This window comes from Rhea pennata, chromosome 3 (genome assembly GCF_028389875.1).
Source record: "Rhea pennata isolate bPtePen1 chromosome 3, bPtePen1.pri, whole genome shotgun sequence".
Taxonomy (NCBI): domain Eukaryota; kingdom Metazoa; phylum Chordata; class Aves; order Rheiformes; family Rheidae; genus Rhea; species Rhea pennata.
The window spans coordinates 17,610,429-17,725,454 of NC_084665.1; the positions used below are offsets into that span (position 1 = coordinate 17,610,429).

Genomic DNA, 115,026 nt, shown 5'->3' on the forward strand with positions numbered 1-115,026 from the left:
GGCCAAACACCACATTGCTTGTTCACCAACAGTTATTCTGACTTTTGCTCTTCCAAGGGACAGGATGGATGCTGAGAAGAATGAATTTCAGGGGGCTTACTGCACTCAAACCCACTGCAGACTCCTCTGATTATACATGTAACAAATACTGAAATATGTCCCAGGAAAGGCTCTCCCTTGATCAGTTTTCTTGGCTCCAGAGATACTTTGTGGTTTGGTCCTAGTTGTTCCACTTGTTTTCTTACCTTCTATAGACCAAGGCCTCTAGAAACATTTTTTTAGTGAAACAAAAATGCACCAGGGGGACACAACCCACACATATAATTCTGAGAGCAAGAGCTTTAAGAAAAAGTGCAATTCCAAGACTTGGTCATATTGATTATACTGTAAATGAAGAAGCTACTAGAAGAAATTGACAGTTTAGGACAGTAGTTACTACTATGGTTTGCTTTTGCTTTTTACCTTTTTTCCAGTGAATATGTTTCAGTCAAAAAAGTGTGAGTATCCCTTATCGCATTCTATTTTTATCTTTAAGTGAGCTCTGAAAAATTACAAAGGGCATAATATATTAGTGAAGTATCTGAAATCCTTTCATGTTCAACGTTGCTGAATATCAGCATTTATTCACATGCTTCTGTTAAATTCTATTCTTATCCAAGGACCTATACTATATTAACATTAAGGGTTAGATTTTGAGGTGCTATCTAGAAGGACAAGAATAATGGTCAGGTACAAGTCAAACATATTTGAATACTTAACTTGACTATATAACTATGGAGTCAGAAAGATGACAATAATAAAACAACAACAATAAAGTAGGTGTTATACTGGTTATCGTTCTCTGCACTGGAAGAACCATGAGCTTGCTCATTCAGTGCAGTGTTCCTCCAGCACCGCAATGTGATGAGGAGCAGCTGTACAGGAGGTGGCCCGGGGCTGAGTAGTTCTCCTTTCCCAACAGAGATGTCAGCTCATTTCCTCACACAGCTTATGGTACAATACAAAACTGAAAACTGCCCTTTTGGAATGGTTCTCAGCACAAGTAATCTGAAGAAGTTGCATTAGATTTGTTGTTATTATTTGTGTTATTGTTGTCGGTACGTGGACAAAGATATTAAAAGACAGTGAAATTGCTGGTATGCTCACGTGCAAGCAAATTCCAAGTGACAGTTTCACCTGACCCTTGACTATGTGTAATCAGTTGTTCCTAGAAATGTCAATAGGTCTCCTAGGTTACCAAGTTTTATAGTCAACCTTCTGTATTAAGAGGAGGACTAACAATATTTATTTCTAAACCAGCAAACTTTGTATTACTTTCACACCACTCAGCTAAGCACATATGACAGTGTTGGTCTTGAGCTCTGTTAACAATCATAAAGAGATACCGGACATTTCCTAAGAATCGGGTTACAAAAATGTAGTTGAAACACATACAAGGACATAGAAATTCCAATGAGATAAAAGCATCCCTGTTTACATAGCAATTTTGCTTCATTAGGCTCAATGCTGTTTCATTATATTCAATGCCATTTAGTTTTGATGTTCAAGGCTGCTTATTTATACCAAAGCAGAGAGGGGAAAATGCAGTAAAACTGTGTTGAATTTAATGCTAAAACTGGTCTTAATATGCAATAAAATGTACATACTATGTTCTAGTTAAGAAAATGTCATTAGTCACTTACATATGTTGCTATACAAAATATATGCTAAAATCAAACTGAAGTTCTGATAATGACTCCAACGAGCAAAGAGACTCTTAACTGAGACTTCTAAGAGACTAGTCAAAATTGTGAAATAGGGGGATTTTACCTTATTCATGCATACTTTTCATTAGGTAAGATTCGCCCCTATTTGAGCCTGTAAGGAAGGCATTTTTCTCAGGAATGAATTTCACTTATTACTTAGTACTAAGACATACATCCGTGGTCTTTCGCCAATGGCAAAAATCCAGGCGATGTTTGTTAGTCCCTTTGAGGCAGAAAAGACTACATGCTATACTGTAAAATTGCCTGCTTTCTTGAAATGCTTTTTGTCAAATTTCTTATACGCAGTAGCTCAAACCCACTAAGGATTTAATTTTTCTTTTTATTGTATGCTATTTTGCATATCTTGCTATATGGTTTTCCTGAAAGTGCATAAACTTATTTTAATTGTTCCCAGTGCTGACAACCATTTAATTAAATGATAGTACTATAACAAGATTTATTATACAGTAACAGACTTTTTTAAAGCAGTAATGGAACATGTAATAGATGTGTCACATTTTAAAAGCCTAATTAAATATATTGTTTCTATATGTCCTCAGCATGTCTCTCTCAAGTGTAAGATATAATTTTGAACAGCTGAGATGTTTATTTCAATGATGAGACTAACTGGATCCACATTTAAGACGGTTGCTTTCAGCACAGCTAAAGGACTACTAAGTGCAAGTGTGTGTGGTATGAGATGCTGAATATAACTCAGATATGTGAAGGGAGTGAAAACAGGAGGGTGTACTTTGCTTTTTGTGGTTCTCATCTGATGTCCTTGGAAGTCAAAGGGAGCCAAGTCAGACTCATTGAGCAGGTGGAAATCTATTCCCTTTCTTTCTGGACAGAGATAGTATTTTAGAGTTTTTCCTCTAGCTTGAGCCTGGCTCCTGCAGAGATGAACAGTGGGGAGGAACAGAAGGTATTCCCACCCCAGGTAAGAGCCTAGCAAGAGAGCAAAGCACGTCACTAGGGTAGTGCAAGAACTGAGTCCTACCTCCTTCTAGGTGGTGAGCAGAGGTTGCTCTTAAGTAGGTGAGGAGGATAGGCTGTACGCAGCCCTGACCCTATGCACACTGGTACAACAAAACCAGCATTAACAACCAAGCAAGAACAGGCACATATATTTTAGGTATGCCTCCTAGGACAGACTGTTCTGCACTAAACCTTACTCTAAGATGTGCCTCATAAATAAATGTAATTTATCACCTGCAACCAGCTGAGAATCCACTACTTGGATAGCTCTACACAAGGTTTGCTCCTAGCTATGAGTTGTTGGGGGGGGGGGGGAGAGGAGGGTGTTTGTTCGTTTTAAAATCACTGTCTATCGTTCTGATGCTAAGGGGAAAAAAATACACTGATTGGGACAAAGCTACTGTAGGATTTTCCAAAATGCCAAACATTACACCAGACCCGCTCCCAAAATGGAAGCTCTAGCACTGGACTTCAGTGGGGAGTTAGGCTAGGCTTGGCACTTTTAGAGAAATTTCTGCTTTGTCCGTATTCTCAAAATACAAGAACTCAGAAATATTTTAGAGAAAATCTGAACTCCAGCAGAAAAGAAGGGATTTATGCTTATCAAGCCAAATTTCTTTCCCAGAGGTATTGACCTAAGTAGTGTTCCACCAATGGAGCAGACCACAGGATTAGGCCCAAAGTTCTTACCGCAGCAATCAGAATCATTTCATTTCATCCCTTCTGCACAGTTACTATAGTTGTGCCCAATTTTAAGGGCAATCAAATACTGCAGGTCCCTAAAGATGAGAATAATAAGAGGCACTGAGGGAGGTAAATTCCCTTAGAGATAACTGAAGATTATCTTAAAGAAGAAAATTCAGTACAAGTTAGATATGAGATGCAATAAATCATGCTAAATAGTCTTTTTCGGAGAATCAGAAGCATAGTGGTTATTTAGTCTTTGGCATGCATAACCTTATGTAGTGAAGAATACACTGTAATTATTTAATAAGCAATTATTTTTCCTGCTTTAATGTTCTGAAAATAGTTGTATTGCTTAAGGTTCATTAATTGTTTCCAGCAGAATAACCCACCTTTATTTAATTAGCTAGATGAAGCTTTTTAGTTTCTTTCTTTCTATCACTGATTAAACATTAGTTTCAGAAGATTAACAGCTATTTTCTTCCAGTCAATATGCTCTCTAGTTTATAATCTTTTCTTGAAAAAAGAAAAAAAAACAGTAAAGCAAACTGAAATGATATGATTACTTAGAGAAGGCATCAGCAAGAAACAGGGTTTGCTAAACTCTCATCTATTATCCTGCCTTTAGCAACAGAAATGGTAAACACTCAAAAGCAAAGTGAATAACCTGTAAGGACCTAGTCTTCTTGATACATACATCGTTGTCAGGCAAGAGCTGTGCTCTGGAAATCCAGAAAACAGCACTAGAATAAGTGTAAGCTTGATGTAAGAAGTCAACTGTATAATCTATTCACCTAGATTTACTGCCAAAAGACATCAGTTGACAGATTGAAATATGAAGTATTATTCTCCCAATCTAATTCTAGCACATAGAAATGAACATCAAATTATGGACATCAAATATTCGGGATTTATTTATTTTTTAATCTGACTTCAGGCAGTTCCTGCAGCAGTGAATTCCACACATTTTCTATACAGCAAGTGGTAAACGCTTGCCCCCGTGCGTTTCAGCTGCCCAAAGCAGACAGAGCACGTGCATCCTGTATACATGAGAACATTTGGGCAAAGCACAGCTCCATGTGCACTACTCTGGAAAAAAGGATGGTGAACGGGAAAGAGTTATGAGCTCTTCTCTCACACATCACCGGGGCAGCTCAACTGCTGGCCACAGAAAGAACTTGGCCCCAGTGTCTGAAACACAGAACAGCTTCCTCACAGTTTTCCAGTATGAACCTAGAAGGACCATTAAGGACCTGCTTGTCTGCCTAAGATGCACTCAATTACTTGTGCTGTGTTGTGAGCAGACTCGATTTGTGACAGGTAGTGTTTCAGTTTGTTTGTCCTACATCATAATTTACAAATATGTTGGAAAATATGCCAGATCCCTGTTTGGCATAAACTGGTGTATTTCACTAGGTCCAGAAAAACCCACACAAATGTCAATCTATATGGCCTCACATTATGCCTCTACAAAAATTAACTTTTTAAATTATGGATATATATATTGACCAAATATTTTAACTGGTACTTCAAATATCAATACTGTAAAGTTGCCCTCTGCTTTACATCCACGTGCAAGGCAAAAGAAGGGTGTTATTTACCTGTGTATTTTAGATTATCTGCATACACATAGGAAAGAAAGAAGCCCCCATGAAATCACTATCCTCTCTATTCTTTCAGTGCAGATTGCTAGTAAGGTGAAAGTAAGGCAGAAAGTGGTTTGGAAACTGATGCTCTCCCTCTCTCTCTTTAAAAAAAAAAAAAAAAAAGAAAAAAAAGAAACGTCATTCAGCATGTGCCAACATGAAGAAGAGTCTGCCACCTTTGGTCCTACTAGCTATCCTCAGACAAGGGGGAGGTAGAATAAGGACACCAAAATCAGCTTAGGAGCCAGCTGGCACCAACAGAGACCATTCTGCTTTGCTCCATTCTTTGTGTCAAGCACATTAATCTGACTGGTGAGCCAAAGAACTTTTAAACCAGCAGAAAAAAACCCTATGAAATAATGCAATTAGCTTTCTGCCAAGTTAACTCCCCATACCTACTCAAGACAGCTACAGATATGTGCCAGTGCCATTGCCAAACACATCTTTTTTGAAAGCAACGAGGTCTTGCAAGAAGACTGCCTTAACTGTAATATCAGGAAAGAAAACCATCACAAACTCCTCTCACAGGTCTGCTAAGTGGTGGCATAGTGATGTGCAGCCCTCACTCAGGGAAGCTGACCACTTACAGCATGGTGTTGCATTTAGACAGGCAGCTGGCGAGCACAGGAAAACACGAGCAGTGCATGCGTTCCAGTAGGTAAGGAATGTTTTCGTGTACAGTTTACAATCCTACTGAGGTCAATAACCATCTTCTTTGCTGAAAACCAAGATCACTAACCCTCGCATTACTGAGAATCTGGACTATCAAAAATGATGAGCAAGGAGTTATAGCACAACTTTTATTGTGTCAAGAAAACTATTGACTCTGTAGAAACCAGATCCAATCACATCACCTCCCAAACACTGTTTTACCTTTCTTTAGAATCAGTAAGTTTTTAATAAACACCACCTCTGTCTACAAACCATACAAACACAAAGTTCCCCCTTCCTCTAAGGAAAGGAATAATATCTCAGCCTGCTTTGCCAGTTATGTTGTGCCCTGTGCAAAACAGTTCTCTGAAGCACTAAAACAAGAATCTTATCTGTCCCAGTAGCATATTCCCTTGAAAGCCAAAGCCAAGCAAATGAATGTGCCCATTATTGGGCTCAAAATGACAGACTGCTCTAAAATGCAACAGGTTTTGAACAGTGGGTATTACCGCAGTGTTCATGATCTGATTATGAAGTCTTTGTGAATATAGATTTTTTGTGAAGGTAGAAATCAATCTGTTGATTTGTTGTACATGAAAACCTCCTACACGAAAATCCAAGGGATCTTCGCTGAAAATTACAAGCTTTATAGACTGTACTTTTTAATTGTTATTGTTACCTAGTCTGTGTTCAAGGCCTTCTTTTGCTAGTACTGTACAAATATAGATATAAACTTTCAGTCACATCAAAGATCTTTTTTCCTTTCAGCAATAGAAGATGACTTTATTGTGAACTGCAGCTACACTTATTTTGAGGCCCTTTAATGAACTGGGTACAAGAAGTCAAGTTTTAAGGTAGACCTCAGCCTGTCCTCATTTTGATGATAATATATTTGACTTGCCAGAAATCTGTAAACGTGCCAAACAGCCAAAACCATGCCAGGCAGCAAAATTCTAGCTACTAAAATTCCTGCTTCTGAGTTGTTGCCGCAGCATTTTTGGTTTGTTTTCTAAGCACAAGCACTCTAATGGTTTAAAAAAGCCACTTCCGATCTCCTTTGGTAAAGAGATTGGGGAAAGCCCAGCTCATAGAATCCAAGTAAAATAACTCACTCCTAACAAAGAGTTATAAACCTTTATATAAATATAGAAAACGAATGTGACAGGAGTGATTCAGAGGAATCTGAATTCCTGTACAGTATGTGCAATGTATCTATCTCCCCATAATGGTCCCTGTACCAGAGGGAATTGCAATCCATTGGCAGCTGACAGCAAGATTTTGGAAATAGGCTTGCTTTTTTTTTTTTTTTCCTCCCTCTCTCCCTTTTCTTATTTAACACAAAGTCAATATCAAACCAGCCAATGGTCAGAGTTCAGACATCACTTAACAAAGTTGTCATTATGGTTGTTTACAGAATCTGTGAGCATTACATACATTTTCATAGTTGATAAAATCTGTCCAGAATTAAACAAAACATGCCCATCTATTGCAGATGGGCAATGCAAGAACAAGAATGAAAGAGGCACTAAAATATTTTTCTTTCTTTTCAGGCAAGTGATGGTATCATGAGGTAAGAACAAATTTCAGTCTCACCTTTCCTCCCTGTGTAATCAGCTATTAAGTTAGAGATAATTCTTTACAAAGGAAAGAGTCTATGTGGTTTTGTTTAAAGGACTATGGAAAACTGATAGCAGGTGGCACATCAATTCTTTCGTTCCTAGAGTAAAATCAAAGCTAAAAGGAAACCATTAAATTCTACCTGTGAGGCAAGGTTTCTTGTTTAAACATAATACAACTAGGCAGGCCACTACGATTCACTGGAAAAACAGATACTGGGGCAGCTTCATTAGGCAAAGCAAATTTCAAGATTTTAATAACATCATATTTCTGGGGAAAAGGAGCACAGTAGCTATTATTGTATGATTATAGCATGGTTGTGTTTCCCTTTCAAAGGTGCATCCTTAACCTGTAATGTTTATCCACACAGTAGCATACCCTCCTTCATAATCTGCCCTGCCTTTTCCTCCTTTTTCTAGCCCCTCACTGAAAGCCTTACAGCACTTCTGCTCTAGACATTTCATCCTGCTCCCCTCTCTCACTCCTGCCCCAGCAGGACATTTGCTCCCTTTCCTGGAGCTAATCTCCCACTGCCTTGACTCTCTGGCTTTGGGTGTTTCTGATCACCAACCAGGTATTGCACCAGGAAAGTGCAATACTTCCTCAGCCCATACTTGCCTCTCCCTCCAGCTGTTCAGTCTGGAAAGATTTGAAGATTGTCATATTTTTTGTTTCCAGGAAAAGAAACTATGTTGTCTTGAAAGAAAGCCAAAGCTCATAACCACCTAGCTTCTCTTTCATGCACTCCACCTGGGCAGTTAAGGTAAATTCTTCAGAATAGAAGACAAGAATTTTTTAAAAAAATATATTCACTGTGTTATTCCATTTCCCTACTCATCAAAATCTGTTTCACAATAAAAACAGAAGAGGATATAAGCCAACAGATCTGATATCATCAATATCATATCAGACAATCACACTGATTTTAGACACTGTAACTTCATCGGCTTCAGTAGTTACTCCTGACTAGCACAGTAAAGTTGCATCACAAACAAGCTCCTGTCATTGCTTTAGTTTAGCTCATCTGTAAAAGGAGCTCCAAAATAAGCAGTAGAACTTCTAAGTCAGCAGCAGAACTAAAATCCTTAAGTAGCATTAATTGAAAAATTGTCTGTAACTCTCCAGACCTATGAAAATTTCTTCCAAAAATATTGTACTTTTTGACAGCCATTTCACAGATGCTCCTTTCCTCAAGCTCTGGGCCTTCCTGCTATCCTGGGTTTTGCATACTTTGTTGCCAAAAAAAAAAAAAAAAAAAAAAAAAAAGTGCAAATTTCCCACTCCATGCTAGTTGCCAGTTAATTCAATGTGGTCATCTTCACTGACAAATGACAATCTTTTCAATGGCAAATATTTGGATAGCTTTCCAACCTCTACTTACAAAATAAGTCTCTAATACTTGTAGCTACAGAGAAGAGTTGGGAGAGCTAGGGAAAAGCAAATTAGAAGAGCCTCACATGCCTTTCACAGACGGGCTTTTAAGTGCTTGGGAATATCAAAATACATGCTCCTATATCTTCAGGTCTGTGTTGGGTTTTGGCAACGACTTTGATGACAGTTAATTCTAATTTTTGCCAACTCTCTGTACAACCAGAAGTGACCACACTGACTTCATGAACTGGCTCACTGGGGACATTGTAGTACAGGAAGCTTTTTGAAATAGTTGGTCATTAAGCCTGCCTTTCATCTGTTCCTTTAAAGAATCAATTAAAATCTTTCATGAATGATTTGTACAATACTCTGCAACAGAATCTCACTGCATCTTGATAATTTAGGATTTTCTTTCACTGCTCTTTGTAGTTACGGATTTTTTTTTTTTTTTTAATCTGTTCCATCTGCGAAGTGCAATGAATTTCTTTTAGACTTTATAGTAACTGTCCTTCCAGTTTAAATCTTCCCAGAAAACCTGTTTGCCAGTGCTTACTATCCAGCCTGTGGCGTAATAAATTGTTCAAATGAACTGACAATTTGGCTGTAAAGAGAAAAAAAAAAAGAAAGAAAAAAATCAAGAGATGCTGACCAAGCACATTACTACATTATAAACAGGAAATTACTATATTATAAACATATTGTTGTCTTGCATAAAACACAGTATAAGTTTAGATCTTTAAACACTAATAAAAGAAATTCAGGTGTTTTCTGCAGTAATCCTATCAGCAAATAACTTAACACGGATATCCTGAACCTGACAGTGGGCCCAGTTTTGCCTCAATTTAAACTGATTTCACTATTGTTCCTCTTAATTTTTGCTGAAACAGGTAAAACTTGAATATTTCTCAGGAGCTAAATACGTAAGTTACAAGTGTTTTAAGCTCATTGATGGAGTTATTCGAACAAGGAACGAGTGTGACCTGCAGATAATTTTGTTTTCTCCACACTGAGCTAAGGAGTAGTTTAGAGTTGGTCTTCAGAAAGCTAAAGATTTATTCTATTCATTTGCTGCTGCGCTGTTGGTTTCCACTGTACTGCAGTATAAATGCAGTTAATATGCTGTTTTGTTATATGAAGCAGAAACTAAGAGCGTGAAAGCATAGCTACAGCCTAGGAGTCTTCTCCTGCGAGGTCTGAAGCTGGTTCAGCCCTTGACCTTGCGGCTGTCTGCACTGCAGGGCTCCCAGCTAGGCTCTGCCCTGATTCTCTTTCAGTGAGACAGCAAAAATCGTCATTATATTTGGATAATACTAGGAGGTTTAGTTCATAGGTGCCATCTGTAACATGGGTGCATACCAGATCAGCTGCTGCTATGGAAACATGTACTGTCAAGCCAGGATTACTACTCTCCTGGCTGGTCCACACATTCCTTGCTTTTATTTGTGACTACCTATCATTAGAGGAACAAAATTATCGTGTGTGGCAGCCTCCACAGCTCACGGGTGCCTGCCTGGAGCCCCTTTCCCACAGCCCCTACCGACAGTTCTTAGAGAAGGCCTTCGGCAGAAGCAGCCCTCGTGCCATTTTGCGTCAGGAGAAAGGCAGAGCCAGGCGCTCTGCTTCAGGCACTCACCCCCAGCTGCACAATGCTCCTTGGTGGCTCGGCCACTGGGGAAGCTGAGGGCATCACCATAGACCAGCGGCACTTGCGTTCACCAGCTCTGGCCACATGTCCTGTCCTCCAAGAAAATTGTTCTTCTCTCTTGTTCTTTTAAGATTTCCTGTCTTTATGGCTGTCAACACCTTCTGGAAATATGAATCGCCCTGCTAGAATTCAAATCCAGAAACACAGTAACTGCTGCTCACAGACAGGCATTACAGGTTACAAGAAGCCGAATTTCAACCTCAGTCACTAGGAACATCACTAAGCCAGTCAGTGGAATGAGAATGAATTTACACAGTAACTGCTGAGATTAAGATGCAGGTTTAAGATCCTTTACTTTTTGCAGACCCAACAGCACAGTATTAACCTCATAACAAGAGTTCTTGTGGGGATTGTACATAACAAAATGAAGTGACATAGAGAAGCTGGTGAGACTTGTGATCTGTTGTATTAACACAGTCATGTTATTTTATTACAGCAGCACCTAGACTATACAGGAGGAAACCAGGACATTACAGCCACAGGTGTGTTAAAAACACATGAATCCTGAAATAGAGGGTACAGAGGAAGAGTCATTATCCCCATTTGACTAAAATAAAGAATTAAGATGACAGATTTAAAAATGACCACACTGAAGTGTCTGGCAGAGCCACAGGACATTCCTACACACTTTGGGTCATCTACCTTAAAACCAGGATACGCCTTCCTCTCTTTATTCAACTAAAAGTCACTCTTCACTTACATATTTTTAGGAAAAAAACAGACACATCAGTTCCTGAAACATCCCATGAATGCATTCACATTATCTGGGAAGATAATACTGCCACCTCTAAAGAATAATATAGTGAGCAAGAAGCATATCTATATGATATGGAAGGGATCAGAGAGCCCATTAAGTTACAAAGATGACAGAGTTGCATAACATTACTGTTGTGTCTAGACAACCCATGTTTATGCTGTTTAGGTACTGTCAGCAATAGATCCTAATGAATTATGGGGAAACAGGGATGTTTTCCTATAGGGAAGAGCTCCAGAGACATCATGATGAGTGGCAGTATCCCGCAATATTGCGCAAGAATGGTTGTTCAGAGTTTAGTTAAATTTAGCCTTTTTCTTGTGGCTTTACCAGCCATAACAGAGATAGTGTTAAGGAAAGTCAGGTCAAAATGATCCCAACCAAAATCTAATGATATGAAGGGGTGTGGGGGAGAATTTCACATGGCAGGAAGGCAACAGTCACAGAGATGCCACCAGGCTACTCAGGCATTAAGGAAAACACAATGAGGAGATGTAGCAGCACATGATGCAGGTAGATTAGGGGCAGACAAACACATGCACAGTGTAAACAACTATCACAGTTTCGTGTGTGTGCGTACTGCTACATGCTTGTTATTACCTTTGTGCTGCCAATTGCCATCTCACCTTCTAAAGCAGATTATATGACCATTAATACTTCTTTGGCCACATAGGCAAAGCTTAAAGGCTCATTCTGAAGTGAATGAGGAAATATCACATGATCCTTTATGTCACCTGACCATTGGGAGCTGTAGACTCCAGCACATTGGCTACAGTGATCAGCTGGCTAAAGGTAATGTCCTCATGAGCTCCAGCCAGTTCCAGACTATAACATCTGCCCAGGCCCTGAGTATTCTTCATCGTTTCTAAGCTCTGTGGACCATCTATCCTGAGCAAGTCTGCAGAAGCTTGCACAGAAAAGCAACTCATACTCACAAGGGTTCTGACTGCCCAAACAGGCTTCAGACAGTGCAGTCCTGGTGTAAAAAGCTTATTTACAGACAAAAGTAATAAAAATGTGCCAGTGGGAAGTGAACTGATGAGTCTCTGGATCTAATTCTGCTTATTGCTATATGAAAATAAACTTGGATATTCATTTGATATTTGCATTAGTATAACAGAGTGAAGAATTCCAATCTAACACCATGAAAATCTAGAAACAAAAAACCCTACGATCAGTGATTTTATACACTCAACAGCACTGTAAAATAAAAGCCTGAAGATCAGATTTATGTTCAGAATTTTATTCTTTTGCATAACATGAAAGCTATTTATTTTGGAGAACAAGATGAAACCAGATTTATGAGTTGAGGTTTAACACAGACATCTGAAAACCTAAGGGTTTTGTCCCCTTACCCAGTGCCCAAAGAGATGAGTCACCCTGCCATAACAAGTCAAACAGAATAAGCCTGACAGAGAATCCACAGATAGGTTAAGGGAGGTACCTGTACTGAGTCAATCCCTAGTAGTCTTATATGAATTACTAGGGATTACTATGGAGATATGCTGAGCCTGGAACATGGCTACAGAATTGTAGTAATGGCAAACTTTAGAGAAATCACATTAAAATTATTCTAAGCTGGTATGATGTAGAGCATCCCTTACCTGTTCTAGAGTTATTCCAGAAACTGATTGGGCCTCCAAAGGAGAAGATAAGAAGAGGTACTTGATCTTTATTACCCAGAAACTTTTCCCACACAATGAAAGGGAAATTATTTGAAAGGAAATAAGGAAAATCCTCATCCAGTCTCTCTACTTTCCATATCTATCTGCCCTTTATTTCCTCCTACTAAGTGAGGAGATACTTCTAATGTATGCTGCCCACTTACTGTAGAAATCAGCATACTAATTCACATATCAGCAAGTTAATGTCAATTTAGTCCTCTTCAGGGATCCTCACATCTAGACTGTATCTTTCCCTCTGCCTCACTCCAGTTCTTCTTACGTAAGATATGCACATTGTTCCCTTAGTGTCCAGCCTCACTGCAGAACTTTGTCTTTTACCATGAATATGTCTTCCCTATGCTTGACAACTGCTCATCTTCCTTCATCGATCTCCATACAAAATGCTTTGACAGAGATCACGTTCCTAGTTACTTTCACCACATTTCTTGTCTTTGTAACCCTTCAATCACTCTGTACTACCAAATGCTAACTATTTCTTTGTCTTTCAGGCTCTTTGCTCACCATGCCTAGGCTATCTACTATGTCTTCTATGTTACTGACCTGCCAGCTCTGCATCTTTGTATTATGTGATAGCAGCTTCTAGCTCCATGACCACAATTTTTAAGCAGGCACTTTCATGTTTTCTCCTATACAGCGCTTATTTTAAGTGAGGAGGTTCCTGTACACCTCTGGAAATCACTACACAGTCCTTCTTGAAGTCCCATCCAAAGACTTTGCTCCAAGGCCTGGGCAGGGGGAAATCACAGCTATGGTTAAACTGCTGGTGAAACAAAGTCCCTGCTGTTCATACATATGGGTGTTGACCCACAAACGATTTCCTCTCACCTCTGCCTGATATGGCTACTCCTTGTTTCCCAGGCTATACTTCAATTAGCTCAGTAAGATCTGTTTGTACAGGCCTTAGGCACACTGGCTCTTAAGCACACAATTAGTGTTCCTAGACACAAGTGCAATACAGATCATAAAGAAATCATTAGCAAACCAAAGGAAAGTAAGAAGGAAGAAGCTTTTTACCCACTTTCATCTGAAAGAGGGAAGCTGTGCTTTCCCCACACTTAATTTCTACTTGTATAATTAACACTCCAGGATTTCACTTTATCATCATGGGGCTTTCTTCTATTTGAAATTGTTTATTAACCTGAGTTTATTTTAACTATGTATTTACATTTAATCATCTGGCAAGTCTGATCATCTCATATACTAATAATCAACACATTACTAACATCACTTTAGTTTTAAGCTGTATGACTAAACATTGCAAATTAATCCTCAAGTTAATCAGTTTCATTAGCTATGCAAATATTTCTTTGGCTTAAAGCACTAAATCAGATTTAATTTGCTATGGCAATATTCATCTAAAGTTTATGCAAACCATTCCTGCCTTCCCCTAATTAGGGCATATTACATTGCATTCTCTATAGGCAATTTAAAAAGACAAAACTGTTAAACTTTTGCCTTCATTTGCAACTTGTGTATTATGACAAGATCTAAAGGAAAAGTAAAGCGAGTCAAGGAGACAGAAGAAATCACAGCTTCGCCTCTTACTGAATTTTAAAATTGATTTGGATATATCCAAGTTTAGATACATCATAAACATTATCTTACGTGAAGATCAGCTTGTTAAACTTGAGCTTTTCTTACTGCAAGAGTAGTAACACTCACACATAACACAAGTGCGATCTCATTTGTGCCTTAACTACTAAGTATTTCAGTTTAAAATGTGAATCAGACTCAAATCTGAAACAGACTCAAAAGAACTGAGGATGTGGAGGTGCAGAATTATTCCTTACAGAACATGCAGAAGCCAGTTTGCAAGGAATTACTACTGCATACAATATTCAGAGTTGGCTGCTTCTGAATACCTATTTTTACAAGTGTTTCATTTGCATCAGTGAATGTTTTGCCTGTTCCAAAACACAAATAAAAGCACCCCCAAGCAAGGACTTAAGAATCTGGCCTACTAGAAGGGAAATTATTATAGATTATCTAAACACCAAGTTCTAAATCCAAATGCAAACATGAGAATCAAGTGAATCAATGGGCTACATCTGAAGACTTGGATACAATGCAACATATTAAGCTATTGAAATGCCCCTTGTTGCCTCATCAGTGCCTGCAGGTGCATAGCTGAGCACCCAAAGTATCAGCTAATCCAGAAATTACTAGTCAAAAGGAAAGATGAACCAGTGATTAAGTGATCGTAACTCAGACTTCCTGTGTGCTTTTATGTGAGTGACTCAGGTTCTACATGTTTCCATCCTTCTTTTTCAATAATGTTGTTCTCCTTAAGGGATGCTTTAAGGACTGTAAAGTACTAGCAGAAGTGCTAAATTTGTAAAAGCACTACATAGAGTTTGCTGTTGTTCTTCCGTCTGTTTAGCCATTGCTGATGCTGGATTTATCCTAACAGTATTGTGGAAACAGCAAACGCACATTTGGAAAAACTTCAGTTTTCAGGAACATCTGCTTTTCTAGCTATGAAAATGGGGTCTTTACTGTAGGACAAGGTTTTGAGGAAGACGGGGCAGATCTGTTTTCCTCCAACTCCTCTGACCATTGATTTGAACAGCAACAAGATGAGAATTAAAATTCAGAGGTAGTAAATGGTGTGAGTTATTAGAAGTTTGAGAGTTATCATTCATATTTTATGGAATGTCTTCCCCTTTCTGCTCTGTGCATTTCTCACTCTTTGAACAGTGAAATATATCTAATGGCTGCCCCAAGCCACAAAGTTTGCATCTTATTGTAAAGCTTTATTGTTGATGAAGGGAGAAAGAACAGAGAAAATTAGGTGTTTGATTTGGACCTATTTTTCATTTGGACATACTGTAACTGTTATGAGACATCAAAAAAATTCTTCCATATCAGATAGACTGAGGGCTTGGGCTATCAAGTTCTATTGATTTCAGTGAGAATTAACTATGCTTGGCATATTTTCAGGTACCTGTCAGCATTCATCACAATCAGATCATGATTGAAGCATGAGCTACATCCTCCAGTTAACCCACAGATCTGACCATACTGTCATCTACAATTACTTATCATCAACACTAATGAAGTTCTCACATGAAATAGTTCTTTGGAAAATGGATCACATCAGGTCCACATTATCTGAATTTGAAAGATAACAGAAGGGTCTTTACTTTGCACATTTTGTACATGGAACAAGCAAAATAATACCATATTTGACTCCCCTGTGTTGGGTACAGCTCTCCCATGACATACCAAGGCATTAGGTGGAGTAGACAGGAGAGGAAGATAGGTCTGAAGCTCTTCAAAGGTCAGGAGAAGCTTGAGCTTCTTCACTGAAATACAGTTTATGAAGAAAATGCAAGGCCTTCCAGATCAGTAAAAACTTTGTTGTTTCTCCCCATTCACAAGCTAGCAAGGCTTTACTCACAATTCATCTGCCTTGACTTTGCCATAATGCTGGCACAAGGACAGCCTGGTTCAATGCAGGTTGGCACCAAGTTTGTTGCTTAAACCAGTACTCTTAGAAAGTTACTGCTCATAGTAGTTCCTTGACTACTCATAATTCAGATAAGTTTCTTTTCCACATCCAAATTATATCAGTTTAATATATAAAGGTAAATTATATCTGTGGAGTTATGCTTGACCACTCTGGGACACATTCCACCCTGCCACAACTATGTAATTTTAGAGTAACTGAACTTAGAGAAATGGACTGGGCTATAAAAGATGGACTTAACTGCTTTATCTGAGATTCCTGAGGAGGGGAGTAAAAGGAAAAAAAAAAAAAAAAAAAAAAAAGGAGAGACACCTTAGCAGATCCTTTACTTCCTTAGCAGATCTTTGCAAGACAGGACACCTTATTCCACAGAGCCACAGATAAACAACTAGCTGGGCCTATGCCATTTATTCCTTTAAACTGAGTGGGATTAAGGCAGATAAGCTGAACATGCTAATAGAACTGAAGTTTAGTTATTTTTAAAGGAGACTTTTCAGATCCATGAAATTTCAATAACCAAAAGACTTCTTTGGTATCAAGGATAATAAAGGTAATCACTTCTTGCTCTTAGCAAATATTCAAATTATAAATTTAAGGGAGGAGTGTTCTAAGCAATTTAGAATCCAAATCACTACTACTCTTTAGTTTTATTCATCACAAATTAAAATATTTGCACTTATTTCCATTCTGAGGCCCTTAATCACTCTAGCAGAATGCAAATGTGTACAAATGGCTCTCACAGATACATCATGAGTATTGAAAGTTCTCCCCTCTCTTTACAATTTAGACCATCTTTTTTTGATAGATTTCTCAGAGTAGTCAAAGATTTTTTTTTAAGATAATTCACTATTTTTTCCCCCATTTTTCAATTGCTTGTCTAAACAATACATGTTCAAAAATAATGAGGAAAGGTGTGGAAAGAGACTATCTTGACCTCTACTTTGTATTCTTCACAAGCAAGAGAAGTGTTAAATGAATTTTATCTGAGCAGCTGCAGCAGTTACATTAAAACTGAAAAGCAATGCATGCCTATTCCTGTTTAATTTAACCCAAAGCAGCCAAAGAACATGCTTAGAACTGACATTCCACACTGAGAGCACCTTGCCCCACATCTAGCACCCATCCTACAGAGTGCCCTCACAACATAGAGGATACATTAGGACACTGTGGCCAGCATCCCCTCAGGAGGACACAACACACCTGAGAGTGAGAGAAGGAAAACTAGAGAAAGCCTCTGGAAATTTCTTTCCGTTGTTTCTCTCACTCATCCATATTCTCTTGCTTCATTTTTCTTCTGGAAAAATGCTCTCCACTCTGGCAGCCACAAGAAGAGTCTAACATTTATTCTGAGCCAAAAAGGAACAAGGTGGAGATAGGACAGTTGAGCCAACGGATGCTTGCTGTGTAATCTGGACATGCAGAAACAGCTGATGGGCAAGACAAAAGCTGCTTCCAGTTCCCCTTCACACATACACACCTCCGCTACGTGATGGTAAAACAACTGAGCCAGCATCAGACCTACAGTTGCTGCTGTTCTTCCTTTTCTTAGGCTTATGAGCTGGAGAAAAAGAAAAAGAAGCTAAGACTGAAAAGAAACCATGCTGGCCACACAAGTAATGAGAGGCACCTGGCCTTCAGGGATGGCAGGATAGACATTCAGAGCTGAACCAGGCCAAGGCAAGCTTTGCTGGAGCTAACACAAGGATTGCTGCCAAGGGAGGAACAGATAACATACACAGAGGAGGCTGAGGTGCAGCATCTGGGCTAGGTCAGAGAAAGGGGTTGCACATGGAGGAGAGAGAGCAATCAAGGCAGTGGGACAGACCAAAATAATGTATTAAAGTAGGCAGTGAGTCCCAATCCAGAAAGAAGAAAAAAAAAAAAAAAAAAAAAAAAAAAACCTTTAGAGCCACTGCACAAAAATGCCGTCTGCCATCCCCTTCCATTAGTTCGAGCTTTAGTGACTTGAGCCATTACCTAGGGACTCACTTTTAGCCTCTTCTGACTTGTGTTGAAAGACGACACCGGCACTAGCAGCAAAGCTTAGTGGTAAAACAAGCTTTACAAGTGTGTAAACTGTAGGCAGTGATGTGCCTTGCACCAGTGAGGCATTCGCAGTGCACGGGAAAGGGGCGCACACAGTCCGAGCCCCCTCTAGTGGTCATCCCGGGGCTTCCACTCCGGCAGCCACCACTCGCTAGTTGAAACATCAATATAACGTGATTGGGGCATTCATGCTTGCATTTACTAAATACATATTGAAAAGCCAGGACTAAAAAGCTGAGGAATAATTCAGGAGCTGTTACCATATTACTATACATCTAAAGCAATTCCATACCAGTAAAGTTTTGCCATCAGGTTCCAAGAGTTCTTGACTGAAGTTCTGTTGATGTGCATGTTGCAGTTAACTGGCTCACCATTTCCCTGCTAATTAGCAATGGTAATCAGATGAGAGTCCTTTATAGAGAATAACCCTAGAGCAAGGGATCAAGTTCTCCCTTGGTGATAACTGAAAGGAATACAGAGGGTCCATACCAAAGGCTCTCAGTTTCAAATGTACAAATGCCTGAGAAACTGAAGGAACAGTGAAGTCAGCTGGAGTAGAAAGAGTAGGAATTCAAGTGAAAGGGTTTTTTTCATCCTTAATAAATATCTGGAATTCCCATCCCAAGCACACAGAATACTTCCAAAGAATGTTTCAGACATAAAGAGGTGAAAACATGTCTCAAAAGAACATTAATAACAAGCTAATGAATACAAGGAACAAAAATAATGCCGCATCAACAAAAAAAAAAGCTAATCTGAAGAGTCAGAAATTATAACTGAAAATAGCCAGAAGTTACACCAACTTAAACCACAAAAGGAAAATTTATCTTTTGCCTTCCTCTCCACACAGCCTCAAGAGCAGCAGTTTACTGAGCTACACCACTCATCTGGATGGTGGAAAGACATGAGTTCAAATCAGCTTCAAGCAGCAAGAACACTAAACCCAGGGCTCCCCTTCCCTTTGCCAGGCAGTAGCACCTTCTCTGTAGAAACACTTGCTAAAAATGAACTTGCTAGGTTTCTTTTTGTCACACAGTATATATAGGCATTTGCAACTCTAGCTCCTAAATGGAGGCAGCTGTCTGCCTACAGCTCTGCCCAGCAACCCCATACCCTGGTGAGCAGGGCTTCACATTCCCACCTGTGTCCAGAAGTCCTTCGTGGCTTGCTATGGATGGCTCTTTGTTCAGTCTGTAGAATTTGGGATTGCTTTTTCTGAGGTATCTAATTCTTTCCACGAGCTTTACAAGAAGCTTGCACACTAAGCTTTGGATATGGATTCTAGCGTGAAGTCAGGTAGCTAAAAGCTAGGCATAGAAATCTGGTAACCTTCAAGTGACTACTGGCTTTTGCAAAAAATACTTCACAGCTGAACTCATGTAAGGCATGGAAGGATTGGGTTCAGTTACCTCATGTGCTGATTCCTAATCATTACACTAGCTCTTTATTCATACCAGTGAAGCACTGCTGGAAAAGATAAAAAAGGACTATGAGATTAAACATGATTGAACTATGCCAGTTATTTAGAATTTGACTCTGATTTCACTTTATATTGGTGTAAGCCAAGACCATCTTTCATTTTTCTTATATTTGTGTTAGTGATGAACAAAAGGGCTTACAAAATAACCTGTCTTCTATAAGGGTAGAAAGCACGGTATTTTTAGAAGGATGGTCTGGTTGTCAAGATGGTTGAAAATATTCACTTTTCTGATTTTGGCCTCACAAGGCAACACACACATATTCTCCAAAAACATAATGCCTGCTCTGGCTCATTACCTAAATAAACCACAAACTCCATTGAGTTGATGCTGAGTTGCGGAAAAGCTGTATATTTTGCAAGTCATATAAGGATAAGCAGGCAACATTCCTACATACTTTATCAGTACAAAAGCATTTGCTGACCGATGGCCAATTACACAACGTCCTGCACCCTTGGAGAGAATCACCCTTGGAAATACTGACCTTGAAACAACGTAACCCTACTGGGTGTCAGTGGAAGAAGTAAGAAAGTGAATAAGCTGATGATGGCTAAATAATATTCCTTTTGAAATGTACATTGAGATTTGGAATTAATTTTCTCTTGTAAGTCTACATACATTTGTCTATCTCAAGAAATTCTATTTTAGTGAACACCCCAAAAAATATATTAATTGCTTTCCAGTTCACTTCATAATGTTTAGAAAGGTTTTTTTAATCACTATAGTATGGCCGCTTCTGATTTTTATCCACAGAATGTGAGCTATCATTATGATATAATGAACTTCTATTAACTATTAAACTGTTATTTCATTATTGATATTACTGCATTCTTTTTAAGACTCTCTCCAAGCAATCTCTGTATTGTCAGAATCATACCAACTGGCCTGTTATGCAGAACATTAAACTAGACGGTCGTTGCAATTCCCTTTGAATTTGAAAGTCCATGAAATACTTGAACCAAAATCTCAGAATATATTCACCCTATCATTATTTTTCACAGGATTTGCATATTATGGGAATGGCAAAGTATAGAAACCTTAAGGAATTTCACCAATCTAGTCACATCTAGTTTTAGAATCAGAAAGACCAATTCTGATTAGGACCATAAAAAAAAGAGATCAAATATGCCATAGATTTTTTCCAGGGTGAAGTGCCAAATCATAGAGTCAGTAGGAGCATATGCATAGATAATACGAAGAAGGTCAGATGCAAAACTGCTCCTTACCTTCTGAACTTCTGAAGTCACACTTTGATCTCATTTGCAGCACTGTTAATCCAGAGTTCAATTGAATTCAAATTTATGCCATTATAAACGAGAGCAGAATTTGGTTCTTAAATGACAGCAGCTAAGCACAACAGATTTCATTTCCCTTGGAGTGTTTTTAAGCTGCTGATAAAGAGACAGCTTTTATGTCTTTAATAATCCCTTCTTCCTGAATTCAATGAAGTAAGCATCAAACACATGCAGAAGTGCTGGGCTTCCACCATATCTCATGATAGCTTTAAAGTATTTTAAAATAGTTTTTAAATCAGTGTATAACACACACTAAAAGTGAGAGAAGAATCAGGCTTAGTCCTAATTGTCAATGGCTATACTTCCCTCTTTTGACATTTTGAGACAACATAAACAGTCAGAAGAGAAATAAGAATAGGAAATAAAGTCTTCAGAAGAGGGACTCAAAAAATATACAGTACATAATTATTTAATTTATGACCCAAATGACAAATGGATTACTGTTACAAGGACTGGCTTTTTATGCTGTCTAGCAAATAAAACTAACTCATTCTCCTTCAAACCTTATCCACTCTTCAGGTTTTAGTGGTATGATGTATATATGTATAAATTCAAGGGCTGCCTTTTAATTTTCTTCCCTACTCAGAAATTCTTGAAATCAAAGAACCACACCCGTCACATTTAAAACTTGCAACTGTATGTTCACCTACAACTGAAAATAAGTAAAACTTAACTGACATGTCAGTTAGAGAACTAATACCATGGCCTGAGTGAAATCCCTATTCTCTAGACTTCCTAATTTACCTTTACCCACCAAGGCAGCTCTGTTTCCATTGATCAGGCTCCAGAGTTAATGCTCCGTTGCATTCAGATCCTCCACATAAGAAAATATAACATCCAGAAGACAGAGTCTGCTGATTGTGCACTCGTGAAGACATGTGCACTTACTACATGGCACCTTCTTCATGAAGAACTTAGGGCTCTAACTATATGCTGAAAACATATACAGTAAAGCACTGGAGCAGTATTACACTCTGTGCTAATTAGATACAAATACACTACCAGAACTAGCCTTTTCTCCAATTGCCTGTGGAGTCAAGGACTTCTTTCTTTCTCAGCCTTCTTCCTCCAGGATTTACTGGAGGTAAGTCTCAGGCTGTGGCCAAAACTCTTCCCAAAAGTTTGATAACATTTTTGTCTGGAGCTGCCCCAGATCATACCACAAGTACGCCAAACAAACTGGGAAAAGAGAATCAATAATTATGTAATTGGCTAACTAACACAGACTAGCTTTCTACAAACAAACTCTCCTACTAATCAGTACTTAGGAAGATGGATCTGATCCAAAGTTAGTTATTACTTGTTGCTTTGTGACTATGGTGACATGTTTTTTTAACATCTTCGTAAATACATTTCTTTTCGAAATCTTAGGTTAAGGCAAAACAATGTGAAATACATTCAAAAAATGATTAAAAAATAAAGTAATATGAAAGAGCAGGTGGTTTGTATTAAATTTGAAGTAGCATCTCACTAAGCTGGCTGAATTATTGTCAGCTCTAATCTAACTGTAATTACTGTAGTTCAGAATGTGGAGTGGTATATTCACAGGGCTGCAAAAACTGTTCCAGGATGTTGTGGACAAGGCAAGGTTAATCTGTAGGATACAGAATAATGAGTCATTTTAGATTTAGTTTATTAAATAGTACACAGAAGAGCACTTCAGCTTTCTAATACCACAGTTACAAAAATGCAGAAAGAAGCAATTCATCTGTTTTATATAGTAATTCAATGAACAATGAGAATCACCTCAGAGCCGAGCACAAACGCAGGTGATGCCATGCCGCCTGTTGGCTCCAAACTGTACTTGGTAAGATACCCACCCTTGGGATGAAGTTATGCACTCATGGAGAACAAGATATAAATTACCACTGCACCATCATAAGTCTGCATGATAGAGCTTGAAGCCAAGAAAACGTAATTCATCATGACAGATATATGCAGCAGCATACATTCCTAACTGAGTTTGGGTTGAAGAAATACTGGAACATCTGTGGGCTGCTCTGCTCTTCAGGCAAAGAGCACAATGCATTGCAGTGTACATGCCCACTGTTACCTTCTGAAAACCCAAAAAGCATATGGTATAGCAGATGCTGCACTATGATTTTCCCCCTTGGACTCTGCTAAGGGCATTCAGCTAATTTTAACACTGTAATTAGCTATGTTCTGTATCTCAAAAGCAATCTTTTTCTACATATGTGTATTCCGCTGGTACTACTTCTCCACGGAACTGTAAATAAGTGTGTTAAGGTTAACACCTGGAGAAAGAGAGAAAAAGACAGTAAATCAGAGTAACTGGCCTAAATTGGATCTACCATGACTGCAAATTGAGTTGCTCCAGAGCAACTCAGGTTGCAGAGCAGACAGGTTCCAAAACTGCTGTAAGATCTCAAAGAGCTGAATCTTGTTCCTCTGAGCCAATCTCTCAGTCCTTGCTCTGCCAACCCTACATTTCAGATCAATGGGAGATTTGATGGAGTAAGGACTGCAGGATTTTCCTGTTTACATTTTTTGCCAGAGTGGCCTACACAGAACAAACGTACAATTGCTGCAGCTGTAGCCCTCATGACTGTTATCACTTTTGCAATTTCCATGTGCAGAAAGGCTCGCACACACTTCAGCAAACTGGCCTTGAGGCAAGGATTCAGAAAAGCAGTTAGACCCGTGTAAAGCTATCCCTCTATATGCCAGTGCTTGAGCAAAGGCGTATCTTTAATCTTCAGTGAGACTTCAACATTTCATCAAAGTTAAGTTCCTGCTTAAGTGCTACCAGAACAAGGACAGTTCCCTGAACTGCAAAATATATGTAGTGCCGTTCATTATGATTATATAGCCATACATGAATATAGGTGTATACTTACTTGGATGTAAAGTTACAGAGCCATATATGGCTCCTCCACATATGAATTTAGGCAAAAATCCTGTGCATATATGCCTAAACCTATGTATATATGCCTATACTTATGCATAGTTTATTTTGGGTAAATATAACTCAAGACAAAATGTGCAAGATTTCCTAATGACTGTGTCTTTCAAGCAGAAATCAATTTTTTTACTTACAACTATATTTTAGGTATGTTAAAAAAATGAGGGCATCAAAACCTTTATATATATTTGGCTCACATCTCTCAATGACAGTATTAGGGCAGGGGCTTTTAGGGACACATATGTGTGTGGGTAAATTTACTTTTCCCTAAAACGTGTAGAAGAATCCCTGCAACAGTTCAGGTGAATTAGCAGGCTGAATACAGCCAAGGCTGTTAAGGATGCATGATTGTTACAGATTAAGTGGTTTTGAAGTTCATTATAGGATATATACTCTGTGCGTATGCACGTAAGTCACTCACCTTACAGCAAATGGCAATCTATGTGGAAGTTGAAATATGGAAGGCAAAAACTAAGCAATTGTAAGGAAGCAGAAATATCCCAGCAGCCTGTAGTACATTAGTATTACTGTCTAAGATGTTACTGCAGCTCATATCCAAGCCAACTTTGAACTATTCATCTCAGACACGACAATGCTACCGCTGCAGTAGTATGCATCTCAGGCTAGGACTGGAGGGCAGCAAGTGCAGAACGCTGAAGGGGCTGTTCACACTGGCGAGTCCCCCAGGCTTGGCCAGCCGCACATATGTCACAGATCTGCAGCAGTGTACTGTGCTGCCATCCCAGTACTCTTGACAGGCACTGCATTTGAAATAGAACAGGCATGTACTTAAGCACCACTCACTGTTCTAACACCCTCTTTAATAATATCCCAAAGACATCTAAGTGTAACTGAAAAGAATTTCAGTGCTACCAAATGTTACAAGTAACAAGGGTGACACACAGCACCTGCCATGGAAATAGTGATGGCAGGTGTCACTTGGTAGTGCTGTTCTCCACAGCCTTCCAAGCTTGTTTTTCAAATTTTCTGCTTTTGAAACATACACTGTTTTGCCCAGCTTTGGGAGTATAGGCAGCTTTGTGGACAGATGAGTTGCCTGACAGAAGAAGAGTTTGCTTCCTGACTTAAATTCTGAGCATAGCCAATTCAGGAAGAACTGTTCCTTAGGAACCAGAGGCTTGCCAGTATGAGTCTTGAGAGAAGGAAGTTTCTTACTTGCCCTTTGGCTGTCTCTTTGCCAAATCAATATGTGTATGTGTAAATAACACAAGAACATATTCAGACTTTCCCCCACTGATTTCTTTTACCCTAGGAAACCAAGCTGGAAGACCTCAGACATCTGCTACTGCTCATGACACAGACAGCTCAGAGTGTCAGAAAAAGGTCATAGTACCATAAAGACCTCAAGGGAACTAAAACACTTCAACTGAATAGATCTTTGGAAGGGAACAATGTCACCCTATGCTTTTAAGCTGTTATGGTTCAGTTGCCCCTTTGCTTTCATAACCCCTAAACTTTCCTTGACTTCAAAGGCAACATGGTTGTGGAGGAGGAGAAGGACAAATCAATATAAAGCCATGTGCTAACTGGAATTAAGCAGACCATCCATCAGAATAATCCTGCCATAATGGTGGGGGAAAAAAAGTATGCCAAGCACAGCAGAATAAAGTGATAGAGGCACTTCATAACCATTGCAAGGTCAGAATAAAAGTTAGTATCACTATCAATTAAAATGGAATGGATGATTCTGAAAGAAGAAAGGTTGTGCGGATGGTACTCTCAAGAAAGATAACATGGAAGGCTTGCAACTCTAGCTTAGTACACAAAATTTGATTGCATTTCCTGCCCTGGATCAACACTAGTCATGCTGGTGAGGTCTGTCCAGAGCAGTCACTTACTTCTTGCTACTCATATCCACTTCCCAGCCACCACTGAGAATGTAAGGATCCCACCAGACCCTGCAAGTCTCATATGCCTCATTCCTGTCTCGCATTTTAGCCCCAAACACTGAAGTCTGGAGAATGCATGGATTCTAATCTATGGTATTTAAAGCAATTAGAAGAATGCTTTCTTAGCCAAAAACTGTGCCATGCTAGAGCATTTCCTCCTTTACTCTTTGACTTTTTCTTGCACATACTTGAAGCAAATAGCTTGAAGGGTAGCTTTTGATGATGCACCCAAACTCTTATACTTAGTTTCCTAGTCCTTCTATGGAGAGTGATTGTCTTTTTATTGTGGATTGCTCCATCATTGGCCATAAATAGGGTCCTGATTTCTAACTATAGCTTCTGGAAGCTATAACAGCAGTAATAAATAATAACAACAGCAATAACAATAGTTATGTGGAAAACAGCCACTTATAAAATGAATGGACCTTTACAAAGATAAGCAGCCTTAAGAACACGATTACTTCTTTCATGCAAATGGCATAACCTATCATAAAGTAACAAGCTGTACACCCTGAAATGCCTCCCTTTGATCACTCAACAGGCAAATTATAATCCTTCATCAGCGCTGTAACATCTGCGCACGGATGCGTAAGAGAGCGTTTGACAGGACATTTGTATCCCAGCCACTGCCATCCACTAACAAGACCACTACACCTGCACAGTTAACATTTACTCTGTTAAGGGAAATACAACATATTTTCTCCCAGACTCAAACTTTCAAATTCAAATTCTAGTTAATATCTAGACAAATGAGAGTATCCAGGGCCCATACATATCTCTGCAGCCTCACTGGCTCATGAGCCGTCGTGCCACACAGCTTGATGTGGTGGAGTCCAGCATGTGCTCTGCACTGACACAGACTGCTAAGAAACACAGCTGGCAGCTGTTTCTGCTCGGTCTTGGTAGGACTGGACTGGGGCAATCAGCTGGCTAAAGCTCACAAAAACTTAAGGAAAGCTTCCACTTGGCACGTGGAGGCTTTGTACTAGTTTGTAACAGCGGGCAGAAGGCTGTTTCTCTGGAAAGCAAGACCTTGAGGGAAAAAAAAGAAACAAAATAACCCCAAAAGAACACAGGAAAAAAACACACACAAAACACACACAAAACACACACACACAAAACACTGTTTTCATGACTGAAGTTACTAGAACAGGACACAACAGTCTGCCTCTAACACGTGCCCACAGACTGCTGCCAAAACGCGTTTTTTCCCCAGCAAAAGGTGTGGACGGGGCAGCGGGGCGGGCTGCGGGCCCCCGCGCACCGCCCGCGGCACCTGGCGGCGGGGGGCGGCCCGGGCCCCACGGCCGCGCGGGCCGGCGGAGGGCGGCGAGCCCGCCTCGGGGCGGGGGCGGGAGGAGCCGCGCGCCGCCGGCGCGTCCCGCGGGGCTGCGGGAGAGCGGCGGAGAGCCGAGGCGAGGAGGTGCCGCGGCGCCCGCCATGCTGCCCCCGCTGCTGCCCCTGCTGCTGCCGCTGCCGCTGCTGCTGCCGCCGCCGCCGCTGCCGGGGGCGACCGCCGCCCGCTGCCCGCACGGCTGCACCTGCGCGCGGGGCGCCCTGCGCTGCCCGCCGCCGCCGCAGGGGGCGCTGCCTACGCCCGCCCGCGCGTAAGTACCGCGGGGGGTCTGAGGGGCTGCGCTCGCGCCCGCCGCCCAACGGCCGCCGCCCAACGGCTTCTGCCCAACCGCCGCCGGCGCTCGGGGACGCGGCCGCAGCCCAGGGCGGGCGGGAGGGCAGCGCGCGGGGCGGGCGAGGCCCGGCGCGTGCCCCGCGGTAGCGGCAGCCTCCCGGGGCGCGGGCGTCCCCGCGCTGCGGCGCTGCGTGAGGGAACCGTGGGCAGGCGGGTCGCTCCAAGGGTGGCACCGGGTGACACCGCCGTGTCACAGGCGGTGGAAGGGCGGTTGCTTTCACAGCGCTGTGAGGAGCGGTGGAAGCGGGCCGTGGGCACGGCAGTGCCTAGCGGTATGTTTGCGCTTCGTCCGTCCCGCCGAGGTGAGACTTCATGTTTCGCTTCGGTCACGTTTCCGATATTGAAACGTAGCGTGCACAGACTGAGAACTTAAGGTCCGACGAGACTTCAGAGCCAACAGGTTTCTCTTTAAGATGCTGATCCTTTCAGGACAATTTCTTAATAAAATGTAGTGTTCTCAAAGCTGTGTGAAGGATGTTGTATCCAACCAGACTCAGTTATAGAAGGAAATGGTACAGTTGTCTGAACTTTCTGTATTTTCCTGCCCTGGCACAAGGCGAAAACTGCCTTTCTTGTTCCGAACAACATATACGGCCCTTAGTGGTCTATACAACCTTAAGGAAATCATATTAAAAGCTGATACTTGGTCTTGAACCTGCTATCAGTTCTCTTTTGTGTTTTTCTTTTACATATCCATCTGAGTTGTTGCAGCCTCTTATCCCAAAGGCTGTGCAATTTTAAAGCCAACTGTGTTAAAGTGAGTCATTCTGCTTTTTGCCCGTTTTTTTGAGGTTCAACTCATTGACAAATTCATGCCTAATATGTTTCCCACTCCAGCAGTAAAAAACTTGCTGTAAGTTTTGGCAGGTTTTTGGATCTCTTTAAAGTGGTCCATCATATCTTTCTGCCTAATGCTCCATGGGGAACTGGGATTAAATTAAGCTGAAAGTGAATCACGGGCATTCACTCCCTCCCTTCTTCCAATACTGATCGTACTCCCAGCTGATGATCGAGTAGAACAGACCAAATCCTTGATACACCTATGTGTGCAAGTGCTGGGGTAGTGCATATAGGTTGAATTTCAGCACTAATGCTCTAAACAACCATGGCGCCAAAATCTGGGTTTAGACAGACAACAGATAGTGTAGTTGCCATTCTTGGATCCCTGAGTTATCTGTGCAGCAATTGAGCAGGGTTTGTCTTATTATGCCTCTTTCTGTAACAAAGCTGGTGTTTTCCATTTTCATGTAATTTGTTTGTAAATTTGACGTGCTCTTGAAATTCCCCAGGGATGATACTATCCCTGGTCTTCTCTCTCCTTTCTTCTCTACTTGAGAACTGATATAAACAAGAAATAGTAATTTATATAAGCTTTTGAATTGTTTCTCCAAAGTCAGTTTTTAGAAATGTCTCTGCCTTGAACTAGTTTTCTCATCACTTTCTTGTGTTTAGTGTCAGAGAAGGCAGAGCCTCTCTACAGTTATTTTAACTACCACATTTCTAGCAGTCTTCTTAGCATGTGCAGAGCAGGCACTGGATCAGTCACATCAAGGATTCCAGTAGCAGAAACAAATGGGGACATTAGTTTTTGCACAGCTTCAGCATTTTTGTTAGGACAATGCACAAAAAGCCACATCACAGCTCAGATTTTGCTCCTTTCCCTCATTGCAGAGAGAGGTTATCAAAAGCTCTAAACTTGTGTGGGTTTTCTTTTTTTTTTTTTAAAGGTTTACTCTTTCATTTTTTTCTTTTTCCATCTGGTGCCCCAAGAAATTACCACATTCCAACTCGGGATGATCCAGGTCAAAATAGATAATAGGCTGTCAGTTATACTGCACTCAAATCAACAGGGCTAGATTATGTGCAAGAATAAGGGAAGATTTTTTCCCTTCAACCTTTAATATAACATTTAATCTTTGTTCACAAAATCCAACCATATATTAGGCTGGTCACACAGTCAGAAAAGAGTTCAAGACTCTGCTCAATGCAGGCCAGTATTGTCTGTTCCACAGTGCAGCTCCCCCAGAAACACATGACCATCAGACGGTACAAACTCTCCCCATCCCACTGTTTCTCAGAACCAGCAAGCAGTCACTGTGCGACGTAGCAGTCCCACAGTTAGAAAGCTGGTCCAGAGTGGCATATATCCGTCCTGCTGCCTACTCTGGCTAGCAGCTGGGACACCAGCAGAAGTCACTCCCATGAAACTTGCTGTCAATAGGATGGATCCAGTTGGTCATAACTGCAGAAATAACCTCTCCAGCTGCTCTTGAAAGGAAAATACTGCTCTGAGTTGAACAGAACACCCTTAGGACTGTGATGCTCTACAGTTCTGCCATAAGTACTGGCAAAAGCTAGAAACCACTAGCTAGTCATAAAACCACTGACACAGGTATACTGCCCACAGTGGAAAATGAGCATAGCGGCACTGCATTTTCTGCTTTTCACAACACAAACATAATAGGGAGCTATCAGAGGGGCAAATGATCTCGTCATTTAAGTAGAGCCAGCAGCTGTTTGAAGGACTATGCTACATTAGCAGCAGCCCAGGATACAGTGAGCACCACTAGGTATCTCACTGTCCTGTTTTGTAAATTCTTCAACTGCTATGACTCCTGCTTTCAGACCTCATCCAACCTGATTTATAACAAACCTGGAAATATACAATTAAATTTCCATTTCTTTGCAATTTTTAATAGAAAGCATACAATTCAACATACAATTGCAAAACTATACCAGTAAATGTAGTCTAACCCTACAGATACACATGAATTCTCTTTTTTTGGTTCTTACTGCATTTCTTTTACTTTCCTTTTACCTCTTACTTTGATCTTCATATAGCACCTTCTTATGCCCTCAGCTGTTGTTTTCCTCTCCCTCTTGTTCTTTTGTCCCATAAGGCTTTTTGAGTCTTATTATTTTATTGATGCTCTGTCTTTCCATGCTTTACCAATATCTTTTTAGCTCTCTTCTCCCTCTGCATAGTTCTGTGTAAGAGAGTCAAAGCCAGAGCAAGTTAACTTTTGTCACCTATTAGTCCTGTTTGTACCTATGTGTACCAGAAGAATTGTGAAATAGCGCTTACAAGTGCACTAATAGTTTTGGAATAAAATACTATTCTGGATTGTTCCAATACAGTTCCTGGGATGCTGCTCCATCATATATCTAGGTCAGGCTTTGTGCAAACCCTAATTTTATATTCTTTCTTCCCTTGAAAGTCAAGTCTTTCCATCACACCTCCTCTAAATGCTAATTTTCCCAAATTTGGCATGACTAAGACTGCTAACTAAGACATACCTTTCAAGTTCTTAACAGATCCTTTATTCTCCTGTTCTTCTTGCCATTATTTGGAAGGCTTTTCTGCTTTGCTACAGATTTTTTTTTTCGCTAAGTTCTAACTCCTCATTAACAAAATGCAACAAATCCTGGGCTGCCCACATGTTTACATTGGTGACACTATAGCATAAAAACTCAGAGAAGTCCAAGTTACTAGTATGCTGGGTCAAGAAAATAAATGTCAAAATGTAACTCCAGCTATACTCATGTAATTCAAACCCTGATGCCAAAATGCTCTGTGCTTACAAATCTCCTTTGGATAATTTGTTACAGCTCAAGCATAAATTCTCTAGGGAAATTTCAGTAGTTTTATTTACCTGAGATATTCTTCCCATGGATTCATTCTATCCATGTCATGTTGTTGCTGGGAGAGTTTTCAAAATGATTAGACTTCCGCAGGTTGCAGAATTAAGTGGTTTTTATGGTCTTGAATTGATCATATTTTTCTCAGGCTCATGTTTCTAATTTGGATGTTACAGAAGCACTCTAGAAACTCCATTATCTAGACACCTGCATATGCCATTTTGGCTATAGCAACTATGCATCTTCTAAACCTCAGCAGAAAAATAATCTTTGGTACACCATTATATTTTGAAACAAAGCATTCTTTTTCTTCTTTTGAAGTCTCCTAGTGCATATACATACTTTTATTTGTTTAGTAAAGTCTAAATGAATAGACATCCAACTCCAGTTATTCGGTAACTGGCATTGGATACCTAAAATGTTTATGACCCTTTGAAAATCTCATTTCACAGTAGGGTTTACTTTGTTGTGTCAGTGTATGCACCTGTATGCAGGGCTTCTACATTATCATGAGTTACATCTGAATACTTTCAAGCTGCAAATCTGGAACTGTTGAGCAAAAGCCTGAACAAATGGACATTTTTACGGTATCTTCATTGTGGACATATTTGACTCTCTTGGATTGCTAGAGGAATGCAGTTTCAGGGCCAAAGCATCTCTAATAGAAGAGAATCTGTCACTCATCATCACCTAGTTGAAAGTATTCTTTGGCTGTTTATATGATACCCAGCATCATATCTAGCATTTCAAGTAGATAAGGCCCAATATACAAGGCTTTAAAAAAAAATCAATGTCAATACTTTACATTGCTTCCAGAAACTGATAAAAATCTAGGGAAAAATGGTGGCTTTTCAATCTTATTTTCAATCAATATTTTCAGTTCTTCTGAGTTGAGTTCAAGGATAGAACAGAATAAAATTTTTGCCACTTTCAGCAAAGATCTACTTTGTGCATTCACCTTAATGGGCTTAGAATTATAGGTAGTCCTGAAAAATAACAATTGTAAAATATAACAATCAACCCAGCTACAGTAACACATTCATACCAGTTGCTACTGGGACTGTGAGCTTTTTTTATTGGTTCAACTAATCACTTTTTTCAAAAGTTCAATCTCTTTAATGCAGAGATTTTATAATGCAGAGATTTTATTTACCACTGTGAGTGAGTTGAGCTTTGATTCTTCATCAACAGAACTGAAAGTGGTCATGCGGTCTTTGTGCATCTGGGCTTCCCACTAGCTTCTCTTGGACCCCCAAGTCTACATGGTAATTTTAGAGCAGAAGTATACCTTATAGTAGATAAAAATAGCTTATTGTCAAGTTTAGTCAATTTGCCTCTGTTTTATCTCAGTATCAAAAAAGGATGAACATAGTTTTATGCCAGTGTATCTTTGGAATAGGCCACTCTATAAACATTTTCTGTAGAGCTCTTACTGCTACATCTATACATTTACTGGAGTGGAAATAGAGGTGGTTTGTGCTTTGCTTGTCTCTCATAGTCTCTACTGGCCACAGTATTCCTCGTAATAGGAGAATAACCATTCCTATGAAAAATCCACTCTAAACTAATGATTTCAAAACAAAATGACAGGAAGCAAAAGTTGGCTGAAGGGAAGGACAGCATTTTAGTTACCAAGCAAGGAAAAGGTATGATGCCATTCCTGTCTCTCACGGTATTTTTGGATAGTCTCATATACCTTTAGCCTGGCAATTTCAAACCATAGTGCATAGAATTATACATATATATGTGTGTGTGTGTATGTATATATATATAACTCTATACACACACACACACACACACACACACACACACAAATCAAGCTACTTTTTCAAGATATAAGAAATGCAAGGGACTATCAATGCCAAAAAAAGCTGATTTTCTCTCCATGCTTTTCTGCCTTTCTTTACTGGATGCCAATTCCAAGGTTAAGAAGTTTGGCACTTACTATCTTGGGCTGCAGTGCTGTCAGTTGTAAAATGAAAGGAGTAAGTACAGGGATATAAGTTACAGTGTGTTAAGTATGAAAGAAACATTATAGTTTTTCTTAAAAGCAAAAAAGTTCATCCTGTGACTAAATACCATGTTCCAAGCTGGTATCGGTAACTTGTATTAAAAATGTGTACAGCCTTCATTTGAGGGCTATGCTGGTAGCATAGAAAAGTTAGAAATATGGGAAAAAAAAAAGAAAAGAAAAAAAAAAGCTTTGTAGTTGTATAAAACTCGTTTTGTTCTTTTTTTTGTCAAAAGCTTCCTCGACTCTGAGAGATGAATAACTGGTCGCATCTGAGTGTCACAATCTGAGTGCTATCAGAAAAAAATCAATATTTAATTCCTGCCAGTACCTGCTTGAGTTTCATTCTGTGCTATCAAAGACATCAGTCATGTTCAGTAGCAGAGACTTCAACACATGAGATAAGGCCTAGCTTTACTGTGCTTTGGAAAAAAATCAAGCCTGCAACAAGCAGAAAAAACTCCGTTAACCTAATACCTAACCTAATGCTTATACACAGGCTGGATTTGGCTCAGCAAGCTAAACGATCTTCTTCAAAATGTTTTGAGTATAAAAAAATACAACTAAATGAACATGTTGCTGTTTAACACAGGCATAGTTTAAGATACAAGCTGCAAACGTAAAGTGGACAAGAAAAATGGTAAGAACATCTTTCACCTTTTCAGTGAATTTAATATATCTTTACCTATATAGAAGTGTATACTGGTGTTTAAACCGGAATTCAGAGGTTTAAGAGAGCGGTCCAATTATGAATTGCCGCCTTCTTTTGTTCTAGCTGTTTTGTGAGATGTTTAATGAGACTAGGTAATGTCAGTGCAGATGAGTTCACAGTTCCAACTATCAAGGTGAACTCACAAGAATTAAAATCAAGAATCAATAAAGTTGAAATACAGAATGGATTAAATGCTGTCATGCATTTTAAGTACAGTACGTATTAAAGTGTGGATTCATCCTACTTAAATTTAGTCACATTACTGAGGTGGCTAAGTTAGGAGCACTGTTAGCATAGGCTTTCTGCAGTCAGTGGAGAGGAACAGGCACTCCGAGGGGAGCAGATCAGTTCTAGGCTTCCAGGGTTATGAAGGAGCAATCTCTCAATTGCCGCTTTTTCTTTCTTTCTGAAGTTGTTTCCCTGTTGGCTCAGAAAATTGATTCCTACTGCAGGATTCTCTGTACATTTCAATCCTCTGAGTGGCAATACATTTTTCAAGAAATATAACTTAATTTTGTTACTCATGTAAACAAAGCTGCTTCAGGGACTACATGTCAGCATCTGTCAAGACAGGTATGACTCAATCATAAGAGCATCACAAATGTATACCCATGTTAGTACCTCCAGATTCTTAACCTCAAGACAAATGTATGTATGACAGCCTTCCACTATACTGTGTATGTATAGCATATATATATGTATACACACACGCACATATACACATATATATGTAAACACATATATATGTATATACAATTATAAGTTCTTAAACATTTTTAGTTGTCTTCATATAAAGGATTATGACAACAAATTGAAAAAGAAAGGTTTATGAAGAGCATGGAAACATTTTAGTCAAAGACCTTGACAAGTGTTTTTAAGAATGGGAAACAAATGGTATTATTAATTAAAAAACAAAACAGAACAATTGTCTGTTTGGACAAAGATAATGTCTTGAAATATGTTAAATATTTTCCTATGGCCATTATCAGGGAGAGTGTGGTCATGGCTAGATAAATTGGCCTGTAAAAGTACTGGGATGACTAGAATGTGGAGCAGAGTGTTAAAATATAGCTGTACCTTCCACATCATTAACTTTCAGTGAGGAACAGAGTAATTACAAAAATTAAAAAGAAAAATATATTCTTGCTTTTAATCAGCAAGCCACACACACACAGAGGCCTGATTTGGATCTGTTTTGCACTTGTACATATCCACAGTATTGCCAGTGAAGTCAGGGCGCCACACTGCAGTATTACAGTGATACTACTGAGAGAAGAACATAACATGGTCCAGAGGATGCAGACAAATACGTTTTATATAGCAACAGGAAGTTTTAAGTAAAAGCCACTTTTTCTGAGGGACTAACTTTAACTAGCCTTAATTCCTGAGGCTAGCATATAGCTTCAGTTGACTATTTCTGTAGCAACTCACTTCTGTTAGGCTATTATTTGTCTAATAATTTATGATTATTACCAGTTTGGCTGTCATGCCTCTCAGCTTTGTACTGTTAAGGAAGTGACCCAATATCCTTAGAATATTTCACAGAGATCAAATCGATCTGGCCCCAAAGGTACAAAGAACAGTGGCTAAAATAAAGTGGCTTTCTGTTTGTTCTTTTTCTGCCCACTATAATGGTACATCTGTAAAATAAAGAAAACCCTATGCCTTAAAATCCTTTCCTCCCTCTGTTTATTTTGCAGATCATTTACTCATCTTTCTGTAAAAGTAATCCCTTCACATGCCTTTGAGGGACTTAGAGATGCCTTCATCATGTAAGTTGACAATGTTTTCCATAGACCTATCATTAATTTCTTGTAAGCAATTCCATCATAAACCCCCATCAAAAATAATATGTTTAGAATAATTGAAAATATGTTGCTAAAACATACTCCTGGAGGAAAAAATGGGGAAAGCATAAACATCGCATTTTTTTTTTCTTCTAAGCAATATAATAGAAAAATGTCTTTGAAAATACGTGATTTTTAACAACTGTGAAAGATAACAAAATACAACATTAATCATGTCCCAGAGAACTGGATATAATTTGATAATTGATCATAGGTACTTTTGAGTGGTAAAGCCGATAGATTTCTATCATAAAATGTTATCATTGCAATGATAGGTATAGTAGTCTATCATTATACAATTATGTAGTACCCAAATAAGATATTTTTTGCCATTTTACACCAAGAAATAAAACTTGATATCCACAACAGCACGTATTTATGAAGAAAAACAAAATCACACATCATGTTTTTAGCCTTATTGATGATAATAAACTTTCAAAATACAATAAAAAATACTATGCAGCTATAATTTAGTATTTTTTCACCTGAAGTTTCCAAACATTTGTCTTTGTCTACATTTTATCAGAAATAATTCCAATACTCACTGGAAGGTAAACATAGGCTTAAACATCTGCACGATCATTCATTTAGACTTCACCTTGCTAACTGAGTAGCCAAAACCTGCTTATACAGGTAGTTCTTACTGGCTGGAGTAATATATTAATTTCAGTGAGTAGTGCAGTTAGTAAAAAGCATTTGCATGGAAGGGAGCAACAGTGTTGAACCTCTTCTTTGATCTTTAAATTTACAATTTACAAGCACTGTGACTTTGCACATGAGGTCTTTGTTGCTTCCCCTCCCTTGGCTTTGTATCTATTTTATATCAAAGATTCAGATTAGAAGGCTTGACTGACCTATCTTGCCCTTATACTGTCATTATTCCAGCTGAAAGATGGCAGGTTTGGACTTCCATTATTTATTATTTTTTATTTATTGGCATCAAGCATTCACTGAAGGACAAAGTTCATGACAAAACAGTGCAATCCCGAACAGGGGATGAACTCTCACAGGATCCAAGTAGCCATTCAGACAACGCCTGTTTCTATTCTAGGTGCACTTTTTAGATTTGTCTTCACCAATAAAGAGCACATAGTGTATCAGATGTAAAAATATATATTAGATGTTACATAATTTCAAAGAGAAGAAAAGAGAAAATAGGAAACCCTTTTGTAGTACGTTTCCAGAAGAAAAGGACTTGAAAGATGAGGATAATGCAAAAGCCTAAATAAACTCAGCTAGACGAGTTTAGCTTTTCATGCTCGTTGATTAAATATTTGTGGCCAAATTGTAAACTTATGTTTCTCTGTAGCTCTAGTGAGTAGGAAGCAAAATAAACTATGTCCCTACGTATTCAACTACAATAAAATATTATAGTACAATCCAATGGCACCATATTCTTTTATCACTTTTATCCTAATGATTAACAAGAACTTACCATTTTCAAATGGGAGACCAATTTAAATCTACACTTTTTCTTACCTATGTGATTTGATGCTAAACCTTCCTGAACTGTATGTATAACCTGCTCTTCACAGAGAATGTTTTGTTCATTGACATTTTCCCATACATAAAGGGAATTTAATTGATTTCTGTGTTCTTTTAATCTATTTCTCCAAGCTAAAAGCATAGAAATCAATGTCTTTGGCTGAAATAAATCTATATAACACTTCATAATTTTATTGAGATTCAGTGCTACTTCTAAAAATGCGTATTTTTAAATTATAAATCTCTAAATCATCTATACGGCAACTCATCACCAACTGTAAATCAACTGATAAATTATTCTCACTGTCATAAGGCATTTAGACATCAGTAAATGAGAAGCCAGTGGCAGATAGCAGGAATCACATGGAAGGACTGCAATTCAGACCCCAGACCTGAAGAAGTCTTTCACTTTAAGTTCTGTAAGTAGTCACTAGAGTCCAGTCCCTCCCAATGCGTAACACTAAGCTCATAAGTCATAGATGACCAGGCACTCAGCAGACTACTTGTTCCACATTCATTTTGCATTCACAGATACCTATTGCAATATCAAAAATAAAAATCCACCCATAAAGTTATCTGCCTTTCTGATTATTGGAAAAATCATGTTTTTCTTCCGTAAGAAATAGATACATATTTAATACCTGATTTCTAGTATACATTCCATTTTACTACCACATATATGTATAATTTTAGCTTTAGTTTATGTGCTCTTCCAGTCAATTCTATCTGGAGAAAATGCTGTTTTGAAGATCTTTTCCCCATATATGCATCAATATGTACTGTCTACTTTCTGGGGTCAATTTTGTTTAACGTCTAGAATCTTAATCTGGCAGGAATTCAGCAAGCATCAGATAAGTGTGTTTTTTTTTCTCTATATGCAACACTGGCTATTCTGTAATACACATGTGGAGTAGGGGCATCAGTACATCAAAATCTGACATTGCCTACAAAAACATTCACGTTGATCTGTGTAATGATGAAAATAAGCCACTTCCTGCCAGTTTGCGTATACGTAATGAAAATAGCATTTAGATCCAAAAATTATTGCTAAAGTGCACTGAATGCATATTTGTGCATGTATATGCTTGTACATCTGTGGATTAGATGACAATCACTCTGACTTAACAGCATCTGAAGAATAATAAACATTACCTATATACTTGCCCATGCAGAAAAATTCAGTAAGTGGGACCAATCATATGAGCAAAAGGCTTGGACTCCCTGTATTTATCTTATTTCTGGCCCCTAGTCAATACCTGATCTATAGTTTATTGAGAAAAATGGAGGTAGGCTGTTATGCAGATAGAGATTAAAAAGAGTTTGCCTATTTAAAGGTTAACACAGCAAAATGCTGATCACTCTCAATCCCTACTGGTATAGGTTCTCAAGATTTCTGAGGTGAGACATTGACACTGCTGCAAAACGAGGATTGTTTGGGATTTTTTTTAGCAAATATATATATATAAATATATATATATATATATATAAAAGAAAAATATAAAATGGAAAAGTGATTTCTAGTATTTCTTCCACTGATTTATTGCTTTGTGTCTGCCTTTTCTTGTTACAGTGAAATCTCTCAGAGCGACTCCCTAGAAAGAATAGAAGCTAGTGCATTCGACAGCCTTCCCACTTTGTCTGAAATGTAAGCATCAGCTGAAAAAAAAAAGAAAAGAAAAGAAAAGAAAAAAAGAAAAAAGAGTTCTATGTTGTCCATGTTGTAATTTAGGATCCCCAAGAAGGAGTAAACAGCAGAGAAGTATTCCTGGACCAAGTCTTCCTATCTTACTTCAGTTGGCTTTGGATTAGACCTATAATGAGAAACATTTCTCGCCAAAGTACCGTATAAAATAGGGAACACTTTATAAAGTCAAGCATTGGAGATCTAAATCATGCAAACACATCCATCTATATAAAGTTCCATTCCCTTTAGTGAGCTCAATAGCAGTAGTGGAGCTCTGTATCTACTTCTACTGCTAGTGTCTAGCCTTCTAAGCACAAAAATAATTTGAGATGACAACAGAAGAGAAAAATTTTGAGATGTTACTTTCCTTTTGAAGATTCACTTTTCAAAGCCCTATAATGTTTAAATACATCTGCTTAGTATGCAGAGCTCTTCTTTTGAGTGCTAAAATATTACTCAAACAGAACATGTATTGATTTAAAACTTGAACTGCATAGCACAGGCATCGAAGAGAGTGTAATGTTAAAGCACTGACTAGGAGAATGTTCTGAAATATTTTGTGAAATTGGAAACTATAAATCTGATAGGGTACTTCGTTACTGCCTTTTTCCACACAGTACAGTCAGTGATTGGCTTAAAAATGGTGCAACTGAGTGCAGACAAACCTGTCTTTTTTTTTTTTCCTGCTTTTCTCTTCATAAGTAAATTACATTGAAGCTAGTTATTTGCTCATATAAGCAAGAGATGCAGATTTGTCCAGCTCTTACTGGGTCCAACCCCTGTTAGAATCAGTGGTGGGTTTAAGTAAGGAATAAAAGATTTGGTCTGCTGTATTCACATACAGTTCATAGATAGCTTGTTTTTTGCTTGTCTTCCAAAACAACAAACTAAACCATACCACTAGGAAACAGGAAACTAGAAAGAAGATGTGTTTGAATCTTGAATGTTCAACAGGTCTCACACTGCAAGGGCCTGATGTCCCAAGCTGCACTCAAGGGTATTTTCAAAGGATAATCAGGGTAGGTAGGTTCAATGTAGTTCTTGGATTTGAACTCCTGTTGCAAATTCATCTGCTAAAACCTATTAATTCTGTAAATCATGCATAGAGAGGGAGCTGGACTAGAGCCTTCATGCTTTTGTGCCAAGACTTGTGCCGAGGTTCACTTGGCACAATCAAGGAGCACTTTCTGCAGCTACACTGAGAGGGTCTGTCATGTTCTGTGGGCAAGCACCAGCGAACAGTACTTCTCATACACTTATCTCCATTTCCACTTGAATCTCCAATATCTGCAGATCTAAGCAAAAATCTGGTGGAATGTCACCTGAGATCTGGTGCTACGTCACCACTCTAATAATGTCCGTGCTGTCCTAACAATTTAAACCATCTGAGGACTTGCCTTTCTTGGTGAGGCAAAGCACCGTAACATAACAGAAAGTGAAGTTGATGCAAAAGGGTATGATTGCTGGGCAAGGACCAGGGACACACACAGATATGCAAAGAGTTTGGGTTCCTTGCTTAGCTATACCTCTAAGATCAAGTTAGAGGCACTTTCGTCATAATGGTATATTGTAAGAATTACTGGCATTGATAACTCATGTTATGGAGTCCAGCAGCAATAAATTCATCTGCCAAAGTGAAACAAATCCACAGCTCCTCAATTAGGGTTTTACTTATTCTTTTTAGCCTAGAATCACAGGATTTTAAAGTCAACTATGTTCCATTTCAGTGTGTACGATTTAGAAGAATAAGATACAAAATAGCAATCGGTGCCCTTAGCATCGGACAAGGAACTATGTCTTGCATACCTGCCTAGTTCTAGGCTGTGTAAGGATACACTGCAGCTACTACCAAAATACCTGACCCAAAAGGCACTTTGTAAAGATCCAGATTGGTAGGTTCTAATATAGGATCGACCTGAATGTGGCAGATTATTTATTTTGTTTGTACTGTGCTTGTGCCTCTGAACCTCCAAGATGGAGCAGAACTGTATTGCATTAGGCATGCTACAGACACAGAACATAATGGTTCTTGTCTCAGAGAGCCTGCAGACAATGGCAGATTGCTAACTCACACCCCTAAACCAGATACTCCAATTGAATAAAGTGATGCAGTGAATCATGTAAATTCAGGAGCATCTTTTGTTGCTCATTCAACAAATATAACTTGTTTTTATTAGCAATACTGCTTTAAAATGTGCTTATAACATATTTGTAGAATGTTTGTTAGCAATGTAAGAGCCTTCTCTCATACTCTGCGTTTGACTGTTTTCTGAAAGCCCAATTGCTAGCAAAATTCAGGTCCTTCCAAAATACATAATGATTACATTACTGAAGTGTTTTTTTTCCTCATTACAGATTAATCCTGAACACAAAAAATCTGTTACACATTGAAGATGGAGCATTCAGAAACCTTCCAAGGCTAAAATACTTGTGAGAGTTCTGTTCCTTTTCTGTTTGCATTCTTTTTCTGTAAAGGAGATAAATTACAGAAAGGAGTATGAAGAAAGAAGAACCTTTTCATGCACTACAGCACACTAGAAGTACATGCCTCATTTACCATAGCTTTAATGTGCAGTTAACCAGTTGTGAGATCTTTTAATAGGCGTAAAAATCAATTAACCTAGGGCAGACCAGTAATGGACAAAACTATAGTAAAGTGTGCTAATTAATTCTGGTATGCGCTTATTTCTAGAATAAAGCTTTCAGATTTACAAGATACTATGCAAAGAGGAGTAACTAAAATTCTCTTCTTTATGCTTAATATAGAGACAACATAACACAGCTGCTTGATCTTACAAAAACAACTGAAGCTGAATTGAAAATCATGTTTTTCCCTCACATTTTAAAGTACTGTTAACTTTGTACTTACAGAGTTGGCTTCTTGTTGCATTCTAGTCTTGAAAGTTTTTCTCCTGTAAATCACAATTATGCTTTTCTCTAGGAGCATTTGTAATACTGGAATAAGAGAATTTCCAGATTTGACACAGATCTTCTCATCAGAAGCTCATTTTATTTTGTAAGTGGAGACCCAGTCTAACTCAATATGAGTCTTACCATCTTGCTCCTGTATTGCTGACAAAAATACTGTTTTTCTTCCCAAAGGGAGCTCTGTGATAATTTGCGTATGACAACTATACCCCGAAATGCTTTCCAAGGGATGAACAATGAATCACTAACACTGTGAGTAAAACAGTCATAGTTCCAGTTCCTTCTATTAAGGTAATACTTCTGTTTTAGGAAAGTAGCTCCACTTTATAAACTTCTTGAAATTAATCCCTCTACAGTATATGCCTGGAACGCAAGTTAAATTTGAAATGCTTGGGAGGTAGAAGGTTGCTTTCCAGCTAATAGCTTTTATGGATATTCTCTGAGCAGAATTTTTTTCCTAAGGCTAAATTCACTTAGGAGAAAAACTATGAAAAGGAATCCAAGTCCTCATCTTCCATAGAATGTTATTTTTAAAATTATTGCTATCAGGACATAAACTCCAAAAGCTACATTATATGTCAAAGTCTGTCTCTTTCCCTCGGGGATGTGGTCTCTCAAACAGTACTTTCGGGAATAGACCAGACTAATACCAGTAATCTACGCTCTAGCTGGGAGGCTGAGCCAGCTTCTTGGCTACTAAAACAAGTAATGCTGCTGAACTTCAGGTGTGCAGGGTCCCAGCAGGACTTGCAGAAGCAATTGCCAGCTACTCTGGCACTGTAAGAAAAAGAAATACTGCATTTGTGCTTTATTTCCCCAGTCATCACTGGGAAATGGAATTCTACCCCTAGATGCCTTTTGGGGGTTTCTGCAGCAGTTTACCTAAAAATAAAATGTAGATGTAAGAATTTGGTGCATTTTACATTTGCCTCCTTTTCTCTATGAAAAAATTTGTGTGGGGGTCTAACAGTAATTTTATGGGGAATGAGCAGCAATATTGTAGTGAAGCCCTCAAACAGGAGAAAGCACACCTGATCGTTTAAGAAAAACTGGCCTAGTTCTCTACTATCCTCAGTGACAAGTGCTTGGCAGCAATGAAATATTTTGCGTGTATCTGTGATAGCAGCAAGTTTCTTTCAAAGAGATCTTTGTGAGCAATGTGCTTGTATTAGCAAAGAGCAGGGAGAGACTAAATTGATACAAAATACCAATGCTTGTTACTACCATGATTTCACTTTGCTCAGCTTGCTTGCATTCCTATAAGTCTCCACGCTAAGACTTTCCTTTTAGCAAATTGTGGATTCGTTGCTACAACCATCTGTTAGAAAGGTAGGCTTAATGGTAAGTAAGATGCCACATCCAAGGAACAGGAAAGCAGTAGAAAGCCAAGATGAGGTGTCATCTGCTGAGCAAGCAAACACCTTATATGGATTTTGTAGTACGTTGGCCTCACAAAAATTTCTACTGAGAAATGCCCAAATATCAGATAATGCACGCTGAACCACCTCTCCACAGGATGTGCTTGAAATTCAGGTCATCTGAGGAAGGACCAACTGAACAATAGAGGGCAGCAGCAGGCCACCTGTTGTGTGTTGTAGCAACCAACAGTTAGTATTTCATGTGGATGTGGGAAGAGGGTACATGGAGAATCAATACTGCATAATCATGGTAAATTTTAAAGAAATTACTAATACCCAGCAAGCATATTGGAGTGCTGTCATATTGATGTGGTATTAAAACTAAAGTGCACTAGAATTGTAATTTACTTACTGTAAATTCATTCATATGAAGGTGTGAGCTGTAGTAAAATATGTTTTAAATGGTGCAGGATTTATCTTTTTAAAATAGAACTGAAATATATATTTTTGTGTGACTGAGATGACAGCTGGCCTTACAGTATGCTAACCCCAATTTGCTGAAGAGGTCACAGTGGATATCAATACATAGTTGATGCCACCTGTGAACTGGACCTTGTGTGAGCTAGCTGCATTATCAGTCCACCGTTGCTTCCAATTTCAGCTCTCCCAAAAGCATGTGTAAAAGTGACAACAAAACTTTTGTAGAGATAAAGGGTCATATATAAAATGCATCATTTTCTATTAAGGAAGAATATTAAAGGAAAAATATATACAAATGATTTTGGAAACATTAACTTAATAGCACAAATAGATTTTCCTCAGTGAAATCAGTCCCATAAGTTATATCTACTAATGAAGGAAAGTAGCTGGAATGTAGGTGCAGTCGGGCCCAGCCTCGAAGTTGTCTGGCTCCCACTATGGGGAACGAAGAAACCAGGGTGGACACATAGTTTCCCTATGCAAAGCAGGGGACAGCTAATTTTCTATAGCACAATTCAAGTCTGTCAGTATGCTGTGCAGAGCTCTGCTTTGTAAGAGCTGATAGTTCATTGAACATTGGACTATGGGTGACTCACCCCCTACCTCTCTGCAAAGCCATCTCTTGGGCTGTAGGAAGAAAAATCTATTCACAGAGGATTTGCAGTCCAGCACCACCTACTTGCCTTTAGAATAGCTTTCCATCTTATATTTCTCTGGCCTTTGCAATCTTGCATTTCTGTCTTCAATTTGGCACTGCTCCCATAAGAAGGATGGAGAGAAAAGGCACAGCCTAGCCACAGTCTGTTGAATTTGGGCAGCTTTCTGAGCTGTAGGATACAGTCTTATGCTGAAACCACAGAATCTAGGTCTTCTGCTTCACACAGAGGGGTCCTGCATCCAGGTTGTCTTCATGCAAGGGTCTTGCATGGAATAACATCTTGTTTCAGGATCTCAGTACAAGGTAAGCACAGATAGGCACCCAGTTGCTCAGAGCAGGGAAATTCTGTACATAAGCAGAAGTTCTCTTAAAGATCTAAATGATAAGCTGCAATTTTATTATAATTTCAGAATTATGTCAGTCATGCCTACAATATGCTGTGGTTGCCTATGTCCTTTATAAGCCATATCCTCTAATTATTAAAACAAATACAATTTTAAGAATTGAAACATGCAGTACAATAAAATAATCTTTTATTTTCCCAAGTGTTTTCCTTAATTTATGCATTTTTCTTATTTTTAGCAAATTATATAAAAATGGATTTGAAGATATCCACAGTCATGCCTTCAATGGGACAAAGCTGAATCAATTGTGAGTATGTTTCCCCTTCTCACTTTAAGACTAAATCATAATTCAATACAGTCAAAGGCTCATCATTCAGTTTAACTGGCCATATCTTGCATTTCCTGATTCCCATTAGAAAACTGCATCTTTTGGTGTCATTGACCTTTGCCACTAAATTGATCATCCTGCAATATTTACTGTTCTTGAAACATCATCCTTCAGAATGTTGCAGATATGAGAAAATCTTTTTAGTTACTAAAATATAACAAATTCTTAAACTTAGCAGTTGTGAAAAACTTGAAAATGTAGCCCAGACCCAGGAAACTTCATTTTATATTTTGCAAATCTTAATAATTTTTAATCAATCATCTCACATGCTCTGGGAGTAGACTCATGGTTTTGGCAACACTGTTACTCCATTTTTGTATGCTATTGTTTGTACATATTGTACACATTGTTATTGGTTTAAATTAGACTAAATTGGAAATGATTAGAATTAACTGTAGATCATGATGGTTTGAAGGCATCAGTGAAAGGAAAGGTCCAGTATGAAATATGTTTACTCTCAGGCCAGATGTTACAATGACAACTAGTGTGATGGGAAAAATGATTAAGAGGAAATAGATGGGAAGAGACCAAAAAAAGATCATTTTAAAACATAGAAGAGTTAACAATGTTTGTCTCCACAGAATTCTAAAGGACAATAAAAACCTCAGGAGAATACACAATGATGCCTTGAGGGGGGCCACAGGGCCAGACGTTCTGTAAGTATCAGACGACTTTATTATCTGATTTTAAAAGTGTCCCACATGAACTGTACTGTGCTAAGTAGACTACATCATTTCAGTGAAGAAGGGGCTCTGTTTTTGAATAGATACTGGATCTCTTACCTTCTACAAACAGTAAGACAGATCAGTGTGATACCATGAAATGTTGTGTGTTTTAATGAATATGTTTTAACTAATAACTGTTTAAATGAAGCACCTAAAGCAGCCCTTCAGAGCAAAAAAAAAAAAAAAAAAAAAAAAAAAAAAAAAAAAAGAAGAGCCAAGTGGATGTTCAGCCAAGTGGATGTTCTTATTGTTAAGGTGGCTAGAGTCACATTCACCTATTTTCCGTGTCTTTCCGTGGCCTAAATAAAGAGCCTTCCCTCGCTCTATGCACGGCAGCTTTCAAAAAGAGAGGTTAGGGCACAACCCTCAAAGCGATGTGTTTCAATTTCCCCAGGACAATGTGAGCTCCTTGCATAACTGGGGTTCATGTGTAAAAGAAAAGCATTTAAACTTCTGACTGAAAGTTTCATATTACCTAAGCATCATGCTCCGAGAACACCCACTAGAATAAGCTCTTGGGACAGATAGGCAGAAAGAGGCCAACGTTGTTGGTAACAGCTGGCCTTAGACATAAGACTGGGAGCCAGGAATTCATCAGTATCAAGCTGATTGATACCAATTCAGGCATGCCATGAACTTCAGTGTTCTCAGGGCTGGGCATCAGCTGAGTTCAGACAAGAAAGGAAAGAACACATGTCTATGTTGGGGATCAGGGGTTGTTGCTTTGTGGATTTAGACTTTTTTGAAGAACAGAGTCACTGTTATCCAACTTCATGCTTTGTTGCTGTTTTTATAGCTATCAAAAGAAAATAAAATGCTGTCTTTATTTTTCAGGGATATTTCTTCAACAGCTCTGGAATCCCTGCCTAGTTATGGACTGGAGGCTGTTCAAGTCTTAAATGCAACATCATCTTACTCTTTAAAGAGACTGCCACCACTAGATAAATTCAGTAACCTGCTGGAAGCTGTTTTAACTTATCCCAGCCACTGCTGTGCTTTTAGAAATGTAAGGACAGAAAAGTAAGTCCAAATAGCACCATATTGTATTACAGTACTTCAGAAACTCCAAAATGGCAGTTCTGCTTTATTCAGCTCTCAGAACTTTGATTATCCTTATTCCAGTTACAAGAAAGCTGTGGAACATAGCAAGGCATCACACAAAACAAATCTCTGCTAAAGCCAGCAATCTTATTTCCACTTATTTCAGAACAGAAATTGATCTCATCCTGTGCCCAATATCTGCCAGCAGGAACATTATTCTAAGTTTGCTTAAGGCTTATATTTTTCTCAGTATTTCAATAAAAAAAAAAAAAGAAAAAAAGACTTCTGGTACATGGGAAATGTATTTCCATCAGAGTCAACAGCACATTACCCTAAAAAAAAAAAAAAAAAAAAAAAAAAAAAAAAAAAAAAACTCCTGTAGCCTTTAGCTATGCAGCTTATTTAACCACAGGTGATATGATGACCTTGTAGAAAATGCAGGCTTTCAATTACTCACCAAAATAAGTACCTGACACAACCTTAGAGAAAGAAGCTACTGAGCTTTCCAGTGCTTTTAAATATCAATAGGCAGTACTATTCTTTCCATTTCACAGTTGGAAACTGTGGCACCGGGCTTTGCATCTGTTGATTTGGGACAGACAATCTAGGACAACTGTGGCTGATTTTCTAGCATTTTTGTTTCAGTAAATCAACTCTCATTTGGCTTTAGGCAGCCAAGGCCACTTCAAATAAGTTTAGTTGAGGCTGTGAGCATTCCACACTTCTAGTCTACATCTCTAATGAAGATAACAGAAAAGACATATTAAGCAGCCATTTCTGGGAAGTCCAATTCATGTGACTTGCCTACCATCATATAAGGATAGTGTTGTAGAGACAGGAACAGAATCCAGTTATTTGCAACAAAATTAGATACAACATTATGCTTTCTCTGCGTACATTATTTCACTACGGCTTCTACAGGAATAAAGCGAAGATCCTACAGTCGAGCTGTAGGAAGACACTTTTTCATATTTATCAATTGTTTTCTTAAGTAAATTGGGGGAAAAAAAAGTGGGGGAAACCCTCCAAAGCAGGAAACTATACTGTCCTCCAACTGGGGTATTAGCAGGGTTCAGACCACTTCCTGTGCATTACCCATCTGCACAACCCTGGCCACTGGAAGAACTCAGACAAGTAACAGACTATTAATTTATAGATGACCAGCTACTATAAAGGGATGAGACAGACATTTCTGCTGTTTTCATTGCTATCTGCTGATGCCAGCACAAGACTACGAAGACTGAGATCTCCTGACTTCAGTTACTAGGTTACAGAGGGAAGAGCCTTCCTGTGGTTACGGATTCTCATGGCCACGCAACTGCAGTCTGTTTCTGTCTCCAACTAGCTGCTTCTGTTGCCTTTTATTCTACATACGTTCATCCTGCCCAGTTTTTACCAACCTGCCCCAGATCCCATTCCTCAACACCAATGAACTGTGCTATCAGGTCACTGAAATATGGTGATAAAGTCTTGCCTGTATCTGACCTGGCAAGCACATTCATTTAAGTCAGAATCATCAATATTAGAGAAATAAAAGTCTTAAAACTCAATATTCTTGAGACTTCTGGGGTGCAATACTGGTGTGCTCATTCATAGAGCCATGCAAGAGAGATGGAAGGTAGTGTTCAGTTCCCAAAACTTTCCTCCACTGGACTGAATGTGAAACAAAAAGCAGGCTATGGCACATTTTTTTAAAACTACAAGAAAAACAAATGCTGTTGTCAACCCCTTATTTATAAGTATCAGATAGGAGTTTATCTTGGTATTTTAAAACCTTATTTCTCTTGCTATAAATAAAATTTTCTAAAAGTTTCCGATTCTCCTGAAAGTACACAAGAGCTTAGTGTTTTTTCAGGATCTTTCTACTGCCACAGGAAGGAGGTCAGACAAAGCAGTTTCCATCCATACTAGCAGAATACCTGGCCCATAATTTCAAAGCCTCAAAATCAGAGATTTTGGCGAATACATGGTCTTTCAATTTGTACTTCACAAATTGCTTTATTTCTAACATTTAAAGTCTACCAGCGGATCCTAAATATATTTTTGAAGTGAAGAATATCAGACCAGCTTTCCAGCACTTGTGAATAGATGTACTTCTCTAGAAGCCAGCATAGCTGCTACCATTTATTATTGCAGAGAATCTGTCCCATTTCAATATAGTATTTCAGTACAGTACAGTATTACAGTATATAATTTAGAATTTGATTGAAATCTAGACTGATACTCAACTTTCTTTTCATCCTTATTACAGACAAAATTCTTTGCTTTCCATTTTTGACAACTTCTCCAAAGAGTGCGAAAGCACCATGAGGAAACCAACTAATGAAATATTGTAAGTACCTCTCTGCATTCAGAAGCTGGAAATAGCAAATATGCCCCCCCATATGCATTTTTGTAGTACAGCATGTCCTGTATTGCCAATTGAAGTCACCCTTAAAAGTTGCACAGTGATAATTTTACTATTGTTAAATCAAAATTTGTGATTTTGATGTTTCAAAAACAAAAAGTCTCATGTGTTGTACCCAGTCCAGCTTGAATTATGGAGTCTTTCAAAACAGTGATTAAATATTTGAGAACGCTAAGGGCCTACATGGACTTTTCCATGCCTGTAGATAACTGCAGTTGTGTGATTCAAAGAAGAGATGCCAATGTTAATAACTTTTCCTGATAGGAAATATAATTTGTGTCAATGGTTTTCCATGGTTTAAAAAAAAAAAAAAAAAAAAAAAAAAAAAAAAAAAAAGAGTTCTGGAGTTAAGAGAGATTTGATGACCTGAGACACTTGTTTTACCTGTTCTAATTATGTCCTTCCATATCATCACAATTCTGTTTGACAGTGTCAAGTGGGACCATAGGAATTGCTAATATTAAAACTATTGTTAATCATGTTGGCCATATTGGATGACAAAAGCTCTACACCAGTATTTTATGGAAAAGTTTACAGATTCGCGATTGTATCTCCCTCTATAGCTAAATTGGAGATCTTGGGGTTTTTCCTCAGCTCTAAGATAGGGTCAGAGCATTGCAAAGCCTAGAAAGACAAAGTCTTGGTCACAAAATTCCAACACAAATACAGCTGAAATTCAACTGATCCACTGGGATAATGATTTCCTTGGGTCACGTTATATTTGCTGTTTGATGGTATTAGACCTTTTATAAAGCAAAAGCTGGTTTGATTCTCTCATTACCTTTTCTCCTTTGCTGTCTGCCTGCAACTCCTTTGATTGCCTCACTTACTCAATCTCATCAGCTGTACTCCCAGTTGCAAATCTGAGGCAGTTAAGGAACAAGTCAGTTGTCAGCAAGACCAAGAATATACAGCTTCTGTCAATGACAGCTTTTTAGGAGAAGCAGGGTGAGACAAGGAGGTAAACATGGAGATGTCCATTGCATTAGGTCACGTTATAAAGGCAAGTCAAATGACACCCAATATCACTGTGACTGGATCACACAGATCACTAGTGCCTATGCCTGAGTTATCCTATGCTCCAGATGATCCTATTAAGCAAATGGAAGAAGGGTAATGATTCTGAAGCTGAAAGGCTGTAAGCAGAAAAGGTTGGGAACAACAGTAAAAATTAACTCAAAGTCCAGAGCTATTATTACAAAAAAAGAGCATGCACAAGACTGCATGTTTACATGACCTCTCAGAAAAATCACATTTTTTTAACTAGTAAATAAACAGAGGCAAACATATTCCCTGATCTTCCAGTTTAAGCCAAGCAAGTGAAAGCAAAACATGGGGCAGTTTTTCATGCAAGTAGAGAGCATTTAGGATAAGAACAGATTGGTATGTTCAATAGAAATACCTGAGAAGCAGCCCAGCTTCATTTGCCAGTTAAGACCTTGAACCAGGAAAATAATTTAATGCACATATTTAGTTGAAGTGGAACTTTAAGCAGGTATTTAAATTGACCCACTGCTACCAATTCTCTGGATAGTTTCCCATTGAACACTAATGATTTTCATGATTGTGTAGTTGTGAAATCAGTACCTATTCTGGCAAGGAATCAGAAGGATACGTGCTTGCTTTTAAAATGTTTTTTTTCTTTTGTAGGCTTATCCTCACATTATTAATGACCTGGAAATTAGAAAGATCTACTTTAAATATATAAAAACATGTATAATTAGTCATTTCTTTTTCACTGCTTTTGCTTCTGCATTTGCTATGCCAGCATCTGTCATTATTTGTTAACAGCTTATCTTATCACAGTGAAAGAACCTTTATACCTGCATTGTGTAGATATAGTCAAAGAATTACAGGATAAGTGGCTGGTGTATAGGAGGCACTGAGACCTAGAGGATAAACTCTATCAAATAATGCTATTGCACATCCCATGCTGCCCCGTGCCTTTCATAATGCTTACAGGTTAAATATGTCATAGTCTCATGTAAGTAAGTTGCTGTGCCCTGAAGGTTTTGGAACCTGAGAACTCTTTTGAACTCCAAAGTAGATTTTTCTCCTTTGCCCCCTCTCCAGTGTAAAGAGTGGTTAGATACTAGTCTCTGATAGTTTATATCCTTCTGGCCAGCCACAGCCTGCCTGCCCAGCAGCTGGCGAAGGACAACACATGGAAAGCATTGCAAGTGTTCTTCCCACTTCCCACCCTCGCATCTAAGCCATATTTACTCCTTGACTTGTTCAGTGCATTGGGTCCAGTATAACCTTGATATATTCCTAGCCATCAACATATTCTATCAAGTTAACTGTGCACCATTTCTCAATTTATAGTACTGCTAACATCAAATTTCTTAGCATTTCCAAAATCATACATAGTCTCAGGAATTTGTTCAGTAAGCGTATTTCCTAAGGAAGGTAAGGGAACACAGTTAAAATCCTTAGTTTACTTTAGTTAGGCTTCTTTAACTCTCTGATAAAGCTATATGCAGAATATTTAATATTCCATCAATTCAAGTGTTACAATAGTTTGGACTGCACTCTGCTAGCATCATTAGATAGGTGGCTCACTTAGAAAGCAAGCAAAATAAAGCACTTACAAATAAGTAAGTTCTAGAAAGCATTCCTCTGTGGCCTCTTCTGCTCTCCAAGTTTGCTATGCAAACAGAAGGCATCCTTACAAGGCTTCATTATGTGCAAATACTCTGTAGAAACACATTAGAAAGTAACTGGTTTAAAACAACTTTCATCTGTTGTATTTTCTAAAAAAAATATGAGCAATATGTAACAAATAGTTCACTTCTATTTGTGGGGGGTTGTTTTTTAATAGTTATAGAGATGATTCTTACAACACATCGCTGTGGTCAGCAGAAAAGAACAAGTCCCCATTTGCAACGGATGAAGAAAACTCTCCTTACAGCTATTCAGCTTTTTTCTATGAGAATGAAATGACTGGCTTAGATTTTGAGTATGACTTTTGTCAGCCTAAGATACTCACATGCACTCCGGAACCAGATGCATTTAATCCCTGTGAAGATATCCTGGGATACAGTTTTCTCAGAATCCTGATTTGGTTTATAAATATCCTGGCAATTGCTGGCAATTTCACTGTACTCCTTGTTCTGATAACTAGCCATTACAAGCTCACTGTTCCTCGCTTCCTCATGTGCAACCTCTCTTTTGCTGATTTTTGCATGGGACTTTATTTGCTCCTCATCGCTTCTGTCGATGCTCAAACAAGTGGTCAGTATTATAACTATGCAATAGACTGGCAAACAGGCAGTGGCTGCAATACTGCTGGCTTTTTCACGGTGTTTGCAAGCGAGCTTTCAGTGTACACACTAACGGTGATCACTGTAGAAAGGTGGTATACAATCACCTATGCAATGCAGTTGGATCGAAAGCTACGACTAAGGCATGCTGTAGTGATCATGCTTGGTGGCTGGGTATTCTCCATTTTAATAGCAGTGATGCCTCTCTTAGGGGTCAGCAGTTACATGAAGGTCAGTATTTGTTTACCCATGGATATTGAAACAGCTCTTTCCCAAGCCTACATATTGATTATCTTAGTGTTAAATGTTGTAGCTTTTATTGTCATTTGTGCTTGTTACATTAAGATTTACATAGCTGTTCAAAATCCAGAGCTGGTAGCTGCCAATAAAGATACCAAAGTTGCCAAGAGAATGGCAATACTGATCTTCACAGATTTTACCTGCATGGCCCCCATTTCCTTTTTTGCCATATCTGCTGCCTTTAAAGTACCTCTCATCACAGTGACAAACTCTAAGATTTTGCTGGTTTTATTTTACCCGGTCAACTCCTGTGCAAACCCATTTCTGTATGCAATTTTCACCAAAGCATTCCGAAGGGATTTCTTTCTGCTGATGAGCAAGCTTGGTTGCTGTAAAAGCCGAGCAGAGCTTTACAGAATGAACTATTTCTCTGCTTACACCTCCAACTGCAAAAATGGCAGCTCAGCTACAGGCCCCAGCAAAGCCTCACAAGCACTGCTACTTTTGTCAGCGTTAGAGAAGCCATATCCAGCGGTACGCAACAAGACATCTTACAAAGAAAATTAAACTGGAGCACCAATAGGTCCTGCACTTTACAATGTCAGCTGTAATTATTCCAGTGACCAGGATTTATTTTATAGTATCTTGAACATTTTGCAATAAATAAAAGTGACAATCAATAATTCTTACACAACTGTCCTGAGGTTCAAATTAACATTTTCCCTTTTCTTTTGTTGTAACAGTAGATATGGAAGGTGATTATTAGGCAAAATTCTTGTTTGGGGGGGGGGGAGATAGGGGAGCCCAAGAGTGGAGCTTTGCACCTCCCATAAACTGACTAGATTCTAAAGGTGCTTCTGCTGAAAGCAGTGATTGTAGTCTGGCTCTTTTCTCTCCAATCTGCTTCCCTCGGGTATTTAGAGCCTGTCTGCTAGCTTTCATGACTTTTTTTTCACCTCTCATTGGTTATGCTGGCATTGGTGGGTTGAAGAAAGGGGCATTAAACTTTATGGCTCCCTGCATTTCATCAACAGAAACTCCCAACTGTATTCTTCAGCTGGGTGTAGCTGGGTACAGCATTCAAGCAGTGGGTTGCAAAGATGTCAGCCATGGAGAGAAGTTGCCTGCTGAACTTCTGTTACTAGCAGTTTCACAGTTTACATTAGATCTCAGACTGAGCTTGTGAGACGTGTACTTTAAAAAAGTTAGCCTGTACACCACTGTATATGATCTGGAAACGAGATGCACTAGCTGCAAAACCCCAATTACTCCATGCAGAACAACTGCATTTTGTACATCGTACATACACATACATATAAAACACAACCTATAAAGGTCCCTTCTCAGCAGGATAGCTGCTGCCTGCACAGATGAATAAATACTGCCTAGCTTTATCTCCAGCTACAATCTTGTGCATTATTTTCCGCTAGCCCCTCTCTGGCATCATCAAGGCCGGTGGCATTTGGAATGCCTTCTGGGGGCTCCTTCTCAGCACTCACAGTCCAACTCCATTTCCAGTTGCTTAAACAGAGAAGTAACTTCTCAGTGACTGTGTTTTCCCACAGAAATCTATCTTCTCTTTCACCATGCATTGCCTGATGCTAAGGAGATACAAATTTCTGGCTGTATTCCTAATTAAAGTAAGAGTTGAACATTCCTTTGTTACTGCAATGTATTTACTCCGTTTACAGCAAGTAGGTTACCACTCTTAGGCAGTTCACTTGCCATAAGCTAACAACATACTATATAGAAGTTGGAGAATTAGATCCGTAGACTCTTACCTGCATCTTATGGGCCAAACAACCTGTCTTGGGTGACAAGCTGCAGATTGCATCCAATGCCATGAAGCAATTTCTACTCCTGCTACACACAATATCTGCAAGAGCCTGCACCCAGGTCACATTCAGGGGAGGCCGCATTCTGCACTGGCATGATATTCTGAAAATGAAGGGCTTAGTTACTGAATCCTGAACAAAAGTTCATGGTCATACAGACAGAAATAGTACAGACTGCAGAACAAGCCTCTTGGGTTTCTTATTCTTGACAGATTACATTACTTCTAATGGGAGGAATGTGTGAATGCTTACAGTTTTCTATCAAAACAATATGGTAGCTTGAGATCTGCACATGGTCATTTTTGGTTCAGAGAAGCTAAAGCAAATACTTTTTGTTTGGGCTTGTAAATTTTGATCTTTTTAGATCACATTCCGTCTACAATACACATGGTATCTGAAAACTCCTGGGCTAGATCCTCAGCTGATATGACATGCGCTTCTCCTGCAGTCAATGGAAGAATACAGCTATGTAAGAGTCTGTGGCTACTCTAGAACAGTCACAACCAAACAGCTCTTGACAGCCATTGAGAATGTGGTGTGTAAGAAGAAAGTTGTATTTACTACAGTCAATTTGAACTTCACATTTTCCTTTCTCAACTGAGTACTTTGCTTTAAAGTCTCTGACAGCAATACAGTAAAAATCTACATTACAAAGCACATCTCTTGGTGCCAAAACACAACATTGCATATTAAGTTTGTTTCACATTAGTGAAAGTGATTCTTTGTCTCATTTATCTTTAGCTTATTAGCTTAGTGTTAATTAGAAATAACATCTCTGACCCTCATGGCTTAATGCCATGATTCCAATCAGTGTAAGTGCTCTGTATACAAGCATAGCTATACTCATAAGCAGTTTCCACACCTGGGGAACAAAGCAGTACCAAGACGCAAAGGAGACAATTAAAAATATTGTTTAGCAACCAGTAAAATCACAAATGATACACACCTCTTTATACCTATCAGCTTCTGAGTTTAGAAGAGGAAATGGGACTACTCCAGGACATTTAACTATAAAAGGAAGTAAAGAGACAAAAAATAGAAAGCCTGGCCTCGGGCTTCTCTGTCATGCATCTCAGAACTGATTTCTGAGGCTTGTTTCTCTAGATGGCACACAAAAGAGTTCTACATGCAATTGGGACATGCCAAAACAATGTCTTGAGCAGACACTGACTGATTTACTTGCATTATATTTCAGGAGGACAAAGAGCTTGCAAGCACACCCTTCTTTTCCACCTATCGGAAAACTCTACATGCAGGAGAAACAACTTACAAATAGTGACAACTGATAGTACTGCTCTTACAGTTGATGTGGAGAGAGGGAATGTTGTGTACATAACAGCAAGCAGTATTAAAGCTGTGTGGATTTTTCTTTTTGTACCTAGCTGTAAATTGAGTGATATCTTCCATTTAGGAAACAATTACCAGTTAAAAAAATACCAAGTTTTGCCATATACAAAAATGAGCAAATACATAAAAGGAATACTTTATTGAAGATTAGATTCATACTAAGCTTCTCATACAAATCATAGCTGTTTTTCCATCTCTATTTTTGGGAAACTTTCCTTCTTCGTGGTGTAAAGTTTCAGACAACAAATTACTGCAGTATCTTTAATAGCCCTAACTGGTGTTACATATCTCTTCTCACCACATCTGCAGTGATGTGTATGAGCTAAACTGTGGCAATCAAAGGTATTAATACAGCAAACTATTCAGATCAAAAACATTCTGATCTGACTACTGCTAAAGCCATAGGCTACAGTAGTTACCTAACTGAACTTGCATTTTAATAAGGAACAGTTTTTTTCCCCAGCATAAAAGTTCCTGACTTAGGATATTCTTAGTCAGTTGTAAATGTCTTATTCAAAGCTGTAAGTCTTTGTCATGTTCATTCAAGAACACTGGAAATAAAACATAGGATAATTCTATTTTATTCCATCTAACAGTACAAGAAGTCAGTCCTAGTGTAGAAATACAAGAAACTCAGACAGTTCATAGCTCTGGACTGGAGAAAGTTCTGCAGGTTCTCTCAAATACCTGCAATGCAGTTTAAGGGGAGGCAGAAGATCTGCAGTAATACACATTCAGTAGCCAGTCTCTCAAACATGTAAAATGTTGAGATAACAGCAAAACCCTACTCTAAGCCCTAAAGCTTTTGCATTTGATAGCTGAGGAAGACACTAAATGGACTCCACATTAAGTTTCCTTCATACAGAGAACATGCTGGGCTAGAAAATGCAACAAAATGAAAACCAAGGGAATGCTTGATGGCCTAGCTAAGCCAGCTTCAGCACCCCTTTTGATGCAGGCCAGCTGTGACCAGGAATAAGCAGCTGCTATGTATACTGTCAACAAAGCTTCAAGAGGAAGGAAGGCAAGCAGCCTCCTTCTGATTTCAATTGCCAATGGCAATTTGTGAAAAGCAGAATAGGATAAATTTTATATATATATATATATATATATATATATATATATATATATATATATATATATACACACACACACATATATATATAACACTAATGCACAATCCCTAAGTCTTACAATAAGTTTGGGAAATATGAGAGCAGTATTAAAAACAACTCTTTCAATTCCAGATGTGAAATATTATCAATGTCAGACACAGAGTAGAGTTTGCAGCAAGCTATCGTAAGAAAGTTTGTAAAATGATAAAGCACAGGAAGTGTTTTAAGAATATTATAAAACAGGCAGATCAAGGTAACCAGTAGAAGGTATGTAACAACTATGAACAGCGAAAGCTTAGACAAGGTGGAAGAGAATAATCATTCCTTGCCCAAATGCTTGCATCCCACACATCCCTGCACCCATTCACAGAAGAAGCAGCTCTGATAAGGGACAGGAAGAGATGAGCAGTCACAAGAACACTTAGAGCTCCGGATCCTCTCCTCCGCACAGCAATCTGACAACAGGAGATAAAGATGCAGCAAGAAAGAAAAAGCTGCCCATCTTTTAAAGTAGCTGAAACATTGGTACTTCTCAGCCACTTCATTTTATCACAATTAGAGAAAAGATGTCCTGTTCTCAGAAGCAACATTCAAGGACTTCATGGCAGTTAGTGAACGGTTCACATCTGATAGCATCCCGTGGATTCATGTGTCCTGTGCTGCACTGCCCTGGCTTCCAGGCTTTGTTCTGTAGCATCACTGTGCTGCCCAAGTTGGAAGTGGTCCCACTGTTCATAATGTACATATTTACAGAGTGCAAACATTTCAAAGCTTTCACAAGAGTGAAAGAGTGACTTTTAAGTCAGCTGAATGGGAAAAAGTCATGCACTGCAATATTGCAACTGTTTGACTAGATAATTCTTCACATCCCAGGAGCAGTGTCTATAACAGACAAAGGAAATACCGTGCTCAGCTCAAGCCTTTTAGTTCAGTGTCCTGTCTTAGATACTGGATAGCAGCAGACATCCAAAAGAGCACACAAGAAACTCAAACGTAGTCAAAAACCTGCTTCCTGAGAAAGTGACTTTGTTATGTCAGTACAGGGGTTTATACAACTATGAACAAAAAGTCTTTTTTTTTTCTCTCCATTTCTTTTCTGTATTCTTTCTCTCCAACTCTTCCCTGCTACTTCCCCTCTCAGGCCCTCTGCCTTATCCCAGGGAGGAGATACAAAGTGTCTCATGGTATCTTTTTTCACCAGATGTAAAGGAGGCAGCCAGGAGGGAAGGGTCCAGATGCAGCATGTGGCACTGTCTTTTAGCAGAAGCATCTATTTCTAAATAAGGCTGGCTTGGCGCTTCCCAGCTAGTTGGAAATGAATTTCCAATGCCACCCACAAGAGGCTACAATCTTCAACCCTCCCTCTCCAAGGGCCAATATACGGACAACAGTGCAAGTAGAGCCCCAGGCATTTCTGTTAGTCATGTGAATTAGAAGATCTTCAGTTATATTAGAAAAAAAATCACTAAATAGCTGACAGCTTAAATAAACATCCCCTTTCTCCTTCCTTTCACTCATACTTTAACATATCAAAGACTGGTGCCTCCCACATGGCAGCAAACTCCAAGCCAGTGGATGCTGGAGAAGGCAGGCACTGTTGGGAAGCACAGGCAGGGCACTGTTTTGAGGCACACGCCTCTGGCATGTTACCCTTTAGTTTCAGGTACTGCCCAACAAGGAACAGAGAACTACAGCTATGAAAGGCTAAGACCCAGACCCTAAAGGCACAGAATTTCTTTGATCTCTGTTTCTGCAGGAGCGAAGCAGCAGTGAACATCCAGGACTGCTAGGAATGCAGTTCTCCTGGCAGAGTGAGCTATCAGCACATGCATGGCTTGTGCACACTTCTTAAAGCAAATTTTAAATTTAAGGTGGGGGGGAAGGGAGGGGGAAGAGGGGGGAAATGCATGAGATGACTCTGTATTATGCACAGTTTGCATCATTTCACAGCTTCCTGGTCTGCAGCCACAGAATGTAGTGGATATGTAAAGAAGGAAAGTTAAATGACTTTGCATTGGCAATGAAAATAAATCACATTTTAATGTTAAATCACACCAATAATTCCATCTCAGTAGACATTGAGGGTAAAAAAATAATAATAATAATAATTCTCATATTTTGATAGCTCAAGGGTCTTCCACTCGCATTTCCTAACTTATATCTAAAGTGCTTGCCTTGAGGTTGAAGCAAAAACAAGCAAACATAGAAACACGAAAACACAGAAAATGTAGACAGGGAAAAGAAGGAAAAAGGAGAAAAAGAAAAAAGTACATAGCTGAAACCACCACAGGTCTCTAACTTGCAGAAGTATTAGCTTTTTTTTTTTTTTTTTTTTTCCTTCCCCAGCAGGAAAAATAAATTACTACAAATTGTGCTGTTTTCTACTGCAGGTTATGTTTTAACTCATTTCAAAATGGAAAAAAAAAACAAAGGAGTTGGAGTTTATTTAAATATAATCAGTTAGTATTCCGTGATTTTCTTAAATTACTAATAGACTCAACATTTTAGTCATTAAAGCTGTTCATTTCAATTATGTTTTGGTAGAAAAGGAACAAAATAATCAGAAAAGAGCAGCAAAGACAGCTGAAGAGCTAACAATACAGTGTTTTAATTTGCATTATTAACTGCACAGATTTTACACATTTTGTTTAACAAATTTAGTATTTTGTGGGGGTTTTTTAATGGCAAAACAGTAGAATGTTTAGTTGCTTCACAGAAGGTTCATAAGGGAATAATTCCATACTTGTCAAAGTACCTATTTCAGTGAAGTTTCACCACTCTGCATCTCCGATGGCTTTTGCAAAAACATAGTCTTTCCCCCCAAAGCACATCACTCCATCTTTTAAGTAAAACTTCCATTTGTTCTTACTCCGATGTATCTGATAAAAAATAAATAAATCAATGCCCCCCCCAACCCAAAATATGTATTAGACCATACGTAAAAACATACAGGTTTTTAAGCAAAACTTAATTTATACACCTCGTTTTTGCTTTAACATGTTAAAGAGTGCTGTTCTTAACAGAGCACAAATACTGGCAGCAGATTTCAGTTGCTTATGATGAATTTCCTGCCCTCTCATGTGAAATACTTCATTAATCTTAGTCTCGTCATATTCAAGTTCTCCTGTCTCCCTTTCAAAACAGTAATTATATAAAACACCCTCCTTCCCTCCTCCCACAGGAAATAGGCAAAAGGCAGCAGTCTGAAGTCCCAATACTAGAAGGAAAACAAGACAGTAACGGAGCATTTTGATTATTGTATCCCAACACATACTGCACCTTGCAAGCAAGCATAGTTTAACCGAAACCCAGTAATTTCCACTTCCCATACGTATAGCAAAGCAATATAGCCTGCAGAAGGACATTATGATAGGGCAAAACCTAGAAAAGCATTACTCAAAAGCAAATACTATTATATAAAGCAGTATGAAAGAATTTTCCTATTCCATTTCTTAAGAGGCCTGCAAAATATCTACACTGCAGAAAATGCTCTCAGCATCAACCTATTTTCAAGGCAGGGAGGAAATACAGTCATTTTGCCTGTTTAACTGTTTACATCCAGTGTAAATGGATGTAAAATGAAAGTAAAAGAAAAATCCACAACTGTCAGTTCATAACATCTGGTATTAAATTCCCTATCAGCAGGTTCAGTGTTGAACTTCTTATCAGTTTTTAAAAGTTTTCAGCTAGAACACAGACCCTATCAAGGTGGGTCTACACAAGAATAATTACTGGTTACTTCTGAAAGCATAAAAAAGTCATATTTTTAGCAAGCTGTTAGGCAGTTTTCCATATTTGGTATCACAATAAGGTGTGCCAGCTTTTACACTATAGACACTCAAATATTAAAAAAACACTTAAACAACTAAGTTTGGTCACCAATAGTTCAATAAAGTTGAACTTCAAACATTTACATAGGATAGAACTTTTGTCCTCCTTAAGTGTTTTGCTTTTCAGAAAATACAGATTTTTGGTAGCAAGATCTTCTCAGGAAGCACTTTGAAGACATACAATACAAAAGACGACACACTTCTCTTTCTTATTACCTATTCCAATGATCTTAATTCACAGTTGAAAATGTATGCATATATCCATGGAGCAGTTCATATTACTCAGAAGTTAAGGATGTGCATAAGCATTTGCAGTGTTACAAATCTTAATTTGTCAAGATTCAACCCCCTTGTTTTCCACTAGTAGGCTATTATATACTCTTTATTTACCTGCTCAGAAAAGAGCAGATAAGTCTTCTGATTCCTGTCAGCTAAATACAGTTTAAACACTCAATTACAGCATTTGATTTTCTTTAAAAGGCACTGACAGCAGATCAGACATGGATTTGCTCTAAGTATTACTTAAAACAATTAAGGAACAAAGATAAAATTTATATACTGTACCTTGTCATACTGACAAACTATCACGTTATCAGTGTCAAACAAGTCTGGAGTGTCCTGTTCACTGACATCATCACCAGAATTTAAGGGGTCCTAGAGAATAAAACAGTATTTAAGTAGTATTTTTTACATTCATCTAAAATAGCATTTAATATACTTGACATTAAACACAACCAGGACAATAAAGGCTATCTCACACACAAAAAATAAGTAAATCAAAACCTAGAAACTCTGAAGATCCTGCTGCGTACCTCCTGCCTCCAGAGGTATGTAGCTTACAGAGGTATGCAGCTTAACTGTGTTCTCTGTGTTAAAAATGTTAGGAACGGTTCTGGGGTTTAAAGATCAATATTTGAGATAAACAATTTTAAACTTGTTCCACAAAGCTTAATTACCTCCTCAACTATATCTATCTGAGGCTCTCCATTATCAGCACCACTGCTGCTAGATTCTGTGTTTGAAAGGCTGTCACCTTCTTCATCCTCTTCCTCATCCTCATCTTCCAGAACTTTTAGATCCTCCGATTCAATAATGCCAATGAATTCATTCTCTTCCATATCTTTTGTATGTGCTATTTCTTCCTTGGGAGAAACGTCACTCGTTCCATCTAGCTGAATTATGCCTTCAATGTCACTGCAGATATCATTCTCTGCTCGTAAACTAGATTCCATCTGCTCAGTAGGTTCCATCTGACAGGAATAAAAGAGACCAGAGACAGCTTATGACTTAACACTGAATAGCTTTCATTGTTCAGCACAGAGCCTAAGATTTTTGTTTAATACAGCAACAAAATCTAGGGCATTTAAATGGGAGTTAAGTCCTAGCCTACTTCTAAGCCCTGAATACATTTGAAAAATCTTGTTTTTACACCTACCTCGAGTGGATTCCATGTCAAATTCTTCCTCAGTAATATAGAAAGACATTCTGTCAGACTTTAAACACTATTGCACTCGACAAATGACTTCTTAAGAAAGATGACTGAGTTGGCCTTTAGAATTTCTATTGCATAGTACTGCACAATATTAAAAAAAATTAAAAAAAAATAAACAACCATCTACACCTTCCATTTTGAAAATAAAAGTCATGGTGAAATTACTCTCCATCAACTCAAAATGCTTTGTTTAAATAAGACATAAAAAGTTGAGCAAGCACAAGAGTAAACATTTTAGTGCTTTAAGTTACTAAGCAGAGAGCTCTCAGGAACACAAGAGCTCTAAGCTTTCAGTCATCTTAGATTTCTCATTAGATCTTTGTTGTAGTACAGAATTCACATCCACAAACACTTTCTAATTCAAGAAAATAAGATTTTGATTTGACCTTCTATTCTTCCTACCGACAGTCTACATCACCCTACCATTAAAGTTCAGATGAGCAACATAATATGCTTTCTATTTACGGTCATTTGCATTTAACAAATTTGCCTTGATCCCATAAGCAATAAAACTCAAAGTCAGCAAGATAAGGTGAGCATAAAGTATCTGTAAATTATTTCTGGAAGAAAGATTAGATGAAGTCAGGAAAGAGACTTATTAAATTCATTTAAATTTTCATACAACTCTAGCTGAATCTTAGTTTGAGATTCCTCCTCCCTCCCCTAAAGAAATACATTTCCTTCCAGCAGATTTTCACTTTGATCAAATCTGATTTTTCAAACTCTGTGTAGACTATCAATGGAAATTAATTGCTCTTCACATATTTGGGGTTAATATTAATCCAAGGTGACATTCTAAAAGCAATTTGTCCACTACTGGCCAGAATCCACCTACAAATTTAGTAGCAGACCTAGTAGATCTCAAAAGGTCACTCACATATACTCAGAGTCAAAAAGCAATTTTGAAAAATACTTTATAAACCTAAATATGTATTATGCCCATTCATTTCCTTCTTAGTGTTATTTTTTAAAAAATTTGACTTTCCATTCAATCTAAGTATTTCAACAATATTTGTGACTGAAATTCTAAATGTGAGCATAAGCAGTCAGCTGCTGCAATCCAAAACAAGCTCAAGAAAGAATGAACTTAAAAAGTGCTATTTGTGACTTGCAGATGTGTTTAACATCATCATTTATGAGACTTGTTCTTCAATCAGCCATCAACACTGTTTATATTTTCACTAGGTCGTACCTTATCTTCAAGAACAATACTGTCCTGATCTTTCAGGATGGCGTTTTCATCCGTGCTGCTGCCCATGATAATCAACTCAATGATATCATCAGACACCTGGTGCTGCACCGATTTCTGTGGCTCTGTGCCTAGCTGTTCCTCCACATCCGGCAGCAGGCTGCTTGGGTTGTTTGCCAATGATTCAGCAGGAGAAAACACTTCAGAGGTTTCTGAAGTGAACACAGCTGTATGAAGATCACTGTACTGGGATTTTTCTGTCAAGTCTGCTTGCTGATTCAGTGTTGCATTAGTTGTAATTTGCTGCTGACTCGTAGTAGGCTGCTGAACCAATGTAGAATTTGTAGAGTTTTCCAGGTGTTTTCCTTCCATGACACTTGGTTGAAATACCATGGTCTGTTGGACAGCAGGCTCCTGGCATTGCAATGTTTCAGCTGTTGCCTGGACAGAAGCTGCATTCACCTGTGCAACACTGGCAATGTTGGTTTGCAGAACTGAAGGCTGTCCAAGCTGCTGAAATATCTGCTGAATAGGATGCTGTAGAATACCTGCATCACCTGGGGCCTGTGTAACCATAACAGGCATATTTACCTTATAAAGGTGCCCTACAAGGAGAAAAGTTAGACTGCTTAAACAGATTAAATTACAGATCCATACAGGCTACTATCCTGTTTGCTAGTAACAGCCAGCAGCAATTACTCAGGCAAGCCATGAGAATCAGGACATGTACAAAGCAACACAAGCACACTTCCAGCCTTTGACAGGCAACAGTTTAGAGGCTTTTCAAGTCAGAGGTTCCATCCAGAGTATCACGTTGAATACCCAGTCATAGACCTATCAAGTATAACTTCATACAACGTTTTTGCGAATGTATGTATTTAGCTTTCATAATACCCTGTGACAATGAGTTCAACAACTTAATTACATGTTAGTTTTTTTTAAAAAAAAATCTTGTATTAAACCTACTCCCAAGTCATTTCAGAAACTAGAGAATACAAAATGAAACAGCAAAGAACTGTTCCCTGCATAAAAGGATAGTTCACTCAAGGATTGCTAGGCATCTCTTCTTAAAGCAGAAGACTCCTATATCTGTCCTCTCCTTGTATGATAACTACTCCAAATACTGAACCCTTAAAATTATTATTGTTATCAATGTTAGAATTAAGATGCCAAAGTCAAGTTCTCAATTTCATTTAATTATACTGTTCCCCATGTCCACTATGCATACACACAGAGAATCACTGAAAACAGCTCATGTCTCAGAACTTTAGGAGGTATGTCTGAAATAGGTATCTAATGGCACGCATTTCTCAAAGAAAAGCATTTTAGAAGGGGACTTATGAGTGAATATATGCTTTCAACTCATCACACCCTAAGCAGTACCAGTAAATGTTCTGTAGTGAAATTAACCAACTTAGGCAACTTTATCAGCAAAAGAGGGTAAGCAAGAAGAGTAAGAGGCCATTGGATTTTATTTACAGAAATAAATTTGATTCTGAAGCATCAGAAAATAGCTTTACCTGCTTAAAATATGGAAGATTGTCCCTCATAAAAGACAGGGAGATGTCTATGTCTGGACTGACAAAGGTACATACTTGTCAGCACTTTTAAAACAAAAGATGGCATCATGTGGGGAGCTAAGTTAACTGATGTTGCAAGAGTACATAACCAACACATTGTAACGGATCAGTTTGTTTACTTTCTTCTTGTAGCAACCGCAAGTACAAACTACAAAGGAAGAGGAGGAGAACTGGCTCTACCCAACTATAGCTTAACTTCTGTTTAATTTATTTTATTTGGGACCCTCCTTCAATATCCGCACGCAGTCAATGCACTATACCATTAAGATCTTCTCTTTTTAATCTTACCAGATGCAGTCTGCAGTGTCACTCCAGCAGGTACATGTACAGGATAAGCAATACCCGAAGGGAGGGTAAGAGCTGCACCTGGTCGTGAAGCACCCTAGATACACAGGAGCCTCATTAAGTCTAGTTCATACTTTCTCTCTTAGGGCCTAAAAGCTCACATTTAACATATCTGTTAAGAAACAGGAATAACTACCTTTTTGTGATCATCTTTACTGAAGAGTTGCTTCAGACTTTTGAGGTATAGGCAGATAGAAAATAGTCTGTATTAAAAGGATAATGACTTGCCCTAAAGGCTTTCTTATTTTTCAGTTATCACATATCTTTTTCCTTTTTATTAACAGAACACTTTCCTGTAGCCTCTCAACATACACCCAATCCAGAATGCTATTTTCCCCACTCAGAGCTGCTTTTACTTGAGCTTATGCATTACTTCACAAAGCACAGACTCCTTGCCTAGGTCTATAAGTCACTTCATAGTCTCTTTCTCTCCCAGAAAGCAAATAGTTGGATACAAGTCTCCCTTTCAAACTAGCTGTTCCAGGGAAATACAAATTAAAAAAAAAAAAAAAAAGTCAGAGAACTTGAATGTTACACAAGCACCTTCCCAATGTTATATTTCAGCTTGGCAAGCAGAGTTAGCTTGGGGCTCAGTAGGCATTCAGTATGTTCATCAAGCTCCAACAATAAAGAGAGACACTTCCTCCTCCCCTCTCCTGAAACAAATTCTGCCATGTGAAGAGTTTGGAACCTGTCCCTCCAAAAAACACTCACTCACATCTGAATGACTCCTAGGCCTCTCAGATAATGCTGCTTCCAAATCAGTTAGCGCTAGCATTTCCCAACCATACATTATTTTGACACTCAGTAATAATAATGGATGTGTGCACATACATTTACACTACACTTCCACCCCACAGGCAGCCATGCCTTCCAACACACATCCTGGCTCCACTGCTTGCAAAACCAACTGGTACATCCCCATCCTTTTTCACTGCTTAAACAGCAGAGAGCAGCAGCAGCCTGCTCTCTTCAGATTCTTAATTTTTATATGGTTTTCATCAGAACAATATGGACTAGAACTGTCAAATTGATTTCTCCAGTTGTTGATACTTTCTTGGTAGAACTTCTGCCCTTTATCTACTATACCACATTGTACACAGACAAAATTGTCATGAGAAAGCTACCTTTTCAGTCTCTAAATGTTGTCCTCAAGTATCTATATGTAGAGAATATTTAATGTTTGCCTCCTCTCAAGTGAGAAACAATCAAAGTACTTAAGTACTTTTCAGTACAATCAAACTGAAAACAAAATGGCACTACAGCTACATACCAGGTCTGCTGCTGTGAAATGCTGGAAACCTCTGCCAGTTGGGATGACTAAAGAAGCTATGCAAAAAAAAAAAAAAAAAAAAAAAAAAAAGTATTTTAAACAGACATATATGGTCATTCAGTACTTTCCAGCAGGCATAACTGAAGCTAATGTAATCTAAGTTGAGTTCATGCTCATTAGATTAACGCATAAGTAAGCACATCTACATAACGTTGCTGAATACATTTTCTTTTATGTTGCTTCACACTCATGCTGAACTCATTTTTTAATACTATTATTTTATAATCTGAACTTATAAGACCTGCATTTTGTCAAAAACTTGTCTTGGAGATTTTGGTTTTTTTAAAAAAAGATCAAACATTTAAATAGAAGTATTTAAGTGAGTTGTACTGTAAAAAATAAAGTGTGACATTTCTACATGCTGCATCACCTACAGGGACAGATGTGCCATGTTTCCATTTTAGCACAATCAAGAATGTATATATCAAAGGCACTGCCTTGTCAACATGAGAAAATTTTGTAAGTAATTTTCTGCACCAGTGCTAATCCAACGGTGTGAATGGTAGGAGCAGTAAGATTTTCAAAATCATTCACTGCTGAGTTCACTGCAAGAAGATATGTCAAAAGGAAAGATTTCAAAGGCTTTAAGAGGAGCAGAATTTACGTAACCCTAACTACTCTGAAAACCTCAGCCATAGGACAATTCAAAGATCACTTAAGAACAAACAAACAAGAGTGCACTGGCTTCAACAGATTGTTCTGCCTTAGTACTAGCCACCCTTCCAAAAGTTAGTCATAATAAAGTATAATTAAATATAAGCCCTCTCACAGCTAACAAATGCAAAAGTATATCCTCTTTAACAAGATGGAATAAATAAAACAGTCTATCTCCAAAAACAGTCCATTCAAACATGAAGAGTGCAGAAAAATCAAGGGTGCCTACTCAGCCTTGAATGGTTGCCCACGGAAACATGCACTATGATACAGATTTTAATTACATCAACATATACAATTTTTCTTCTTTGTGGAGAAAGGTCTTAAGCGCCCTCTCACATTGGGAGAGGCTTCAGCTGAGCATTACATTCTACCTTAACATCATCACAGTGGTCAGCTGAACTTAATCAAGACAAATTGACCTTGAAGTCAAAGTCTGTGTGAAAAGTCAGCCACTTCTGTGTGATGTGAATTATCTGCTTTTAGAAGAACTAACTGAAAGACAAACAAATGAACAAAAAAAAGAAAATCCCCAAACCTCACACTCTTATATTTGAGCAAGGATTCATATCATTCACAAATACACATATTTAAGATGCGTAGATAGATTCACTTCCAATATGAGAGCAGAGTTGCATGGCACAAACATGCCATGTAACCCTCAGCACACATCATGTCACACGAGGAAGTGAAAGCTCAATCCTTCTGGAGAATTTGTAATTGAAGGGTTACATTTCTGGACTACACACAAGACTAAACTTCTCATACTTCCTTGCTGGAAATAAGCAGCAGCTCAAGGGCAGGTAGATGCAATTGCATTAGTTTACCAAAATTTAGTTTGTCATCTATTGGAGAAATTCCACTTTCAGATACATACCATACTCCATCCTACTAGACATACACATGAGCACTGAAAACCAAGATTTATTTATTTATTATTCTAGCACCCTCAAGTCTTCCAAAAAGATTCTTGAATCACTGAGCTATTCTTAAATTGTATCTGTTGTGTTCAACAACATCCAACCTGCTGAAGCCTGCAGAGCACGATGAAAACTGTGCGGCAACTGCAGAGTAAACTGTGGCGAGTGGTGGCTATGCCTGAAGAAGCCTTCTGTTGCTTTAGACTGCATCACCTTGGTTTCCCAAAGCTGCAAAAACAATATTAAGGTCACCAGATATCAGCTTTAAAATAAACATATATATATATATATATATATATATGTACACATATAAATAAATGATAATCAAGTATTACTAGTTTTTCAAGAGTAAACTGATTGGCTCTATCCAATAAACAAAGTAACAATCACTACTAAATTTTGACTTTTAGCAGCCCAATTCATCATTCGCAGAATATTTGCAACTCTAAGTTAGGCAAAAATTTGCAAATTTCAGAGGGCAAAGTGAAAAACAGTTTTTATTAATTCAAGTGAACCCAACAAACCTGCTTCAAGTCTTTCAAAACCTGTTCTTCTATGCCCTCTTCTGCAAAGAGTTCCCGAACACCTTCAATCACATCTTCGATAATGGATCTGTAGAGTTTAGGCTACACAAAATAATTTAAAGCATTTACAAGTTAAGATGAAGATCAAGTAATCTGCAAGCACAGCACAAAATCTAATCCAGCTGCATAAACTGAACATGGAGAGATCAGTGCAATATGTTGAATGCTCTGCTAAGTGCACAGACCTGCAGGTTCACCTGATCTGCAAGCCCCACTCATTCTTCTAAATCCATAGGACTAATGAGACATCCCTGAAAAAATACTTGACTTTTTAGCTTTGAAATATTGGTCTCTGTGGGCTGCAGAAATGTTTAAGAAAATCCTACGAACATTAGAACAGCTACTGTGGTATATTTTCAAAATAGCATATTTTAAGTGATCATTTCAAATATGCTATTTACTGTGTAGTATCATTTTAGCAGTGCTGGATAACATCACAGCCCCTAACTCAAAGAACAAATAACAGTACAAACTAAAGAAAAAAAAAAAAGGCGATGATTTTGTCAGAAGCATGATGTGAATAAGCTGTTACAAGCTGAACAAGAAACAGATTATTCTTTGTGACAATAATCAGATGCTATATAGTAGTTTATCTATGGAATTCACTACAGCTAACAGTTTAACACTACAGTTATCGATATATATTATTTATCTCATATGAGACGACAACTATAACGTGACATTTCATTCTCTCTCCCATGCACATATCAGTGCTTAGATGCTAATCCTCTTATCAGATCTGGACAACAGACATAAACACATATAAGCTTCAAGGTTCACCTATTCAGATCTAAGCATAAAAATAAACAGCTTCTAATGTTTTTAAGCTTTTTAATCCTGACTGTCATCACCATCAGAATAATCTACTAATACAAGTGGAAGTAAGAAGCTAACATTTTTAGGAAACCGCAGCAGTTAGGACTTCAGGATCTGAATTATTTACATTTGTCTAACTTAGCATCAAATTAATATTTCACTGCTATGAAATATTCTGTTCTAAATTGCAGATGAAAAACAGCTTAACATAAATAGAAGTTATTGTTCAGCTACAGGTGATAATCTTTGCAAAAGGCAATCAGCACAAAATAGCGCAATTGAGAGATGACCATGGTCTTGTACGATTCCTTAGGGAGCCTGGAGATCCCTGGGAATCCCCCAGCACATTTACAGAGCTGAGGAAGGGCTGAGGGTAGTTCATCTCCTGCAGCACTACATCAAAAAAAATGTTGGCGAGTCCATATGTCAAACATTTGGCCTTTGCTGCTAATTCAGAAGAGAAACTGCATTTAAATCAATTTGCTTTCCACGGGCATATTCCTCTCCCCAGGTTGGCCAAGCTACATTGCATTATGTACAACATTATAGGGAGCACAAACATTACGTTATGCATTACGCCTGAACCGTACAAAGCAACTATAAAATTCAACCCCAAGTGCTTTCCAGCAGGAGCAAAGGGGGTCACAGCGCGTACGCTACGGCACTCGTTTCACCCTGTTACACACGCAAGGACGAGGCCATGGAGAAACGCAGCAGCACCAACTAAGCACCTCCAGTTCTCTTTATATGTGAACTGGCATGAGAAAGAGCACAATTAACACCTCCCTCCAGAGAGAAGGGAAAAAAGGGAAGGGGAATACTTAATTTTAAGTCCCCAGGACTTCCCCGGGATTAGGCACACCTGAAGGATGCCTAACAGAGCAGCCACGCAAACCTACTTCCCTCAGGGAGAGCCAGGCACACTGACCCCAGAGCTACCTGATTCCCCCCAACAGTCACAGCCCTGAGGCTTTTATCCACTTATCCACTGCCCTGCTAAACATTTCCCTTAATAAAACCGAAAAGGAAGGGGGAAAAAAAAATAATAATCCCGCAAGGCTTCCCGAGTTAGCCCAAGGCTCCTCGTTTCCCGGGGTAGGAGCAGGAGCGAGGCCACCCCGCGCCGGAGCCAACCCGGGCCTGGGGCAGCCCCGGCCCCAGGGACGGGAGGGGACGGGAGGGCCCCTCACCACGGGGTTGCCGTGAGCCATGGCCGCTGCGGCCGCCACAGCCACCGCCCCGCGGCGCCGCCGCCGCCCGCCTTAAGGCGCCGCCCGCCGCCGCCGTTGCCATGGCGACGCGGCCTGCCCCCGCCGTCCGGTCCGTCCGTCCGTCCGTCCGCCCGCACGCGCGAGAGGGGGAAGTTCAGCCCCCGGGAAAGCGTGTCCCCCCCCCCACACACAGGTTTTCTCAGGCCACTTGTTTCCGACAAATAATTTGCGACTGTCCTGACCGTGAGAGCGGCGCGGTGGCGCACGGGGGGGGGGGGGCGAAGGAAAGGCGCCACTTCTGCGTGTCCAAAATAAACACCTCGCATCTCGCTAACGCGCGGGGAGCGGGGAAATCAAGCTCGTCCTCGAAGCGGAGGAAGGGGCCCGCGCTCGGTGTTAGGCAGGGCGTGGGGCAGGCGCCCCTGCGAGAAAGGCTCTGGGGAAGGCCAAAATGAAAACGTGGCGGGAGCCTTTCCCACCGCGGCTCACCTGAGGGTGCAGGCAGGCGGGAGAGCCCCGACTCACTGGTGATTAAACCCTTTGGTTTGATTTGTTTCTTTAAAATCATTAATACTTTCAGTACGATTTTTCCAATGGAAAATTTCCTTTTTCCAGGTATTACAGATTCTGTGAACCTTAGGGAATAATTGGCAGCATCTCCACAACAGGCATGTAATCAGTCCCAAGGGAAATAAATTTGTAGTCCAACCGGATGATTTCAAGAGAAAAGGCAGCGTGGACCAATGGCTAAAGCACCCAAGAAACTTGGGCTTTATCCTCAGCCCTCCTCGGCGGCCCAGAGCGAGTCACTTTGCTGTGCTTTGTCTCAGCTGCTTTGCCTGGAAAAAGCTGTGATATTTTAAAAGTGCTCCAAAGCCGACTGCTGAAAGGTGCTTTACTATACTATCATTACTCATAGCACAGACAAAATGAAATAGAGAGCATGTTGGAAATCCCATGCTTCCCCAGGCACAGCATAGACAGATCTGCCTGGCCAGTGTGAACACCTTTCTCTGGTGAGCTTCCTTTTTTCTTCCATGTCACTGAAAAACCCCAATAACGCTGGGAAATAACTGAGCGCTGGTTACTAAACCCAGGCTTCTTCTTTCAGCTCCGTGGGCCAAAGAGGGAGCAGCCACCACACAAAGAACAAGGGAGCCAAAGGCCTCAGTCTGCATTTTGGACCCTGACCTCTAGCACAACCTGAAGCAAATCCACTGGCTTTTTTGGTCTGAAACATCAGCTTTTGTGCATAGAGGAAAAGAGACTTTGTTTGGAGAACAGAAGGGAGCAGAATTACGTATGCCACATAGTGTGCAAATATACCTAGGAAAACTGGATGGAAAAGTATATTATCTTGCACTGATAAACTCTGAAGTCATTATTGCCTCATAAACAGGAAGATGGCTGAAGCTACCAGTTAAGCAGCAGCAATCTGGTACAACTACACAAATTATTGCTTACATTTGCAGCAATCTGTTCATATGTTAATAAAGAGATCTAACAATTTAGCAGTTACTCTTCTGGAAAAATGTTCATTATTCTTATAGGAAAATACATATTTTTATCTTACTTTATACATTTTCCATCTATACACAGATCAGTATTATCCTGACCATTCTGAGAAACCAGTATCATCTTTCTTCTTCTTTCTTTCTTCTTCCTTCTCAGGTAACTATATAGATATAGTGCAATATGGCCTTGTGAAGAAAAGGCTTGTGCTTAAAGCTTTAGTTTCTGAGGCTGAGTTATACATCAACAGGATTTTAGTGAAAATGCTAACAGACCCACAATTATATAGCTAGACTAACACCTACAACAACAACAAAACTCCATAATAGCATTGTAAGGTGCATGTTCATGAATGAGACAAAGAGGAAATGTAATTTTCTACTGAAGTAATTTTGCTCTGCAACGGTATATGTTTATTGACACTGCCTAGGTCTTGAATTGAATGGCAATTGGTTATTCAGCTGTTTGTATGCCCCACATCATCACAAGAAGAAGACAAATCATGTTGCTTTGCTTATAGAGTAATTTAAATAATAAAACACATTTTTAAAGCATGGTGTTTATTTGAAACCATCTGGGATAGAGCATGCCAAGAGAGACATTATTCTTCTTGTGCTTGATTAGTCCTGTCATGTTAGCAGAGATAGCAGGAAGAAGTTGCAGGATCTTGCTGGGTCCTGAAGGTTGCAGATGGTGATTCTGCAGCTGGTTGCAACATATTTGTGAGATAGATAAACCTGATGCATGGGTATCCATCTGCCAGAACATTTTACAGCAGTTTTACAGCATAGAAAGAACATACATAAATGAGCTCCCCACTTTCTACGATCCTTCCTTTATCTCGGGATTATGAAGTTCCTTGAAGCTGGCACAGTCTCTGTGCGTAACTTCAAAAGGCAAAGGAAAGGGAGACTGGGAGTGTTATACCAAGGAATTTCTTGACTTTCTCAAAGAGTGGCCAGGTGACTTTGGCTCTGTGCATGTGGCCATCTGCAGACCAAAGTGAACAAGCTTTACCTGCACTTCAGACTGACAGTGTGCATCTGTAGTTGCATACACCTAACACATCCCATCAGCAAAAGACAGTGCAGACGTACCTTGTGTGTTGTAAATTATACTCTCTGTATTGGCAAGAAGTACAAAAGATCCATCACCAAGGTTAATGTGTCATTCTCTTCTGGCAAGGGACAGTAGTCTAAGCCTCCTAATAGTACATTGCTATTGGCATAGAGAAATTAAAAACTAGGAATATAATACAAGCTTTGAAGCTGCACTGGGATGTTGCAGAGAGTGCTTTCTACTAACCAAGGCATTTATTCTTTCTTCTGAGGTCTGGCAACAAACTTTAGATAATTTCTTTTAGAAACTCCTAGAGAAGCTGTCTTTTAACACAAACATTGTGATCAGTGTGTCCACTGAACATGAGAAAGGCAGTGGAAAAATTAAATCTTCTCTGAACAAGACAAAATATTAAAATATCTGTGAATAGCATTATTTATTCTGATCGGCTGACTTTGCTATTGGTAACCTTAACATAGTGTCCAAATCTTGCAATATAAAGCACAAATTCATCATGATTTTCATGTTTATCGATTTTGTTATCATTTAACCCCATTTTTAAGAGGGGAAACTGAGACACAGACATGCTAAGTATCTTGCCCACAGTCACAAATAGTAGCAGGAACAGTATCCAAATCTCATTGATCTTGGTTTCACTTCCTATCAAACTGTCTGTGTTGTAGTCCCTTTAACAGCTCACAAGTGTCTGAGGAGTCAGGCTGTCTGCAGATTAGCATGCTGTTCAAATCCTCATGATTTTTCAGGGTTTTGTCAGCATTTGGGATAGCGCTGCTTAAGGGCACCTCAAACATTTGTTTACTGGACAGGTTTTAATTTGTAATTATTTATACTCCTCTTGGTACATGATGTCTAGAAAAGATTTATTTTTGGATGACGAACATTTATTAATCATTAAAAAATTTACATTTTCAAAAGCCTTCCCTCTAGAAACTGAGATCCTTAGCAAATTCAGAAGCTTGGTAATGGATGCCCTCTTCTGTTGAAATACAGTACTGTTGGTGTAAGTGCATGAATACTCAACCATATGAGTGTAGAAATCTTTCTAAAAGCATATTTTATAAATATCTTGCCTTTTTTTCCTAAGTAAAAGCAATCATTCTTAAAAGGAAATGGTTCTGGAACATGAGCAGTCTTCATGGAGATGCATTGACACACGCAGAACTGCAACTTTGTTTTGAAGTAAGATATTCTCTAACATGCTCCCTTTGTTCTCAGCTGTTGACTCATAGATACACAGTACTCCAGCATCATAACCAATTTTATTAACAGCATGATTTTGTTAAAAGCCCCATCATTTCCTTCAGTGTTCTGACACAGATAACACTGGGACCTCTGGTTTGTTCCGCTTTCATTGATCATATGCAACTCCTCCGTTTTTTCAAGTACCTCTCCTTTTTTACCTGATTTAGACCACTTTATCAGAGGAACCATTAAAAGAACTGTCCCTTAATTCAATTTAATGACAGATTTTTCAGGGAAATGGGGAGAATAAGAAAGACTCTGACCTGTACAAACTGGTATATAAAAATGGCCCTCCAGATGGATTGAATATACCAATTAGTCCTGTGTATCTCAGCTCCTTAATAAGCCCAGCATCTTATGCAGTGTGAGTAAGCCCAGTTAAGGAGGAAATAAGCCTTAGATCTCCTTAATGCTCACCCTGATACATCTGCCTTATGTGGAGAGAAAGCATCAAAGTGAAATAGCCGTTAGCAGCAACTTCACTGTCCTTATGCTTGTCCCTACTTTCCACTATACTCTTGCTCTTGCCCCACTCAGTGCTCCTCTCCTGTTCCTTCTCCTCCTTGATGGTCTGTCCTGATGCCCTGGCTACCAAGGCTGTTCATACTATCCTTTTTGTCAGGAGAGAGCCCAACCTCCCTCCCTATGTCCCCAAGAAAAGCTCCAAGCTAGCTCCCTCCTCATTTGCCTGGTGTTTACCTTCATCTCTCTCTGCTGTTCTTTTACCTGCCTTCATCAAAGGGTAAAATCCCACTTCTCCTCTCCTGTTGGTAACAGCCACCTATCTGCTCCTGGACCCACCCCCCCAGCTCCACTCTGTTGCTTCTAAGAGAAAAGTAGAACAGAGAGGGAATTGCCACAGAAAAGTAGAGAGCACATCAAGTCAGGGGGCAGTGGGAGGCTAAATGCCATAAACATTATTTCTCTTAAATTCAGTTAGCTACTGGGAGTTTATAGTTGAACAGGTGATTGCTGAAGTCCAGGCCATTTTATTGTTAAGTTAAATAAGAGTGAAAGAGCATGTTCTGGTCAAGGGCAGTTTGCTATATCTAACTTTGCATTCCCTAGTTGGAAGAAGAAATCTGAGCTACCACAGCAGCTCCTTTTACCAGCAGCGTCTTTGCAGCACTAACATTTGCTGCCTTTGAAACTGCCATTAAGGTCAGGGTGGTACATGACTTTGAGAGAGACAGGTTCAAGCACAGCTTAACAGTAAGGTTTTTGTGTTTATTGTCTATTTGATACCAATTTAACTTTACTAAAGAATGACTCAGACATATGAAGATTAAGCTGCATTGCCACGTGAGTCTTAGAAGCGCTTATGTGAAGATCCCAGCACTGGTTAGGGTCTTTTTCTTGACACTCTCTTTCCAGCCATGCTTCCTCACTCCTCTGAGTTAAACATGGGTCCCTTCTGCTTCTACCATTTCCTGAGCTTTGTTTTTTTTCCTCCCTCTGACATTTGTTCTTAAATAAGGAAATGGAAGTGAAAGATATTGAATCAGAAAGGTCATCACAAGGTCCTAACACTGAACTGTATGCACCATTTCATTTTTTTCCTCCAAATTCTACTTCTGGGACACCTAGATGCAAGTGTTGCACAGCCATTTGACAGTATTAACCATATAATTAGCAGCAAAAATATTCAGTGATTCATTCCTGTAGCTCCACAGGAACAGTTTCCATTTGCACACTATGCCTTTCCATGAAAGGGGCTGAAACAGTATTTCACTTTTTCTCTCCAGGCAGTGGATGACTCCCACCATTTCAGGTAAACTGTCATCTAAAGCCTGGTGTCAAAATTTATAGTTAGACAGTAAAATCTAATTAACATTACAGATGAATTGGCAGGTGCAGGTCCCTCCCTAGAGAGCAGTCCAACAAGTTTACAGTGGTAGGATACCTCTGGCTATCGCGAAGTTAATATCTAAGTTCCCACTTTATTATCTTCCTCTTTCCACTGCTAGTTTTTACTTGATATTTTCATTGCATTTGTTATTGCATGAGCAAGGTCCTCCTATCACAGAATATATATCATCACCGACAGCTGCACAGATGTGACACAGGGATGCCCAAGGTGGAGACGGAGCTGGTTGTTCTGCTTGGTGCTAATGGCACCGCTGAGAATGTGAAAGCTCGGTGCAGAGGCAGGGCGGGCACAGCCTGGCAGTGTCATTTCCATACAGCTGGGCAGCAAGCTGGATGCGGCCCAGCACTGAGCTGCGCTGCTGTGCAAGCTCGTCCGAACGAGCTCTGCTCACCCCCCTTTCCTTCTGCCAGCTCCCTGGCTGGGCCATGCCTCCTCCCTCCTCCGCCTCTGAGTTAAATGTGGGGCACTTCTGCTCCCAGCATGTCCTGAGTTTTGTTTTGTTTCCCATCTCTGACCTTTATTCTTAAACAAGGAAATGGAAGTGAAAGATATTTTATATTAAATCACAAAGGTCATCACAACGCTATGCAGTGCTAGACTCTATCTACCCACAAACAAAAATCGCTAGTCACACTTTTTTGCAGCATGGCAAAGCAGAAATTGACTCGATGCATTTTATTTCTTTCAATAAGGTTCCAGCATGGATTGTGAACATTGCTTACAATATATTATGATTATTACTGTAAAAAATTACAGGTTGCTTTTACTAAGGAAAGAATAGGGCTATAAAACAGCACATACTAGGAAAGTGTCCCCAAAATAAATGCTTTCATGTTCTTATTTGTGTTCTAGCAATTTAACATCTCACCTTTTCACATACCTCAATGATGTTGTTCACTGATACTTTTAAATATTGCAGTGGTTAAGTTCCCATTATGAACGAGGACTGTACTTCTACTAGACACATGCTTTCCATTTGCAGATGTTCACTGAATGATACAACACCAATGAAGTGAAAATGGATGTTAACTCTATTTTTTCATGTTTCACAGAATAGCCCATTGGTTTTGTACAAAGACAAATGGCTGTTCTGAATGTACAAGTGCTTTCACTACAGGCAAAATCTTCTCAGAGGAAGATTTTGTGGATCGGTGTTTGTTACCTTTCATCTTTAAGCTGGTCTCAACTTAGGAGGTAGAGAGAAAGACACTTGTGAAATAATTAGGTCTTATTTTTACTTGCTTGAGTTATTTAAACTTTGGAAAATTCTAGATATTTATTTTTATTTCTATGGAAATTCATCTCTGGATTTGTCCTCACTTACACAATTGACATTAAACTAGGGGTTAATTTAACATGCATATTTTACACGTTAAATTCATTTCTTGAAGAGTCGTCCCACATATCTCTGTCTTATTCACATATTTTCCCACCGAGGTTTCACTGCTTCACTAGTAACAGCTCATTCCAAGAACAGACTATGACATTTGTGAAAGTCTTAAATGGCTGTCATTAATTTATATTCAAATATCCCAGTGAGTTTGGAGCAAGTGTTGGATAGGCAAAAACATCAAATTCTTTGGCTTATTGTGTTATGCAAATAAGGCAGGCAAAAAGCTGAAATGGTCATTAACAGAATATAATGCACCGTTCAACCTTCTGTAACCAACAGTATTTAAGATTAGAAGTGATGTCCCTAGTGCCGCTCACATACAGAGCAAAATTTCTTTTACTAATAAATTGTAACACTTTATGGTACAAGATCAACTATCTAATTATAGTAAATGCAAAATGAGCTTGATAAATTTTTAGTAGGGGGACAAGAAACTGCTAGTCTGAAATACAGCTTTATTTTTTTAATCAATAAGCAATCTACAAAATGTTATTACAAGATTATCAGAATGATCTGTTTATGCTTATACTGACAACAAACAAATAAATTGATATTTTTCCATTAAAAATAACAGCATTGCTTCTGAATTACTAAAGTAACAGGAAAGAACTACTAACTCCAGCAGTTAGTTATCATATTTAGTCAATACAAAGAGAATTAAGTATAGAATAGAGGCATGGCTGCCAGTACTGCAACTAAGAAATCTGGCAAGTAAAATATGTGTAACTAAAAGCAGCATCTGAAAAATACCCTTTTTCAAATGTTAAGCACCTTTGGACAATTAATATGGACTCCGGAAAAAAGCAAGCAGCACAAGGACGACAGCAGCTCGGTGCTATGTTCAAAGGAGTGCAGCATCACCCTCATTTCTAGGGGGCTGCTGGACGGTGGCAGCCAGAGAATTGGTGACAGCTTAGACTCCCAGTAACAATCCCTTCCCTCTCTTCTGTTTTCTTTTCTGGCAGAAACGAACAAGCATTGCACATTGCTTATTTGCTAGTGTCAAGAATCCTCTCCAGTACTTTTTTTCTTTTCATTATCACTATTCTCCCTCTTTTTTTTTTTCTTCTCCTCCTTCATTCTTAGAGACTTTGATGCAGATCCCATTTTGTCAGTTAAAAGACTTCCATTGACTTCAATGAGTGTTTGAATCCAAAATTACATTGAGTACCATTTATGCATAGTAATACTATTGGTATGAGAAAGATTAATGCAAAGATAAAGCTTGTCTGAGCAAATACAACACTTTTAGAAAATAAGTCACGCTACAAAAATAGCTGTTTTCATTGATTTCTGTTTAAAATACAAAATACCCTAAACCCTGCTACTGCTTTGTGAAAGAAACAGAGCTAATACCTAAATATGGCTCTGTAGTAAATGTTAGCCGTGTTAGTGTTTTCAGTGACCCATGTAGCTGGCAGAATTTCAGTGGCGCAGGCACGAGCTAGAGCAAGCAGAGATCAGGCATGTACTGAGCCAGGCTCCTCACACCATGCCAAGGCACCTCAGGGGCCATTTACAGCTCCAGTCCTGGGATTCTGCTAGCTACACCCTGAGCAGCACAACAGATTATAAGAACTGTTTCTCACCTCCGTTCTTCTCCTAAAATACAGTTAGACTACATACAACCCAGATTTCCAAAGAATCAAAAACAATACATTTATTCACTACCACCTGCTATAGCTTTGGAGAAAATGCTAGCAAATAAACTGAAACAATGGGAATATTTGTTCAATAGACTACATTCAAGAAAATCAGAGAATGTAAAAGAAAATTAGAAAGGGGAAGCCAGGGTATTTCTATTTTAGTGTGCTGCAACAAAATGTAAAGGTTAGAATTTGATTTAAAAAAGTCAGACAATCCGATTTTTTCTTTAACTGTAGCATATTTAAAAAATACTCTGATAGCAAGACATACAAACATCAGTCTGAGACTGAACAGGGCAATTAATTCTGCCTTTGGTTGTGCTAATTGTCAGATTTAAACTGAAAATTATGCATGATACAAAGTAAGTTCCTTTCAGTGTAGCAATATTTCTGTGGAATGAATTCCTCATGATCTTGATCCAGTTCCTATTAACATTAACGGAGAGTCTTGCAGGCCTCAGATGTAAAGCCAAGATTCTGCTAAGTAGATATTGCTGCAACTTGACCTTTTTAGGTTAATGAGTTCAGTAAGGCTGAATTATCGCTTGCACCATACCAGATACAATACAGACTCACCAGCGGGACAGCAGAATTACAGTGTGGCTGTTCATCATTTTGGCTGTTCAAAGCAATAGATCATATTTTATGGGATCAACTAGAAGAAACTACAGCACTAGACTGGTTTCTTAAATACCTTGTGAGACAGCAGAAAGTGCATGTGTGTGTTGGGGGGGGGGGCCAACAAATGCAGCCATTGCTTTTGCAGGAGCTGTAACAACACCAGACACCGAATGCCCAGAAAATGCATGCAAAGGAGGAGGATCCTCAGATGGAAAAGTCACTTGAGAGACTGACCACCCTTTTACTTAAAATAAAAAAGGAAAGATGGGGCCAGCTGAGTACGACATGCTTTGGACACCGCTAACAGATTTACTGAATTAACTGTGTTAATGTCAGTCAAAACAAGTCAGCAGATCCGGCAGCCTCAGACAAAGGTTAATGCAGGAAACTGAAATGTATAAGCATTTTGCTTCCTCTACCTTACCGAGCACAAAGAGGTTAATAGATATTGTAGCTCTAGTATAGCTATGGAGTTAAGTGAATTGCAGAGCTCTGCCATGGTACTAAGTAAACGCATTTTGCCCTAGTGTACACTATGTCACCTAGTTCAGCTGAGAACTACATAAACCAAAATTAAATATGAATAAAAGAAACTGAACATGACTTGAAGGTGCTAATTGTTTCTCAAGTCAAAACACTTTTGGAAGATGCAACATCTGAGACACGTTTGGATCACTACTACACTAAAGAATTGCTTAGATTTATGATAATATAATCTGCTAATAAAATGGGATATATAGAGAAGCCAAAATACCACAATAGTCTGTTTGGGGCTTTGGTAATGCAATACACATAAAGAAACCTACCCTCAGGATTTAGTATAGAATCTATTACCCATTTCATTCTCAGCTTCTAAATGGCAGAAAAAAGTTTATGATGAACTATGTTCATATTATGGCCTTCTGTTTCCTCAGATTGAATTTTCTCAAGGCATATCCCACATATTTCTACTTCTGGTGAATAAAATTTATCTGTATTTTTACTCAGTGTTCATATAAACAGTTACAGCTGTGACAAAATATAAAGTGAGACTTAGTACATTACTATATTTTTATTCTCCTATAATTTCAGTTTGAAGTAAGGATAATATTAGGAAAACTGCAGCAAAATAGTATCAGGAGTATTTTTAAGTTCATCAGATTTCTTTTATTTTCCTCAGACCTGGAGTCACCCCCTGTAAAAAATGACAAAGGGGGTAATGGCTTTGGAAAAATGTTAAAACCCTTCCCTAAATTCCAATATGCATTCAAAATCAGTAAACATATTAATAGGGGTTAGTAGTTCAGGTTGCCTGCTCAAGTGTCACAGCTTCGATTCCCTGGAGACAGTCTAGTCCACTGTTCTTACCCCACAGAAAGATCCCATTAGAGCTGGTAGCATGGGAACAATCTCACTTGCCACATGTGGAAAGACATGTCCTCTATCCTGAAGGTACTCGAGAGGACAGGGCAACATGGCCCGCGGTCTCCCAACCCACATCTGGGACTTGAGGCCTAAAGGGGGGCCAGAGCAACTGGTAGCCACTTTTTTTTTCCTTTTTTTCAGTTCTGCTGGTGTAAATTAGCAAAGCTTCATTGAATTTAAGAGACCTGCACTGATTCACATGCAGTGAGGATCTGTTCCTTGTTTCACTTGCTGCAGTAGTGAAAAAGATTTGTCTAATGCTGGTACAGAAATTTCAATCACATCTGCCATGTGGGTTTTTTGCCCATGAGATTACATCGAGCAAACCTACAAAATGCTGGGGAGGAAACATTCGCAGCTATAGGAAAATGAAGACTCTTATTGCTGAGCAACTTTTCCCATTCCTCCAATGAAATCACCCAGTTTCTACTCATTAGTTGGGGCACTTGAAGAAAAGTAGTATTACAACTTGTTCTGTTGACGTATTTTGAGGTGAGCAGAAACATGGGGGACAGATTTTCAAACTTCGCTAAAAAGTATAATTGGTCCTGCTGGGCCTTGCACAGATGCTGGTCTGTACGTAGGCATCCTGGCAGTTTTTATTGCCGACTATTTTATGTCCAAGTGACATATTGTATGTCCAAGTGCCGTGTACTCTTTGAGTGGTGCCACTAGTTTTCAATACGGAGTATGAGATCACTCCTAAGTCATAGATACGCAATAGAAAAAATATATCACGATCAGTCACTTCAGTGCTCACAGCCTGCAAACCTTCACAAGGCAGCGTTACTCACACCAGTTCTCCCACAGTAGGAGGTTTACTTGAATATCAGCTGATCAAATGAGTACTGATCTGCAGAATCAAACCCCAAAGCACTAAAAATAACTTGTATGTATCCTAAACTAGATCACTGCACCTTTTCTAGCAATAGAATTTCCAACGGAATTTGATTCCTACTAATATTATATGATGGTGCCTGCTGTCCTTTTTTACTGCATTAGGCAGTTGCCAGCCTTATCTGGATCTTCTCCATCAAGCCTAATCCACTTCTTTTCAATTTCAACCTGCAGTCAGAAAACAAAAAACAGGTAGAATTTAGTAAATAACTGGACACTAAATCTGTGATCTGCAGCAACTGTGAATAAGAAGTTTGACACAGAATCAAAAGACTCTCAGACCCACCAGACTTCAGAACTGCTACTCCCAGAAATAGCACACTGAGGAAAAACAATGCTGCGCTTGCAGTTTTGTTTTTAGCATTGTCTTTGATCAGACAAGGAATTATTTTTTAATGATTCTTTTGCTCACGGTCATTCTCACAAGAGCATGCAAGATATGGTTAGAATACAAATCACATTGGTTTTGCAAATCATGCACAGGGTGGGGAGGAACTGGACAGGAGGAGGCAACAGTGCACACAATAGTGAAGATACCTGGCAATTGTAAAAAGCTTTTTGAATCACATGTTTCTGGGGCTGCACATCACTTTCTATGCCCAGAGACTTGACTTCCGTTCCTGAGGCACTGGCATCGTGAATCACAAACTGCACAGTAGCAAATGGATACCAGTCAAAAGGTATTTCCTGGTCTGATCCAAGCTCTAGTTTGTAAGACAGACTGTGTGGATGATCTGAACCTTTGAAAAGAGAGAGAGAAAAAAAAGAAGATATTATTCAGATAATTATTTTTAATTTGCTTAGAGTGCATGGTTAACCTGCTAACAAGAAACTATTGCTCTATTTTTTATTAATGCATGGCTGTTACATAATGCAAGATTATTCTATCTGTAATCTTTTGCTACTTTGGCATAAGATGGCCCCTTACTCCTTTTTTCTCTGCTTCATCACACTTCTTACAGTTGTCAGTGTTTCACAAATTAGTTTGCACAAGGTTTACCAGATCCTCCTAGCTTCTCATTAAGCAAAGAGTACTACCAACCTAGGAGATGGAAACTAAATTCAGATTTTTAGGGAAGAATCTCAGTTTTCACACTCCTTTTACTCTTATGGAAGGGAAGAAAAACTTGAAGATCTCAGGTTAGCCAAGACCGAGATGCTGCCCTGTGTCCAACAACTGCCCTTCTGGAGCTCTTTGCTGTAGGAATTGTACCAGGGTGTTTATTTCAAGTACAACAGCTATCTTGTGTAACATCATTTATCACAGTACGCCTTCAGTGGGAAGATAAAGGTGCAGTTCAGACCGTTGCTCAAACAAGATATATCCCAGCTGCTGAGATAAGGGCTATTCAGTCTCCCTTTCTAGCGTTGCTTTCGCTATGGGTAAAGAACATATCCTCTCTCTTCTATACAGAAGCATTGCTGAAGGAACTATCCTGTTATAAGCCAGAATCATGAATGACTGCCCATGCACTACAGTGTATTCCAGATTTCTTTAATCCAGTCTTACATCTTATTGATCACTTGCTTTAGAGTTTCCTATACGTGGAAAAGGTATGGGAAACTGTTTCTCCTTCTATTGGCACATAAGAACACCAGGGCGAAAACCTTACTTTCCACAGAAATTGCAGTCAGTAATGCATGAAGCCAATGTACCAAAATGAAAAGAAGCCTTTATATCACAGCCACCTCTGCAAATTCTTCAGGGCAAAAGAATAATAATTCTGCCTTTCTCTTCCTCTCCAGTGCTTTAAGCATCAGTATAGAAAACTATCATTTGGCCACAGGCAGAAAATGTTAGCAGAGAAAGGCTTGCCCGTATATTGTCAAAGGAAAGCCTGGCAGCCTATTTGGTTTTCATCCGTTATACTAATGGATGGAATTTCAAAGTTTAGGCAAAAACATCCCATTCTTTATTTTTCTACTTTCTCCAGTGGCAGGAATCAATCACATCTCAGAACGAGGGAAACGCGCATGATGGAATTAACCCACGCTGAGCAGGTAGGGTTTCCACAACAAGTTCTCTAACCTACAGCAGTTCTCCCTGGAAAAACGGCTCCGTCTACATTGGCCCTGGGAGCCCTGGGCTGAGGGCAGGTAGGGCCTGAGGTGCTCTCTGGTCCACGCTCCCTGCACACCTACACGCCTGTAACGCAGGAGCTGAAGCCTGGCTTCCAGCAACCATCACAACATTGCAGCCATTTGATGACAGCCCCGTCCATGACAGATACCTCTTGGCCTGTCTAGAGAGCACCGAGCACCGAGGTTCCTGAAGGAGAACTCAACTTGGCAGCCGAAGCGGTTCCCCCACCTCGCTTATGCTGCAGGCCAAAGCTGTGCAGAGGAGTTGTCTACAACCCACCTTGAAGCCTGCTTGAGCCCAGACCTCCTGTGCACGTGCTGGTGTCCAGACAGTTCGGAAAGGAGGGGAGGCAGAATCAAGGGTAGGTTGGAGACACCGTCCAGACCTGGTCAGCTTGGCACATATGAGGATTTTTGCAAACTTCTCACCACAACCTTAATTCTGCTTCTGCTGAAGCCCAAATGGGAGTATATTTAAAAAAAAAATCTTTGAGTTTTCAGGAAGAAAATATTTCAGGTTTTAGTAGATAACTTATGCTTGATCAATTTTTGATGGATAGAGTTCTGCTAAGCACACTTGTCTCTAAGTTCACCAGAAAACCTAAGTCAATAAATAGTCCTCTAGATTTCATATTAGGTCTGGCATAAAGTTAATGAATCCTCAAAAATCAAGTGTTGAGGAGCTTGAAATTCATACATTTGTGTTAATTACACTCATAATACTCTGTTTACATTTCTTTTTCACAAGCATTATTAACTTCTTAATTAATAATACCCTCCCTCTTCTTTAATATGATGCTCAACAACAAAGTTTAAAATTTTTTGTTTGGAAGAAAACACGAAGGAAGGAGATAAGGGAACTTGATTTTTGCAAGTGTTTGTCAGTTCATTCCCAAGCCATGCACACAGAAATACAGCAGTGTTGTTATGGCCACACATTCATAACAAGAGGCTCCGCAGTGGGCAAGTGCATTTCCTTGCCTGTTTGGCCTTTGTAAATAGGTGATTAAAAGCATCCCTTACAGGCTTTCTTCCTTTAGTATACCGTCTTCGATCCTTATTTTAAATGTTTCTTCTTTGTATCACTATTTTTAATATTACCATTAATATATTCTGGATTTCAGAAAATTATGCTACAGGCACCAATTAGAGTCTTGCACCATAGAGCAGTGTCAGACATTGACCACAAAGCCTTATCTTGCACCTCTCCCAGACTTCTTTAAAGAAACATGAATCACAACAGAGCCAGCAAACACTGCACTCCATAGGATCAGCTGCTTCCTTCTGCCAAGGCACAACTCTAATATAGACTGGTTATAGAAATACTGTTGGAAGGAATTACAGAAATAAAACTTGCATTCATAAATTTAAGGGCCAGATCCGTAAAACGGACTGGTAGGGATTACTGCCACTAATGCCCAAGTCTTGAGTTCTGGGAATAAAACTTCGCTAAATTTATCAGACACAATAACTCCTTTAAAGGCAAATGAGGAGAGGTAGAAGCCCTTCAATAGCCCTTAGAATAGCTAATACCAAGTGAGGGGAAACCTAGCCAAACAACAGGAAATGCTGGAGAGATCAGGTGGAAAAATCTCACCCCCCTTGCACACTTTGCAACCCACCTGCAGCACCAATCAAGGCACAACTCCTCACAACCCCTACATATATTTAAAAACACACACACACACAAAAAACCACCACCCTCCTAAAAAGCAAATCATACCCACAGATCAAATGCAACAGTAATGCTGCCTCTACTTAGCGGCCTGCTGCTTATTTCTCTTGCACATAGGTTGGGCTCAGTCACCCATGCAGCCATAAGGCAAGGCTGGGTGCTGAGTAGGATGCTTTTCACTCCTTGCACTTACTGTGATTTGCGCTGAACTCAGTGCTTCCAATATGTGCTAGACATTAGCCACTCCTGCATACAATACAGGATCAGGTCCTTCAAGGCACTGAGGCAAAAATATACCCACTTTGTAAGCCCATAAAGGTCTTAGGCAAAGGAGTGGGATGCCAGAGGCACACCGCATGGGACTAAAGTCTCAGGACAATAAGACAACACACACACATAGGTAAAACTGTAACATTAAAGACTTTATTACAAAAAGTAATAAAGTGCCACGTGGCACACGCCTTGTCCACAATCTGCTGCTGGTCATCGCTTGCTGTGGCCGAGCACGTTTCTCCTGCAGCGATGCCCTCTTAGTCCAGAGGAAATTAATGGTCCTCTTTCAGACTGCCTGGACTTGGTGGAACAGTGCTGTCGGGGTGAGCCTCTCCATCCTGTACCTGCTATCATCCCAGCAAGAGCAGCAGTGATAGCAACACCAGTGGCGAAGTAGACAGCTAAGAACAAGCACTCCTTTTCCCAGCTAGTGAACTGCAGTGGTCATTCTGCCTCCAGCACCACAACCCACCTGAGCCATGCTCATCATGGCTGTAAGGACCTGCACCGTTCTCCAGCAGTGGTGCTGGGATGCAGCTAGGCATTGAGCAGGCCATACATGTGCCTGCATACTCCTGAGTAGGGTAGCAGTTTGGTAACACACTCTGATGACCTGTTTTATGTGCTGTTTTCTGGGAAAGGATGCACAGACTGCGCAACTGCATCAACCACATGTAAGGATCCAGGGCAAATAGCAGCAGGCATAACACTAAGGTGGCATGTCATGCTCTGGCCAGGATAATGACTCTTTCTGCCTTTGAGTGTAAGGTTTGACTGAGGATATGAGGAGAAAGGTGTTGTCCAAGAGTAGCAGTATCTTGTTTGGAGTCCATTTGGCAGAAGGAAAGGAATGTACGTCTAGGGGCTTGTGGTGATGAAATTTAGCATCTTCTTGTTATTGGAGAAAGGCCTCTGAGGAAATGAGTAACAATAGAAACTGTCTGGAAAACTATTTTGTGTTCTGAGAAAGGGAATCCAGAAACAAACACTGTTTGGAATTTCCCTGGACAAATGTCTGATGGCAGATGTCCATCTGAGCCCAAACAAAGCATATGGGCCATTCTTCTTGTCCTGCTGCTTGACACACTTGTTAGACATGGCACAGTTGTGATTCAGTACTACAAAGCACTTGAAAATCATCAGGAAAGTAAAGCATTCTTGATTTAGCCTGGATGCTGGGACTCAGTAAGTTCTAGGATCTTCTCTTTCCCCTAGGTTGTAACCTGCAAAGGCAGAGAGACAATAGTTTTGAAAGCTGGGTAAGGCTACTGCCCGGGGTCCTCTGGAGAAGCCTCCACTGGACCCTTTTCCCTACTAACAAAACACAGGACCCCAGCCCGTGCCCCTCCTGTAGCAACACCAAGCCCAGAATGAGGTACTTACCGCTTAACTTATGGAGTGGTCTCTCTGCCCAATGCTGGGCCGTGGTCAGAGCGTGGAACAAACAACCTGTTCCTGCCAGCCAACAGGCAATGAAGCAACCGACCAACACTTTGGAAGGCAGTGTGCACTGCCTGAGTTTTCACCTAATATTGGCCAGTCCTTGTCATCTCTGCTCTGTGAACCTATTGTTTCCTTGGCCTTATGTTATTCTGTAGTTGGAAGAAAAACGAAAAAAGAAAAAAAAAAGAAAGAGAAAGAGAGGCTGCATGTACCAGGTCTTTTTGGAAAAGAAAAGGTAATGCTGAACAAGTTAGATGTTGGCCAGGAACACAGAAATACAGAGGTGTGAGAAGACAAAAGGGCTGGAGCAGGCATGGTGTTAAGTCTGTACAGCTGCCCAGTGGAAGCTAAGACGACATATTATTCAGGGGTGAGCCTAGCTGTCCGATATCTGGCCAATAAGGCATAGAAGAGACATGAGCATCTGTCCTGATGGAACTGAACGACACTTGAAATGAGTGATTGGGATAATTTAGGAAGATAACACCATTTTTACTAGCTAATTCAGGAGACAAAGATCCTAGGTCTTAAGTGCCTAGGCAATTGGATAAGACTTTCATGAGTTGGGGATCCAACACTTCCTTATTTTATATTTGTGAATCTGGGTCTTACTTCCTAAAAATGTTCCAAATTCTTGTTCTCTTCCTCTAAAGAAAAATAAAACTATGAGATTCAAATTGTCATTTAGCATTCATATAGCACTTTGCAAATAATAAGAATTGAATTTTGCTACCCTTACTCACATTGTTTAGCACTCATTCACTCATAGAAGCAATAGTCAAGCAAGTCACCTTAACCTGAGAAAGGCCTGTGGAGCCAAACAGTTTAGGACAAAAGATGTGCTGGTAGGGCTATTTTAGTTAGGAAGTAATTTTATTTTTGCTAGACCAGTTCCAGTGCTAAAAGTCTTATTTTGAGGAACATCTGTAATTATTAAGAACACATTTGTAACAGGATTGTTAGAAGTTAACAACTCACTGTAGTCATGTCTAAATGGGTGCATTTACCCATATTAATGGGAGAAAGGCATAGGAAATAGGGGAGCAGGAAGACATCATTGCCAAAGAGCTGTCTGCAATGGCACTGACACTAGAAGGAGGTGGCTGGGGCAGCGATGGAGCCCAAGTACAGATGTCATGGCTAGGAGTTTCCACTAGTTCCGAAAGCAAAAAACAGCGTAAACTAAGGTTGCTATGAGCCACCTCACAGCTACTAATCACTACGACTGTCTCAGACATCCGAGCCCTTGCTTAGACAATAAAACGCAGTAGTGGGCCCCCAGCAGCCACAAGCTCCCTGGGCTCCATTTCTCTGTATTGCTTAATCACTGCTTCTTCACTACAGCTCCTTCCTGGGAAAGGAGAGGAGAAGTAATCACCGGAATTGTTGCGATACACAACCGTCCTGGGATGGTTCTGTCACAGCGGGAAATGCCACAGGGCGCAAACGAACGCAGCAAGAGAGTTAAGACGCAGCGACTAGAAGTCTAGTGTCTCCTCGGCTCCCAGGGCTGCGCAGGTTCATGCAGTCTCTCCAGTGCAAAGACCGGCCTCGGTACTGTGCTGAAATCAGAACATTTCCTTAAATGATGCCCTAGCTGATTTCACAGATGTAGACTTGATTTGCTGAAGCTTCATTAGATCCACAACTCAAAGCTTTCGAAGTATTTTTTAAAAATGAGTGCTAACTTTCAGGCCCCACACCCTCCATTTACATACCTAAATAAGCATAGGCAGCTTCTAAAAATCTGGGTATTTCACAGCTGCCACAGACTTTGCTCGGACAGCACCCTTCCAGGGACGCACTTTAGTAGGAACTAGTGGATACTAACATATTTTGATGGCTATAAATGGAGCTGCAATATATCTGCAGTCAACTTGTTTTTTTCTTTTTTTTTTTTCTTAGTCTTGGACAAAGGCTTTTTGAAAGCAAAAACACTGGCATATTTTTCTCCCTGCAATAAACCTATTATGAAAGTTTACATATTTCTATTAGTCTGACTGTCTCCAGATTTTTGGCATGCCTCAGGACAATTCTATTTTTAAAATCTTTACTGCACACAGAATACTAGATAGAAAGCTTTAACATTTGACCAGGCAGTATTACTACTGAAATATTTTCTAACATGCACAAATATTTAAGGATACAGATGATTTTGCAGATCTTAGCCAGAGGAACTATTCAATTGTCAAAAGCTTAAGCTACTGTGAGAAAATATTTTAAAGCTGTAGAATTCCACAGAAAAGGTTCTTACTTTCAAATACCATAAATCTGAGTTTAATTGTGCACAACAAATGTTAAGGTGAATGAACTGCAGGGAATTAAAGACTTTGGAAGAATCATAATCTTCTGTAAAATTGCCTGACTAAAGCTAGTGACTGATCTTGCAGAAGTATATCTACATTAAATAGTAAAGAATATTAAAAGCTACCCAAGCAGTTAGTCCTGTAAGCTTTGGGAAAACACAGAGGCCATAGTAACACAGTGAGAATCCTAGCAGACAGAAGTGACATCCATATTAACAGATTTTAAAGCCCTGAAGAATTTTACGTCCATTAATTCTCCCACTCCTCTCCATCAACTCCTCATCCTGCTCTATTTTTGGGTGTGCCAGACCCCCCTTGCTGCCCCTGTTATCCCCTCCCTCCTTCTGCACTTTCCACCCAGCTCTGTATTTCACTCCTAAGCAAGATCCAACCTACAAATAGAAGGCCTGCAAAGAGAATTTCCATGCAACATCACCCAGAAAAAAGACTAGTTCTAGACTGCCAGTAGCAACTCAATAACTCATGCTCTCACAATGGCCACATTAGCACAGTTACATAGGAAGCTTTGCTTTTGGTATTCAAGAGCCTTTACAATCTAGTTCACACGCAAGCTCATGACAACATTCCCCATTTCCTTTGCTTCTGCCTCAGTATTTTGGCTATCTAATATTTAACTGACAGAATTAGAAGTATTCAAGTACTGAATACAAAAAAAAGGATATCATAATGATTAAATACAATTTATAAGTAATTAAAATGAGAAAAAATATTTTCAGGAGTTCCTTTTTTTTTTTTTTTTTTTTTTTAATATAGTTTTGAAAGTGAACTCTTAGCTGATCACACATCCACCTGTCTGAACCACTGAGTGGATATGTCAAGCTTCTACCAATATATATAAAACCTGCACCAAAGAAGATTAAATCTTTTCTGGACATTTTAAAGAGGTAGTTAGGCCAGACAGTTAGTACTCTACAAGTCTAACTCAATCCATTTGTTAATTCTTCACCTTACTCTAGTTTCAAAAGTGCAGTTTTTGCAGATATTTTAAGTAAAATAGTTTAATAGATGCCCTCATCTTACACAGATTCCCAAAGCCTCAAATACATATAAAGCCTATCCAACAAAAGGATCAAGTGCTTTCATTCTGTAACACTTAAAACAGAATAAAAATATTTCTCAAGATTTTCTATGCCTTTAGAAAAAAAAACTATGTAGTTCTATTAATCTGATAACATGATTAAAATGGGAATTTTAAAACTATATAAATATATTTTCCTTCTCCAAAAACAGTACTTTCCTGCATTAATTAGACTAACTTAACTATTTTACTTAGTCACGTATGTGGGAGTAGTAGTTTTCCACTATAAGCTTAACTGGCTTTACTGCTGCAAGTATTTTTAGTTTGGTATCACCACCCCAGAGAAGCAGGAATACAACCAGAGATATCTTTTGTCAGTATGATTATTTTCATGATCATATAATCTCCATGTATGAACCCATAAATGAGGTAGTAGACAGCAGTCTTTGAAAAAGCACAGTCAATTTCCTACAGCAAGTTTGACCACAGCATCTTCTAGTTATACATCATACCTACCATTTCTTAAAAGGTGCTAGAAAGCTAAGTTACAATACCAGCTTTACTACTAACTATGTGACACTGGGCAGGCAAATCATTTCACCTGCCAGTGTTTGCTTCCTATCCCATCACGGTCCAGCTGGTTTATGTAAAGTGTAAGCTTGTCCCTCTTGTTTACTACAAATTTATGTTTTACTCAGAATTATGAGATCCATTTTCATGGTAAAGCCTTGGGAAACTGCACCATTATAATGAATGATAATAATACATCTGCCTGGACCAAACAAATTAGGAAAATGCCCTTTAGGAAAAGAAAATAAGGCCATATTCTCCTTTTTCTTGAAAGTTAGCTCCTACTGATACCACTGCACAGATACAAATCAGAACTACTCAAGCTGTTGGAGCTACACAGCATAAAAACATTGTGTGAACCCTGAGAAGATGTGTACCCAAGCCCATTATTTTATAGTACAACATATTTACTTGAGTTTTTATCTGGAAGCCTGTCTATCTTCCACACAACAGCCCTATAGGCGCTTTCATATTTTGCCGCTCCAACTGAGACTTGTATTACAGGATCAGATTCAATCTCATGTAAAGAACCAAGGCATGTTCTTCTATTCATTTTTGCTTTTAGAGACTTCTGTCTTTGGAGGTTCATGGTCCAAAGTGCTTTGATCCACTGTGCAGGAACCGGAAAGTGTATCATAACATTTTCACAGTATTTCATAGAAGGTGAACGTGTTGCTATCAGAGCAGTTGAAGACATGTTTATAAATGCCTGAAGTTCTATGTATGCTCCCTGAACCACAACAGCAGCCTTCACAGAAAACGGAAGGTCTTGTCCATTATACTCTGTCTTGAAACGCATTAGCTCCAGCCTACAGGCATCAGGAGGTGTAAACTTAATAATTCGTGATTGCTTGAATTCCTGTGTTTTAACACAGTTATGGAAATGGTAATCTAGAATATCAATCCACTTTTTCTCCTTCTCAAAGTAACGTTCATCCCTCTTCTGCAGCTGTAGATCATTTAAAGTTAAAAAGCAGTCAGTATTTCCATTCACAAAACATAAGCAATAAATGTGTGTGATGACAGCACTTTCCACAAGTTTTCCTTCTGCTTTAGTGATTTTACCCCAAAAGTTGTCCACTATTTCCAGAATCATTTCTTGTTCTTCATAATTTCTCTTTTGTTTAGAAATGGTAGGAAGTTTCATAAGCTCTTCCTCAACTGTTACAAGGAAATCAGTAAAGTCATTATAATCTGTGGTTCCCAGCTTTAACATCTGCTCAGCCTCTGGTTCATGGATCACTTCTACTTTGGGATGGTACTTCCTTTTCTCTGTGTAAGACACATACTCAATCTTCACAGTATGGATTTTTCCTGAAACATTATAGCTCTCCAGTTTGGGTTCTGAAAGCTTACAGTGTGGTTGCAGCTGCAACTCTTTGAAAGGCTTCTCCAGGCCTTTTTCATAATACATTTGCAGTATACCTCCAGCTAGGACTTTAAGGTAAATAGGACCCCATTGCCGAGATGACATCATATTCTTCTTCTCAGGAATTCTCAGCATGAACGGCCATCCATCTGCTTTCCGACTCCTGAACAGACCGTGAGCGACAGCAGATGAGAGGTTGTGCCATGCATGCGTGCTGGCAGCGGGCAGGCTTCCCACACTGTCAGAGCTATCGGTTTGCAAGTGTTCGAGCCTTTCACAGATGTAGCTGAAGGAACCCTGATTAAGGCTCTTCTGATCATGGCAAGTTTCTTTTTCTTTAGAATGACAAACATTTCTGTCCTTCCTCTGTGCGTTAGCATTAGGTGGCGATGTGCTGAGCGAACATCCTTCTTTCCAAAAGGGACTGGAAAAAGCACAGTCACTCTGGAAGTAAGGGAAGCGCTCTGACAGCTCTTCCAACTCACCACATCTTTCTTGCAGATTAGGATTTCCTTCATCTGTTGATTTGGAGACTAAAATCTTAACTGGATTATCATCAGTCAAGGTGTTCATGGGAGGGCTGCTCAGTTTCTGCGAAGTTAAGGAAGAAAAAACCCCAGGTGATGGAAGAAAGTTATCTTTTGATGGCCACTCAGGTATAGGATAAAGAATATGGATCCCAGGCTTGGGGATACATGGGCTTCCTGGGTAGTCTCTGGTAGGTGTAGTAAGTGGAGAGTTACTGGGGGGTCCAGGACTTAGGTAGAAGTCAGCTACCGGAGAGGAGAGTGGAGTGCTGCCTGTAGAAGATGACCTACTTGAGGATTCAGGTACATTAGAGAGATTGAGTTTAAGGCCATTTGCTCTGCAACTGCTCTGATTTTCAGCTGATTTCTGAGGAGACTGGAAGAGTGGCTCATCGTCGAAGGTAACCCAATTTGCTGGATTTGTGGAACACATCTTGTAGGAAAAAACTTGAATCACTTGCACATGTATCACCTGCAAACCATCTATTAAGAAAGAATAGACATGGTCAGAAAAAAAATCTTTTGGAGGACAAAACAAAGAAACCTGATTTTTATAATATTCAAACCACATGAGGCTTACAATTTCCATGCGATTTACAAATCTGACCTACTTTGTGTTTTACCTGTATAATCCGAGACAACCATGTGGAAAACTGCCCCCAAACCCCCACTGCTCTCCCAGGCTGGGAACCTAAGCTTCATGCTTCGTTTAGAGCACCTGCTGTATGCAGGTGATGTGTCAGAGACTACAGAAAGCCCTACAGGTGTGCAGGACTGCTTGCATGGTGTTTTCTACTATACAGCCCATCAGTAGCTTGTAATATGGGCACAGATTTTTCATACTAGGCTTCACCTGCAGGTGAGGTCCCATCACCTCCACTAAACAAGGTTTTACTGAAAATGATGCAGACATTTCCAAAAACAAATTCAAGGTGGGAAAAGTGTACAATGTTTTCTGTTGAAAAGCTGCAGCAGCTCAGTGCTAGTGGCACAGGTATACATACTACATCAGTCAAGGCAAACCTCTCCCACCAAGATACTACATGCAATTAACAGCCCCCTCCTGAGGCCTCTGAAAGGCAGAAGTCCTCATCACGTGATGGGCACAGGTGACAGGACAGTCACAAGAGGATCTCCAGGGAAAAGGTGGCAGGGGTATACTGCTGCCATCAAAGCTGGCCTGGGACTGTAACCTGCTCTGTGCTGCTGTCCGAGATGCCTCTTGTCAGGAGCAGGATGCACAGATTGGTCCCAGGCTCTTTCCAGAGCTGGGCAGGCATTGCTTCACTTCAGCTCCTCCAACTCTGACTTATCCCCTTAGAAACTGGAGGCAGGTCAGAGTAGGAAAGTTAGAGAGGGAAAAAAAAAGAATTAAGACTCATAAATAAGAAAGTGCCTTAAGAACAAGCAGTATATCCCTGTTGAAGGGTAGCTTCCAAGCGCCCACCATATACAAGAAGCTGGTGAAACGCAAGTCAAGGACAACTAACAACATATGCATCTGCTAAGCACCGAATTGGCTGGCAGCCTGGAAAAAGTACAGTTCTTTGAAACCAATTAATAAATTACACTTCATCAAACAAAATACTTTTGGTAAAGGGCGTTCTTGGATGTCCTCTCAGCAGGACTGTAAGCGGTAAACAATTACTCTTGCCCCTGTGGTTTTAAATCATGCACCGAAATCTAAATGCTCACTGTATCCTTTGCAGGATATCTTCTCCTCAAAGTTTTTCCTTCCCACTGCTCACAATTGATGAAGCAGCAAAAAATAAACTGCTAATGACTGCAGAGGAACCAAGCACAATGATGATGCACCACAGGGCTTACGTACACATCTTCATTTGGGAAAAAATAAAGCGTCGGGGTATATTCACAGTAGCCTGAAAGCACAGAAGGGAAGGCAGAGTTCATATACACAAAACCACCTGCACATAGACTACTGTGTTACTTAGGGCTAATAACGATGACTGAAAGCCAGTCCTCTCCTCCCCATGCACAAACAGCCATAGTTAGGCCATTTACTAACTGCATAGCAAAGGTACACGTACCACAGCACATAATCGCATAACCACAAAAGCCATTCTGTATCTAATAATATTTAGAGAACAGTTAGTTTCTGGAGATGACAAAGCTCAGCCAAGTGAAATCTTATGCTATGCTACAAGTAGTTATTTTTAAAATTTCAGCATTATTCCTTGGCCAGTTTATAGCCTTTCGGAAAGCATCATGAGCTGTGACACAATGTGCTCCCTTCACTGCTGAACAAACAAGAGCCTGGAATGGAGATACTTTAGCCCTTCCTTATTTTTTGAACTCTCGACCTTTCTGTTCAGTAAAAATATTTGCACTATGCTAGTTATTTTATAGGAATTCTCTCTGCTTAAAAAGAGAGAGAAGATGAGTGAACAAGTTATAAACGACTGTTTCACAATCCAAACACAGGCAACTCTTAGCATCTCCTTCACCCACACAATCACTTCATCAAAATAAAGCAACGGAAAGAAAATCACAGCTATTTGGTCTCTGATTTTGTCATAACTTTTTCCTCTTATTCCACACCCTTGGTTTCCAGCACTGTTCAGCCAGCAGCACCTATTGATTATTTCTACAACCAGAAAGCTTCAGAGCTTTCAGCCTGTAAATCTTGCTCCATCTCAACATGCTTTTCTCTTTTGTTAATGATAGCTTACATGACTCTGACCTAAAGTATTGCTTCTTCGATAAGGGCCAGGACAAAAGAATTCGGGAACCCTCCAGCAAGGTAGGCGGCCGGAGGAAGCAGACTCAAATGCTGTCATTAGGGACTCGGGCACTTACAGCAGATGAGCAACTGCGAGCAAGGCGGCAAGAAAACCCAAGCTGAGCAAGAAGAGTGAAAGAATTCCCATCTAAACGGGCTCTTGGGATGAACGCGTGGCTAAAGGGCGTAAAGTGAAAATGGAAATGACAGCGAATTCAACAGTCCGACAAAGCGAAGCTCCTCTAACTACCTGCAACAGCACCAAACTGGCAAATTACAGGAAGCAAAGAGGTATGAATGAAAACGAAAATACAAAGTGAGAAAGGAAGTAAACGTAACACTGTTATATAAAGAATGCGTTTTGCATCACATTCCCCTTTCTCTCATGAGAACCAAAGTTTCTCTGTGTCCTCTATTATTTCCAGATGTTGGGTTTTTTTACCTCTACTTTTTCTAAACATGATGTTACGGATTATTTTGCAGATATTTTTCTGTTAAAAAATACACCTATAAAGATGCTTGAAGGTTACCTGTCAAACACTTAGCTTCAGTCAATAAATGTCTATAAAGAAAAACACTTTTGCAGGTGTATCTCACATCTGCAGTAACAATACCACTTCTGTATCTGTCCAAGGTTGTAGCTTTCATTTTTTATTACTTTTCCAGAATGTTTTTCAAAAAAATGAGACTGATAAAAAAAAAAAATACATACCCAAGAATGAAGTGTTAAAATATATAGCAGTTCTATTTTAATTGCTTACTGAGCACCAGAACTGACCACCTGGAAAGGAGAAAAATCCAAATATATCTTTTAAAACTATTTATAGAATGTAATACAAATAAAAGGAAACACATCCTCTTGTATGTTACACGTAACACTCATGCCATTCACCTAGTATTTAATAGAAAACATTTACAATCTTATGCTACATTATGTAGTTTTTCTCTGATGCTTTTACATCTGTAGAACAAATTAGTATCTTACTTCAAGATCTTTTTTGCCTAGCAAGGGCTTCAACATTCCTTCTTAAGAATTAAGATATTCTTTCTTTAAATGGCTGTAAAATAGAACTTTAAAATAGATCTGGTTTGACTCTTAAGAAGCTACCATGGGACCCATATAAATGTAACCCAAAAGTTTTAGGTAACAGGAAAGCAATACAAGATGCCATGGATCTCTATTACAACATATGTTATGCAGCCCGTAACATTTAAATTATAAGCATGTGTGGCATCTCAATCAGAAATGTGACAGGAAATACCATTTTTAGAATATTAACATTACAAAGACGCTGGCTGAAGTAACAGTTGACCTGAAATTGGGTCCAATACCAGTGGACCCAAAAGCTGAAACTCGGCTCAATTGGTCCTGCTCTGCCTGGAAGCAATCTTCACGTCCATCAGGTTAACTCAGCCCTCTGCACTGCATGGGCTGTAGCTGTGCCTTAATTGCTTCACTTTAATCCCGTGAGAACGTAATGAAGATCATTCCCATCCCGCCACTGAGAGACCTCAGAGGCCATAGCTATTACTGGCTGTGTTGTTGCTTCTAAAATCCCCGATGAAATCTGCAGGTGAAATATTGCTCAACATTGGTGCCTTGTTAGGGGATAGCTTTTATCTGTTCCCACGCGGAAACCAGGAATAGCAAGTTCCTGCCTCCTCCTCCAAGGTGCAATTCAAGGTACTGGCTCCAAAGGCCCCGTGGGCTGGTGGCCATCTGGCCAAGGTGCCACCTGCTGCCCCACCACACGAGGGGCAACTTTTATTTATTTATTCAAGATTGAAGAGGAACAGGGTTAGTTAATGGAAATGGGAAAGGGATATGCTTTTCACCTGCAAAGCATGAAGCAAGAGCACTGTAACGTTTAGTAGACCATGCTCTTACTCCAAAACACAGAGGAAGGCATAATTGTTGGAACACACTGATTACCATCTCTCTAGCTCCTGAGACCATTGTGGCGTCAACACTATTAAAGCTCTATAATCTCAAGTAAGTTCTCAATGCAACACCTAAGCACAGAGCTCATGAGTGCAACCTCCATGCTGATGTTTTAGAGTGTCAACATAACTAATGCTTTCCAATTCAAAAAAAAAGCCAACTAAGCAACACGCATATATCTTACAATACCCACCCTCCACATGACGCACCCCACACGCAGACCACCACTGGCAGTCATGTTGCTGGCCTCTCGCAGCTACGGCTCTCAGGTTCAGACTATCACCTCTGCGGCATTCATTTTTAAAGCCAAATCCGGTTTTATCTGTTTTCAGCCATTTCCTCATGGCTTTGCACCTGTGAGCTAACACTTGCACATGCCCAGAGGTCCCAGAAAAGGGCTGCCCACCCAGAGCCACCCCTGCGCCCCTCAGGGGATACCACTCTTAGAGAGGTCTCATTGCTGCCCTGCGAGCTCCTCCAAACCACTGTTCCCCAGGATCCCACTACATAAGTAGTTTTTTCTACTTAACCTCCTGCCCGGGGGAACTAAAATCAGTGGTTTAGGTTGCTTTGCTCACCCTGTGGCAGACCATGAGGACCTGAAGCTTAAAGCACCTCAGAAATGCAGCATCCACAAAGACCACGGACCCCACAAACTACTATGCATCAGCACACGGTACTGTCAAGGTCTCCGATGGACATTGTTGTCCACTGTACAAATGCGAAACAGAAATTCAGGCGCCAAACTCTGCACGTGGTGGTAACGATGCCACGTGAGCTACTACAGTTTGTTGTGCAAACATGAAGACAGCTCTTAAAGCGTTTTGCCATCAAGCATAATGATTTCAGAGGAAAGTACAAATTCTCCACAGTTTAAGTAATGAAGGACATATGGTACGTAAAATACCCTCATGTTTCCAAATGGTTGTAATATCCAGGTAAAATATGGCAGATTTACCTCCACATTTTACAGCCATGTTCTTTGCACCATCGTTTTGTTTATCAGTTAACTATGCAATGAACATAAAGCACACCTTCCCTGTAAAATACTGCTTGATTTATGCTGATTTCCCTCAATTTTTGTTTTGAGACTACATATGGCTTCACTTTTACTTAACTGCTCCATTTCTGTTAGACAAAGAAAAAAAAGTTCTCCAATCTATACTCCTAAACTAAACACAACCAAAGGGCACAACTGACTGCAGAGACATATACATAGATTAAGTCTCCCACTGCATTACTCATTTCATTGCTTTTAGAAAATAAGTTACTTGTGTAACACTCAAAAATCCACACCAACTTCAAAGTGTAATGCGAACTTATATTTACATTGCTCATTCTCTAGGGTATGAGCACATCTGGGAAAAGCTCTGAACTTGTAGCTAGTCTGTTTAATTTGGAATTCCTTCCTCCTGACCCCAAAAGCTATAGGAATTAAAGGCTTTCAGCTTTTGACAGTGCTCGTGTCACCAGAGTAAAGGCAGGGGTAACTCAAGCAAACACCTTTCATCGTAACTCCTTCTTGTCCCAAGTCCAAGGAGAGTTTGCCAATAAAGCAATACTTGCACACACAAGTCTGAAAAAATCACCAACACCAAGGGTACCAACATGACACTGCTTCCTTGTATCCTACACAGCTTAAAATTGGAATGGGAGCAAAGCAAATCTCCCTGCCAGACCTTGCCTATGCCAGAGGGGGGAAAAACAAAGAAAGTACACACCTATGATGCAAATACTGCAGCAAACGTAAAAGCACAACAGATTATCATGTAACCAAAATCTGTCAAGTCCATTAATTGGCCCAAATTCTTTACTATTGGCACTCCCACACTTTGTCGGTCAACAGAGCGCTCCTCACTCTCTAAATTTTTAAAGGTCACCATATTATGCCCTTAGCATCACCTTTGCAAGTGAAAATATTTAGCAGCAGCATGCTATCAGCAGACTACCTACCAATATCAATATGAAAATCTCTAGCTTCTGACTGCTGGCAGGGCACAGAGCAAAGGAAATAGCAGCCAGCACCACTCAGCACCATCATCTTTATGTTAATAAGAGAGTTTCTCTAATGGGTTCCTACATCAAAAACTTGTCTGGGGAAGGGTAATCTTTATGATGATATATGTCGTTCCTTCACAGTCCACCCCACAGCAGGATTTTTAGGTTCCGGAAATTTGATTGACATCACAGTATGTGAATGCAGTTCAAGTAGACACAAAGTTTACTTTCCCTGCTGGGGAAAAGGACAAGGCAGAAGCCAAAAAAAAAAAAAAAAAAAAAAAAACGTTGGTTTAACACCGTTTGGGGTGTGGGGGACTTACTACCACAAGGGCAAACAGCAACAACTACAGCAGCAGCAGTTTGTGCTTGTCGGCTTCTCGGAATTGCATCCGATGCCTTCAAGGTTGCACACAGATACGAAATTCATACAGGAAGGAAAAACTACAGGAAGCTCTCAAAAGAAAAAGAAGAGCAGCAGTGCTGCCAGATTCACATTTCTAATAACCATCCTAGTCTGTTTGGCTGTTGTTAAAGTGGGTCTTTCTCAAAGAAACAGCTCTTCTAGCTCACAGTAGGGTGAGGTAAGGTAGTGATAACCCTCTAGTTTATACATTAAATTCAGCATTTGTATTAGAAACAATTTCCATCTCTGCCATGGAATAATCACCCCAAACCTCAGCTGGAACATGCTGCAAATAAACTCCTCTTAATTTCCCGATCCACTCTATTAGACCCTCCATCATACTTAAATGTGAGGTAATTTCCAAAGCTGCCTCAGAAAGACAATAAAACAGTATGCATGACTGGTTCTGTGTGTTACATGATCAACTTAGCTCTCTCCATCTATCATAAATCCTGATTCCCACACACCCCCCTGCACTGTTCCCACAGCCACACAGTCATGGGGTGAGTCAGACTTGCTTACTTGCTGACTAAAAGTGTGGGTGTAGGGTATATTAGTTTTAACTTTAAGCTGACACTCTAGAAAAACAAGACTATTCCTTTCAGTGTTTTATAGTTTTGAGTAAAAATCAGGCTGGGAGAATCTACAGCCAAAATTCAACCACAAATCTGTGGGCAGGACTGTAGAGGGATGCGCCAAGGGCGTGCTCCACAGGAAGGAGCAGCGCACCGCAATGCCTTCACCTAGGGGCTGAACTACCATTCCTCATAAGTCTTATTATCAAGAACACAACTTGCGAGAAAGGATAAAATAAACATACAGAAAGCTAATTTAAGTACCACTGAGGAAGATACCAGCACGGTGATTTGATGCAGCTTCCAGAAGTTACTCGGAGGTCTCTCTTCATCAGTGCACATAGCAAGTGTGAGCTGCCAAAAGCAATAGTAGGTCTCTTATCCTAAGGCCAGCTTGTTTATCTAAAGGGGAATACGAAGGTACTTGCACCAATTCCTGTACTACTTGGTGTGACTTTTCCAGTATGCAGGATTGTGACAAAACACACATAAATCAACAAATGCAACAGTCAGCACAGAGAGATCAATCAGAAGCCAACCTCCAGCTACAAAACATTCAAGAATAACAGATTTGCAATGAACACTTCCTAACATTAAAAGACAATCCTTTCCCAATTCCCAAATTTAACTGTTTTGTTTGGAGAGGATGCAATCACATCTTGCATTGTACCACCAAATCTGGATAATGTTGGTAAATAAAAAAAAGATCCAGAAATAAATAGGTACACTTATGACTGACTTTATTATTAAGAAAACAAAACAAAACAAAACAAAAAAAACCTCTACTTGTGGTATGTCACCAGATCTAACTACAAGAATGGTAAATACTAGTACTTGACACCAGTCGTGGCATCTTTCTCAGGCCCTTCAGTTGCAAGTGCTCTGAACTGGCTGAGGAAACCCTATAATCCTATGATCAGGGAAACGCTGAACACCTCAAATGTCACCCTTTGCATAGCCCAGAAAGCAACTGACTGTAGCAGGCCTAAGTACTACGTTCTGCAGCACCTTTAGTAATTGAAAGGACGGGATGGGGTGTACCTATGCACACATGCCCTATGTGCTGGCAAACAGGTGATGGTCAGGAAAGACCTCTCAGGGACTGACTCTCCTACCCAACGTAGCAGAAATGTTTATACTAACTTGAATGAGAACAGGGTTAAACCATAAGAACCACAAAACGGTTCTCCACATTACACCAAACATCTTTAAAAGAAAAACTCTCTTTTTCTAGAAGAAAAGATGATTAAATCAGTATGTTAACTGGGGCTATTAAAATGTTTCTATTCTTTCCCCTCCTGTTTATCACAGTGCTTTCTAAGACACACAGTTTTCTCTCTTCCAAGTATCTTGCAAGAGAAGACATGTAAATAATTTTTAATTCATACATATGTGTGGTTCTCTCATTTATACAACACATCTGTCCGCTGGGCCTTTCTTTCTCGGACAAAGGAAAACCTCCAATTAAAAGCTAATTGGGGGAGAGGAGCGTACACAACGAGCCTGCAGTTACTGGGCTGTTTTGCTGTTGAGGAGGGCGCCGGCGTATTCGATAAAGGTGCTTGTGCTCCCGTTGTCATCGAGTTTACTTCATCAGTCCTACTTAAGGCTTTCTGAATCACACCACTCCTCAGCGTTACCATAGTTACTGCATAACTTATGCTCTGCAGGCAGATTTCGAGAGCCAGCAGACAGTTACAGACGAGTTTCACGTCAACTGCCTGTTGACACTAGCCGGTTTTCTTTTTCAGCAAAAGAGCCCAACAAACACGCTGTGGTGCTTCGCTCCGAAAGAGAGAGGAAAGGAGATCTATTTTTATTTACACTGCTGACATAGGTCACTAACTAATGGAATGTTATTGAACCTCCTGAAGCAATTTTAAACTTTGTTTAGGAAACACGTTACTGTTAGGAATGTGCAAACATCCCGCAGAAGTACGCCGGTCACGGCAGCCCTGGAGAGGGCTCTGGCCAGCAGCTCGGCATCCGCAGCCACCCTCGCGGCCCTCCCCGGGGCAGGGGGACAGACTCGCCTGACCTCAGCAAGCGGCAGAAACGCTCTCGCGGACGGCTCTGCCTCCCTGCCGGCAACAGGCGTGCTTTAGGGCTAAGCGGTCCTCCAGTTTGGGGGGGGGGGGGGGGAGAAAAAAGAAAAAAAGAAAAAGTCTTGAACTCTTTGGCACACAGATCGCGTATCGAAACGCTGAAACAGCCGTGGTGAGAAACAAATTTAAAACCGGTCCTCGGCTAGCGTTCGTGCTGTCCAAGCGAAGTGATGGCTGAAACGCTGCAAACAGATTACGTGACAGAACGGACACTGCCAAAGCTCTTCCCACAAATCTCAGCAGCGAACAATAACGAGCTGGGAGGCTATTTGAAATATTATTCCTGGATTTAGCATATTTACTGAACAGTATAATACAGTCTCTTCTCTGGGGTGAGAGACAGTTTTTAAAATCGGTATTTAAAATTTCCTCATGCTTTAGTGGCAATAAACAAGACCTAGTACCTTCCTACAGACTGACCCATTGCACAGGATCTGCAGAGTTCTTTCAAGACGAGAAATACTACACAATAGCTACTACTAACAGTTTTGAACATAACAACCTTCTTTTAAACTGCGGGAAAGTCCGTACTTTCTTAAAGCCTGATAAGACTACTAATATGAATGAGAAGGAATGGCACAAATAAATATTAATTTATTTAGCTGGATAGAGATATTTTTAATAGATACTGATGATAGTCATTTCAGACAGTATAATTCATAACTCTTTGCTCTAAAAAGCCTAAACTGGACTCCTTTCTAATTTTTTTTTAATATTCTGGCTTCCCAACGTTAAAGACTTAAAGATCTTTAATTCATACAAATAAAACTTGTAAGAAAAGAAGAGGTGGAACAGAGCAACCTTGTTACACCAATGTGCAAAGTAAAACAAAGTCCATGATAGTCCTCTCTTTGTTTAATTAAACGCATTTAAGTGCATTTCAGTGCATTCATACACAGATGCTGCAATTTAAAAGGTTTACCTGGATTTGGGATTCGGAGACCTACATTTGGAGACCCATATCCAAAAAAACAACAGGACCGTTAAGTCTACAAATCCCAACAGCTACAGAAAACAACATTCTTAATTTGCGTAGAAGGAGACAGCAAGAAAGAGAATAACCAAATCCGAGCAGCAACCAGGGGCAGAATGCCTGTCATAACTCGGAATTTCCCCGCGGTTTGATTCGCAGCGCATCGGCCACGCACAACCTCCGGCCGCGTCCTCTGCTGGGCAAACTACTTCGGTGCTCAACTACAACTGTTCATACACAGCGCGGTGCTGAGCACTGATCTCCATGCCCCTACTCCTGGGAGTAGCTAATCTAATGGGTTTCTCCCATAACATTTCCTTGCTGTAAGTGCGCTTTCAGAGCAATAAACAGGCAAATCCATGTTTTGTCTTCAGCTGCCTCTTCCCCCCCCACCCCCCCGCCCTTTTTTTTTCTTCTATCGCACGTGGGGAAGAGCTTCGGGCTCCAGATAGGGAAAACTGAGCCAGCAGGGAAAGGGAGCCCACGCGCGACCCCGCAGCTCATCTTTAGCCCGCACGTCCCGCGCGTGCCCTGGTCAGCACCTAAGAAACGCGGTTATTCACCGCAAACACCACGCGCGCGGAAAAGCCGCAACGGAGAAGTTTTACTCTTCTCGCCTGCGCCGCGGCGCGCGGAGAGGAGCCGCCGCGGCAGGTGCCAGCGCGGCGGGGCGCGCTCCGCTCCGCTCCGCGCCGCGCCGCGCACCCCGCACTGCCCCGCGCCTCTCCGCGCATTTCCGCACCGGGGGTTAGAGTGCCGGGAAGGCGTGCGCAGGGCTGGGTATCCGGCAGCCGAGAGCGGCTCCAGGAGTTAACTTCAGTCCAGGTATTAAAATAAATTAAAAAAAAAAAAAAAAACGGAGCCAAGTATTTTTTTTTTAATCGGATCCTTCCGCGAGTCGCGCACCCGCCGCCCCAGCTGCAGCTGCCGCCGCCGCCGCCGGGACGTTTCGCCCCCGGCCGGACGCGCGGCGGCCGCCGCCTCGGCCGCTTCTCCGCGGCGCGGGGGCGGCCCGGCCCGGCCCGGCCCGGCCCGGCGCGGCGCTTACCCGGCGGGCGCGGGGAGTCACCGCCGCCTCGGCGCCGCCATGCGGGACTGGCCGCCGCCACCGGGCGGCAGGAGGCGGCGGCGCCCGCGGGCCGGGCGCAGGCCCCGCCCCGCCCCGCCCCGCCCGCCGCGGATCGCCGCGCCCGCCGGGCCGGGCCGGGCCGCGGCCTCCCCCGCGGCGCCGCGGGCAGGTCTCGGCCCTCCACGCGCGGCGCGGCGCCCGCGGGCCCGGGCACCTCAGCACCACCGGGTTTAAATACCAGAAAAGGCCCCAAACACGGCAGAAACCACCCCAAACTCGGTAGCTCGGAGCGAGCGAGACCCCCATGTGGGGCCGGAGCGCCGCGGCCCCCACGAGGGCTCCTGTGGGGGGAACGCCCGGCCGCCGGGCGGCCACGGCAGGCGCGGGACGGGCGGGCGGGCCGCCGCCGTTCCCCTCACAGCGCGCTGGCGTCGCGGCGCGGAGGGGCCCTCGTGGCGCGCTGGCAGCCCCTTGCGCCGACCCACGCTGGAAGAGCTCTTCCCGCACAAAGAGCAAAGCCGTGGGTAACGTGCCCTTAGTAAGGCTGTTATTTTAACCCTTGAGTGAAAGATCAAAGTGATTTCACCTAGTTTGCGTTGGAGCGCGTCTTCTGCAGGTCCTGACGACAGCTGAGAGAGGATGCGAGCACGTTAAGCAGGAGACGCAGGCCAGATGCCGCCTGCACAGAGAAAGCAGTCCCTGGGAACAAGCACCCTTCTCTTCCAGCACCACCATGCACTGCCCTGAAGGTCAAGTCTTTCATAGGTGCAGGATAATTTCCCTCTTGTACTGCACACATCGCAGAAATTCCTTTAGACAATTTCCTCTTGTCTAGAAATTCAAGCAACAGAAGGGGATCTGCTGAATAGCAAGACCATCAGAGCCATTAATCTGCAGCTACAGCCTAATCTTGTTTCATTTCCTGTCCTTTCTCCAGTTTACAGCATGTGTGCAAACCACTGAGCTGTCAAGTCAGTAAGGCTTTATGGATTTGAACAAGTCTTTTGGTGGAACTACAATTCTGCTCTATTTAACTCTCCAGGATATAACTAATTTCTTAAAGGATAAGTGTCTCCTTTCAGTGGAGGAAAAGCAAGTATTTATTCTCACATACATCATTTAATTTAAAACAGAAAGTTACTTTCTAGTCTTGTTTGCTAGAATGCTGTAATGCTGATGCCTCTCTGTGCCAACTGTTCTTAAATGTTATAATTTATATAATGTGATACAGCATCTCCAGGTTTGATTTTTCACTACCTCTTAAAAACAAGTGATGTGCGTGTATATCTTGATACATACAGTAAATAACACAGAGCTCTTTTGAAATGCTTCACAACCATCTTTTGAAATGGTGCTGAGGGATGCTTTAAGTATAGCAATTTAATTTCTGTATAAGTGAAAAGTAAGGCAGTATCCAAGCAGCTGGGATGCTTGGATGTAGAAAGTAGGGAAGAAAAAGCCTGATGAAAGCAAGATTTTGTTTCAATTGTAATGGGTGCTGCAGCAGCATGGAAAAGTTACTTAACAGCAAGCGCACGTAACAGATCTTTGTGTGTATGTTCACACTGCAAAATTTTCAGCCAGAGATAATTTTTTGAGCATAATTATGTCCACAGGGTATCTCTAGGCATGACCCATCCAAAAGAGTTTCACGTAAAGGTGCCTCACACCTCTGAAGAGGACGAGGACTCTCAGATCACTCTCCAGTTGTGCACTCTTCCTGGAGGGCTCCCTGATTGCACTGTGCTGGCTTGAAAGCTCAAATAGAGCTTCACAGTCTTTTAGCATATATCCAGGGGAGGAAAAAAAAAGAAAAATAAAATTTGCTGGTTTCTTAGCAAGATGTTAGGCTACAGTCATTTTCCAATTTGTGTAGAAATAGCCATTTTCTTCTCCACAATCTTCAATCTCCTGTCAATCTTCCTCTCCCCAAAAGAGGAAGGTCACCATCACGAAAGGTGAAGGCTCTCCTGGTGCCCAGTGCATGGATTCATGCCACAGGAAAGGATACTTTAAAAAATTTTCTTGTATTTTAATGAAGATGAAACTCAGCTTCAGACAGAACATTAGAGGTGGTGGACCAGCCACAGGGACATGGGCAGCGAGAAGAGTCTTGTGACTGCCGGCTGCTAGGTGACAGCATCGCTGGATCCCCCACATCCAGCTAGAGAAAAGTCTATTCCTGTCATCTTGCACAGTAACAGAAGATAAACTGCAGTCAAAGAGTGACATGGAAGGACAGACTACTGAAAAGACTAAGAAATTCAGAGGCAAACTATCGCAGTTTTACTGAAATGGGAACCTCTCAGGGAACAGGCTTGGAGTAAGCATATGAGCAGCCTAGGGTGAGAATATGAGACACTGCCATATGATCTAGGTGAGCCAAGGCTGATTTTCCTTGGAACAGAAAGCTGGTGAGATATTTTTGCAGGTTCTTACATAGTCAGAAAGTCATCCCAAAGCAAACAGGCCTTTACAGAAATTGAGTTCAGGCAGGCTCCAGTAATTCAATGCCCTAAGGCAAGATGAGCACTGATTCTGAAAAAACACTAGGCAGCAAAGATTTCTATCGTTGTTTAAAAACGGAGGACAGCATTCCAGCAACACTTATCTCAGTAAAGGACAACCCTTTTTCTTCAAGATAGATCACCAAAACTGTTAGCAGTTATTCATACAAACCAGCTGACCTTCAGAAAGACTAAGCCACAGCACTGGAAAGAGCTGTGACTTAGGAAACAGGGGTACTTTACAACTACAAGCCCTGACTGAAGCGTGAGGAGGTGTGAAAAGTCAAGCAACACTGACCAACTCTGCTGCTCATCTGCAGTGATAAATGAATTGCACCATCTTGGGGCAGCCAGATCTAAGTCCAGAACAGGTCTTGCTCCCCACCCCCCATTTGCCCTCTGCAGAATCACCTTTGGCTCCCAGAGACAGCTTCACTGTTCCTCGGGACAGAGGAACATGGCATGAGGCTTGAAAAAATGGCTTAAAAATAGGATAGTATAGTCATATAGGCCCTATACAATATTCTTGTATTTTTAACAATGTAAGAATATGTTAAGAAAACATTTCTTATCTATTATACTGTGCCTCTAGAGTTCACCTGTCAGAGGTGACAAGGCAGCATGCAGGAAACCTTTTCCAAAAAGGACAGGAAATATGGACAAAGTGGGTGAGACGAAGAGGTGAAGACCACTTGTATCCTTGGAAGTGTTCCCAGAGGTATGGCGCAGAGTAACCAGAGGCAGCTACCTATGCTTATTAATGTCTTAATAAAAAAATATAAAAAAAAAAAAAAAAAAATCCAGGGAGCTCCCCCCATAGTTAGCTACGTGTTTGTTCATAGGTGCTTACCATTTATTTCAAATATGGTAAGGTAGTAGTTGTTAAAATTTATATTCTCAATTAATTCTGTATTTATCACACAATTTCACTTAATGACCTACTGACTTCTGACGAACTTTTTCATTTTCCATCTCAACAGCACATAAGGGACAGCAGTGTTGCACAGAAGTAGGACTTGCAGATCAGACTTAAATGATGATATAAGTTTTCTCTAAGAAGCAGCACAAGTACTCATATCTTCCCTATTAAGTCTTATTTTGAATAAGAGACTTGCTTTCTGTTCAAGTTATAGACTTACTTAATAGCATAATAAATAATATCACAAACTAAGTGATACTGTCAAAGACCTATTCTAGTAAATGTAAACTAAAATCACTACAGTTTGCATGGATAATGACATGATGGGAGGACTAGGGAACAGGACAACAGCATTTCAGAAACTGTGCCGAAGATATGCAACATTTGCACAGGAAATCTCTCCTTAGGAGGAGAACAGTAATACATACATAGACAGGATAGGGGAAAGAAAAACATGCTTCAACTTTAGTTAGTTACTAAGTTAATGGTCTTTTATTCTGATAGATCAAAGTTTTTCCACTATAACTTAATCCATAATTTATTCCATAACTTACAAGACAGTACATGGTTAGATTCATTATTTTTCTCTCTTTAAATGTATTTCATTACTGCCAATCTAAAGCCTCCAGACTTGGATCACTAAACAGCAAACCTGGCAAGCACTGGGTTTGCATGGCTTGTTACACCATCCACCATGCCATCACGAAGCAGCAAAGGTGCCAAAACCTGATCCCAGCCTCCTCCTCCCTTCTTGGGTTTGAGCACAAGGAGTCGCCTGTCTCTGCGTTTCCTTTTCTCACAAGATGCACCCAACATCTTGGCAGCAAGAACAAGATGACTCCCTGCTACTTCATCAAAGAGCCAGGAAACTAGAAACACTTCACTAAAACAAGGCCTTCAGAATCTCCTGTACTTTTTCCTGTCATTTAATAAATCCTTTTACTCATTAGCTTCCATGTTAGCCTTTCTGATAGTTTTCAGCTTAAGTGGAAAGGGTATTACTTTGCATCTCTCACTGTCAAGGTCATTTGATGAAGAGCATTTCTCTAATAATAGATGAGATTTTTCCTTTACCAAGGTAAATATAAGCCCAGTGTTCAGGGAGCGCAAGAACTCAGCTTTGCTGATAAACCACAGAGGGGGTGGAGATGAGAACAGGAGGAGACTAGTGGTGCTCCAGACCACTCTCTGCAGCAAAACTGCTTCTTGCTATTAAGGCCGTTAAGTTTCAATATCAAATAAGGCTGTATGTGCACAGGAACATTGGGGGCGGTGACACGAACAGATTTCTGCAAAAATGTAAGAGATCAGTATTCTAATACTTAGGATTTGTTTTCAAAACAGAACTTTTCTCTAATAAAATTCTGCTATTCTCATCTTCCCTCAGACTAATTCAGTACACTATAAACTAAAGCAGGAGAAAAAAAAACAATACTGAGTTTTAAAAATCTCTAATATAATTTCACTTTAATGAATAGCATGTGAAGAACAACTTAGATTAATGTCATTCCTACAGTAAATAGATTCTGGAGTGTTTTACAAAAAGATACAATATACTGCTATAGGCAGTTATTATTGCTAGCATTGCAAAATGTTGAATGAGTTTAAAGTCATTTCATATTGCTGCCTGTACTTATGTTGATCTTAACACAATTTGCAATACATTAACCTCTTCTACAAAATTGTTTACTATTTATAACTAGTTTGAAAAGCAAATCCTGTCAGTTCATATATTGCCAGAACCAAGTAATATTAATTGAGGACAGAAAAGCACTCATTTATATAAACGACTTAAGTCTCTGCTCTACTTACTTGCCTTTTACTTTAGCAAAAAAAAAAAAAAAAAAAAAAAGAACAAGGTAACATCCATCTTGAGAATTAAAATCAAGAAAAAAAACCTCTCTCCTTCACTTAAATTTTTCACTTAAAACTATTGCTGTTAAAAAAAAACAAGTTTAGCATATTCATTATTCAAGTTATGTATATTCACAATACATAAATACAATAAATAAATTGTATAAATACAATATATAAATTGTTTACAAAAGTATTGCATAGCAGGAATAAAACACGTTTATTGTGTTCCTTTTGTTTGGGATTCAGTGTCTGTTTGTGCAACTGGCTTCAAATGCTATGGACCTCCTGGGCTAGGTCTGTTTTATGCACTTGCTTGCTTGGACTAAAAAAATAAAAAAATTAAAAATAATAATAAAAAAATGGTGAAATTCCTTTCCCCTGCCCCAAAATAAATATTTGCTGTGACTGATATTGCATAAACTGCACACAATTTGAAAATTTAAGTAGACACCTGTGTAAGGGGTGCAGCAATGATGCCAGCATTAAAGCTAATTCTCGTAGCAAATGTTATAGCTAGTGAAACTGCATTGAAGTTCTCAGCTCAGACTTTTTCAAGATTATAACTTTTTTTAAAATAAGTCTTTCCTGAGAAGTGTTGTGCATTTACTCTTCAAGTATAAGTTGAATTCTTCTAGATGTGAAAGGAAAAAAGCTTGAATCTCTAGGAGGGGTGGGGGACAAACGTTTGAGTTTTTTTTTTTTCCCTCCTCTCCACATGCTCATTTAGCAATTAACTTTATATGGTAAAAAAATTTGCAAAAAGCTAGATGCTTCCACAGACTAGTTTAAGTTGGCTAATAAAAGAAATTTGTAGTGCTTAAAATAACTGGAAATCCTACTCTGGACTTATAATTATGACCTACACGCTTCCTAAGACCAAGCTCTGTTGTTTATGGAAGAATGTAAACAGCTTTGATATCAAGTCTGGATTTCAAAGGCTATTTCATTGGTAAAGACTTCATCAGTTTATAAAGTTTTGGATTTATAATGTGAACTGAATTAAAACCAGTACAGATAAATCATCTGACTTCTGAAGTTATACTCATCGTTACAGTTTCACATATCAAAACTTTAAGACTAGAATTTTTATAGCAGTGGTAACTTGGTAGCTTGATAGGCAAACTAAGCCCAGTGGGAATCATGTGCTTTTTATTTTGCAACTCAGCTATGTAACCTCAGCATTGGAGCAATGCAAGTATTAGTACTCAAAGCTTTTGTAAGAAGCCAAGTGATTCAGAATTAGCACTGACGTGGCTAAAGCTGCCTACATGCATGGGGGGGGGGGGGGGAGAAGAGAACTGCCCCCAGGCAAGTTTCCATGCAGTAGATTTCATAGCTCCCATTAGGCTGTAGTTTGTAAGGGCCCTCTGCAGCCATCTCTCATTTAAAGCTAGCAAGTCTGCAGGCACCCTTGCGGTTAGAACAAGTCTCTAACTTGGTAACTAAAAGAAATACTCAGGAATTAGGACAAACATGGCTTCTTAAAACATGGTCTTAATTCACTGCTGAGTAATACTGCAAGTAGTAACAGAAGTAGAACATGTGAAATAAGCATTCTTAATGGAGTGGCATCTAGCCTTTGTAATAGAAAGTAATCAGACCTCTTATAGCAATTAAAAAAATAACTGCATTAAGTTTTGTGTTCATTACAACTACTGGTAGGCTAGTGCTCTCTAATTACATTATACACAGACTGTATTAAAAAAATACTAAGTTTGCCCAGATTAGAGACAGATGGTTCTCCAAAGTTTAATATATAGTGGGATTTGTAAGGAAAAAAAAAGTTCACACTACCCAACCAAAACATTAGTAATTTCTCTAGTCTCACCATAGGTGCTAGTTGGGTAAAAGGTTTGGTTTCCTTTCCTGTTTGCAGCCGGTCCACTGGATACCTAAGCAAATAATTTCTTCGTAGTTACAGTGAGTACTGCTGAACAGGGACTGTCCCCTGCAGCAACTGAAGTCATGGCTATCAGCATCAGGAAACTACGTTGGTTCCAAGACCTTTCCTCACCAGAAATAAAATTCATCCATTAGTGATGTTACAGTAGAGAGGGCAACAGGATTACAAGTAGAAACGGAGCTGGCTTAATAAAAAGGGAGAATACCCTATATGAATGGAGAGTATGTTTCAGCAAAGTAAAAAATATTTTCAGTCTTAATACAAGCATTGCTGGACTATGTTTTCTGTGAAGTTGTCAGCACCACTACCATTGAAACTTTGAACTGCTTAAGCAGGAATCTGAAAGAATTATCAAAAACATCATGAATGCTACTGTTCTTAAATGAATAGATTATCACTAGTTGTTAAGTAATTTATATATGTAAATTAGTCACATGTGAGAATACCTTGAACAGCTTCTGAAGACCTTGGCCTATAAAAACAGCTTCGGAAATTAGTGTTCCAGGCAGATAAATTTTGTCCTTTGCAATCTTAAAGCTTTTTAAAATAGTCAAGACATTTAATTATTTGGTGCTTATGACAGATATCTATACTTTCAAAACTCATAAAGGTGTAGTTCCTAAGAGGTCAATTATATTGAAGTTATGAATTGATTGTAACAAATATTTACTTTGGAAACAGAATAGTTACTGGGAATGTATTTTCAGAATACATGTATAGTTAAAGCACAGGTATATTAATACAGTGTTTCATTTTTAAATCCTAGAGGAGTTTGTCTTTGGAGATCCAAATATTATTAAAACCATTAAGAGAAAATAGTGCTGTTATCTGAATCAATCACTTCACAAGTACAAGATTTTTCATGACATGCCTAACATTGAAGTGAACTACATATGCTCTTTGAAGGACTCTTAAAAAATGCTTGAAAACTTGCTTTTGTTATATACATGACCTGATACAATGAACTATTAAAAAAATTAAACAAGCATTAGAATTTTTCTTTTAAACCCTGGTTTCAAGCTATATTATTAGCAAGATTTTAGTAGTTTACAGTAGTTTGTCACCAGCTTCCTGGTTAACGAGCTCCAAAGCACAGGGTTATTGATCAGGTTTTGAACATTAATTCTAACATTAGAAAAATTTCTGTTCCTGAATTTTGGGCATTTCTATTATAATAATCTGTATAGACAGTTTTGTATGGACATGATAGTTCAAATTCATACTTCTGGAAAATTGTCTCAAAGATCACCTCCTGGCTGCAATGTTAAACATGGTCTCCAACTTTTTAATAGCATAGCACTGTTGAATTACATTTAACATTTAGATAGTTAAGATCTACAGTTAGAGAGTTCAGAAGCTGATTCAAGCTACCTGGTTAGCAGGTACATGCATGCTAGTTGGGCATTTCCACTTGCTCCTGGGCAACTTGTTCCACTGTTTGATCAAACTTAGTTTTGTCTTTTTTAAACAGATTTTCCACTTCAGTTTGTGCCTACTGCCTCTTATCTTGTCATGTGATATGACCAAGAAGAGTATGGTTTGTCTTCTTTACATCATACCACTGTATCCCAGCGTTTTTCAAACAGCACTCTGAGTGATCAAAATTCCATACATGTTCCTTCATGTGCATATTTACAGCTGATTGGTGAGGCAGATGCTCAAATAGTACCAAATAGGTACTGCAAGGAAAAAATGCTGATGAACTAGCATACATTGGAATTAGACCTAACTGTCTAAACATTCTAAAAGAATTCTAGTTTTTTTGTTGTGGTATACTCTGTTGCAAGAATAGTTTTAGATAACACAGATGGTTTTAACTTTGTTTGAAAATGTAAATAAATAAGTCTCCAAAGCATATCTTAAATTTATGTCTTTCAAAAAAATGTCATATGCAAAACCCTTCTTCTGAATGCAGCCACCTATAAAAAGTAGCATCAATAAGAATTTTAGTTTGATTCAGAGAATTGGAACAAGA

General features: G+C 39.7%; 3 protein-coding genes across 6 annotated transcripts; 1 reads left to right on the forward strand and 2 right to left on the reverse strand.

The window, feature by feature from the left end:
* Positions 1 to 27,397: 27,397 nt before the first annotated feature.
* LOC134138081 (lutropin-choriogonadotropic hormone receptor) lies at positions 27,398 to 53,424 on the forward strand. Its single transcript, XM_062571293.1, has 11 exons — positions 27,398 to 27,564; positions 35,710 to 35,781; positions 38,912 to 38,986; positions 41,381 to 41,455; positions 41,967 to 42,041; positions 42,128 to 42,205; positions 45,032 to 45,100; positions 45,763 to 45,837; positions 46,741 to 46,926; positions 49,199 to 49,279; positions 52,176 to 53,424. Exons 1-11 carry the CDS (start codon positions 27,398 to 27,400, stop codon positions 53,422 to 53,424), a joined length of 2,202 nt encoding a protein of 733 aa, XP_062427277.1.
* A 6,501-nt stretch (positions 53,425 to 59,925) lies between these two features.
* GTF2A1L (general transcription factor IIA subunit 1 like) lies at positions 59,926 to 71,108 on the reverse strand. Its single transcript, XM_062571706.1, has 9 exons — positions 71,088 to 71,108; positions 69,022 to 69,123; positions 68,602 to 68,725; positions 66,864 to 66,919; positions 65,534 to 65,627; positions 63,669 to 64,270; positions 61,941 to 62,234; positions 61,549 to 61,638; positions 59,926 to 60,033 (listed from the first exon to the last, which is right to left on the reverse strand). Exons 1-9 carry the CDS (start codon positions 71,106 to 71,108, stop codon positions 59,926 to 59,928), a joined length of 1,491 nt encoding a protein of 496 aa, XP_062427690.1.
* Positions 71,109 to 78,653: 7,545 nt separating this feature from the next.
* STON1 (stonin 1) lies at positions 78,654 to 105,883 on the reverse strand. 4 transcript variants are annotated; one of them, XR_009957851.1, is made up of 5 exons: positions 105,845 to 105,883; positions 92,573 to 94,540; positions 89,625 to 89,808; positions 88,187 to 88,395; positions 86,996 to 88,026 (listed from the first exon to the last, which is right to left on the reverse strand). XR_009957851.1 is itself a non-coding variant. In XM_062571704.1 (4 exons), exons 2-4 carry the CDS (start codon positions 94,488 to 94,490, stop codon positions 82,867 to 82,869), a joined length of 2,196 nt encoding a protein of 731 aa, XP_062427688.1. In that variant the 5' UTR covers positions 94,491 to 94,540; positions 105,845 to 105,883; the 3' UTR covers positions 78,654 to 82,866. The 4 variants fall into 4 exon arrangements, 2 of the variants coding, with proteins under 2 accessions (XP_062427688.1, XP_062427689.1); XM_062571704.1 differs by lacking the exons at positions 86,996 to 88,026; positions 88,187 to 88,395; positions 89,625 to 89,808 and adding exons at positions 78,654 to 82,941; positions 83,311 to 83,513; XR_009957852.1 differs by lacking the exon at positions 89,625 to 89,808.
* Positions 105,884 to 115,026: the final 9,143 nt, after the last annotated feature.

Excerpts from the sequence above, each read along its gene's own strand:
- LOC134138081 (XM_062571293.1), top strand. The coding sequence starts at position 27,398 with ATGCTGCCCCCGCTGCTGCCCCTGCTGCTGCCGCTGCCGCTGCTGCTG. Across the intron at positions 38,987-41,380 it reads CTTCCCACTTTGTCTGAAAT|ATTAATCCTGAACACAAAAA; the intron begins GTAAGCATCAGC and ends TCCTCATTACAG. Across the intron at positions 42,042-42,127 it reads TCAGAAGCTCATTTTATTTT|GGAGCTCTGTGATAATTTGC; the intron begins GTAAGTGGAGAC and ends TTCTTCCCAAAG.
- GTF2A1L (XM_062571706.1), bottom strand. The coding sequence starts at position 71,108 with ATGGCTCACGGCAACCCCGTG. Across the intron at positions 68,726-69,021 it reads TTTTGAAAGACTTGAAGCAG|CTTTGGGAAACCAAGGTGAT; the intron begins GTTTGTTGGGTT and ends TTGTTTTTGCAG. Across the intron at positions 62,235-63,668 it reads GTATTGTTCTTGAAGATAAG|ATGGAACCTACTGAGCAGAT; the intron begins GTACGACCTAGT and ends TATTCCTGTCAG.
- STON1 (XM_062571704.1), bottom strand. The coding sequence starts at position 94,490 with ATGTGTTCCACAAATCCAGCAAATTGGGTTACCTTCGACGATGAGCCA. Across the intron at positions 83,514-92,572 it reads GCTTCCAGATAAAAACTCAA|GTTCAGATCATCCACACAGT; the intron begins GTAAATATGTTG and ends CTCTTTTCAAAG. Across the intron at positions 82,942-83,310 it reads AAGCTTTTTACAATTGCCAG|GTTGAAATTGAAAAGAAGTG; the intron begins GTATCTTCACTA and ends TTCTGACTGCAG.